At 42.6% G+C, this 121,896-nt stretch overlaps 2 protein-coding genes and 3 long non-coding RNA genes across 13 annotated transcripts in view; 1 reads left to right on the top strand and 4 right to left on the bottom strand.

Moving 5' to 3' along the window:
- Nucleotides 1-546: 546 nt before the first annotated feature.
- Nucleotides 547-61,526, bottom strand: STPG4 (sperm-tail PG-rich repeat containing 4). Of its 7 annotated transcripts, XM_058428623.1 has the most exons (9): nucleotides 61,361-61,526; nucleotides 59,148-59,207; nucleotides 57,450-57,707; nucleotides 36,146-36,210; nucleotides 35,891-35,945; nucleotides 26,984-27,124; nucleotides 19,956-20,048; nucleotides 4,132-4,236; nucleotides 547-685 (listed from the first exon to the last, which is right to left on the bottom strand). In XM_058428623.1, exons 1-9 carry the CDS (start codon nucleotides 61,439-61,441, stop codon nucleotides 569-571), a joined length of 975 nt encoding a protein of 324 aa, XP_058284606.1. In that variant the 5' UTR covers nucleotides 61,442-61,526; the 3' UTR covers nucleotides 547-568. The 7 variants fall into 7 exon arrangements, with proteins under 7 accessions (XP_058284606.1, XP_058284607.1, XP_058284608.1 ...); XM_058428624.1 differs by lacking the exon at nucleotides 19,956-20,048; XM_058428625.1 differs by lacking the exon at nucleotides 26,984-27,124.
- A 29-nt stretch (nucleotides 61,527-61,555) lies between these two features.
- On the bottom strand, nucleotides 61,556-64,741 carry LOC131381322 (uncharacterized). The gene is made up of 3 exons (XR_009209994.1): nucleotides 64,413-64,741; nucleotides 62,416-62,587; nucleotides 61,556-61,613 (listed from the first exon to the last, which is right to left on the bottom strand). It is a non-coding gene; the product is annotated as an uncharacterized LOC131381322 (long non-coding RNA).
- A 1,574-nt stretch (nucleotides 64,742-66,315) lies between these two features.
- CALM2 (calmodulin 2) lies at nucleotides 66,316-82,830 on the bottom strand. Of its 3 annotated transcripts, none has more exons than XM_032176891.2 (6): nucleotides 82,742-82,830; nucleotides 76,741-76,771; nucleotides 68,587-68,730; nucleotides 68,396-68,502; nucleotides 67,871-68,006; nucleotides 66,316-66,957 (listed from the first exon to the last, which is right to left on the bottom strand). In XM_032176891.2, exons 1-6 carry the CDS (start codon nucleotides 82,742-82,744, stop codon nucleotides 66,929-66,931), a joined length of 450 nt encoding a protein of 149 aa, XP_032032782.1. In that variant the 5' UTR covers nucleotides 82,745-82,830; the 3' UTR covers nucleotides 66,316-66,928. The 3 variants fall into 3 exon arrangements, with proteins under 3 accessions (XP_032032782.1, XP_058284566.1, XP_058284565.1); XM_058428583.1 differs by lacking the exon at nucleotides 82,742-82,830 and adding an exon at nucleotides 82,537-82,552; XM_058428582.1 differs by lacking the exon at nucleotides 82,742-82,830 and adding an exon at nucleotides 82,333-82,348.
- Nucleotides 82,426-83,413, top strand: LOC131381318 (uncharacterized). Its single transcript, XR_009209980.1, has 2 exons — nucleotides 82,426-82,514; nucleotides 82,710-83,413. It is a non-coding gene; the product is annotated as an uncharacterized LOC131381318 (long non-coding RNA).
- Nucleotides 83,414-94,335: 10,922 nt separating this feature from the next.
- LOC116483145 (uncharacterized) overlaps nucleotides 94,336-121,896 on the bottom strand; it is a 155,896-nt gene continuing 128,335 nt past the window's right edge. The window contains exons 4-5 of the long non-coding RNA XR_004252186.1: nucleotides 101,680-101,786; nucleotides 94,336-94,749 (exon numbers count right to left, since the gene is read on the bottom strand). This is a non-coding gene — a long non-coding RNA (uncharacterized LOC116483145). The remainder of the gene's footprint in view (nucleotides 94,750-101,679; nucleotides 101,787-121,896) is intronic.

Raw genomic sequence — 121,896 nt, 5'->3', positions numbered from 1 at the left:
AAGACTCCACTCTCCAACCCCAGCTCAGCACCTTGCACATAGCAGATACTCAAAATGTTGTTGACTTGAAAACAAAAATATTCATCAGGTTGAACCAATATTGTTCTTTTCAGGGGGTTCAAAGAGAGAAAGAACCAGTTTTGGGGACGCTGTGACGCTCAGCTTGGCCTCTGTTTAATGCTGACCGCCCACGGAAGTCTTCAAGAGGGCCATGAGGCCTTGTAACCCTGATGCAGTTGAGTTCCAGCTAGAGAGAACAAGGCCACAAAGAGCAGAGACCAGACATCTCAGGGCCTGTCCGAGAGCAGCCCGGGGCACAGTCTGTCCGAATCTGCTCTTTGGTAATAAGCATAGTGAACATATAATTTATTGCTCAGACCAGGACACTTTTGAGAGAGAACTGGTAATTATGCTGGGACTATCCCAGATAAGCAAGCAGGACGGTCACCTCAAGCAATCAATCATGTTCTGTGGCCAAACCCCTCCAAGGAATAGACAAAATACAGTTTTCTAAACATAAGAACGTGCTAAACCTCAAAGTAGAGCTTGGTGCCAAGATCGCTTTATTTTAAAAGCCAATTGTGTTATTGAAGAAAAGGCTACGTTCTCGGCCCATTTTGGCTACGGTCGGAGACTGCTTAGGGAATTGTCTTAAAGTTGTATATGCTCCTGGGCCCGGGGTTTTCTGAAAACAGAGCAGAAAACGGGGACTGATGAGACAGTGAAACCAAAACCCTGAGGCTCCTGTGCCTGGCTACTGGCTTGGATGTGGTAGACAAATTCCCCAAGGATGAAGACCAGGGCCACACCAGCCTGGGCTGAAGCCTGGCAGACCCTCGAATTGGAGCATGTCCTTGGAGCAGAGGCTGCTCCTGTCAGGGGCTCACCATGAGGCTGGAGGGGGTCTGAGAGGCCAGCCAAGCCAGGGGCCACCTAGAACCTGCTGGGAGAGGCGGGGTCACATGCCACCTGCATCTCAAGGCACACCTTCTCCCAAAGGGCACTTGGCCCAGGCAACTCCTATCCCAAGGAATGCCATCATCTTTCCCCATGGTGACCTCAGCCAAGTGAGTGAAGAGGATTAATTTTGAACCTGATTGGTCTAACTCAAAAGCCCAAACCGCCTCTCAAACTCGGGTTGGGTTTTAGTCACTGACCCAGAGTTATTAAAGTAAGGTGTTTCTCAACCAGGGTCCATGGACCCCAGGGTCAGAAATGTTCTCAAGGGATCCACAACTTCTAATTTTTAAAAGTCATGTTTTTGTTTTTATAAAATGCTTGAACAAATATTATTATTATTTATTTATATTATTTTTTTCAGACAGAGTCTCGCTATGTCACCAGGCTGGAGTGCAGTGGGCACGATCTCGGCTTACTGCAATTTCTGCCTCCTGGGTTCAAGTGATTCTCCTGCCTCAGCCTCCCAAGTAGCTGGGATTACAGGTGCCCGCCACCACCACACCCAGCTAATTATTTTTTGTATTTTTAGTAGAGACGGGGTTTCACCATGTTGCCCAGGTTGGTCTCGATCTCCTGACCTCGTGATCCACCCAGCTCCACCTCCCAAACTGTTGGGATTACAGGCATGAGGCACCACGCCCGGCTGGGTTTTTTGTTTTTTTTTGTTTGTTTGTTTTTGGTTTTTTTTTGAGATAGGGTCTCACTCTGTCACCCAGTCTGGAGTGCAGTGGCACGATCTCAGCTCACTGCAACCTCCACCTCCTGGGCTTAAGCAATTCTCATGCCTCAGCCTCCTGAGTAGCTGGGATTACAGCTGTGCACCACCACACCTGGCCCTATTTTACCAATTATTTAAACAAAGCTTCTCTTCTGTAGCAATAAAATACAAATAAATGCCATTTTCATAGACTAAGACTTCAATTTCTTAGGTTGGTGTCTCCCATGCTGGCGGCACATGCACATATTCTTGAAGTCCAAAGGCATTTGAGACACCAGTGTAATGGTTAGGATCAAGGGTTTTAGAGTCCAACAAGCCTGAGTTCCAGTCCTAGTCCCACCACCACCAGCTCAGTGGGACCCTGGGCCTGGGCTTCCCGTACCTTGCCCATCAAATGGGGCAGAGTACCTGCCTCTAGGGGGCTATGAGTCTCACTGGCGTCTCTCTAAGACAAAGAGACTCGGATAGGCCAGCAGTTAGATACCACCACTATTACTCTTTACTATTATCACCTACTTGTCATTTCCACCCTGCCCTGCAGTTTCTTATCTCTTCAGGAGACAGCGAGAGTGGAGCAGAGCAGTCAGTCCAGAGCACATGAGATCAGTTGCCTGCAGAAACCACTTTAAGTGACAGGATGTTTCCCTTGCCAAAAGCAGAGGAGCAGCCTGGAAATCTAATCAAGTCCTGGCCAAACGTCAAAGGCAGCTGAAGCCTTTATTAGTGCTATTAATGAGGGTTCAACATGCATGTGGAGTCCTGGGAGGCCAGGGCAGAGAACAGAAGGTTCAGGGGGCCTGCACCTCACACAGCCACCCCTCAGGAGGCTGCTGGTTGGGGTTCAGCCACCTTGAGAACATCAAGCTCAGTTCCCCTCCCCTGATTTCACTGCCACCAACAACCTTCTGGGTGTCTTCAGCTTCCATGAAAATTTTCTATAAGGGAGAGACTCCACCAATCAGTGCTCCAGTCACCAGGCCCGTATGGTGAATGCTTAGAAGTTAACACTACATCTTCTGTTGCCTCTGAGTTTGGTTAGCATGACTCAGTGTTCCTGAGAATGCCCGACCCGTGGGCTCTGACAAACATGTTTCTGGATCATGGTGATGCCACTAAGGTGTGTGGATCCCCCAGCCTCCTGCTGTCAGTCTGTCTGCAATTTCACTGGCAGGGCCTCCCCATTATCACTCTAGATAAAGGCTGTGCTACCTCTCTGCTGCCCAGCAGCTCTGGGGCAGAGATTCTGAAGGCCATGGCCTGGGACATGGGCTAGGTAGGGCTAGGGGAGGTGATTTGCAGCCCAAGCAGTGGCAGTAGTAGTCCTCTCCTACCCATCACTCCAACTTCTCCTCCTAGCCCCTTGACTCTCCTGGGTGGGCCCATTTTCTTACAGGCAGAATTTGTATTTCTGTCTCCCCAGCCACCTCAAATGAGTCTACATACCAGCAAGTCTTGGGGACTTTCAGACCGAGTTGCAGACTGAAAGCAACAAAGCTATGGGAATTAAAACTGTCTTTTGGGCTGGGCGCAGTGGCTCAAGCCTGTAATCCTAGCACTTTGGGAGGCCGAGGTGGGTGGATCACGAGGTCAGGAGTTCGAGACCATCCTGGCCAACATAGTGAAACCCTGTCTCTACTAAAAATACAAAAAAATTAGCAGGGCGTGGTGGTGGGCGCCTGTAGTCCCAGCTACTCGGGAGGCTGAGGCAGGAGAATGGCGTGAACCCGGGAGGTGGAGCTTGCAGTGAGCCAAGGTGGTGCCACTGCACTCCAGCCTGGGGGACAGAGCCAGACTCTATCTCAAAAAAAAAAAAAAAAAACAACCTGTCTTTTGACATTAAAAAAAAAAATCCACTGTTGATAAACTTCACATTATGCTTTTATAATCTTTCCTGGTCTTCTCTAGGTTTGGAGGAGTCCTGCATGCTCCCAGGATCCACGTTCTTTCTATCTCTCCATGGACTTGAGCCTCTTCCCTGTCTGTCCTGAGTTTTTGGGGGTGGGGTGATCGCTAATGCCTTAATGGTCCCATTTGGTTCAATAAAAATGTTTCTGCTTCAAATTTTGCTTCCTTGGGCTCCCAGAAGCCACACACACAGAGAACAGCCATTCTGGCTGGCGGGAGGCAGCCACTGCAGGTGCCCCCAACAAAGCATCTAAGTTGGTAACACTGATGGCTGATTAATGTGCTGCTTCCAACTGGCCCCATAATTCAGCCACAGATGTTGGGCCTGGAGTCACTCTGAACCTGAAGTTGGTTGAGAATGTCCAGGTATTTGAGCATTTCACTCATGATTGCCTTGACAGGCAACTGTATGTACCAGAACTGTATACACATGATCATTCCCCCATCTCACCACTACCCCGCACCTCCCACACACATAGAAACAGAAAACCTACCACCATAACCATACCCCTGGGGGTAGGGGGCGGTCTGTCTTTTCAAATACTTACTGAACAGCTGGGCAAGAATCGAGGGACTCTGGATTGAAAACAAGAAGTGATAGAGCTTGTTGGAGGTATTTTCACATTATAATGACCTGGACCAGGGCCTTCATGCTATCAAACATTTAAAAAATTGCTTCATTATTATTGTACATTTGATATATTTCAAGGCTTTATTTGCCTTCTACAAATAAATACATGAATCACTGGCATATAGTAGAAAAATCCCATATTGGGTCTCGAGAGATCTCATTAAGGTGTGAGCTGGGACAAGTCATTGTGAAATGGGAGTAACTCCTGCCTCACCTTCCTTGTGCACGATGGTGAGGACTGAAGGAGGGTTAGGTGAGCAGTACCTGCCTCCCTTGTCCCTGCCAGGGTCCCTGATGCCCCTGGGCTCCCAGCCCACACTCAGGTCCCCTGTCCCCTCACAGCAGCATGCATGCCTCATGCCGTACTTGTCCCTCTGACTGTTAAAGGTGACTTGTTGCTCCAAGCTGTTAGCTTTATAAAAATGCTTATTCTTTCATATAAATGTCATATATATTATCTTAGTCCAAAAAAGTATTCATAGCCATTCACTGATATAAGCATAATGCTATGAGATAAACATAAATAGGTGAACATAATTTTAAAAGACAATCACTCCAGTAGGAAAATTAGCAACAGGCCATTCATAAAGAGGATAAACAAACGTTTAATGAGCAAACTTCGAGGAAGGAGGGCTTTAACCTCATTTATAACCAAATAAATTCTAATTTAAAAAACAAACTTCCTTTTTTCCCAACGGGGTGAGGAGAAGGGGGTTCTAAAAATTAAAAAAGGTTAAGAAAGAAGAGAGAGAGGATGGAAGAAAGGGAGGGAGAAAAGGAAGGAAAGAAGGGAAGGGAGGGAGGGAGAGAGGGGAAGGAAGGAGAGAGGGAAAGAAGGAAGCCAAAGCTTTAACAACCAGCACAAGCACTCGTTATGATGCTGGCAGAAGCATACATTTGCTCAGCCTTTCCAGAGTGCAATCTGGCAAGATATGAAACAGCTTAAAACATATATGCCTATCCAGAGAGGGAGAAAGAAGAAAGGAGAATGGTTATTGGTTGTTGCAGGAAACCAGGAGACAAATGATGAGTCTTTAGCCTAGAATATGGCAAGGAAAATGGGAATAGCCCAAACACCACACTGGATAATGCTAACATGATGTTCATCTTTTTTTCCCCCTAGTAATTCACTTTTTTCCCCCTCCATTTTCAAATAGGTAGTGTTCTTTGCCTCAGGAGTGGGACAGAGCAAAAAAACAGAAATAAGTATTTTTCTAGCATGATGTCTTGGATCTGTTTCTAAATAATGCAGGAGTCAGGGGAAGTGGGTGGGACTATTCACCCAAAACACTGGCCTAAAATTGAACATTGTTGAATTGTTGACTAGGTATATGAGAGGTTTCAATACAGTATTCTAAGTCGTCTATATTTTTCAAGTTTTCACAAAACGGAGTTTAAGACAAAGTATATTTATTATTTTGACCCAACAGTTCCAGTTTTAGGCATTCACCCTAAGAAAACAATTGAGAATGTGTGCAAATATTTAGCCACAAAGACTGTAACATTGTTTCCAAAAGTGAAAACTGGGAAATAAACTAAATAATGGATGATATGTGCCTGGTTAAATAAATTACAATGCTTCCATCCAGCAGTCCAGTGTTGATGAGTTTTTATAGACATAACAACTACTCCCAAATGTCATTAAGTCAAAAATGCAAGCTGAACAAATGTGCATAAAAAAACTTGGAATGAAATTATCTCAGAATGTTCATAAACAGTAGTTTTCTTGGGGCAGTGGTGTGTTGAATAAAAAGGAAACAAAATTTTTTTTTATTATACTGCATGCTCTAATTTTTCTACAATGAACACGAGTGCTCCTGAAACAAGAAAAAATGATACTTAATGTACAGATAAATGGCTATGGAAATTAGGTAAAGAAAAAAAGAGGCCAGGCATGGTGGCTCACACCTGTAATCCCACCATTTTGGGAGGCCAAAGCTGGTGGATCACTTGAGGTCAGGAGTTCAAGATCAGCCTGGGCAACATGGTGAGACCTTGTCTCTAAGAAATATAAAAATTAGCCAGTTGTGGGAGTGTGTTCCTGTGGTCCTAGCTACTTGGGAGGCTGAGGTGAGAGGATCACCTGAGCCGCAGGGGTCAAGGCTGCAGTGACCCATGATCATGTCACTGCACTCCAGCCTGGGAAACAGAATGAGACTCAAGAAAAGAAAAAAGAAAAGAAAAGGGGAGGGGAGGGAGAAAGGGAGGGGAGGGAGAAGGGGAGGGGAAAGGAGGAGAAAGGGAGCGAAGGGGAGAGGAGGAGAAAAGGAGGGGAGGGGAGAGGAGAGAGAGCCAGCAGTAAGGTCATAATAGGGACATGTATCTGTAAGATCCTTATAATAGGTAAGCCTGGCCACAAATGAGGGCCACAGATTTCACAGAACAAGCACTGCACTGCAGACCCTCCACGGTTTGTTGTGGTTTTTGTTTTGTTTTGTTTTGTTTTTTTGAGACAGTCTCACTCAGTTGCCCAGGCTGGAGTGCAGTCACGCCATCTTGGCTCACTGCAAGCTCCACCTCCCGGGTTCAAGCGATTCTTCTGCATCAGCCTCTCAAGTAGCTGAGACTACGGGCACGTGCCACCAAGCCTGGCTAATGTTTGTATTTTTAGTAGAGATGGGGTTTCACCATATTGGCCAGGCTGGTCTCGAACTCCTGACCTCATGATCTGCCCACCTCGGCCTCTCAAAGTGCTGGGATTACAGGCGTGAGCCACCACACCCGGCCCTTCCACAGGATTTAAAGCAAGGCTTTCCCATTCTCTCTGGCAGGTGGCACAGCCATGTAATCGGGGCTGCCATTCTCAATTACTCCACCATGAATGGAGTCTGTTATTATCAGCCAAGCACACATCTGATAATCAAGGGATAGATGAGCCTCATCATTTTACAACTCATGGCAGAGAGATGAAAACAGTCATGTTTTCAAACTGATGTATACGTGTGACAGAGGTTGCTGTCAGGGCGAGGCTCTCTGGAGTGAATTCTGTACTCACTTTGAAGAAATCTAAGCCATAATAAACACAAAGAAGCAAAACGCCAAGAAAATCTGCACAGGAACAGTTTGTGCAGGAGCCTCTCAGTTTGGCCATAATAATGCAGTGCTCTGAAGCCAGATGAGTAGCTGGGGCAAGAGACGATGCTGAGTGTGCTACCATTGATTCCACACCTACGATGGCCATCTGCAGAATGGCTAAGAAAGGAGCGACCTGCCCCTTTTCCCCAGGCCTAACGTGGCTTTGCTTTCTAAAGCTTCCTAGTCTCAAGCTGCCTGGGAGTCCAGGCATGAAGCCTGATGAAGCATGATGCATTGCCATCCCATCCAGCAGTTTCCTTGCATGGACTTGGTCATCTGAATCAAAGGGACTAAGATGTGCTGCAGAAAGCAGTTACTGAATGCTATTCCACATGTGGCAGATGGGATCTTTAAGAGGGAGCACTAGGGAGGTGGATATAAGCCCAAGTTCATATTCCAAAGCCACAGGCATGCTGCGGCAAAGCCATGACTATTCTGAGACTGCTCATGGCCGGGCCCTGCAATGGTCAGGAAACAGCTCTAGCAGAGTCCCCACTGCTGCCCCATCCGAGGACGGCTTGAGTGGACAGATGGCTCGGGATGCGCCATTTCTGAACCCAGTTCAATAGGAGGGTGTTTAAAACAAGAGGGACATTTGAACCATGTTCTCCTCTTCCTTAAAGCTGAGCACTCTGCCCTCTCCTTTACTGGGGATCCTCAAGTGTGATCTAGACCTTGGGTCTCACATTATGTATGATACGTGTGCAGAGGGAGGCCTCGGGTTCACCAAGCAGCACTAAGCATCTCTTTCACAAATCAAATGGGCCATTTCTTAAACCTTGCTTTTGTCAGGGTCATGCTTTGGCAACTGTGGGTTTCCCAAAGCTAAACCTTTCAAAGACCACTGACAAAAATTCTGTCTCCAGGGGAGAACAGAGTAGTCACCTTCCTAGAGTCCTAGAACTTGATGTCAAAAGAAACAACAGGGAATCTTTATAGTATCTATTCCTCAGCTCTGGTACGTGATTACGTCTCAACCCTCCTGATGAGAATATCATTCTCTTCCCTTTGAAGAAGTCCTATTTAATTGTGCTTTTATTTGAGGGCAACTTTAACCAACGGGAGCTGTAAGGATTATTACACAGATGAATAAAATACTCTCTTTGGCCTCTGGGGAGTTTGGAGTCCAGTGAGGGATATAGGCAGAACCAAACAGAAACACCACAAAAGAATAAATGGAGATAGGAAGGGCTGGGGTGGTGCTGAGCAAGAGCTGAGCTATCTGCCTGGCTTTCAGATGCCAAACCAGGCTCTGGTGTAACAGGGATGTCTTGTTAAGTGTGATCCCAGTGGGTTGTGGGATGTCGCCAAGGCCAGGGGCTTTCATCTTGCTGCAAAAGACTCAGACTTTCCTAGAGAGCTCCTAGGAATCTGTCATACCACAAAGAAGCCTGGCTTATTGGTTCCAACTTCTGATGGGTCATAATGCTGTGTAACATTACAGGCCTTTGGTAAGCCTGACATCTCCTGCCTGTACACACTCCTCCCAGGGCTGAGAGGCTGGGACTGGCTAATCTGTGTAATCAATACACTCCTTCGGAATGAAGACGTGTATCACCCTGGGGCAGCCCAGGGCAGCCAAATGCCAGATGCCTCCTAGAGAACGTGAGAGTAGATGAAACTCTCCCAAGTTGTTAGGGATCGAATTCTATACCCCCCAAGCATAAGTCCTATGAATTTCCATTGTTGACGTGGCTTCCATGCTGAATACTGTCTCTCCCCAGTTTTTAAGGGCTTATGAATTTGGAATTCCCAGTTTCTCAGTATGTGACCTGATTTGGAAATAGGGTTGTTGCAAGTGTAATTATTTAAGCTGCAGTCATTAGGGTGGGGCCTCGTCCAGTATGGCTGGTGTCCTTTATTAAAAGGGGAAATTTGGATACAGAGACATGCTTACAGTGAAAACGCTATGTGAAAACAAAGGCATGGAACTCTAAACCGAGGAAGACCAAGGAATGCCAACAAGCCACCACGAGCTGCGAATGAGGCATGAACAGATTGTCCCTCACAGCACTCAGAAGGAACCCACACTGCCAACACCTTGGGCTGGGACTTCCAGTCTCCAGAACTGTGAAACAACACATTTTTGTTGTACTGGGCACAACAAATACCCAGTTTGTGGTACTTTGTTATGGCAGCCCTAGCACATGAATACATCAGTGTTCAGCTCGTGTCTTTATTCAGCCAATATACCTTGTTCCAGGCTGTGGGCTGGAAGCTGGGAATACAGTGATATATGACTGTCTCCTAACAGCTGCTCTCTCCTCATTTCTTAGTGTTAGAACAATTTTTAACTGGGCTCATGTCTACCCAGAATAAGGATTCACTTTCCCAGCCTCCCTGGCAGCTAAGTGTGGCTGCATGACCAATCCTGGGCCAATAAGATGGAGGTGGCAAAGGTGCATGCAAATTCCAAGGGGAAGCCTTCAGGAGAGGGCATATTGTGTTTCTTCCCCACGCTCCTTCCTGCCCGCCGGGCCCCTGTTCCCTGCTCTCTGGGACCATGGGGATGGAAGCCATGCTCAGCAGAACAGCCCATAGGAGGAGTCTGATGCGGTAGAGTTGCCACACCAGCCCTAAACTGCCGACTGCAAAGACTGTATACAAGAGAGAAATCAATTCCTATCTTGCTTATAACATTGTTATTTAGGGTCTCTGTTACTTGGCAGCAGAACTTAGTCCTCGTCAACCAGGTAGGCATGGATTTCCTATGCTCACAAGCCTCACATTCTAGCAAAGAAGGCATACCTTACCAAAAATAAACAAATAAATAAATCACAAACGTGGGGAGTATCACACAAAGGGATGTATAGGATGCTATGGAGAGCACCTCAGAGAGTAAACCCATCTGGTCCAAGGGGTCCGAGAAGCCCCTCAAGGAAGTACATTTGAGGCTGGTGGAAGAGTTTGTGGGAAGCTGTGTTGGGAAAGCTAGGCCAAAATGGGCAGGGCCTCGAGGACAAGCCTAGAGAGAAGGATGTTATTCATTTTAACCTCGCTGGGACAAATTCACTGCATTGCAAAAACAAAATAAAAAGTGTTAACTGGACTGTGCTGATTTAATTAGTAGAAAAGACCAAAGAACAGATGATTAGTAGTTGCCAGGATATCTTAATCTGTGTGCAAGTTAACAGTAGGAATTCTCTTCCATTCGACTTTCTGAACCATGAATGTCCCAGGGGGTTAGGGACTGCTGCTAGGTTGAATGTGTCAAACCTCATTAAAACAAAGCTTAAAAAGTCAAATCCACAAATATTCACTGAAACCTGCTGTGTGCAAGGTATTTAGGCCAGGGATTCTGGCAGATGTTAAAGACATTTCATCTGGGATCACTGACTTCAGGGTGCCTGCAATCTAGTTGTGAAGACAAGGACAAAAATCTAGTGAAAATCCCAATATATGAATTAAGGAACCACCACCACCACAGCAACCAAAAAGCAAACTGTCACAGAATAGAATTCAATATGAAATGAATGAGTACACCAACTTGGAGGGCTTATGATGAGTTCACAGTGAGGGGAGGCCACGGGGAGAGGCAAGTTGTATGAGGAAGCTCCAGGGAAGAGGGATCTGGAGTAACACCTTGAAGATAGGGAGGACACAGGTGGACAGGGAGGGAGGGATATGAGGGCAAAGGCACGAGGCAGGCAGGTAGAGACTGGCAGAGTGTACTCAGATTCATGTGCAAAAGGGATTTTTAATCATTACTATGTTACAAAATTTGATTTTAAGTTGTTAAGACCAATAAGATCATGTAAACTCATGAGGAAAATAAACCACAGAGCAAATCCTTTAATATGAGATATGACTCAATCTTACTCCATAGTAACCAACTTGAATTTGCTAAACTTACTTTAAAAAAATCATCTTTCTCCAGAAAGCACACACATTCTATTTCCCAGGTGAAGAATCTCTGTGCACTGCTATGGTCTGGATGCTGAGGTCCCCCCAAAATTCTTATGCTGGAACCTAATGGCCCCTGTGATAGTGTTAAGATGTGGGGCCTTTGGGAAGTGATTATGTCATTAGGGCTTCTTCCTCATGGATGGGACTCCTGCGCTTATAAAGGAGGCCTGAGGAAGCTTGTCTGCCTTCCTCAGACAGGAAGGATGCTGCTTTCTAGCTGCATCCTCTTATGGCAGAAGCTTCTGCCCTTTGCCACGTGCAGAGGCAGCTAGAAGCACCATCTATGTGGAAGGGGGCCCTCATCAGACACCAACCTTGATCTTGGACTTCCCGGCCTCCAGAACTGAACAATACATTTCTATGGTTTATAAATTACCCAGTCTAAGGTATTTTGTTATAGCAGCAGGAGTTGACTACGTGGACCAAGAAACATGAGGTGTGTATTCATAGATGTCTGCATAGGCTCCTGTCAAAAAATGCACCGGGGGGCTGGATGCGGTGGCTCATGCCTGTAATCCCAGCACTTTTGGAGGCCCAGGTGGGTAGATCTCCTGAGGCCAGGACTTTGAGACCAGCCTGGCCAACATGGTGAAACCCCATCTCTTAAAAAAAAAAAAAAAAAAAAAAAATGCACTGAGGGACCTGAAATTCAACTTTCTCAAGTTAATACCTTTTTGCTTTTCACGTGCGTATGAACATGAGAATGGTTTTTACAGTTTGATGGCAGATGTAAACATCTAAATGTCACCATGTATTTCCAGTTTCTGCCAAGCCTTCATTCTGAATTCTCGTTTACAGACAGCAGGTTAAAGCCCTTTGGGTGCTGGTCTTCCAGGCCTCCTCTCTACCCTGACCCAAAACGGGTTCAGCGGCAGCCTTCACTGCTGCCCACTGACAGCTCCCCACAGACCAGAGAGCCAGAGAGCTGCCCCCTCCTGCAGCCATCTCTACTTCACAGCATTCTTTCACACATCTACTTTCATTTGATCCTCATGCCAGTCTGGTGCAGGAGGTGCTAATATCTCTATTTAACAGATGAGAAAGTGAGGCTCAGCAGGGTTAGAAACCAGTGATTTAGCGTTTCAGCTGTGGGAGCCAGAGCCGGTTACTGGCCTTGCTTCTCAGTGCTGGAAAGTATCAGTACTTAGTTCTAAGCTGTTTTTCTTTAAAATCGTAAAGCTAAAGGAATCTAGAAAGAGCACATAATCCACTCCCATTTATCTTAGCACAAACAACTTTCAGTTGATATATTGAAAAGAGAAAGGGTCAGAAAAAAATTATGACCCCAAATATCTATATATATCCGTGCATTAAATACAAGCAATAAGCAGCATAAACTGAAATTACTATGTGGGGTAGTAAAAATGATCTCCCCAAATTTGGTGTGTGTGATATACTGCTCAAAAGAGAGAGAAAAAAAATAAGCCCCTCAGCAAGGAGGACAGAATCCTGTGTGGAGGTGGGTACAAAGAAAAGCTACAGCCACCTCTCTGGGCACTCAAGAGGAGGTGTGTGGCAGGGCCTATGCAACTCAGGAAATTCTAGAATTCTGTAAACACTGGTCTACAGGTTCCCAAGAGAAGGGGGACATACACGCTGGTAGATGGGGTAGAAGCAATCCTGTTAGGGGCCAAAAGTTACTCACATTTGCAAAATTAGTAATTGACCATACCGCTGAAGTCTACCTTGGTACTGTTTATTTCTACAAAGAGAGAAAATGTGACGGTCTGGGTTTCTAGTTAGGCTGCCGCATGGGAGGGGCAACACCAAGTGATCACAAACCTGCCCCGCCTCAAGGTGCAGCTTTCACAGGAACACACATGCCAAGGACGCCCAGGTAATTCAGACTGGCTGTAGGTGTTCACTGCCTCATCCTCTGTTTTCTTAGGAGGCCACAGGAGCACAAGGCAACCCACAATGGTTTGAAATCTGAGGCAGTTCTGGCCTCAAACTTGGACAGGGCTGGCAGCTGCCCTGAACCCTCTCCTCCCACTTCCCCAGGCTGCTGCCCCAGGTGTGAGAGCTGCCCTGACAACGCAAATGGCTAAAGCCTCAGCACCGGCAGGAGCAGGACTGGGAGGTTCTTCTCTTATATCTCCCAGACGCTTTGCTAACAGTAGGAGAAGCAACTTTGGACAAGTGAGGCACCAAAGGAATGAAGGGCATTGAGAAGAATGGAAATCTGGAAGGCCATCTTTCTATTTTCATGCCTCTGTCCTGGAGATTCCTTTCACTTAAGATAGCATGAGCACCCTCTTTTTGCAGTCCAGGTAGTAGGTAGGTGTTGTCCTGCTTCCTGGCATTCTTTCCCTAGTCTCTGGATAACTAAGGTCACTCCCTCAGCGTGGGTAGGGCAGAGCACCCCACACCACACATAGAGATGGGTAGGGGACCTAGACTGACTAGAGGATCCTCTGCTCCTGATCACAGTGATTGGCCCAGGGGCGGGCACCTGACCCTAACTGGCCGATCAGAAGAGCCTGCCTTTTCACATTCCCTGCTAAATGGGCAGGGTGTGGCCCTGGAGCAGCCATCTTCCCTAGCCCAAGGAATAGAGCATGCAAAGTAGGAGAGATGAAGATAAAACAGTACCTAAAGTGCCAAGGTTATAGGCACCAGTACATTCCACCCCACCTTTATGTTTTTATTTTTTGCTTAAGCTAATTTGGAAGGTTTCTGTCGATTACAACTGAAAAAATTCTAACCGATACATTCACTCTCCTGTTCCCAGTCAAGAAATTGTTATAAGGAAGTACAGGAAATTCTTCACGCTCACAGCTGGACGGCGATACATGACTCGGCTAATGTTAATGCTGTTGGAAAAGCAGCACAGATTTTTTAAGAAGAAAAATTGCCAGGATAAACATCATTTTCTTACAAATTCTAGCACAGGCCAGGTGCAGTGGCTTACGCCTGTAATCCCAGCACTTTGGGAGGCAGAGGTGGGCAGATCACCTGAACCCAGGAGTTCGAGACCAGCCTAGCCAACATGGTGAAACCCCCGTCTCTACTAAAAAGACAAAAATTAGCTGAGCATGGTGGCGGGCACCTGTAATCCCAGCTACCGGGGAGGCTGAAGCCGGAGAATCGCTTGAACCTGGGAAGCAGAGATTGCAGTGAGCCGAGATCCTGCCACTGGACTCCAGCCTGGGTGATAGTGAGACTCCGTATCAAAAAAAAAAAAAAATTCTAGCACATCTATAAGCTATATTTGAAATGTTATATTTTTCCCAAAATGTTACCCACAAGTAAAACATATTTGAGGAGGTTGAGACTGGGACCTACTTTAATAATCTTAGCTTCCAAATTCCATTCAAGCAGAAATCAATTTTCTGGTTTACTCAACCAGACTGTGTTTATTAATTCTTTTTCTGCTCCCCTTCGAATTTCCAACTATCAGCTTAGTTTTTAGTTGAACTAATTCCTTAAATGCTAAAACAGTTGGAATGATTCCACAGCGTTTCACAATGCTGGTTTGAGGGCATAGTCTGTGCCACAGGTCTGATACTTTGGAACTTTTAAAGGTGACTGAAACAGATCATGTAACGACCATTTGTATCTGTACAGACTCCTGTTTGTCTAATCCTTTCCTTATTCTTTATAGGCCTGTCAGGTTTTAAAAAATACAGAAATGCAGTATTTCTGACATCAAAGAAACCCACTTTTTTGTTCCCACTATCAGGAAAGATGTGCGTGTCTCATTTTTTCACTATATATACAACTAAGAGAAACAATAACTGCAAAGAATCTGCTTGGTAAATCACTAGAGACCCCAAACATCATATGAATGATTGAGTCCTAATTAAGTAGCAGAAAGTGGGACTATTTTAATTTAATAACAAAGTGTTTTCATCTTAACCATACTGATGGCTCTTTTCCTCAAACACTGCCTGTTTTCCACTTTTAAAAATTATATTTTGGGCTGGGCACAGTGGCTTACGCCTGTAATCCCAGCACTTTGGGAGGCCGAGGCAGGCGGATCACTTGAGGTCAGGAGTTTGAGGCCAGCCTGGCCAGCATGGCAAAACCCCATCTCCACTAAACATGCAAAAATTAGCCAGGCCTGGCGGCGGGCACCTGTAATCCCAACTACTTGGGAGGCTGAGGCAGGAGAATTGCTTGAACCCGGGAGGCAGAGACTGCAGCGAGCCGAGATCGCACCACTGCACTCCAGCCTGGGCGACACTGTGAGACTCCATCACAAACAAACAAAATTATATTTTGAAATACTGTGAAACCAATGGAAGAGAAAGAAATATAAGCAATCACCTTTAGTCACTGTGTCCCAGCATAGCCATTAGAAGAATTTTAATGCATTTCCTATTTTTCATACCATGATTTTTCTGACATTAATCATAATACACATCTCAATTTGATCCTGCATTTTTCACTACACATTAGATCATAAACATTTCTGGTGCTATTTTAATAATTTTCACAATCATTGTTTAAATGGCTGCCAAATATTTTTTGAGTGGATACATAATATTCTTTTAAAATGATTTCCCCTCTGCTGTTAAATTGTTGCTGCTGTTATCTTGCTGTTACAAATTATACCTTTTAAAAAAAATTAAAACTTATAGCCACATTTGAGCAAATTATCCCTTGATCATACCTTTGTATAGGTGAATATTTCTGTATTTAAGATAATTACTTTAGGAGGGTTTTTCTTAAAGTAGAATTTGTGGGTGAAAAGGCAGTTTTTATACCTTAATACATACTGCCAAACTCCTTTCAAAGAGTTGTGTTAATGTATACTCCTACCAACAATAGACAAGAAAAGCACTGAGTCTCTATAGTCTCAATGCCAAGTAGATGTTGGTGGTGGTGGGAGGGGTGGTCTTTAGAAAAAGAAAATCTTCTCACTCTTCTTTATTCTAATGGGATTAATAAGTAGTCATCAAAAAGTAGCCCCTATATGTTCAAAGAAGTAGTGCAGAATATCTGATATCCTTAATGCCCACATTTTGAAACACATTCAGGAGGGAATAAAATCATGCAGTTTTTAGGTAGATCAAGAGACTTATTTAGGTCACTTATGAAAGCAATAAAATCAATTAAAGGAGAGGAGTGAAGGGAGGAGAAACTACAAATGAAAGTTTTCCTCAGCCGGGCGCGGTGGCTCACGCTTGTAATCCCAGCACTTTGGGAGGCCGAGGCAGGCGGATCACGAGGTCAGGAGACCGAGACCACGGTGAAACCCCGTCTCTACTAAAAATACAAAAAATTAGCCGGGCGTGGTGGCGGGCGCCTGTAGTCCCAGCTACTCGGAGAGGCTGAGGCAGGAGAATGGCGTGAACCCGGGAGGCGGAGCTTGCAGTGAGCCGAGATTGCGCCACTGCACTCCAGCCTGGGCGACAGAGCGAGACTCCGTCTCAAAAAAAAAAAAAAAAAAAAAAAAAGAAAGTTTTCCTTTGTCCAGTTCTCTTGGATGAAAATGATTAGGATTTGTTCCTCTTTAAACCATGCTGTTGTGAGTGAACCACACATTTTGGTCTTGGGATTTGTGAGGCTTGGTCCTTATCAAGGAGCTAAAAGTGAATGGTGTCTGGTAGAAGTTTTCAACACAATGTTTTTCTGTGGGTAAAAAAAATGGCCCTTTTTACTTATGGTAGAACATGTCCTGTGGCATCTACCCCAAAAGGTACATGTAGATACTCTCCTCACAGACTTTCCTATGGACAAGAAAATGATGCTGATCCATCACCAATGATTCTGTCATTTCGAAAATAACTTAAACAGCCAATAAGTATACAACTTTACACTGGTAATGTGAAGATTAAAAATCATTGTCCAACCAAATTCCTTACCAGTTGTTTCTCCACCTACACTTGGGGACAAAATGTAATTCACCTGAATCCCTGACACAAAGAAGGCTGCATGTTTTGTTTTGTTTTGTTTTGTTTTGAACAAATGAGAATAGCTCCTCCATATCAAGAGGCCTTCGGACACATAAGATCCTAGAGCATTTTAAAATTCAAACTTAATGTACTTTTGATAACTAAAAAACTAAGTAGTAATCTGCTATGCCTTCATATGGTCATTATTCATTTTTTCATAGGTTAACCTTTGAGATTTTGTTGTTGTTGTTTTGTTGTTTGTTTTTGAGACGGAGTCTCGCTCTGTCACCCAGGCTAGGGTGCAGTGGCATGATCTCTGCTCACTGCAACCTCTGCCTCTCAGGTTCAAGCTATTCTTGGGCTTCAGCCTCCCAAGTAGCTGGGATTACGGGTGTGCACCACCACGCCCAGCTAATTTTTGTATTTTTAGTAGAGATGCAGTTTCACCACGTTGGCCAAGCTGGTCTCAAACTCCTGACCTCAAGTGATCTGCCCATCTCAGCCTCCCAAAGGGCTGGGATTACAGGTGTGAGCCACTGTGCCTGGCCTAAACCTTTGAGATTGTATGTATAAGTGACTAAAATATTTCAGTGAGCTCATTTTCACTGATTATGTTAAGAAAGGATCTTTCCTAGATGGGTGCCTATATGTATCTTTTACAACTAGCCTCATTCTCAAAAGTATTTGAAGAGACTAGGTGAATGTCTATAGGTCTCTACTATATTGCACCAGATCTACAGGTCAGATTTCTGGTGATTGTTTCACATATATCAACATTGAGGCAGCCTATCCTAAGTCAACAGGGCTCAAATGACACCACCACCTTAGAATGAAAAACACATTTCAGAATTAGAGAATTAAAACTTTTGAAAATCAAAAGTACCAGCCTGGGCAACATAGTGAGATCCTGTCGCTACCAAAAAAGTAGCCAGGCATGATGACACACACCTATTACTCAGGAGGCTGAGGTGGGAGGATTGCTTGTGCCTGGGAGGTGGAGCCTGCAGTGAGCCAAGATTATGTCACTGCACTCCAGCCTGGGCGACACAGCAAGACTATCTCAAAAGAAAACAACAACAACAACAACAAAAACAAACAAAAAATCAAAAGTAAAAATTAGAAGAAATTAAAGTGAATATGTTTCTGGAGGGAATTTTTTAAGTAGTAGAAGAAATAAATAAGGGAAAGATACATAGATCTCATTCATTAATTCAACACATTTTTTCAGCACTATATGAGGTAGTGGGCATTGATAAATAAGGCAGACAACAGTTCCTTCTTTCACGGGACTACATTCCAGAAGATGATGACAAATTACCTAATTTGATGACACAGACATTTTAGATTTTAAACTTCTGTATAAATAAAATACAAGCAAAAGGAAAAATCCCTGAAAAACTTCAACAAATATAAGCGCTGATATCTCTTAACTATATAGAGTTTAAACAAATCAACAGAAAAGAATACTAAAACTCCACCCAATAGATAACTGGCCAAAGACCATAACCAGAAAGTGTACAGGAAGGGCCACAAGCAACTGTTTAATAAACACTAATTAGAATGCATAGCCATAAATCAATCAAACATATTAAAACAACTAATGTGTTAAAAACCGTATTAAAACAACAATCATATTAAAACAAATCAAACCTATTAAAACATTTTTAAACTATCAAATTAATGAATATTTTAAAAATAACGATAAACAAGACATACAAATTTGGTGAAATGAGTATGCTCTTGATTGCTGAAGGTCTGTCAAAATTTATCAACAACATGTATATAATCTCTAGTAAATCCCATTTGTGACAATCCATAGAAAGTGATGCCCAAATTTAGGCCGGGTGCGGTGCCTCACACCTGGAATCCCAGCACTTTGGGAGGCCGAGGCGGGTGGATCACGAGGTCAAGAGATCAAGACCATCCTGGCCAACATGGTGAAACCCCATCTCTACTGAAAGTACAAAAAATTAGCCAGGCGTGGTGGCGGGCACCGGTAGTCCCAGCTACTCAGGAGGCTGAGGCAGGAGAATGGCGTAAACCCGGGAGGCAGAGCTTGCAGTGAGCCGAGATCACACCACTGCACTCCAGCCTGGGCGACAAAGCAAGACTCGTCTCAAAAAAAAACAAAAGCAAAAACAAAAGTGATGCCCAAATTTAGAAAAGACTATGCATTGAGCCGAGTGTGGTGGCTCATGCCTGTAATCCAAGCACTAAGGGAGGCAGAGGCAGGAGGATAGCTTAAGCCCAGGTGTTCAAGACCTGTTTGGCCTTTCGGCCGGAACCGCCATCTTCCAGTAATTCACCAAAATGACAAACACAAAGGGAAAGAGGAGTGGCACCCGATATATGTTCTCTAGGCCTTTTAGAAAACATGGAGTTGTTCCTTTGGCCACGTATATGCGAATCTCTAAGAAAGGTGATATTGTAGACATCAAGGGAATGGGTACTGTTCAAAAAGGAATGCCCCACAAGTGTTACCATGGCAAAACTGGAAGAGTCTACAGTGTTCCCCAGCGTGCTGTTGGCATTGTTGCAAACAAACAAGTTAAGGGCAAGATTCTTGCCAAGAGAATTAATGTGTGTATTGAGCACATTAAGCACTCTAAGAGCCGAGATAGCTTCCTGAAACACGTGAAGGAAAATGATCAGAAAAAGAAAGAAGCCAAAGAGAAAGGTACCTGGGTTCAACTAAAGCACCAGCCTGCTCCACCCAGAGAAGCGCACTTTGTGAGAACCAATGGGAAGGAGCATGAGCTGCTGGAACCTATTCCCTATGAATTCGTGGCATAATAGGTGTTAAAAAATAAATAAATAAAGGACCTCTGGGCTGTAAAAAAAAAAAAAAAAAAAAGACCTGTTTGGACAATATAGCAAGACCCAAAAAACATAAAAATAAGCCAGGTGCAATGGCTCATACCTGTAATCCCAGCACTTTGGAAGGCTGAGGTGGGCAGATCGCTTGAGGTCCGAAGTTCGAGACCAGCCTGGCCAACATGGTGAAATCCCGTCTCTACTGAAAATACAAAAAAATTAGCCAGGCATGGTGGTGGGCGCCTAAAATCTCAGCTACTCCGGATGTTGAGGCAAGAGAATAACTTGGACCCAGGAGGCAGAGGTTGCAGTGAGCCTAGATCACATGACTGCACTCCAGCCTGGGCAACACAGCAAGACTCTGTCTCAAAAATAAAATAAAGTAAAATAATAAAAATAAAAGACTATGCATCGTCTTATCACAACATTCGTTTTTTATCTGAGCATTGAGTACCAATGTTCTTGCATGACAAAGTTGTGTATGTAATCAAAAGTTACAACACAAATTATCCAATGAACTGACCACTTATAAAACTATATTCTATTCAAATATCCCTCCCTGCAGACAGGTTCATGTCTTTGTGAGTTAGTTTCACTCCCTCATTCTTAAACGATCATCCAAAAACACATTTTTTTTTTTTTTAAGACAGAATCTTGCTCTGTCACCCAGGCTGGAGTGCAGTGGTACGATCTTGGCTCACTGAAACCTCCACCTTCTGGGTTCAAGCAATTCTTCTGCCTCAGCATTCTAAGTAGCTGGGACTACAGGCATGCTCCACCATGCCCAGCTAATTTTGGCATTTTTAGTAGAGACAGGGTCTCACCATGTTGCCCAGGCTGGTCTCAAACTCCTGACCTCAAGTGATCCGCCTGCCTTGGCTGCCCAAAGTTCTGCAATTATAAGCGTAAGCCACCATGCCTGGCCTATTTCTTTTCTTGTACAGCCTTTTGTTTTACCTGGAGTCAATTAGTGCCTCTTTTTTTTTTTCCACTTGCACATTTTGCTACATATATGTTCTTCATTTTTCCCCATCATATCAGCTGTTCTTGTGCCCCTTTTTCTTTCAAAACATTCCTTCTAGAGTTTCCTATTTTTTTTTTCTATTATATTGATTGGTTTCTCTTTCAGCTTGCTGCACAGTGGTCAACCTGGGACATTTCTTCACTACTCCTCTCCCAGACTGTATCTACTTTCTCCTGGGTCCCATGCCTTCCTCTTTCTGGATCTGCTCCTTTGTTTTGCTGTATTTATCACCAGTGGCATCTTTTAAAATGGTATTTGGGAGGTAATTTTTTATGAGTTTTTGCATGTTGAAAGTCTTTGTTTTCACAATTCATTGTTAGTTTGGCTAAATATAGAATCCTAAGTTGAAAATAATGTTCCTGTTCTCATCTTTCTGAGAATGCTAATTGTATTTTTAAAAATCTTCCCCTTCTATTCCCAGAGTTCTATTTTCAACCAGGTTTCCATCCTTCTGTCTGTTTATCTCCATCTTCTCTTGTTCACGTTAAAGGAGGTTTTTGTTTTTTTTTTTGAGATGGAGTCTCGCTGTGTCACCCAGGCTGGAGTGCAATGACGCGATCTCGGCTCACTGCAACCTCTGCCTCTTGGGTTCAAGCGATTCTCCTGTCTCAGCCTTCCTAGTTGCTAGGATTACAGGGCACGCTGCCATGCCTGACTAATTTTTTGTATTTTTATTAGAGACAGGGTTTCACTGTGTTCCCCAGGCTAGTCTTGAACTCCTGAGCTCAGGCAATCCACCTGCCTCGGGCTTCCAAATTGCTAGGATTACAGGTGTGAGCCACCAGGCCCAACCTAAAGGCTTTTCTTACTTGCATAGTAGAAACTCTGGGTATGTGGCTAGGATATGTTGAGATCAGACAAGTGAATGGCAAATCCAGTCTTTTTCCTAGGGTTCCCTAAGTGTTGGGATATAGTGTTCTTTCCTCTGGGTTCATTGAGTTTTTCCAGAGGATAAACTCCACCAATCTTTTGCCCAAGGGACCTATGTCCAGTGGCTGGCCTATGCTATGGTTTGAATGCGTCCCCTCCAAAATTCAGGCATTGTCAACGTGACAGTATTCAGAGGTGTGGCCTTTAAGAGGTGATTAGGCCCCTAGGGCTCCCTGCAGATCTGAGAAATAGAAGGATATTCAAATTGCACAAAACAACGGTTTATCCCACATAAACAGGAGCTCCATTTATTTAACATTCATTGTTGTAGAGTTTCTCTGAAACTATTCTATTTCACATTTATGTCAAAATTGCTCAGCTTATAAGAATCAACAGACTTATGTATTTTACAAGTTAAACATCTGTGAAAATTCCCAACATAGCAACTCTGTAAATTTTATTTTTTCTTATTTTGTAGAAGGTTTTACGGAATTATCTTAAGGCTACTGTCTAAAAGCATAGGACACATGTTCCATGACATAAGTGGCACACTGTCTCACATTTCTCCCTCTTTTCAGTTCCTTTTCTTTCTCTCAGATACCCTAATTCTTGTCTCATTTATGTTCCTGGGAGCATGGCGGAGAAGGGGAGAGAATCTGATAGGTCACTAATGCCTTAGTATGAACTTGATCAATATTTTCCTCCTTTTGGGAGCTTTTGCATTTAGAAGAGGACATGTGAAAAGACAAAATCCTCCACAAAACATTTCTCAACAGTTAAATCAAGGGTGGTATATGTCAACTCTTGGGCTCTCATATCAAAATCCCTACCTGTAGAGTTTCAGGCATTGCTGCAGTGAGTGAGAAAGATATAAATACAAATTTCCCTTCCTGGGTCCCTCAACTAATGAATACCTTATGGAAAGGCTCTTGGACCCAAAAGCTGAGAGGACACCTAGCACTTTGGTTTATTTGATTTTTGCTTAGGATGTAGGCTCCAAGAAATGGGTATGGGCGCCCCTTGCCTTAACCAAGCTTTCTCTTCACCCATGCCCTCTTCTCCTTCCTCTGCCTAGGGTTGGGCACTTGCTGGGAAGCTTATCAAGCAAATGTATTGGAAAGTTTTGGAGGTGGCTGTTGGAAGAAAGAAGATGCGTGTGGTTTTTTTTTGTTTTTGTTTTCTTGAAAAGGACTTTTGCTCTTGTTGCCCAGGCCAGAGTGCAAAGGCAAGATCTCAGCTCACTGCAACCTCCTCCTCCTGGGTTCAAGCGATTCTCCTGCCTCAGCCTCCCGAGTAGCTGGGATTACAGGCATGCACCACCACGCCCGGCTAATTTTGTATTTTTAGTAGAGATGGAGTTTCTTCATGTTGGTCAGGCTGGTCTTGAACTCCTGACCTCAGGTGATCTGCCTGCCTTGGCCTCCTAAAGTGCTGGGATAACAGGCATGAGCCACCATGCCCGGCCCAACAGATAATGTTAAATTGAGTCATCAGTGTCTAATTTGGGGTGCCATGTTTCAAGTTCTGCATGTAAACCCATTTGTTCCCACATTAGCCAGACACACACCTTGTGAATCATAGACTCTAATTTAATATGTATAAGTTTGTGTGTGCTTGCATGTAGACACATTGGTTGGATAACTGACCTTAGACTATCCCTGCCCTGTTGAAGCACAAAGAGAGCATTGATAGTTAGCCAGGCGTGGTGGCGGGCGCCTGTAGTCCCAGCTACTCGGAAGGCTGAGGCAGGAGAATGGCGTGAACCTAGGAGGCAGAGCTTGCAGTGAGCTGAGATTGCGCCACTGCACTCCAGCCTGGGCGACAGAGTGAGACTCCGTCTCGAAAAAAAAAAAAGGAGAACATTGATAAAATGTCTCACTTGCCTTTGTATCAACAATGCCTACTTGGCATAGGGTGTCACACACATAAGCATCCAAAATGATTTCTGGAACAGATGAAAGAACTTGCATATGAACTCATTCTACTGCAAAGGGGTCAAGTGGGGAAATCTGGCCTTATGATCAAGCCTCAGTTATCAGGGGGAAGCACAACATATATATATATATTAGAGATAGCACAACATTAGATAGATAGATAGATAGATAGATAGATAGATAGATAGATAGATAGATAGATTGATTGATTGATTGATTTAAAATAGAGATGAGGTCTTGCTATGTTGCCCAGGCTGGTCTTGAACTCCTGGTCTCAAGGGGTCCTCCTGCCTTGGCCTCCCAGCATGTTGGGATTATAGGGTTGAGCCACTGCACCTGGTCTGACAGCGTAATATTGACTACTTGGCTTTAGGTTTTAAGCAAGTTGCTTAAGTCAGGGTCCCCAACCCCCAGGCTTCATAGCAGGAGATGAGGGGTGGCGAGCAAGGGAGTGAAGTTTCATCTGTATTTATAGCCACTCTCCATCACTCGAATTACTGCCTGAGCTCCGGCTCCTATCAGATCAGCGGCAGCATTAGATTCTCATAGGAGCGGGAACCTATTGTGAACTGCACATGCCAGGGATCTAGGTTGTGCATTGCTTATGAGAATCTAATGCCTGGTGATCTGTCACTGTCTCCCATCACCCCCAGATGGGACTGTCTAGTTGCAGGAAAACAAGCTCAGGGCTCCCTCTGATTCTACATTATGGTGAGTTGTATAATTATTTCATTATATATTACAATGTAATCATAATAGAAATAAGGTGCACAATAATGTAATGCACTTGAATCATCCCGAAACCATTCCCCATTCCAACCCTGGTCCATGGAAAAACTGTCTTCTGTGAAACCAGTCCCTGGTGCCAAAAAGGTTGGGGAACCGCTGCACTAAGTGGTAAGACAGCTCAAAGCCCAGGTTTTGAGGTCACCAAAAACTAAGCCCTGACTCTATCTCTTAATAATTGTGTGACCTTGAGCAATTAATGGCCACTTCCTGACCTGTCAAATAGAGATGATAAATTAATACTATCTCCCCAAGTTATGAGGATTACATGAGACAGTCTATGTCAGTCACTGAACATTGCACCTGGCGCCAGAAGACACTAAATGGATGGTAGTCAAGATCATTATCAAAGTTAACCCTAATAGATGCTGTAGTTGATTTATAAAGTTTCTTCCAGTTTTAACAATCCTTCACACTTCCATAACTGTGATGCTAATTTTTAGAACAATTAAACTGAATGATAAAATCGACCAAATGAGTTTTCGTATAAAAGCTGAATGGCACATTATAATGTCCTAAGGATTACAGCATTTATCACAAGAAGGTTTGAGACATTGCTCTCTTAGCAAACATTGCTTCTTTATCACACCCATACTGCACGCCACCATCTCCCACTGCTGGGATCAAAAGAGTTTCCTCTGCAGTTCACAGGTTTGTGGATCTAAACCAAATCCACAAGTCGGCTCTGGGAATGCATGTTTAAGACAGACATGAATCACAGCCCTGGGCTGTTACTTTGCCTTGGAACATTTTCCATAAAACTATTCTTTTTACTTTTTCAAAGGACAGGATGTTCCAAATCAGTGAATCACTTTTATTTATAAAATGGAATGGATGAGGTGATATCAGTAAAAGTGGCAGAGTAAGCATCTCCCAAAATCTCCTCCATAAAAGCAATAGAACAATGGCAGAAATGGTCAGAATCAACTACCTTCTGCTATTTCACATACCAAGTAGATTGTCCTGCCTGAATTATTTTTCAGTTGCTCTGTACTAATAGTAAACAAATCATTATTAACTCACAGCCTTCATTTAAAGCATGCATTTCAAAGGAAATACAATATCATGCAGTGGAGAAAAAACTTGGCGTACTAACTGCTTGCTTCCAAAGCCAACTGAACACATGCATTTATCTCCATTCTTTTCCCATCAAATAAAAAAGACGTAACTTCGTTGTAGAACAGACTAGGGGCTGCTCACCCAGTGCAGTAAGACCAGATACCTAAAGTGAGGTTTGTAGTGGTAAAAGGGAAGGCATTTATTTCCAGGGCACCAAGCAAGGAGGACCAGACAGCTAACGTTTAAGTCCTGACCTCCGCAGTGGCTTGCACGTAAGAATTTTTAAGGGTAGGGCTAAATGTGAGGAAAGCAGACATTACAGGCAAAATTGTTAATTATATATGGAGGTTATACACTGGTTTTATTTAGCCTAAAAGGGTGAGATTGCTTGAAGCAAGGGCTTACAGGTCATAGGTACATTTAAAGATTTTCTGATTTGCAGTCGGATAAAAAAAGAGAGGCTTGGTTTAAAAATGTGGGGCCAGGCCAGGGGCAGTGGCTCATGCCTGTAATCCCCAGCACTTTGGGAGGCTAAGGTGGGTGGATCACTTGAGGTCAGGAGGTCAAAATCAGCTTGGGCAATATGGTGAAACCCCTTTCTACTAAAAATACAAAAATTGGCTGGGTGTGGTGGCCCACACCTGTAATCCCAGCTACTAGGGAGGCTGAGGCAGGAGAATTGCTTGAACTGGGGAGGTGGAGGTTGCAGTGAGCCGAGATTGTGCCACTGCACTCCAACCTGGGCGACAGAGTGAGACTCTCTCTCAAAAAAACACAAAAAAACAAAAAACAAACAAAAAAACTGGGGACAAGCAGAAAAGAATGTTAGCTCTGGCTTGTGGGTGTGACTTTTTCCAGGTCACACCTGGAAGAAATTTAGAATAAGAATGTGGTCCCAGCTATTCAGGAGGCTGAGGCAGGAGAATTGAGTGAACCTGGGAGGCAGAACGTGCAGTGAGCTGAGATCACGCCACGGCACTCCAGCCTGGGCGAAAGAGCAAGACTCCGTCTCAAAAAAAAAAAAAAAGAATGTGGTTAGAGTTTAGTCCCAGTTCCCCCTTATTTGACATCTATGGACCAGGCACATCCATTTGGTGGGGGTCCAGGTTTCAGTCATATGTTAAGATGTCATAGGGGTAGCAAACATCCTGTGATTTTAGTGTTCTTGGCTATTGTTTTTAGCTACTGTTATCTTTTTGTTGTTAAGTTATTTACTTCTCAAGGCTAGCTATTAATAGGTATCTGAAAAATTTTTTGAAGGAATTTAAAATATAAAAAACATTAATGTTTGGTGGGGCATCCAGGTCCCTAAGAGGGGGTTCCTGTTCTATCTCACTCTACTCCCCCAACACACAACTATACATACACATACACAAAGAGCCAAGACAGAGACAACAGTCAACATGAGAGAATGACATATTTTTGGAAGATGTGAAGCAGTTTGGAGGAATAGTAGCTGACCTGGCAGTGTAGAGAAGGCAGAAGCCTAAATCCTTGCAGAGGACTTGCCAAGGAGCAGTGAGCTGATTTGCTCCACAGAACACAAGGAAAGCTGGGGAATTTAAGGCATCGGGCACCTGTGAGGTGGGGGTGGGGGTAGATCTGAAAGCAGAAGGTCTGGTTGAATATTTTTACTTCAGGTCCGTCTCCCCTCACCCCTAGCTGTCAGGCAACTCCCCTTCCCATATCTCTACAGGAGTCAGGGAGTTTAGTTCTGAGGAGACTGCACCACAGATCTGGACTCAGGAGCCCCAAGCACTGTGAGGATGTGGGCCTTTACTGAAAACTGGAATTAAGTGAACTTCAACACACTGAATGATGAGACCACAGGCCCCTCCCTCCACTCAGCTCCCAGAACACTGACAGCTGGCTTAAACCCCAGGCAGTAAGCTGATGAGTCGTTTTGAATCAACTGACGTATCCTAGAAAAAAGACCTACAGATACAGATATTTATGGGCTATCAAAGGAAAAGCCAGGTCCTTATCCCACTCATCCAGTATGAAACCCACCTGGAGATAATCCCCACCTGTATTCATTCACTATGGCTGCTCTAACAAATTACTACAAATTCGGTGTCTTAAACAAACACATTTATTCTCTCATAGTTCTAGGGTCTGAAGGCTGAATCAGTTTCACTGGGCTAAAATTACATGTCAGCAGGGCCATGCTCCCTCCAGAGGATCTAAGGGAGAAGCTGTTCCTTACCTCGTTCAGCTTCTAGTGGCTGCCAGCATTTCTTGACTTGTAGCTGCACCACTGTAGTCTTTGCTTCTATATTTGAATTGCCCTCTCCGTGTGTGTGTGTGTGTGTGTGTGTGTGTGTGTGTGTGTGTGTGTAATCTCATTCTGCCCCCACCCTGGAGTACAGGATAATCTCCCTATCCCAAAATCCTTAACCACATCTGCAAAATCTCTGCCATATAAGGTAACATCCATAGATTCCAGGCATTAGGACATAGACGTATCTTTGGGGACTATAATTTAGCCTTCTATACCACCCACATACAGAGAGCTTTCAATCAGCCTTTTAGTCTCTCACACACTTAAATGTTAGTGAGATCAAAAGATTTTTCACCTTTACTGGATATCTGAATTTCTTATTTATGAATTGTCTATTTATGTCCTTTATCTGTTTTACTTTTCAGTTGTTTTTCCTATAGATTGTTATGATAATTTTATAGATAATGCTATTAATCCTTTATCTGTTAGGAATGTTGAAAATACTTTTCCTAGTCTGCATTTGCCTATTTTGTTTGCAGTTTTTTTTCTGCTATACAAAACATTTTTAATGTTATATAATCAAATCTAGTATTTCTTTTCCTTTGAAATTTCTTCCTTTGCTATTATCTCAGAAAGTTTGCTTATCTTTAGATATATACTAATATATTTTCTCCTGGTTTAATGGCTTCAAAAGTATCTAATTCTTTAATCAATATGAAATTTATTTTAATGTGTGCTATGAAGTGAGAATCTAACACCTTTTCCAAGTTATTTAATAAGTTACCTAACATATCTTTTCCTTTCTCTACTGACTTGTCATACCATCTTTATCAAATATAAAAATCTTGTATTAATATATTCTAGGATCTGTTTCTGAGCTCTGTTCAGTTATCTCAATTTTTTTTTTTTTTTTTTTTGCAGATGTTTGCTATGTGGTCTTTTTTGATCCTGAGTTTATAACTACAAATAAATAATTATAGTGCATCAAACTATCCCAAAACAATTTTATATTTTATTTGTTTTTTTGTTGTTGTTGTTGTTTGTTTTGTTTTTGTTTTTGTTTTTGCTTTTGAGTCTGAGTCTCACTCTATTGCCCAGGCTGGAGAGCAGTGGTGTGATCTTGGCTCACTGCAAACTCTGCCTCCTGGGTTCAAGTGATTCTCGTACCTCAGCCTCCTGAGTAGCTGGGATTAGAGGCGCATGCCACCACACCCAGCTAATTTTTGTATTTTTAGTAGAGACGGGGTTTCACCATGTTGGCCAGGCTGGTCTCAAACTCCTGACCTCAAATGATCTGCCTGCCTCAGCCTTCCAAAGTGCTGGGACTACTGGCGTGAGCCACTGTGCCCAGCCAATTTTATATTTTCTTATTCTTTCAGATGATTTATATAATTTTTTTTTTTGACATCCTACTGATTAGCTACTTATCTAAAGGAGTTCATTTTTTATCATAACTCATGGTCATGCATTTGGAAATATTTAGAAATAGAAAAGCATTTTCATATCTTTAAAAGGAAAGAAACAGAGAGGTGCTTCCTTTTTGTTAATACCATGATCTATTGAATATCTCTAGCGATTTAATTAATTAATTCACCAAATACTATGTGCCAGTCACTTGCCTAGGTGCTAGGTATACAGGAAAGAAATCCCTGCCTTCATAAGCTTACATTCTAGTGAGGGGGAAAGATAAAAACAGAGTAGATACATTTTAAAAGGTATTGTGTCTGACAGTTATGAATGCTATGAAGTAAAAAATAAGCCAAGGAAGGGGACAGCAAGTTTGAATAGGTGACTTGGGAAGACCTTCCTGAGAAAGCGGTATTTCAGTCAAGACCTAAAGAAAGTAAAGGAGCCGAACATTTTCTTCTACAACTTGCCACAAACTGGCTACTCATTTCTCGTATATCTTCAGATATACTTTATGTATATCTTAAGTCAATTGCATTAATCCTTCAGAGCTTATCTACTATGATGAGCAAAATGTTAATCTTACTATAGCAAAAGGATTCATAGTATATTTTATTTTGAAAAATGTTTATGGCTACATAGTAGGTATATATATTTATGGAGTACCTGAGATATTTTGATACAAGCATACAATGTGTAATAGTAACATCAGGATAAATGGGGTATCCATCACCTTAAGGATTTATCATTTCTTTATGTTACAAACATGCCAATTATACTCTTATTTTTATTTTATTTATTTATTTATTTATTTTTTTGAGATGGAGTCTCACTCTGTTGCCCAGTCTGTAGTACAGTGGCGCGATCTCAGCTCACTACAACCTCTGCCTCCCAGGTTCTAGCGATTCTCCTGCCTCAGCCTCCTGAGTAGCTGGGATTACAAGCGCATGCCACCACAGCTGGCTGATTTTTGTATTTTTAGTAGAGATGGGGCTTCACCATGTTGGCCAGGCTGGTAGGCTGGTCTTGAACCCCTGACCTCAAATGATCCGCCTGCTTTGGCCTCCCAAAGTGCTGGGATTACAGGTGTGAGCCAACGTGCCCAGTCAATTTTTAAATGTACAATAAATTATTGTTGACTATAATCACCTGTTGTGCTATCAAATACTAGATCTTATTCATTCTATCTAACTATATCTTTGTATCCATTAACCATCTCCACTTCCCCTTTCCCCATCCTCCACTACCCTTCTTAGTCTCTGGTATCCATCCTTCTACTCTCTATCTGCATGAGTTTGATTGTTTTATTAATAAATTTTAGCTCCTACAAATACATGAGAACATGCAAAGTTTGCCTTTCTGTGCATGGCTTATTTCACTTAACATAATGACCTCCAGTTCTGTCCATGTTATTGCAAATAGCAGGACCTCATTATTTTTTATGGCTGTGTAGTACTTCGTTGTGTATATGTACCACATTTTCTTTATCCATTCATCTGCTACTGTACACTAAGGTTGCTTCCAAATCTTGGTTATTGTGAACAGTGTGCTGCAACAAACACCAGATACCTCTTCAATATACTGATTTCTTTTCTTTTGGGTATATACCCAGCAGTGAGATTGCTGGATCATATGGTAGCTCTATGTTTACTTTCTTGAGGAACCTTTGTACTGTTCTTCATGGTGGCTGTACTAATTTACATTCCCACCAACAGTGTACAAGGGTTCCCTTTCCTCCACATCCTCGCCAGCATTCACTATTGCCTGTATTTTGTATATAAGTCACTTAAACTAGGATGCAATGATATCTCATTGTAGTTTAGATTTGCATTTCTCTGATGATTAATGATGTTGAGCACCGTTTTATACACCTGTTGGCCATTTGTATGTCTTCTTTTGAGAAATTTCTATTCAGATCTTTTGCCTATTTTTTAAACAAATTATTAGGTTTTTTCCTACTGAGGTTGGGCACGGTGGCTCATGCCTGTAATTCTAGTGCTTTGGGAGGCCAAGGTGGGCAGCTCACTTGACCCCAGGAGTTCAAGACCAGCCTGGGCAACATGGCAAGACCCCATTTCTACAAAAAATACAAAAATTTGCTGGATGTGGTGGCATGCACCTGTAATCCCAGCTACTTGGGGGGCTGAGGGGAAGGATTGCTCACACTAGGGAGGTCGAGGTTGCAGTGAGCTGTGTTTGCATCACTGCACTTCAGCCTGGGTGAAAAAGCAAGACCCTGTCTCAAACAAAAGACCTTTTTCGTATTGAGTTGTTTGAGCTCTTTATACATTATGGTTATTAATCCTTTGTCAGATGGACAGTTTGCGAATATTGTCCCCCATTATGTGGGTCATCTCTTCACTTTGTTGATTGTTTCCTTTGTTGTGCAGAAACTTTTCAACTTGATATGATCCCATTTATACATTTTTGCTTTGGTTGCCTGTGCTTGTGGGAAATCACTCAAGAAATCTTTGCCCAGACCAATGTCCTGGAGTTTCCTCAATGTTTTGTTTTGATAGTTTCATAGTTTGAGGTCTTCAATTTAAGTTTTTGTTTTTTATTTTAAACTAGAGATAGGGTCTCCCTATATTGCCCAGGCTGGTCTCGAATTCCTGGGCTCAAGGGATCCTCCTGCTTTGGCCTCCCAAAGTGCTAGGATTACAGACATGAGCCACCATACCCAGCCAGATTTAAGTCTTTAATCCATTTTGATTTGATTTTTGTAAAATGGCAAGAGATAGGTTCTAGTTTTATTCGTCTTCATGTGGATATCCAGTTTTCCTTGCACCATTTATTGAAGAGACTGTCCTTTCCCCAATGTGTATTCTTGGCACCTGTGTCAAAAATGAGTTCACTGTAGATATATGGATTTATTTCTGGGTTCTCTATTCTGTTCCATTGGTCTATGTGTCGTTTTTATGCTACTACCATACTGTTTTTGCTACAACCGCTCTGTAGTATAATTTGAAGTCAGGTAATATGATTCAGTTTTGTTCATTTTGCTCAGGATGACTTTGGCTATTCTGGGTCTTTTGTGGTTCCATGTTAAGTTTTAGGGTTCTTTTTTCTTTCCTTCCTCTTCTTTCTCCTCTTTCTCCTCTTCCTCTTTTTCTTCTTTATTCTTTCTCTCCTTCTCCTTCTTCTTCTTCAGACAGGGTCTTGTTCTGTTGCCCAGGCTGGACTGCAGTGGCACACACATGGCTCACTGCAGCCTCGACCTCCTGGGCTCAAGTGATCCTCCCACCTCAGCCTCCCTGAGTAGCTGGGACCACAGGTGCATGCCATCATGCCCAGCTAATTTTTAAATTTTTTTGTAGAGATGGAGTCTCTCTATGTTGTCTAGGCTGATCTTGAACTCCTGAACTCAAGCAATCCTCCTGCCTCAGCCTCCCAAAGTGCTGAGATTATAGGCATGAGCCACTGCACCGGGCCTCAGATGATTTCTTGTTGCTCATTAATGTCCTTTCCTTTCAGAATGTGAAGAACTCCTTTTAGCATTTCTCGTAGGACAGGTCTGGTGTTGAAATGCCTTAGCTTTGGTTGTCTGGGAAAGTATTTGTCCTTCACATTTTAAGGATTTTTTACTGAATATACTATTCCAGGATAAGTTTTTTTCTTTTGGCACTTTAAATATGTCATGCCACTCACCCCTGGTCTGTAAGGTTTCCACTGAGAAGTCTGCTGCCAGATGTATTGGTGCTCCATTGTATGTTATTTACTTCTTTCCTCTTGTGCTTTAGGATCCTTTCTTTGTCCTTGATTTTTGGGAGTTTGATTATTAAATGTCTTGAGGTGGTCTTATTTGGGTTAAATATGCTTAGTGTTCTATAACCTTCTTGTACTTCAATACTTCTATTTTTCTCTAGGTTTGGAACGGTCCCTGTTATTATCCCTTTGAATAAACTTTCTACTTCAATCTCTCTCTCTCTCTCTCTTTAAGGCCAATAACTCTTAGATTTGCCGTTTTGAGGCTATTTTATAGATTTTGTAAGCGTGCTTCATTCTTTTTTCTTTTGTCTCCTTTGACTGTATTTTCAAATAGCTTGTCTTCAAGCTCACTAATTCTTTTTTTTTTTTTTTTTTGAGACAGAGTCTCACTCTGTCACCCAGGCTGGAGTGCAGCAGCACAATCTTGGCTCACTGCAAGCTCCACCTCCCAGGTTCAAGCGATTCTCATGCCTCAGTCTCTCAAGTAGCTGGGATTACAGGTGTGCACCACCACACCCAGATAATTTTTGTATTTTTAGCAGAGACGAGCTTTTGCCATGTTGGCCAGACTGGTCTTGAATTCCTGGCCTCAAGCCGTCTGCCTGCCTCAGCCTCCCAAAGTGCTGGGATTACAGGCATGAGCCACTGCACCCCATCCAAGCTCACAAATTTTTTCTTCTGTTTGATCAGTTCTGCTACTGGGAGACTCCTATGTATTCTTCAGTACGTCAATTGAATTTTTCAGCTCCAGAGTATCTGCTTGATTTTTTAAAATTATTTTGATTTGTTTGCTAAATTTATCTGATAGAATTCTGAATTCTTTCTCTGTGTCATCTTAAATTTTGTTGCACTTTGTCAAAACAGCTATTTTGAGGTCTCTGTCTGAAAGATCACATATCTGTGTCACTCTGGGATTGGTCACTGGTGCTTTAATTAGTTCAATTGGTGAGGTTGTGTTTTACTAGATGGTCTTGATACTTGTATATGTTTGCCGATGTCTGGGCATTGTAGAGTTAGGTGTTTATTGTAGTCTTCGCAGCTGGTCTTGTTTGTACCTGTCCTTCTTGGAAAGGCTTTCCAAGTATTCAAAGGGAATTAAGTGCTGTAATCTGTCTTTGGTCACTGTAGCTGTGTCTGCATTAGAGGGCACCCCAAGCCTAGTAATTGCTGTGATTCTGGTAGACTTGTAGAAGTACTGCCTTGGTAGTCTTGGATAAGATCTGAGAGAGTTCCCTGGATTACCAGGCAGAGACTGGTTCTCTTCCCTTCCCTTCCCCCAAACAAACGAAGTCTTTCTTTGTGCTGAGATACCTAAAGCTGAGGGAGGGGTGACACAAGCACCTCTATGGCCAATATCCCTGGGACTGCACTGGGTCAGAGCCAAAGCCAGCATGGTACTGGGTCTCACCCAAGGCCTGCAGTAACTACTGCCTAGCTACTGCCCATGTTCACTCAAGGCCCAAAGGCTCTTCCCTTCAAGGCAGCATGCGCCCCCTGGGCCCAGTGCAGATCAGAAATGCCATCTGGGAGCCAGGGCCTGGAGTCAGGAAACTTAGGAATTTATTTGGTATTCCATTCTACTGCAGCTAAGCTGGCACCCAAGCCAAAAGACAAAGTTCTTCCACTCTTCCCTCCCCTCTCCTCAAGCAGAAGGAATCTCTCTATGGCCACAACCACCCAGGCCTGTAGCAAGTACTGCCTGGATACCACTAATGTTCACTCAAGGCTCTTCAGTCAGCTTGTGGGGAATGCTGCCAGGCCTGGGTCTCTCCCTTCAGGGCAGTGGGCTCCCCTCTGGCCCAGTGGGAGTCCAGAAATGCCATCCAGGAGCCAAGGCCTGCAATTGGGAACCCCAGGATCCTGCTTGGTGCTCTACTTCACTGTGGCCGAACTGGTACCCAAGCTGCAAGACAAAATCCCCTTTACTCCTCCCTCTCCTTTCCTCAAGCAGGAGTCTCTCCCTGTGACCACTGTAGCTGGGAAAGTGCTGGATCACACCTGAAGCAGCACAGCACTGTCTGGCTAAGGCCTGCAGTGAGTGTTGTCTGGCCACTGCTGGGGTTTATTCAAAGCCCAAGGGCTCTTTCGTCAGTAGGTGATGAATCTTGCCAGAACTGGGTCCTTCTCTTTAAGGCAGTGGATTCTCTTCCAGCCAGAGACGTGTCTAGAAATGTTGTCTGGGTGCTAGGGCCTGGTATGGGGGCCTCAGGACTCTGCCTGAGGTGCCCTATTCTGCTGTGGCTGAGCTAGTATCCAGATTGCAAGACAAGTCCTCTTTAGTTTCCCCTCTCCTCCTCTCAAGCAAAAGGCCTCTCTCTTGAAGCTGCAAGCTGTGCTGCCTGGGGCTGGGGGATGGCTGCTACAAGCACTGCCTTGGCTGCCCCAGCTGGTGTCTCACTAGGTCTTGTGTACCCTAAGTCCACTGCCTCTGAGCCCAGCAGAGCACCTGAACTTGCCCAGGAATGGCAGTCCTTGTGGCCTAGACTGCCTTTCAAGCTTATTTAGGACCTCAGAGCACTTCAGCCCACAGTGGTAGGGAGAGCTGGAACTCAATATCGAACAGCTGGGATGGGCAATTCCTGGCTGGCTAGTCTAAATGCTCCCTCCACGGGCACTAGCTGAATTCTGTCCTGTGTTGCTTTCCCTGTGACAGGCAGCACTGTGGTCCTGTGCAAAGTCTCACCATCACAGCATTCCCTCTTCCCCAAGGGCAGATTCTCTCTTTATGCCACATGGCTGCTGCCAGGGGATGGGGAAGGGTAGTGTCAACAATTCAAGACTGTCTTTTCTACCCTACCCTCTTCAGTGCCTCTTTCCTTGATACAATGTTAAAACCTGGTATTGCGATCCCACACCTGCTTTTTGGTTCTTGTAGAGGTGTTTTCTTGTGTGGATAATTGTTCAGTTTGGTGTTCCTGCTAGGGGGAATGATCACTGGAGGATTCTATTTGGCCGTCTTGTTCTACTCCAGAAAGCACAGCATATTTTAAACACCAAATTCATGATGAGTTAACTGTCTACATTATACTTACGGGAATAAAATAGGTTGTTGGGAATCTTTGAACTGTTGAGCGAAATACACAGCTCCTATATTTTAAAATAAAAAAGAAAAGTGATTTTCTAAATCTATTTTTTAAAGATCTTTGTTAACTTATTCCCTACCTTTCATTAAATATTTTAAAATGTTGATCTGCATATGAGGTGCATAAATGAGGTTTAAAAGCCAGGAGTATTGGCATGTATGTATGTAAACAGAAAGGCAGTGTATTTAATAAGTATATAATTACCTGGAAGCATATTTGGGAACTGGTGCAGGAAGCACGTTGTATTGCCCCGGAGAAAGCTGAACTGACTGCACAGAATGGAAAAGGACACCAATAGATTAATAGAGGTTGTAAACTCACTTCGTTATCTGTCATTCGTAATCTTTTATTTTATGACCATACAACATTGGATAATTCCTTCTTTAATAGTGGAAAAGGAAAAGGTACATTTCCAAAGGTGGAGGAGCTTCAAAACATTTAACATATATTCGGTCTTCATGGTGAATTTTATAGACAACATGCCTGAGATGCTCATAGGAAAATGTCAAATTGATCACATTTTTTCTTTTTGAGATGGAGTCTCGTTCTGTCACCCAGGCTGGAGTGCAGTGGTGTGATTTCGGCTCACTGCAGCCTCCACCTCCCCGGTTCAAGCAATTCTCTGCCTCACCCTCCTGAGTAGCTGGGATTACAGGTGCACACCACCACGCCCAGCTAATTTTTGTATTTTTAGTAGAGACAGGGTTTCACCATGTTGGCCAAGCTGGTCTTGAACTCCCGGCTTCAAGTGATCCACCTGCCTCAGCCTCCCAAAGTGCTGGGATTACAGGCATGAACCACCGCACCCAGCCACATTTTTTTTTCTTTTTTTGAGATAGATTCTCTGTTATCCAGGCTGGAGTGCAATGGCATGAACATAATTCACTGCAGCCTCAAACTCCTGGGCTCAAGTGCTCCTCCCACCTCCACATCCCAAGTAGCTGAGACTTCAGGTGTGTGCCACTGCACCCAGCTACTTTTTTATTTTTTGCAGACAGGATCTCACTATGTTGCCCGGGCTGGTCTTGAACTCCTGGGCTCAAGCAATCCTCCTGCCTCAGCCTCCCAAAGTGCTGGGATTACAGGTGTGAGCCACTGTACCTGACCTGATCACATCTTATTTTTATTTATTTATTTAGAGACAAAGTCTCGCTCTGTTGCCCATGGTGGAGTGCAGTGGCATGATCACAGCTCACTGAAGCCTCGACGTCCCAGGCTGAAGTGATCCTCCCACCTCAGTCTCCCAAATAGCTGGGAACACAGATGCACACCACCATACCTGGCTAATTTTCTTGGTTTTAATAGAGACAAAGTCTCGCTATGTTGCCCAGGCTAGTCTCAAACACCTGAGCTCAAGCAATCCACCCAGTTTGGCCTCCCAAAGTGCTGGGATTACAGATGTGAGCCACTATGTCCAGCAGTGATCACACTTTAAATATTCTAGATTCAACAAATCAATTCATCCATTTAGTGAGCCTGCTCTGGGGTAAAGCACAGCACTAGTAGTAGGGAATACAGTGGTTAAAAGAGCTACGGTCCCTGACCAGCAGGAGTGAGAGGCACCTACAGAAACAATCCTAACATAAACCACTGTCATCAGTGCTAAAAGACAGATTGAAGATATGGGGGTAGGAAGAGATTAAATCCAACTGGGTGACCTCAAGATGACAAAGATGATGAGATTTGAGGGAGGCTTTTAAGAAAGGCAGGACTTCCCCAAGGAGCTCAAGCAAGGGTCTTCCAAGAAAGAGGGGCCTCACATCTAACACTATTTCCATCAGGAAATTGTTGCAAACAACCTGGGTGGCTCCATTGCCCCTGGGTCTAGAGACATTAGCCCAAAGGTATGATATGAGAATGTCAGGAACTGGTTAAAATAGACAGGAGAGGCTTAATGCCTGTAATCCCAACACTTTGGGAGGCCGAGGCAGGTGGATTGCTTGAGGTCAGAAGTTTGAGATCCGCCTGACCAACATGGCGAAACTCTGTCTCTACTAAACATACAACAATTAGCCAGGCATGGTGGTGGGCACCTGTAATCCCAGCTACTTGGGAAGCTGAGGCACAAGAATCACTTGAACCTGGGAGGCGGGGGTTGCAGTGAGCCAAGATCGTGCCACTGGACTCCAGCCTGGGCAACAGAGCAAGACTCACTCTGAAAAAAAAAAAAAAAAAAAGGAAGATATGTGAAGGAAGGGAGGGAAAGAAGAAAGGAAAATGAGAAGCCAGGAGGAGAAGATCACCCAGACATCCAGAGCTGGCAGGGAGGAAGGGAAGAGTTATATTATAAAATCCTAGGACCTGAAGTGAATAATCCCCTCCACCCCCTATTATTTTTACATCAGATTTTAAGAAACAATACCGCTTTTGTTAAAAAGGCATCTACCTCCTAGCACTCGCTGGCATATGGAAGTTCACTACTATATTTCACCCTGCAGCTGTCTTTCCCATATTAGTACACAACTTTGATTGCAGAAGCAGCTTTTTGTGGATAGAGTGATGATAACAGTAAATACAAATTTTACGGTGAAATATATGCATTTTCCTGATGCACCTGTGCTGCTTGAGTGCTCACTTGACATCATAAACACCAAGGAAACAAAGGTATTCTTGTGTCATTCTTGTGTCTTATAGAAGCACAGAAACACAATTTAAACGGGGCATTCTTGGGGGCCAGCAATGTCCTATTTCCTGATTCTGATGACAATTACATGGATGTTTGCCTTCTGTTTTTAAAATGTGCATATTTGCTTTATGCTTCTCTCTCTCTCTCTCTCTCTTGCACATACACAGATATAAACAGGAGACGAAAAAAGAAAACTGAAAAGGGGAAAAAAACTCTTAAAGCAGTCATTTATTTATCTATACTGAGCAATCCATGTAAGAGTTCCATAACGAAGTGCTCATGGAAAAACTCTTAGCATTATTCTGGAAATGAATATTGGTTACCTGTAACATCTATATTTGTCCTACTACACTTGGCATTTACCATTCTTTGCTACTTAACATAATTGAAATGGGGCTTTTTTTCATAAAGTCTTGAATAGTCAGCTGCTTTATGTAGGAGACCGTTTTCCTGTGCATTGCTAAACTTGGTTCCATTTTCCTTAGGTCTAATGGTATATATATATGTGTATATATGTATTTCTAATTCCAACATATGCTTCTCAGTTCTTTTTTTTTTTTTTTTTGAGACAGGGTCTTGCTCTGTCACCCAGGCTGGAATGCAGTGGCGCAACCATAACTCACTGCGCTTCAACCTCCCAGGCTCAAGCGATCCTCCTGCCTCAGCCTTCTGACTATCTGGGACTATAGGCATGTGCAACCACACCTAGCTATTTTTTTAAATTATTGTAGAGTTGAGATCTCACTATGTTGCCAGGGCTAGACTCAAACTCTTGGGCTCAAGCAATCCTCCCACCACAGCTTCCCTAAGTGCTGAGATTATAGGTGTGAGCCAACATGCCTGGCCAGTTCTTCATTTTTAAGGCTTACAGAATCTAGACAAGATGCTGGTAAAAAATATCTGATTCTCACTAATTAATGTTTCAATCCATGCTGATTAGGCACTCAAATCTTTTTTTTTTTTTTTTTTTTTTTGGGACTGAGTTTGGCTCTTGTTGCCCAGGCTGGAATGCAATGGCGCAATCTCGGCTCACCGCAACCTCCCGGGTTCAAGTGATTCTCCTGCCTCAGCCTCCTGAGTAGCTGGGATTACAGGCATGCACCACCACGTCCGACTAATTTTGTATTTTTAGTAGAGACAGGGCTTCTCCATGTTGGTCAGGCTGGTCTCGAACTCCGGACCTCAGGTGATCCACCTGCCTTGGCCTCCCAAAGTGCTGGGATTATAGACGTGAGACACCGCGCCCGGCCAGGCACTCAAATCTTATAAGAGTTTGAATGTGGCAGGATGGTATTAGTGTGGATATATAATTCAGTTATGTTGCACCAAACACCATCAATGTCAGAAAACAGAAATAATGTGAAAAAAGCCAACCCTACTTATTAAGCTCTTGGTGTGACTACATATACATATACATATACATATACATATACATATACATATACATATACTTGACTTTATTTAGAACAGTTTTAGGGTCATAGCAAAATTGCAAGGAAAGAGATTTCCATATACCCTTTGCTCCCACACATGCATAACCTCCATTATCATCATCCCACACTAAAAAGTACAGTTGTTACAACTGATGAACCTACATTGACAAATCATTATCACTCAAAGTCCATATGTTACATTAGACCTCACTCTTGGTGTTGTACTTTCAAGGGTTTTGACGAATGTGCAATGACATGTATCCACTATTATAGTATCACAGAGTGGTTTCACTGCCCTAAAAATCCTGTGTTCTCCCTATTTATCCCTCCCTCCCCTCAACCCCTGACAACCACTGATCTTTTTATAGTCTCCATAGTTTTGCCTTTTCCAGAATGTCATAGAGGTGAAATCATACCATATACAGCCTTTTCAGATTGGCTTCTTTCACTTCGTGATATGCATTTATGTTTCCTCCATGTCTTGTTATGGCTTCATAGCTCATTTCTTTTTAGTGCTGAATAATATTCCATTGTCTGGATGTACCACAGTTTATTTATCCATTCATCTACTGAGCAACATCTTTGTTGCTTCCAAATGTGGGCAATTATGAATAAAGCTGCTATAAACATCCATGTGCAGGCTTTTGTGTGGGTGTAAGCTTTCAAGTCCTGTGGGTAAATACTATGGAGCACAACTGCTGGATCTTATGTAACAGTATGTTTAGTTTTTTAAAAAATGGCCAAACTGTCTTCCAAAGTGGCTATACCATTTTGCATTCTCATTAGCAATGAATGAGAGTTCCTGTTGCTCCACATCCTTGCCAGCTTTGATGTTGTCGGTGTTCTGGATTGGGGCCATTTCCTATTTGTGTAGTATCTCATTGTCTTAATTTGCACTTCCCTGATGACATATGATGTGAAAAGTTTTTTCATATGCTTTTTTGACATCTGTATGTCTTCTTTGGAGAGGTGTGTATTAAGGAGTTTGGCCAATTTTTTAATTGAGTTGTTTTCTTATTGCTGGGTTTTCAGAGTTCTTTGTATATTTTGGTTAACAGTTCTTTCTCAGATATATCTTTTGCAAATATATTCTCAGTCAGTCACTTGTGTTTTCATTCTCTTCAGTGTCTTTTGCTGAGCAGAAAATTTTAGTTCCAAAGAAATCCAATTTATTAATTATTTCTTTCATGGATCATGCCTTTGGTGTAGGATCTAAACTCAACATCGTCTAGATTTTCTTATGTTACCTTCTGGAAGTTGTATAGTCTTGCTTTTTACATTTAAGTTTTGTAATCAACTTTGAGTTCATTTTTGTGAAGGGTTTAAGGTCTGTGTCTAGATTCTTTTCCTCTTTTTTATTTTTATTTTGGAGAAGGAGTCTCACTCTGTCACCCAGGCTGGAGTGCAGTGGGGTAATTTCAGCTCACTGCAAGCTGCACCTCCCAGGTTCAAATGATTCTCCTGCCTCAGCCTCCCAAGTAGCTAGGATTACAGGCAGCCGCCACCATGTCTGGCTAATTTTTATATTTTCAGTAGAGATGGGGTTTCACTATTGTGGCCATGCTGGTCTTGAACTCATGACCTCAAGTGATCCATCTGCCTCGGCCTCCCAAAGTGCTAGGATTACAGGCATGAACCACCACACCCAGCCTCTTCTTTTTTTGAATGTGGATATCCAGTTGTTCCAGCACCATTTGTTGAAAAAACTATCTTTTCTTTGTTGTATTGCCTTTGCTCCTTTGTCAAAATTCAGTTGACTATATTTTTGTATGTCTATTTCTGTTTTCTCTATTCTGTTCCATTGATCTATTTGTCTATTCTTTGCCAATATAATACTCTGTTGATTACTGTAGCTTTTAAGTAGGCCTTGAAGTCAGGTAATGTCAGTCCTCTAACGTTGCTATTCTCCTTCATCATTGTGTTGTCTACTCTAGGTTTTTGCCTTTCCATATAAACTTTAGAATGTTTGTTGATAGCGACAAAATAACATTCTCTAATTATTATTGGGATTGCATTGAATTTAAAGATCAAATTGGGAAGAACCGACATCTTGACAATATTGATCTTTCTATCCATGGGAAATCTCTTCATTTATTGAGTTCTTCTTTCTTTTTTTTGTTTTTTTTGAGACAGAGTTTCACTCTCATTGCCCAGGCTGGAGTGCAATGGTGCAATCTCAGCTCAGTGCAACCTCTGCCTCCCAGGTTCAAGCGATTGTCCTGCCTCAGCTTCCCGAGTAGCTGGGATTACAGGCACCTGCCACCATGCCCAGCTAATTTTTTGTAATTTTTAGTAGAGACGGGGTTTCACTATGTTGGCCAGGCTGGTCTCAAACTCCTGACCTCAGGTGATGCACCTACCTTGGCCTCCCAAAGTGCCGGGATTACAGGCGTGAGCCACCATGCCCGGCCAAGTTCTTCTTTGATTTCTTTCATCAGTTTGTTGTTTTCCTCATTTAGATCTTGTACATATTTTGTTAGATTTATACCTAAGTATGTCATCTTTCGGCATCCTAAAGTCATTATATATGTGTGTGTGCTTGATCTTACCAGTAATATTTTATTTCATAATGCAAATAATCCTTCTATCATCATGAGTTTTGACACACGTAGTTTGAGAAGGAAGAGAAGTAAATTCATTTCATCTAATCTTACAATTTCTAGCCAAATGTTTGGTCAATGGAAGAGAGAGAAAGGCATGCTTTTTGAAAGGTACTGCGTTTTAAAATTCAAATTCCACTTTTTCATTGCTGGCATACAGGAAAGTAATCGACTTTAGTATATTAACCTTTATCCTGCAAACTTGCTATAATTTGTTATTAGTTTCAGGAATTTTTTGTTGATTCTTTTGGATTTTCTACATAGGCAATCATGTTATCTGTGAACAAGGCAGTTCTTTTTCTTCCTTCCCAATCAGTATACCTTTTATTTCTTTTGTTGTCTTGTTCCATTAGCTAGAACTTCCACTACAATGTTGAAAAGGAATGGTGAGAGAGGACATCCTTGCCTTTTTCCTGATCTTAGTGGGAAAGCTTCTAGTTTCTCACCATTAAGTATGATGCTAGCTGTAGGTTTTTTATAGATATTCTTTATCAAATTGAGGAAGTTCCTCTGTATTTCTAGTTTCCTGAGAATTATTTTCATAAATGGGTGTTGAATTTTCTCAAATGCTTTTTCTGCATCTATTGACATGATTATGTGACTTTTCTTTTTTAGCTGTTGATGTGATAGATTATTTGATTTTTAAAATATTGAGCCAGCATTGCATACCTGGGATGAATCTCACTTGGTTGTGACGTATAATTTTTTAATACATTGTTAGACTTAATTTGCTATCATTTTGTTGAGGATTTTTACATCTATGTTCATGAGACATATTGGCCTGTAGTTTTCGTTTCTTGTAATGTCTTTGTCTAGTTTTGGTATTGTGGTGACGCTGGCCTAATAGAATGAGTTAGGAGGTGTGTCCTCTGCCCTATATCTTCTGAAAGGGATTACTAAAGAATTGGCATAATTCCTTCCTTAAATGTTTGATAGAATTCACCTGTGAACCCATCTGGGCCTGGCAATGTCTATTTTGAAAGGTTATAATCACTGATCCAATTTAATAGATATAGGCCTATTCAGACTCTATTTCTTTTCATGTCAGTTTTGGAAAATTCTATCTTTCAAGTAATTGGTTCATTTTACCTAGGTAATCAAATTTGTGGAAATAGGGTTATTCAGAATATTCCTTTACTATCCTTTTTAATGTCAATAGGATCTGTAGTGATGTCCCCTCTTTTGTGTCTAATATTAGTCATTTGTGTTTTCTCTCTTTTTTCTTAGTTAGCCTAGATAGAGGCTTATCAATTTTATTATCTTTTCAAAGAATCAGCTTTGAGTTCCTTGATTTTCTCTATTGATTTTCTGTTTTCAATTTCATTAACTTCTGCTCTAATTCTTATTATTTCTTTTCTTTCACTTACTTTGGATTTAATTTACTCTTCTTTTTCTGGTTTCCTAAGGTGCAGACTTAGATGATTAATTTTTGGTCTTTCTTCTTTTCTAATACATGCATTCAATACTATAAATTTCCCTCTAAGCATTGCTTTTGCTACATCCCACAAATTTTGTTAAATTTTGTTTTCACTTCCATTTAGTTCAAAGTATTTTAACACTTCTCTTCAGACTTTTTTTGAATAACACAGATCCATGTGTTATTTAGAAATGTGTTGTTTAATCTCCACATATTTTGGGGTTTTCTAGTTATTTTTGTGTTATTGATTTGTAGTTTAATTCCATTGTGGTCTAAGAGCAGATATTGTATGATTTCTATTCCTTTAAATTTGTTAAGGTTTTTTTTTTTTTTTTTTGGAGATGGAGTCTTACTCTGTCACCCAGGCTACAGTGCAGTGGTGTGATCTCGGCTCACTGCAACCTCCACTTCCTGGGTTCAAGTGAGTCTCCTGCCTCAGCCTCCGAAGTAGCTGGAATTACAGGCACCCGCCACCATGCCTGGCTAATTTGCTTAGATGGAGTCTTGCTCTGTTGCCAGGCTGGAGTGTAGTGCCATGATCTCAGCTCGCTGCAACCTCTGACTCCCTGGTTCAAGAGATTCTCCTGTCTCAGCCTCCCAAGTAGCTGGGATTACAGGAATGCGCCACCATACCCAGCTAATTTTTGTATTTTTAGTAGACACGGGGTTTCACCATGTTGGCCAAGATGGTCTCGATCTCTTGACCTCATGATCTGCCTGCCTAGGCTTCCCAAAGTGCTGGGATTACAGGTGTGAGCCACTACACCTGGCCAATTATTTTGTATTTTTAGTAGATAGGGGGTTTCACCATGTTGGCCAGGCTGGTCTTGAACTCCTGACCTCAAGTGATCCACCTGCCTAGGCCTCCCAACCTGCTGGGATTACAGGTGTAAGCCACCACTGCCAGCCCTGTTAAGGTATGTTTTATGGCTCAGAATGTGATCTCTCTTGGTGAATGTTCCATGTGAGCTTGAGGAAATGTGTATTCTGCTGTTTTTGGATGAGGCAGTCTATAGACATAAATTATATCCTGTTGACTAAATGGTGCTAGTTCAACTCTGTACTGACTGATTTTCTCCCTGCTGTATTTGTCCATTTCTGATGGAGGGTATTTATACTGCAGTCATCTATTTCTCCTTGCAGTTCTATCAGTTATTGCCTCACATATTTTGATGATCTGTTGTTAGGCACATACACATTGCCAAATATAATTATATCTTCTTGTAGAGTTGACCCCTTTATTATGTAATGCCCCTCTTCATCCCTGATAACACTTCTTGCTTTGATGTCTACTCTGTTTGAAACTAATATAGCTACTCCTGCTTTATTTTTTTTTCAATTTGAGAGCAAGTGCTGTTTATTAACTGACCAGATTAGAAAAATAATCATGGTAGACACCTTATTCTTCTAATAAGCCTGTTGATCTGGTCCCCCCTGTTGCCAGCATCTCCACCTTCTCCAAAATGGGTGGTCTTTTTCTTCATTCCATCTCGTGGAAAGGATAATTTGAAGGGCCACAGGAAGTTATTTGCTTCTTTGAAGAATTTTCCAACAGTACAGATCTCATGAATCAGATCCTCCATGCAGATGATGCCATATATACCAAGAGATCAAAAGTGGGTTTCTTGTAGACAGCATACAAGATTATGCTCTGACAATTTTGATTAACTCCAACAATCTGTCTTTTAATTGGTGTAGTTAGACCAATTAGCGTTTGCATAGTATATCTTTCTCCACCCATTTACTTCTAAATCTCAGCCCACTGCACCCTCTGCCTCCTGAGTTCAAGCGATTCTCCTGCCTCAGCCTCCTAAGTAGCTGGGACTACAGGCGCCCACCATCACGCCTGGCTAATTTTTGTATTTTTAGTAGAGATGGGGTTTCACTCTGTTGGCCAGGCTGGTCTCAAACTCCTGACCCTGTGATCCTCCCACCTCAGCCTCCAGAAGTGCTGGGATTAGAAGCGTGAGCCACAGCACCCAGCTGCAGTATCAGTCTTTTTCATGAGTCTCTACCTCTCTCTGGTATAGACTCATGAAAATCTGTGACCATCTGTACTGTGAATTTCACAAGCTTTTCTCAGCTACCTCCTCACCCTTAGGTGGCACAGGATGACTAAAGCTGGCTGGAGTTGGGTATTGCCCTTCCCTCAGGTCAGTGAGGTCCTGATTGAATAGTTTCTCCTGAGGGCAGGCCTTGTTAATAAGAGAGTGCCTGACATATTTCAAAATGGTTCCTTTTCCTCTCCTCTGCCAGCAGCAGGGGCAGGATTTTTCTCCGTAAGAACCTGGGAGAGCTCCTGCACGTAAGCCTCAAAACATGTGAGGGACCCCCTATGATTAGGTCCTCCTGGAGCTTTTAACTCTCAGATTTGCCAACACTTAGCCTCCAGCAATTCATCAGCTGTAGTTCAGGTGTTCTTACCCCAGCCATGGTTCCTGCAGAAGTTGGTATTTTCTGGCCTGGTAAGTTGTAATTCTCTGTATCCTCCTGGCCATCTCTCCAATTTTGGGGATAGTCTGCCTTGTGACCTCACTTCTCTTACAAGTCTAAAAGAATTGTTGATTTTTCAGTTTGTTTAGCTTTTAACTTGTTGTTAGGATAGAACTGCAACTTCCAAGCTATTTACATGCAGAACTGGAAACTGGAAGTCAGCGTGACACCATTTTGAGAACCCAGACCCATAAATACGTGGGTCAGAAGGCAACAGATTTTCTACACCTTTAGAATCCCTATTAGAATAATCATAAGGTGAATGCAGCCAGAGGGCTGGCAGGTACAATATTTCCAGGTACTTTTTTTTTTTTAAGACAGGGTCTCACTTTATCAGGGAGGCGGTGATGTGATCTCAGCTCACTGCACCCTCCACCTCCCAGGCTCAAGCAACTGTCCTGCCTTAGCCTCCCGAGTAGCTGGGACTACAGGTGTGTACCACCACGGCCAGCTAATTTCTGTATTTTTAGTAGAGATGGGGTTTCGCCATATTGGCCGGGCTGGTCTTGAACTCCTGACCTCAAGTGATCTGCCCCCCTTGGCCTCCCAAAGTGCTGGGATTACAGGCATGAGCCACCACTCCCAGCCATTTCCAGGTCTTGATAGAAATTTCTTTGTCTCTTCTCTCTCAGAAGTAGTTGTGTCATATGGAAACATTACTGACTCACTGCTCAGATTTCTTTAAGGTCTGAGAAATAGACAACATGGGACTTTCTCAAAAAAAAAAAAAAAAAAAGGAAGAAAGAAAGAAAACATGCCCAATGATACTAATGATATCCTTAATTTCACCAATATCTTGTAATTTTCACTAAGAACTACAAGTGAGTGTCATCCCTGAGATAAATTCTCTGTATCCAGCTTTCAGACTTCAATTTTGTTTGCCACACTCTTGACATATTTTAAGTGACATCGCTGCATTACTTTGCAAGGGCTCTTTGAGAAGTCCTGCCTCAAAAAAAAAAAAAAAAAAAAAAAAAAAAAAACCTGCTAAATAAGCTGCTTGACTAACCACTTTGAGTGCTACTTTTTTTCATTTAAATGAAGAATGAATTGTTTAATCTTCGCTACATTATGCTCTTTGTTATCCCCACATTTAACTCTTGGGTTCTCAGAGTGACTGGCACCCTTCCTATGGTTTATAGCTATATAGCAGTGCAACTGTTCAAAATCAACACACACTTCAGGTCTAAAATGAGTATTCAGATCACTGCTGTTGTTTGTTGTTTTCTAAGTAAAATTTATCATTTTACCACTTTACTGAACACACTGAACACCGGGGGAGGGTTGTACATTCGGCAGGAGGATTCTCTGGGGATGCTGTGTGGCTACTGAAGGATCTAGGATGCCCACTCTGATGTTCACCATTACTGCTACAGTGTGGCTGGTCAGCCCTTCTGCGGGCACAAACTTTGGCTGATACTATGCTCAAGGAAAAACCATCCTGTTGAAAATCCCTTCAGTAGTCATTTTACCATGGAGCATTCTGCAAATTAATCTATTTTCAGAGATATCCTCATCACAGCTATAAACACAGCTAACAAAGATCAGTGAGTTAACTGCCAGATTTTTCAACCTCTCTCTCAACTAGTTCAAGGATGTATTTTGAACATATTCAAATGGATCCTTTGATTCATTCCCTAATTTAATGGGGTGCCTTTCTAGCCTGGCTACCTCTTTTTCATCAAAAACAGATATAGGGGCAGGGGGGGAATAGAATTGCCAAATTTGTTTCATTTTACATGAGCTTCATCTTCCAAGGCAATGCTAAAGCTAACCTTTAAATTGAAATTTCAAATTTCATTTGCTTAATTGTGATTTTCATTGAAATGTTCCCAAACTAGGAAGTAAATAGGAGAATTTTTTTAAAATGGAACATTTTAAGAAAGAAAACAAGAGAACAAAAATGTTAGTTGGAAAAAATTTCGAGTTACTTACAAATGGGCATGATTGAAAGAGTATCATTTACACACTGAAAACAATATCAACAGAAAGAAAAAAATTAAGTCTCCTTGTTCCCTATCTAACCTCTACTTTCCAAATGGAAACCACTGTTGATGATTATGAAAGAATTTCTCAGGGGAAAAAAGTATGCATTTAACATCACATATATGTACATTTTTCATTTATACAAACAGGATTATACTCTAAATATTGACTTGTACCTTCATTTTTTTTCATGTAGTAACAACTTAGAGATGCTTCCATATCAACACATATAGTTTACCTCATCTTTTTTTTTTTTTTTTTTTGAGACAGAGTTTTGCTCTTGTTGCCCAGGCTGGAGTGCAATCGCACGATCTTGGCTCATTGCAACCTCCGCCTCCTGGGTTCAAACGATCTCCTGCCTTAGCCTCCCGGGTTCAAACGATCTGCCTTAGCCTCCCAACTAGCTGGGATTACAGGCGCCTGCCACCACACCCGGCTAATTTTTTTGTATTTTTAGTAGAGACAGGATTTCACTATTTTGGCCAGGCTGGTCTTAGGTGATCTGCCTGCCTCGGCCTCCCAAAGTGCTGGGATTACAGGCGTGAGCCACTGCACCCGGCCAACCTCAACATTTGTAATGGCTGCACAGTATGTCATTTGTATGGGTGTATCATTATTTAACTGGAGTTGCTGAGTTTAAGGCTATGTGCATTTAGAATGTTGCTAGGTTGCCAAATTGCCCTCCAAAATATTTGCACCAGTTTGTATTCATATAAACAACATATGAGAGTATCTGTTTCTGTATCCCCTTTGCCAATATTGGGTATCAACGTATAGTACTTATATAGTTGATCACCTGATAGGCGAAAATTGTGCCTCACTATTATTCCTCTGTAATTATTTATTAGTTGAAGCCAAGCATCACTTTCTTTTTTAGTAATTGGTGTATCTCTTTGTGCATTGCCAGCTCATGCCCTTTGCTCTCTTTTTTTTTTTTTTTGAGACGGATTCTCACTCTGTTGCCCAGGCTGGAGTGCAGTGGCACGATCTTGGCTCACTGCAAGCTCCGCCTCCTGGGTTCACGCCATTCTCCTGCCTCAGCCTCCTGAATAGCTGGGACTACAAGCGTGCGCCATCACGCCCGGCTAATTTTTTTTTGTATTTTTAGTAGAGTCGGGGTTTCACCGTGTTAGCCAGGATGGTCTCGACCTCCTGAACTCATGTTCTGCCTGCCTCAGCCTCCCAAAGTGCTGGGATTACAGGTGTGAGCCACCGTGCCTGGCCACCCTTTGCTCATTTTTAACCAGAATATTTATTTTAATTGGATTATAAAAGACCATGACTCATTTTCACCATTTGATACAAATGATAAAGCCAGTTAGTGATCAGCATTTTCTGGAAACTCCCTTGCATCTTCACAGTGGTAGTACTCTATGTTTTTTTGCATTGACTGACCTTGTTCAGTAATGATTCACTGGCTACAGGCTGAGACAGCGTCACCGTCTTCTCCTTGTCCCATTCATTGTAGATAGATTCTGGAACCATGCTCTGACTGGCACAGTTTAAACTGACTTCAGGTTGTCCTGAAGTTACCCTAGCATGTTGATTTCAAGCTTATACTTTAAAATCCTCCATGTAAGTCACTAGATCCATGTTTCTAGTTGAAAATATAAATGATGCATTTCAAATGGTAATGGACTTCTACTCTGCAAGGTAGACTTGCAGAATAGGACAACCTTTCTCTAGGACTTTGGGCAATGCATCTGGAAAGACACAGACTTCAACACATCCTTTCCTTAACAATTCCACTCTGTGACTAACCAAGGGGATGGTTGAATATATTAGGATATGTCCATATACAAGAACACTATGTAGCTATTAAAAATGATGTATAGACTGGACATGGTAGCTCACACTTGTCATCCCAGCACTTGGGGAGGCTGAGGCAGGAAGACTGCTTGAGTGCAGGAGTTTAAAACCAGCCTGGGTAACATAGTAAGACCCTGACTCTGCAAAATAAATAAATAAACAAATGTATAAATACATAAAAATAAATGATGTGTAAAGAATACATGAAAAAGATTAATAATACATTTCTAAAAAGAAGAAATTCTGGTTTCTGCAAATGACATGCTAGGTTATTTATTTGGGTGATTAACCTTCCCACTGCTGATAACTAGAAATGAAAGATAAAATATTAAAAACAAACAAACAAAAGAGGTTTTTTTGTTTTTTGTTTTTTGAGACGAAGTCTTGCTCTGTTGCCCAGGCTGGAGTGCAGTGGCACGACCTCGGCTCATTGCAACCTCCGCCTCCCAGGTTCAAACGATTCTCCTGCCTCAGCCTCCCAAGTAGCTGGGACTACAGGTGTGCGCCACCATGCCTGGCTAATTTTTTGTATTTTTAGTAGAGATGGGGTTTCACTGTGTTAGCCAGGACGGTCTTGATCTCTTGACCTCATGATCCACCCACCTTGGCCTCCCAAAGTGCTGGGATTATAGGTGTGAGCCACTGTGCCTCTAAGAAGAGTTTTTAAAAAGATATGGAATTGCCAACAATATAGTAGGAAATTATATGATCCTAAACTAAAAGACAGCAAGAAGCCAAGGAGGTAAGTGGCTTAATTTTGTCTAGAGAATGTTTGCTGGTCCAGACTAAATTCAACAGAACACAGCTGAGTTTAAAGGAATTTCAGAGCCCTGGAAGAATCCAGGGGTCAAAGCCTGGGCCTATTCATGATAAAGGGAGGAAGGAGTCTAATGGGAGATACCCACTGGAATCTGAGACCCTAGAAAGGCACTTCCTGAAAGTAAACTCTCCCACCTCACTCCACTGCCAAGGGGACTGCAGAGAGTTGCCTAAGCAAGAATTGGGAGGGAGAAGAAACCCGTCCCTGAGAGATTATAACCATGGGCTGTCCCTTTCATGAATTCCAGCCCAAATTCACAATGCTAGGTGATCCAAGAGGACATAAACACCGCATTTTGAGTTGTACCAGACTGGTAGCTCCCCTAAATATTAACAGAAGCCAAAGCAAACCTTAGGCCTTGGGGAATTCACAAAAATACATTTTCAAGAGTAACGAGCAATACACAGTTAAAGACAATCACATACACATAAGAAAACAAAATGAGTAAGGCCCAGTCAGATTTCAGGTACTTGAGTAATCATTAATTCATTCACAGGTTCAACCAATATTAATCATCAGACACTGTTCTAGACAGAGATATAATAATGAGCAAAACAGATAAATATTCATGTCCTCATGAAGCTTCATTCATGGGAGAAGGCACGTTAACAAATAATCAATGTAAAGTGCAAGTAAATTATATAGTACACTTGATAGCTATAGATGCCAAGAAAAAAATATAAGAGCCGGGTAGGGAAGATCTGAAGCGTTGAATGGTAAATTTAAATGGGGATCACTGAGAACATGACACTTGAACAAAGACCTGAAGAAGGACAGAGAGTAGGCCATCCAGATATCTTGGATAAGAGTATCCCAGAAAAAGGGTACAGTGAAAATAACTTGAGGTAGGAGTGTGAGTGGTAAGTTCAAGATACAGCCAGAAGGACAAGTGGGTCAGGAAGAGAGTGACAGGGAGTAGTAAGAGAAAGTCAAGAATGAAGCCAGTTCACAATATCCCTGCTGGCCCTGAGAAGAGCCACTCAGAGGTCACACTCACTATCATATTGCTTTAACCTAGTGGTTCTGAACCAGGAGCATGGCAATGTCTGGAGACATTTTTGGTTGTTACAACTGGAAGAGTAAATTGCTAATGATACTTAATGAGTAGAGGCCAGGTGTTACAATGCACAGAACAGCCCCCCCGCCCCACCCAACCACAACAAAGATTTATCCTGCCCAAAATGTCAGCAGTGCCGAGCTTGACAAACCCAGGATTAGACATACAGACGAATAAATCAAAAAAGGAATCGGCCACAGTGGCTCACTCCTGTAATCTCAGCACTTTGGAAGGCCAAGGCAGGAGGAACACTTGAGCCCAGGAGTTTGAGACCAGCCTGGGCAACATAGTGGGACCCCATCTCTACCGAAAAAAAAAAAAAAAGGAATTGGATTTACAAGTTTGGAATTCAAGAAAAAAATCTAGGTGGCAGATATAAATTTGGTAATCACCAACAAATACATGGTGTTCATAGCCTTGAGTGAGACCGGATGAGATCACCATTCAGAGAATGAGCAGAGATGGAGCAGAGGTCTGAGTGCCTGGGGCACTCCAAGATGGAGATGAGGGAAGAGTAGAGATGGCAAAAAATGGCTGAAAAGAAAAACCAAAAATGAGGATGGGGGAGGAAGTGTAGGAGGTTTGAAAAGAGGGGAGAGTGGCTGGGTGCATGACTCATGCCTGTAATCTCAGCACTTTGGGGGGATGAGGGGGGAGGATCTCTGGAGCTCAGGAGTTTGAGAGCAGCCTGGGCAACATAATGAGACCGCCTCTTCTAAAAATTTAAAAAATTAGCCAGGCATTGTGGCTGGTGTGTGCTTGTAGTCCCAGCTATTCAGGAAGCTGAGGGGGAGGATTGCTTGAGCCTGGGGAATCGAGGCTGCAGTGAGCTATGGTTGTGCCACTGTACTGTAGCCTCGGTGACAGTGTCTTAAATAAATAAATAAATAGGATATACAAGATAAAACCACCCAAGAGAATGGGAAAGTAAATGGACTAGAGAAGCCCATTCAGTGCCCATTAGAGGTGAAGAATTTAGCATGAGACCAGTCATGCAGCTACATGGATGCAGGTATTAATACAAAGAGAGATGTACCCAGGGTTGCGGCTTTGCCAAACAAGAAAAAGAAGAGCAGTTAGGCGCAAGGGAATTGACAGTGTATGCAGGGAATAACTATAATGATTAACTATGGGATTGGAGCGTTGCAAGGAAGGGGGTTGAGAGGTAGTGAAAATGTGGGAGAATCAATAGATTAGGATTGTAGCCTGCGGGGAATGGAAAAATTGTTAGGGTTGGGATATTAGAGAGTGGGATTCATGTAGAGATTGTAGAGAGTTGAAATTCTTGGTCTTGAAAAACATCTAAGGAGTGAGTGGCTGAGGTAGCGGAAAGTTCAAGAAGCTGAGAAGCCAGGTTGTTGAAAGATCATCTATGTGTGTGTTGAAATTATGTTATGAGTAGTGAAAAGAGTGACAGTGAGGGAAGGGGGCTAATATCAAGGAATAAGGGGAGCAACCCAGGGGTCAGTGGAGGACTACAATACCAGGGGAAATAGCAGGTCATAAAATTGTACATATGGAGAAGGTGGTCCCGTTTGTGTACATATATTCTACAGTGTGAATATACTATTTATCTGTTAAGAAAAAGGTTAGGGCCGGGCGCGGTGGCTCACGCCTGTAATCCCAGCACTTTGGGAGGCTGAGGCAGGCGGATCACGAGGTCAGGAGATCAAGACCATCCTGGCTAACACAGTGAAACCCCATCTCTACTAAAAATACAAAAAATTAGCCGGGTGTAATGGCGGGCATGACCGAGATTGCCCACTGCACCGGCCTAGGCACAGACGAGACTCTCAAAAAAAAAAAAAAAAAAAAAGAAAAAAAGAAAAAGGTTATTAGAAAAATTATGGAGCCACCTCAAATCTTCTTTGAAAAGGGCCAGATATAGATAAGTATACGCATGTACACACACACACATTCCAATATCTATATCTATATATAGAGAGAGATTTTTTTTTTTTTTTTTTGAGACAGGGTCTTGCTCTGTCACCCAGGCTGGAGGGCAGTGGCACAATCTCAACTCACTGTACCCTCTACCTCCCGGGTTCAAGCAATTCTCGTGCCTCAGCCTCCCAAGTAGCTGAGATTACAGGCCTGTGCCACAATGCCCAGCTAATTTTTGTATTTTTCTTATAGTACAGATGAGGCTTCACCATGCTGGCCAGGTTAGTCTCGAACTCTTGGCCTCAAATGATCCACCTGCCTCGACCTCCCAAAGTGCTGGGATTACAGGTGTGAGCTACTGCACATAGCCCCTATATATATGCCTAATAAGACTGTTCAGTAGGGGTGAAAGGGTTGAAAAACTAACTATTGGGTACCAATAGTTAGCTACTCAGCCCTTGAGTGATGGGATCAATCGTACCCCAAACCTCAGCATCATGGAATATACATGGGTAACAAACCTGCACATGTAGACCCTGAATCTAAAATAAAAGTTGAAAAAAAAATAGAAAGGCTCTTCAATATAGATTCTCAAGTTGAGTTACATGCCTCAGAATAAAGATACAAAAAATAGTGAAAACTTTATTTATTTATTTACATTATTGTACTTTAAGTTCTAGGGTACATGTGCACAACATGCAGGTTTGTTACATATGTATACATGTGCCATGTTGGTGTGCTGCACCCGTTAACTGGTCATTTACATTAGGTATATCTCCTAATGCTATCCCTCCCCACTCCCCCAACCCCACGACAGGCCCCTGTGTGTGATGTTCCCCTTCCTGTGTCCAAGTGTTCTCATTGTTCAATTCCCACCTATGAGTGAGAACATGTGGTGTTTGGTTTTTTGTCCTTGCGATAGTTTGCTGAGAATGATGGTTTCCAGCTTCATCTTATGTCCCTACAAAGGACATGAACTCATCCTTTTTTATGGCTGCAAGTATTCCTGAAAACTTTATTACAAATAAAAAGCAGCCACTGAAAGATATAAAATAAATATTCTGTGAAAAATTATAAAATTTGAGAATGCTGTTCTAGCTTAATGAATAACAATAATATATATCTACCCCAAATTCAAATTATTCTGAGTTCTGCTATTAAAATATTAGAATTTTGAATTTTACTGGCAAGTAAACAATGTTTATCTTTCCCCTTGTGAACGTATATATCTTTGAAATAGAAAATTAGAAAAACACTGAATTTTTCCAGTTTCTAGAATTTAATCCTTTGTGGGAGGTGGAGAGGAAAGAAGAAAGAAACAGAAAAACTATGTTTTCAGAAGGTTTTATCCATCCTTCTGAGTAAGCCTAATTCTTTTGGTCTTTTAAAACTTTTAGTTTTGTGTAACTCCATCCTTGTACATTTTCTTCTTTCAACACTGGGCCTTTAGCTGATTTTCAGGGACTTGTAAAAGCGAGGAGAGGAAGCAGAAAAGAAAATGGCAGAAAAGAATAAGAAAGACTTTGCATTTGAGATAGCTAGAACAATTTCACACGTAGCCTGGTTATCTGGTAGCAAGCCAGAAAGGTGCTAATATAATTTAGAGTTTGTATGCATCCACTGAAGCAAACAGGATAAGATAGACCCAATGAACACTTATCATTGTGTTCCGTTTCAAAGCTACAATTTGCAAAGTAGTAGAAAGGTTGGATTTGACATGTGTTCATCCTGCTGAAAATTTTGTGTCCACTTTAGTAATTACAACCCCTTGTACTTAATTCAACCTCCAGCTGCAATACATTTCTCTCAGGTTATCACAATAATATTCTGATGAAGTTATGAAGATTGATACTATTATTAGCTTATTTATAAATGGGAAATATTAATGCAGAGAGAACTGAGACAAGTACCCAAAGTCTAAAGTAACAAAGTCCAAGTCACAACTCTATCCCTTGAACAGACCATGTTCCTGCCTCTTCCATGCCTTCAACAATGCTGTACTCCTCCCTTGGAATACCTCCTTTGGATTCCATCTACCCAAACCCTGACCCTCATTCAAGGTGAGGGGCACATGGTAGACTGGAAAGAGGACTAAATTTTGGTGCAGAAGCCCTCAGTAAAAAGTGCTGCTTCACCTACTTAAGTATTAGCAATGTGCCTTTGGACAAGTTACTTAGTCTCTACTTACCTTAGTTTTCTTGCATGTAAAATGGAGTTAATATCTGTTCTATCTATTTCAGAATGCTTAAGAAGGAAGCGACTAAGAGAATATACATGGAAGCCCATAGTAAACCATTAAGAGCCACATAAAAGACATGTATTAGTGAAGGTCCAGTTAAGTTCTACGTAAGCCACAGAGCTTTCCAGCCTTTTAATCCAGCCTCCTTTGGCACTTGAACTCTCCTTTGGCATTTCCAGCTCCACTATTTATCTGAGCACTTGATAAACTTTGTCTTGTATTGTTGCTTAAATACCTCTGGGTCAGGAACATCTTCCTTCCACAGAGCCTAGTGCAGGGCTGTGAGCTCAGTAGTGCTCTTTATTATCAATGCTACAAATGAACTGGTGGAGCTGAGAGTAGAAGCTGACCCCCCTGGGACCACGTGCTCACTTCTTTTCTTTTTTTTCTAATTAAGAAAAATATTTTTAGAGATAGCATGTCACTCTGTCACCCAGGCTGGGGTACAGTCGTATAATCATAGCTCACTGCAGCCTGAAACTCCCAGGCTCAAGGGATCCTCCTGCCCTGGCTTCCCAAGTAGCTAATTTTTTTTTCTTTTTTTTTTTTTTAAAGAGTTGAGATCTTGTTATAGTGCCCAGGCTAATCTACAACACCTGGCCTCAAGTGATCCTCCCACCTCAGCTTCCAGAGTAGTTGGGACCACAGGCATGCGCTACTACACCCGGCTATTTTTCTTTATTTTTTGTAGAGATGGGTCATTTCTATAAGAAAAGTTTTTAAAAGCTTCCCTGTGGTATGTAGTTATATTTATGCTCTAATAAGGATACTCCCCGAGAGGCAGCGTTTTCTCTTTAAAAGAAGAGGGTTCACCACATATACTGCTTGAAAAGATAAGAGCATAGCCCAATGACAGATAAGATCCCAGGGGCTCTCCAGGCTAGGGGAATCCTGCCAAGAGTTGCCCAAGAGGAAAACATTTCTCCCCATGTACTCCCCCTTAGGTTAAGAAGATGTTATAGGCAAAAATCTTACTGGAAACATTTGCAAATCAGGCAGTCCTTGTTTGATTTCTATGGGAAATAAGACATCTTAAAGGTTTTCCATTTCTCCTGGGGGAAGATATACTGTGTGTATAAAAATACTTTCCTCAGGGGCTCTTAGTAGCTTTCCCATACAAAGCAATCTGCCAGTAGCGCTTTACCTGATCTTTGTCAACTAGTGTGCTGGGGCTTGGCCGTGGTTTGTCTTTGAATGAGTAAGTAGCCACTTGCTTCTTTAATAGGTCCAGGAAGTCAGGAGGCATATACTGCGGAAGATCATTTAGGACTGGATTGTTTCTTTGCACAAGAGGTGGCTTTTTCCTTCCTTCGTTTTTAAAATTGTAGGTTGCTATCACTGGATTTAAAAGGGATTCTTCAATAAAAGTTTTCAAGTGGTAAGTGCCAGGTATAGGAGTATTCTGTGGAAAATTGACATCAGTTTTAAGATTGTGTAAACACATAACTTCTCCTAAAACACCATTCTTGGATGGGAAGCTCCCAAGTAACATCTCTCTTTGTTTTCAAGTTTAATGAAATTATATCAAATACAGTAAACACCCTTGACAGAAGAGTATTTCAAAATCATGATTATTTCCTTTCTGAAATAATTGCTGAATTATAGCAAATGGGTTAGAGTTGAAATTTAACTTTTTTTTTTTTTTTTTGAGACGGAGTCTTGCTCTGTCACCCAGGCTAGAGTGCAGTGGCGCGATTTAGGCTCACGGCAAGCTCCGCCTCCCGGGTTCATGCCATTCTCCTGCCTCAGCCTCCCAAGTAGCTGGGACTACAGGCACCAGCCACCACGCCTGGGCAGTGTTTTGCTGTTTTTTTTTTTTTTTTGTATTTTTAGTAGAGACAAGGTTTCACTGTGTTAGCCAGGATGGTCTAGATCTCTTGACCTCGTGATCCGCCCGCCTTGGCCGTCCAAAGTGCTGGGATTACAGGCGTGAGCCACCACACCCGGCCGAAATTTAACTTTTTAAAAGGCAACTTTGGTGATTCAACTTTGGGATTCAACATTGACTATGAATTTCAGACCTCTAGTGAGACCACTCAGGATAGTCTCTTGGCTAACTAGAAGCTATCCTACATCTGCTTAGCCAATACTATGTTTCTCTCTAGCCCTCAAGTGGGAAGCTAAAGGATAATGACATGAGACCAGGATAAACTGGCAGACCATATGGGCTAGTTAGTCCAATAAGAGGTTTGGTACTTTCAAATTACAACCAGTGTGGCTGAATGGCCAGAATTGAATGTTTAGTCACTGCTGCTTTTGTGGCCATCTTTCCACTGAGCACTCAGCTCAGTTCTGCCATTAAAATTACTGCAATTCCAAGAAGGCTTTGACCCATGAAGTCCCTCTATTATTGAAGGGCATTGACAGAAAATATGTCTGTAATATAGAAACTCTCTGGAGAGGGGGATCTTCTGGTCATTTTTCTTCCATGTATTACCATTTTGCTTTCATATATTGACCATATTAAGAACCGTTTGCATAAGGTCTATACCATATAAGATAAAAACTGAAACCAAAACACCTTTCCAGAATGTATGCTTTTTTTGTTTTGCAAATCTCACCCAGATCATAAGAGCATAGGTTAGCCTTATCTAGATATTCTGTAAAGCACCTAGATTTCTAGAATTGTTTAACTTTCCCAAGCTTCTATTGCATTCAAAATTAAAAGTTAGTTTCTTATTCATATGCTGACACTAAAATTTTAAGTATGAAATGAGGTCCGTGCAGATCCGAACAATCACTGTTTTCTTACAATTCAGTGTTAGTCTTAAAAGGTATAACTGATTAAAATATTAATGGAATAGGAATAATGTGAATAGGAGAGACTGAACAATGTACATACTGTTAATGCTATTCTCCACCATCCTTCTCTTTCAAAAGAGGAAGTCTTTCGGGCTGGTTTCTGTTAACAAACACAAAGTATGCTTATTCATTTGAGAGGTGATCCCTTGAAATTAAACGTAATTTATAAAACATTTGCTTGAAGAAATTCACACCCATACCCAACTGATAAGCCTTCATTAAAATAAAAGCTACATAATAATAAATTTGCCCATATTTCCTTAAATTGTTATTTGATGATCTTAAGTCCTTTCAAATAACTAAATTCCCTTTGATAAAATTAGAGTAATAAACACCCCCATCTCACAGAGATGTTGTAAGTATATTAAATGTGACAAAATGTGGTGTTCTTAGGAAGAAAAGAGTTGGGCTTGAAGCCAGACAGACTTAGGCTGGAACTCAGCTCTGCCACTTACCAGCTAGGGGCACTGGGTGAGTTACCCAACCCTGATGCTTCCTCACAGTAGTATAAAAATAAGGCACTACCAGAGTTGGCATGAGAATAAAGCATTGTATGCCAGACATGGTGGCTCACGCCTGTAATCCCAGCACTTTGGGAGGCCAAGTTGGGTGGATCACTTGAGGCCAGGAGTTTAAGACCAGCCTGGCCAACATGTTGAAACCCTATCTGTACTAAAAATACAAAAAAATTAGCTGGGCGTGGTGGCACATGCCTGTAATCCCTGCTCAGAAGGCTGTAATCCCTACTCAGGAGGCTGAGGCACGAGAATCACTTGAACTCGGTAGGCAGAGGTTGCAGTGGGCCGAGATCACATCACTGCAACTCCGGCCTGGGTGACCAAGCGAGAAGCCACCTCAGGGGAAAAAAAAAGAGTAAGGCATTGTACATATAAAGACTTGCATCTACAATCAGTGCTCAATAAATAGTAGCTTTAATTTTTAACATCCCATCTGCCAAGTTAAGAAGCTGATTATTTTGGTATTCCTCAGTTTCCAAGGAAGCTTTTGTCTTCATATGTAGTACTCTATACCCATTCATACATTATTATTTCATATTTATTTCAGCCCATTGTCCACAGAACACAACCGTTTAGTATATTCCTTTTGTGCTGTTTGTCCTAGGTAAAATCATTAAAATGTTGAGTTCTCCTTTCATTTATAATGACTTTATTACTATAAAATATAGGTCATCAAGCAAGACTGCATTAAAATAATCAGTAAAACTGATATAATTCATTCTTCCTGTCTAGTAACTTAAATCTACTGTACTTATGAGTACTACTGGGCCTTATTTTATTATGAAATATGTGAATTTCTTTTAAAAACATTGTCTCATGACACTGCTAAAGCCGAGCTTCTTCCTTGATACTTCTTCGTGAGATTTATGTTGAATCTTCTCTGTTGCACTTTTATACTCACAGAAATAAAACTTTCTCAGGCAAGTCAAGACAGGCCTCCCACCCCTACCCCAGAATAAGGAAAATGAGATGGGAAGGAGAGGAAAGTAAACGTGATCAATCTAATGGAAGACAATTGGCAGCTGCTGTTTTGTTTTGCCCAAGACAGGTGATCTAAATTCTACCTATCTACCATTTTAAATTCACTCTAAGGGGAAAGATAAAAGATTAGGTTAAACAACCCTCACCCACATTTATTTAAAAACGTAACAAAGGCCAGGCATGGTGGTGCATGCCTGTAATCCTAGCTATGCGGGAGGCTGAGGCAGGAGAATTCCTTGAACCCAGGAGGCGGAGGTTGCAGTGAGCCGAGATCACACCGCTGCACTCCTGCCTGGGTGACAGAGCGAGACTCTAAAAGAAAAACGTAGCAAAGGTAGCTTCAAATATTTTTATAAATATTAAAGTAGGAGGCGGCGCAAAACGTGTCTAGTAAAACTACAGAAGGAAAAACCCAGTCTTCCGGCAGATGGAGCGGAAAGGGAAAGAAATCCAATCACCATACTAAAGCAGTTGTCCAGTTTAATTAGTAGGGGGAAGAAGGGAAAAATACAGAAAACAAAGGATGAAGGAGAGGGAAAAGGGAAGAAGCAAGGGGAAAAGAAATAAAGGAAATGTCCAATAAAGACCAGGAAGGAAGGTCCGCAGGTGGAGACGTACGTGAGGGCAGGGAGAGAAGGGTAGGAAGAGGGAACCAGAGGGGCACGAAGGCCTGGGATTAGAGAGCGGTGGGAAAAGGGTAGCGGGCCTGGTGAGGGGAGCAGGAGCCAGGCCGGCAAGGGGCAGACGATCTTACCGAGGCTGTGATGAATGATTCTCCACGCACCAGGTCTTCCCTTATTGTGGTGGAGGCGGTGGCGACGGCTGGCTGGTCCATGGTGGCCTCCTCTCTCTCTAGGCTGAACCTGACGTCCGGTTGCTAGGAGGCGGGTGTGGCCCGTGGGCTCCCGAGCGCGCGCGCCGGGAAGCGCGCCGGAGGACCCGCCAGGTTTGTCTTTAGTGCTGGGGGAAGGGAGGCGGGCACGCAGTTTGAGGTCCCGCGCTTAGACCTGCGCAGAGAAAAACCCTGGAAAAGAGACGGTTACGAAAGCATGTGAGAAGAAAATCTAGAGGGCTCTGGAGTTGCCAGAGAGCCCTCCGAAGGGCTTGAGCGTACCCACAATCTCCATTAGTTCGCTTCCAATCCACCACCAATCCCACACCCCAGACAGGCAGGCAGTGTGCTTGGTAGGCATGCTTAGAGAAATCTGCCTTAGCACCCACTTTCTAAGATTGTTTCTAAGCTCCTCCAAATAGAAACTCTGGGGCTGACTTCTCTTGCCTCTGACTTGCAGAGTGGAGTGAGCACCAGACACAGCCGGTTTCACTAGCTGTGAAACCACAGACCACCCCATTCTTCTCAGTATAGACCCTTTTTATTGTCAGCCTCTCTAGGCTGTAGCTTCTTCTTAACCTAGGAACATTCTCACCTTTAAAAACAAACCCTCCACAACCTTAATTTCATTTTATACAGTACCTACTGTACCCCAGGGACTTCACACACATTAGTCTCATTTAATCTTCACACCACACCTACAAAGTAGGTATTAGTCCCATTTTCTGGATGAGGAAACAAAGGTTTCCTTGGACGTTTAGCACAGTTCACTCAGCATCACACACAAATGGCAGAACTAGAATTAAAATTCAGACCTGACTCTAGAGCTCCACTGCCCTGTACCATGAAGTTTCTGCTTCCCTTTACAAACTTTCAAGAGTAATATGGACTCTTTTCTCACTTCCCATATTTTCCTAAAAACATCTTAATCTGGCCTGCACACAGCAGCTTTTAATTAAAATTGCACTTAAACTCACCAGGGATCCAAGTGCCAAATCCAGTGGGGATTTTCAGCTCTTATGAAACTTGACCTTCAATTTTCATTGCTGCATTGATTATTCCCTCATTCTTGAATCACTCTCCTCCCTTGACTACCAGGACTTGGACGCTGGTTGCATATAATGACTTATTCTGTGCTTATTTCCTGGTCTATAGAGAAGGGGATAATAAAATTGGTACCTATCCACATAGGTTATAAAGAAGATTAACTTGAAATGTTCACAACCATGTCTGGCACAATGCAGTCAGTAAATGTGAGCTGTCATTACCTTTAGGACAAAAGCAACATTTACAATCCAGTCTCTCACCTCCCTTTTTTTTTTTGAAACGAAGTCTCACTCTGTTGCCCAGGCTGGAGTGCAGTGGCGCGATGTCAGCTCACTGCAACCTCGGCCTCTCGAGTAGCTGGGACTACAAGCGCCCACCACCATGCCTGGCTAATTTTTGTATTTTTAGTAGAGACGGGGTTTCACCATATTGGTCAGGCTGGTCTTGAACTCCTGACCTCATGATCCACCCACTTCGGTCCCCCAAAGTGTTGGGATTACAGGCGTAAACCACCACGCCCGGCCACTTCTCTCCCTTATTAGGATGGCATGCTAATCATGCTTGCAAAAACCCCAAGCATGCCGTCTTCACATTTCTATTTGTCTCCACATACGCTAGCTCTTCTGCATGAAATACTATTCCTTTCTTTGACCACCTGGAAAATCTCAAGGGTCAACTCCTCTGAGTAGACCTCTAAGCCTAATCCACTAAGTCCCAAAGGACCCCGTGCCTGTCATTGTTGGAAGATTCATTTTATGACAAATCGTTTCTCCTCTAATTTTAAACACCCAAAACACGGGGTTTTTAATTGACCCCTTTGAACACAAGGACTAAAATATTTGTTGAATAAACCACTGACTAGTTTTCCCCTCTAAGTAAATCCAAGACTAGATTACAACAATGCTTTTCAAAAATTGGTATGTATACAAAATATCTGATGATCTTGTTAAAAAGCAGATTGATTCCAATTCTGAGGCAGGACCTAAGATTCTGCATTTCCAACAAGCTCCTGGGTGATTCTGTGGGTGACTTTTTGAGGAGCAAGAGACTAGAGGACTTCATCTAGTTTCTTAAAATACTGGGATTCTAAATTCATTTAACATAGCCTTAAAAAAAAAAAGGCACTAGATTTAAAACGAACAACTGAAATTAGAAAGCGAAGAGGCAATACCAAAGTTCTCACAAATGTTAAGAGATTAATCCAGTCCATTCCCTGTGCCTCATTTCATTTTCTTATTTTAGCTGAGCCTGTAAAACTGGCTCAGCAGACTAGGGACTGGTACCCTCGAGACTAAAAGAATATGAAAGGTACAGAGAAGTCCAGAAACCCATACAAGGTGTGACATTAGAGATGGGAACATCTAGATGAGAAAATAGTTTAAGTATCTCAAAAATAGAAACAGCATGGGTCAATGATTTCAAGGACTATCCACAAAGCAGATTAAGCATGTAGGATAATCAAAATGTTCAAGAAAATTGTCTTATATAGTATCACTAAGATTTATTTCCAAATTATCATAAGTTTCAAAAAGGGAGAGAGGCATTTCTCTTGAGAATACAAATCTATAATAGAGCTCAACAGTGCCTCTGTTACATATCAGATCTTTAAAATTGTTGCCGTCTTCTAAAAATTTTAGGAAAATACATTACACCAAGGGTGATATTTAACTGCAATAATGATGGTTTATTGGGAGAATCATTTGAAAGCAAACATGCCAGACAGTATTATGGTTGGTACAATTACCAAAATCCTATTAATATAATACTAATAGTATGGTTAAGATTTGAAGGTGGGGCTGGGCGAGGTGGCTCACACCTGTAATCTAGTACTTTGGGAGGCCGAGGTGGGCGGATCACAAGGTCAGGAGTTTAAGACCAGCCTGGCCAACACAGTAAAACCCTGTCTCCTCTAAAAATACAAATTAACCGGGTGTGGTGCCGGGCGCCTGTGATCCCAGCTACTCGGGAGGCTGACGCAGAATTGCTTGAACCCGGGAGGAGGAAGCTGCAGTGAGCCGAGATTGCGCCACTGCACTCCAGCCCAGACAACAGTGCTAGAGTCCATCTAAAAAAAACAAAAACAAAAACACAACTTGAAGGTGGTATCACAGTCCTGGGTTCCAATAGGATTATGTCGTAGGAAGCATTGGAACAGATTTGAACCCAGCTCATTATGACCACAGTTAAATTATACAATCATTCTACACTTGTTTCCTGTAAAATCGAGATGCCAAGATTTCATGACTTCTGCAAAGATTTCAACAATAGAAATGACCAATTATGACATACAAGAGCCCAAAAAATGTTTCTCCTACCTTTGTTGTCCTTGTTATATATACCTTGATATCAATATATATAAACCTCATTGTTGATACTGGAAAAACACCAACTGACTGCCCAAGTCCCTCATTTTTCAGGGTCATAACTGGTTTAATAGCACAATTAATGGAACACTTAATGCAAATGCCAAGGACAATGCTAAAGGCCTTTCATTATTTCACTTAACTTTTAAAAAAGCCCCACTCATAATCCCAGCACTTTGGGAGGATGAGGTGGGAGGATCACTTGAGCCCAGGAGTTCAAGACCAACCTGGGCAACATACATAATGAATCCCTGTCTCTACAAAAAACAAACCTTGTTTGGATTTCCTTTTGACAAAACTTACTACATCCAATTAAGGGAAGTAGAGTGCACATCTAAAATCTTCCTATTTAACTGATTACCCGAGTATGATACCATTAGAACTATCAATGCCTGTAACTTCCCTTGTTCTAAAACATACTAATAGTAGTATTAAAATAGTCAATGGGCCAGTAACCTGCCAAATAATGAATTACCCCTGGGAAATTAAAGACCTAGTGGCTCTAATAACCAGTTAACAATTACACTCAATGTTTTAATCTTGGCTCTGGTTTGCTATGGAATCTTTCATTAAGCATTTAAAAGGTGGTTTTAAAAAATAAAAACCCTGATAACCACCTTTGGAGTAGCTCAAATTATAGAGAAAGCAATGGTAGAAGCCAGCAAAAACTCAAACAAGGTGTAGTCATTGCCAATTTACTCCTAAAGACATTTTTTTTGTAAAATATTGCAGATGGGCAAGCTGAAAATTCTCATCGTATAGAATTAAAAAGCACAATGAATAAAATATTAGTTAATAAAACTATAAGGATGCTCACCCCAGCTAGATGTTTTTTGAATATGCAAACATTTAAAACATCATTGCACAGCTTAAGTCAACATGGACAAATGCCAAAGTTGAAAAATATAAAGGTAGGACACAGTAAATACCTACTTTATGCCAATTCCCATTCTAGGTACACTTAAGTTTTTGAGTCTTTCATTTGAGCCTTTCGAAGTTGTCAAATACAATCTGGATAAAGAAACAAAACACTTGCCCCTTTTCCCATGACTGCCACCATCTTGTTCTGCGGGCACAGAGGGAACTCACAGGTGTTCTGGGTCTAACACAGTAGCACAATACGACAGGCATAGTGGTGGAGGAATGTTGTGGGCACACATGATGGTGACCCCCAAAAGGTGACTACACTAAGCCAGCCCCCACAGATCCCCATCTTTTTGGCCTTCCTCTTCAATCTCTCCTTGGTTACACCCCTTATTTTGTTCCTCTTATTTTCTGTGCTTCTCTCCCTCTTTTCTCACTTTTCCAATCCGTTTCTCCTTTTCCCTTCACTATTTCTGCCACCCATCTCCATATGCTTCCCCATACAAGAAAAAATTATCTAGTACCAAGCAGAAACCAATGACATATTTTATTTTCAAAATTATTAGACTTCAACAGTTAAATGACTCAGATGCAGAGCAACCATTGGGTAAATTGTAATTTTTTTATTGGAAAACAAATATACAACTTGGAATGGATTTTGAGGCAAATTGTGCCATAAGCAGATTTTAAGTGGCTAAACAAAGTTTAAAAAGCAAGTAACAATAAAAGAAAATGTTTCTGGTACAGGACCAGCAGTACAAAAAAATAGTGTACGAGTACCTGGATAATACACCCGTTTTGCAATAGTGCAACTTTTAAGTACATATTGTTGACTGTCCATAGTCCACGCAGAGTTACAACTCCACACTTCAACAACAACATGCTGACAGTTCCTAAAGAAAACTACTTTAAAAAAGGCATAACCCAGATGTTCCCTCATTTGACCAACTCCATCTAAGTTTAGATGTGCAGAAGGGCTTAGATATATCCAGAGTAAGCCACATGCAACATGTTACTTGATCAATTTTCTAAAATAAGGTTTTAGGACAATGACAGTAAGATAAGGGAAGAAAACATGGAGGTATGAAGTCCTAATTACTATACATGCATATTTTTTTTGACAGTAGGGAGAAACCGTTTACAGATAAGTTACAAACAAAGAAAAGGCAAATAAACAATTTTGTACAAGAAATTTAACACATTCTGTACAAGGTCTTCACTTTGCTGTCATCATTTGTACAAACTCTGAAAAACAAGAAGTACACAAAAAATTTGAGTCAATAGCAAAAGACAAAAAAAAAAAAATCACATTTACTCAATTACTGAGTACTCCTTCCATTCCTCTCTTTCCTCAGAATTAACATTAAGTACAGAGGGAAGCTAGTTTATTGCCCAGGCTGGAACTTCATTAACCATAACTATTCAGGATTATTAATAAGAGCCAAATTAACGCTTTAGATAGGCCAATATAAAAAGAGCATTCTTGGCTCTATCTTAGTTTAGACTTGAATTTTAAGTCTGCTGGATTACAAGACAATATTCTAAATTCAGTGCTATGGGCTAGGTTTAATTTTTATAATATTAAATTTTATGCTCTTTTCTAAGTTAAGTAGTTACATCATGAAAAACATACAAAGTTTTACTGAAAATCCTTCAATTTCTAAATGCCTTGCTTCCTGATATGGCCATCTTAAAGTTAATAGATACGATACTTTTGAAGTACATGTAAACTGCAGTTTCAGACTAAAGCCAATTAAAGAAAAATGATAATACAGTGCGGGGAAAGAAAGTCACATTAATTTCATTTTAGGAAACTCGTAATAAGTTTGCTTTCCACATTGTTCCACAATCCAACACAAACACTGAACAGTGCTTCTCAAACTTTATATATGAATCACCCCAGAATCCTATTAAAATGCTGATTCCAGGTGTAGGGGTAGAACCTGATAGTAAGTATTTCTAAATTAAGTTCTCAAGTCAGAGCAATGTTACCTAGTCTGTAGACAACACTCTGAATTTTAAGAAGGTTAAATATTAGTAACTGTTTTAGCATCCTAATTTGGGGGGAAGGGTCACTAATTTCGATCAGTTACCTAACAAGCACCTCTTATCTTAAAAATCAAAGTGAAGAATGAGGTGATGAGAGTGAAAGATTTACCTTCATAGTTTACTTGACCATCACCATCAATATCTGCTTCCCTGATCATTTCATCAACTTCTTCATCTGTTAACTTCTCTCCAAGGTTTGTCATCACATGGCGAAGTTCTGCAGCACTAATATAGCCATTGCCATCCTAGCAAAAAATTTAGTATAGTTTCTGAGTAAAATTACACTTGAGAGTTGGAATGGAAATTAAGTTTACTACTAAATTTCACATTGGGGGAAAAACATACTTTAGAAATGCATACAAATCTACACAGTTGACCTACAAATGTCATTAAGAGCCAAGCAAAATGTCCTATATTGAAATTACTATTTCCTAGTCCCAAAGTCAAGTGACACCTCCTTTGACAAGATGAATGCAATACATATATTAGAAAATCTATACTGAATTCTTAAAAAGCTTTTGCTTGATAATTAAAATACATTGGTAAATCGTCAAAAAAAAAAAAAAAAAGTCTTCATGAGTCCTGGTATCTTCATTTCATCCTCAAAATTTAACATATCCAGTCCTTGACCCACCTTATCAAACACACGGAATGCTTCTCTAATTTCTTCTTCACTGTCTGTGTCTTTCATTTTTCTTGCCATCATTGTCAGAAATTCAGGGAAGTCAATTGTGCCATTACCTGAAATGGTTTAGTTGAAACATCAGAGCAGAATGTAAGTATCACTTCTTCAACCCCTCCCACCCCCCAAAATTAAAGACTTACCATCAGCATCTACTTCATTAATCATGTCCTGTAACTCTGCTTCTGTGGGATTCTGCCCAAGAGACCGCATAACAGTTCCCAATTCCTTTGTTGTTATAGTTCCATCACCATCTTTGTCAAATAGCGAAAAAGCTTCTTTGAATTCTGTTTGAAAGAAAGACCACAATCCAAATGCACAGATTAATAATAAAATGTAACCTGAATGAAATGTATTACTCAGTGGTGGGATCGTGCCAGTGAATAGCCACTGCACTTCAGCCTGGCCAAACTCTAAGACCCTGTCTCAGAAAAACCCAAAAACTTTAAATGGAAAAATACCAATGGAGGTAGCAACTGAAATGTGACTTTGATTCCTAAAGATTAACCAATCTTTATGATACCTTATGATAATATTTCAAATATATCTTTGGCCAATCATACCACTGTACTTTCATGCTAATCTAAATAAAATTATCCTAGGTTTACAGAGGAAAAGAACCAAATCCCCAAATGACTGGCTCCTCTATCTGTCACTGAAGCTGCTCTGTGGAACATAATTCAAAATTACAGACCTAACCTACACTCACAAAACAAAAATAAGACTATTGGTAACCAAATATGTATTTCTACAGAGTAATTAAACTGTTTCTGTATACTGTGTTTAGAATTAGCCACTACGTCTAAATCAATCACCTACTAAATTAAAACAGGCTACTTTCCCTTTCTAGTAATGCAGGAGAAGGGACTATATAAACAGTCTATAACAATGGGCTGATCAAGATATGAAATGTCCAGTTTTCGCTAAATATATGTCACTGAGAACAAAGATCATTTTGAGCTTTCTTTGGAATATTAAAACCCCAACCTTATATAGTGAAAGTGATTATTCCTTAAGATCTTGTTGTGATAGTATGTTCCTTCTTGCTGGTTTTTTTTTTTTTTTTTTTTTTTTTGAGACGGAGTTTCGCTCTTGTTGCCCAGGCTGGAGTGCAATGGTGCAATCTCGGCCCGCCGCAACCTCCACCTCCCAGGATCAAGCAATTCTCCTGCCTCAGCCTCCCAAGTAGCTGGAATTACAGGCATGCACCACCACGCCCAGCTAATTTTCTATTTTTAGTAGAGACGGGGTTTCTCCACGTTGGTCAGGCTGGCCTCGAACTCCCAACCTCAGGTGATCCGCCTGCCTCTGCCTCCCAAAGTGCTGGGATTACAGGGCATGAGGCACTGTGCCCGGCTATATGTTCCTTCTAATACATCACTAGATTACATGGAAACCTCCTGCTGGTGCAACACTCCAGACTACCTGGCTTCATTCACCATTTACAGATAAAGAAACTAAAACAGGCCGGGCGCGGTGGCTCAAGCCTGTAGTCCCAGCACTTTGGGAGGCCGAGGCGGGCGGATCACGAGGTCAGGAGATCGAGACCATCCTGGCTAACACGGTGAAACCCCGTCTCTACTAAAAATACAAAAAATTAGCCGGGCGCGGTGGCGGGGCGCCTGTAGTCCCAGCTACTCGGGAGGCTGAGGCAGGAGAATGGCGTGAACCCGGGAGGCAGAGCTTGCAGTGAGCCGAGATGCGCCACTGCACTCCAGCCTGGGCGACAGAGCAAGACTCCGTCTCAAAAAAAAAAAAAAAAAGAAAGAAAGAAACTAAAACAGGCCAGGTGCAGTGGCTCACACCTGTAATCCTAGCACTTTGGGAGGCCAAGGTGGGCGGACTGTCTGAGCTCAGGAGTTCCAGACCAGCCTGAGAAACACGGTGAAACCCCGTCTCTACTAAAACACACACACACACACCCCCCTGAGAAACACGGTGAAACCCCATCTCTACTAAAACACACACACACAGACACACACACACCCCTAGCTGGGTGTGGTGGCCTGCGCCTGTAGTCCCAGCTACTTGGGAGGCTGCGGCAGGAGAACTGCTTGAACCCGAGAGGCGGAGGTTGCAGTGAGCCGAGATCACGCCACTGCACTCCAGCTTGGGCAACAGAGTGAGACTTGTCTCCAAAAAGAGAAAGAAACTAAAGCAGACTAACTTTGATACTGCAAAGTTATACCAATGAGTAAATAATACAGCTAGTATTTTCCAAGTCAGTCATTTTCCAGAAGATATTAGACCCTATCAGCAAACGAATACAGAAAGTTTCCAAATTCATGGGCCCATTAAGCTTTCCCAACATAGGCATACATTTGAGAATGTTTATGTGACACGTTTAAGAAATGGTGTACCTTCTTTACAGTCCAAGGCCAATTTATTCCCTGCCTGCTTATCCCTACTCCAATTCGCATACACCTTCCAGTTTCATTCCATATTACCTCTTCCCTGGACTCAACTATTCTTCCACTAATTTGCCCATTAACACGTAAGTATCTTCACATCGCTTAGCCTAAAACTAAACTGAAACCTTAGTTATATTTTAAGTGCTTGCCCTTATCCCTTCCCGAATTTTAGAAGGCACTACTACTCATACCAATTTCCTATCTCCAAACAATCCACTATTTTAAAATGACATACTGCTCCAACTCACCTGAAAATGCTGAGTTTACCAATGACCACTAGTCAGTCACCCAATCCATCAAGTATGTTTCAGTGTGAAGCCATATGGCATAAAAACTAAAATGAGATTTTGTAACTTGACTACTGGGTTAGAATTTCCTAGCTCTGTTCCTTCTTCTGGCAATGCAATCTGGACAAGTTACTAAACCTTTCTGCCTCAGCTTCCTCATTTCTGTGAAATGACATAAATGTGCCCAGTAAGTGGGGTGACACAGTATACCATGCCCACAAGGGGTATTCACCTGGTCATCCCCCATAAAAAAATTAGTGTGTGTAAAACACTTAGAACTATGTCCAACAAATAAATACTTAATAAATGTCAAGATAAAGACTATCTCATTTTCTTGCAGCATCCAAAACTGCATGGAAAAACTCTCAAAACTTCTCTTGGCCTTCATAACAGTACTCTGATTTTCCTCCTACCTACCACATACTACCAAAGGCTCTTACTCCTGTCTCTTATGTCTAGATGTGACCAATTTTATCCTTTTTTTCCACTCCTTGGCCACTTTATCTATACCCACTTACAACCAAGATATCTTTAGTCTACCCATCTTGCTCAATAAATATCTTTATTTCTGGCTGTCTACAGGATATAGCTCCCCTGGCTGATCACAAGCAAAACATGAAAATGAATTCTATACTCCCAAGCAACCCTAAAGATACTAGCAAAAGCCCAAGAGCCACTTTTAACTCTTTCAGTCTGAAATCTGTCAACAAGTCTCCAATTCTATCATTTAAATACTGCCTGATTTTTCCTCCATCTCTACAACCAGTATTTTGGTTCAAGGCTCCATCATCCTTTGCCGGGGCTATTACAATTGCCTCCTAACTGCATTCTTTCTTATTTAAATATTACTGGTTTGTAGAGGAACTCACCTAATACCAATCAGAAGGTTCGTACCACACTAATTGATTTTATGAAAATAGTATACAGTGCTAACCTAGACCAACCTAATGACAAAAATAGATCAGGGAGTCTCCACCTATAAATAGCACAATTGATAAAGACATTTCAATTTTACTGTTTTTAAACAGAATGTAGAAATATCTAGAAATACATACATTGGAGTTCAGACACATTGCACCTTTCACTTAATATAGGTTACAAGAAAATTAAGACTTTGAGGTATTTGTTTATATTACATTCTCTGCTATGGGTATCTTTTACCACCACCATTAGGTGCCTAAATTCCCAATGTTTAATTAGCAGTAATCACCTTTCTATTATAACAAAAAGCTAAATACTGGAAGATGCATAGTGTAAGATTATGTATAACTTTCAGGAAATTTAAAAATCTAGTTAACACTTAAAATGTTTGCTAGAATAAGTAAAATGCAGAAAATAAAACCGTATCTATGCTAATACTATGTTATTCATTCAAGAAAGGAACAAATAACATTTCTTTTAAAGGTCAAGGTTTATTCCAAATTTCTACTTGTATTTTTATACTAAAGAGTAAAAAATACCCGTAAAAACTCAAAATAATAAACCCCAAAGTAAAATTTTAATTCACCTGCCTTTACAGTTTACCTGTACTTCAAAACTAGCACAATCTTTACGTATACAAGCATATAATTCTAAACAGTAACTCCCAGGAACGACTTGAAATTAATCGAAGAGTCAAAACCTAAACACACAATAAAGAAAACAGGTCCTGAATGCCACAGAACAGCTATCTTCTACGTAATTGATAGGTATAAGGAAACTACCAAAATCCATTTTAGCTGACCAAATTGAAACTTCCAGAAAAATCTATTACTTGAGTTTTATTTATTCATTAGCAACCCCAAGGCCCTTCCCTAATTAGTTTATTCCCTAAACATATAATTTTATTAAAATAACATGTTTTAAAAATTTTATTAAAATAGGTTATTATCACAAAACAATTACAGAACAAATCAAATGACTGTTTATTAACTTCTATTTCTTCACAAACTTCTGAACTTAATAATCCCTTAAAGATCATGTACTGGATGGAACTCTTTTGGCACTTCATGCAATTGTTGCTATACATTGAGTAATATTATTATTTTTATCAAACAAATTTGGACCTTGAAAATTTAATGAAAGTTTAGGCACAGACTTCTTAAAGAAAAAAATACTGTACATTTTTCCTATCAATACTGCACATTTTTCCTATCAGTCTTCCAAAAGTCAAACAGCAACAACTAATGACATCATGGCAGAGTTATCAACAAAATGAACTTGTTAGTGATGTCATACTAGACTGGAATGCTCTATACAACCAAGTAATATAAAAAATTTTAGGCCAGGTGCAGTGGCTCATGCCTATAATCCCAACACTTTGGAAGGTCGAGGTAAGCGGATCACCTGACATCAGGAGTTCAAGACCAGCCTGGCCAACATGGTGAAACCCCATCTCTCCTAAAAATACAAAAACTAGCCGGGCGTGGTGGTGCGCACCTGTAATCCCAGCTACTTGGGAGACTGAGCCAGGAGAATCGCTTGAAGTTGGACGGCAAAGGTTGCAGTGAGCCAAGATCATGCTACTGCACTCCAGCCTGGGCAAGAGAGTGAAGCTCTGTCTCAAAAAATTTAGGAACTTCATCTAAACAAGGATGTTGGCGGTCACCAGCACTTAACAAATTTAAAAAAAATTTTTTCTTTTTTTTTTTTTTTTTTTTTTTGGACAGAGTCTTGCTGTGTTGCCCAGACTGGTCTTGAACTCCAGGGCTCAAGCAATTCCACTGCCTCAGCCTCCAAAAGTGTTGGGATTAGACAGGAGCCACCATGCACAGCCACCAACAATTACAATTTACCAGATTAAAAAATTGCCTTCATCTCAAAGGTAAACACTGAAATATACCAAATTTGGGAGGATGGGACTTGGAGAGTAGGCAGAAATCTTAGGATAGTAGTGCCCTAGAACTTTATGTTACACACTCATTGAGAATAACATTTACTCAAGAAATATTCAATGATTACTATGTAGCAGGTACTGGGCCTACAAAGTAGAACAAAAAGGTCCCTGACTGCACATGATTTTTATTTTAGTAGCATAAAAGTTTTGGTTCCTCTGCCCTAAATCTTAACTGAAACCTGGAGGTCCAAGGAATGGCTTTAAAGAAATCTGTGGTCTAGGAAAAGGTGGAGTAAGAAGAGAACCTAAGAACAGATTTTTTTCCCTCTACTCCCACTGGAAACCTAATTTTATGATGAAAGCCAAGAAAAGACAGGATTTAACTTAAAGACAATAAAGAGAACAGGTCCTGAATGTCACGGTTTTGATGAACCACCAGTATTCTTTATAAGAATTCTATCAGGCCGGGCATGGTGGCTCACACCTGTAATCCCAGCACTTTGGGAGGCCGAGGCGGGTGGATCACCTGAGGTTGCGAGTTTGAGACCAGCCTGACCAACATGGAGAAACCCCATCTCTACTAAAAATACAAAAATAGCCAGGTGGTGCATGCCTCTAATCCCAGCTACTCGGGAGGCTGAAGCAGAACTGCTTGAACCCGGGAGACGGAGGTTACGCCATTGCATTCCAGCCTGGGCAACAAGAGTGAAACTGTCTCAAAAAAAAATTTAAAAATAAAAATGCTATCAATCACTGAAGAGGGATAGGGATCCTCTTATATTCAATAGACACAAACTTTTTTTTTTTTTTTTTGAGACGAAGTCTCACTGTTGCCCAGGCTGGAGTGCAGGGGCACGATCTCGCCTCACTGCAACCTCTGCCTCCCAGGTTCAAGTGATTCTCCTGCCTCAGCCTCCTGAGTAGCTGGGATTACAGGCAAACGCCACCACGCCTGGCTAATTTTTGTATTTTTAGGAGAGACGGGGTTTTACCACGTTGGCCAGGCTGGTCACGAACTCCTGACCTCAAGTGATCCGCCTCGGCCTCCCAAAGTGCTGGAATTACAGACGTGAGCCACTGCGCCCGGCCAACAAACTTTCTTTTTAAAGAGTTGTGTGTTTAGGAGAGCAGACCATCAACTATGCAATAGGCACACTGACTAACACGTTTTCTACCCTAAAGTGAACATGCTGTACTGCATACAGTAGGTGCCACTACCTGACTGGGAATATTGAGAAATGTATTAGAGAAGGTCAGAGTTTAAGAGTGAAGTATTAGATAGCCTGAGATAGTTTGGGAAGGAGACAGTATATTTATAAAAAAAACTACTTCAGAAAAACATTTTGATGATACATTTACTTTGTAGAGATGGAGTCTCACTATGTTGCCCAGGCTGGTCTCAAACTCCTGGGCTCAAGTGATCCTGCTGCCTCAGCCTCCCAAAGTGATAAGATTACCAGCCATCAGGACCAAGGTCTGTTTTTTTTTGTTTGTTTGTTTGTTTTTTTTTTTGAGGAGACATGAGATCAAATAGGTGATACCTTTAAAACAGTGTTAACTCAACAAAAAAAATTATTCCCAAAACTGTTTGCTTTTTGTTCATAACATTCAATACATGTAATTTACCAACCTCAGAAAGTAAAAACTAAGTTTAAGTCAAATTACACAATAAGTAAAAATAAAACCTGCTTAAATTTGTCTTTAATAATAATAGCTTTCTACCTACAGTCCTATCAAATAGTATTTGAGGTGACTAGTGTAATTCTGGTATCCCCCAAATTTCTATATGCTTATGGGAAGTGGGGAGCTTGCTTTAAATGGGCTATATAGTTCCAACTGGGCTTCTCAGTTTTCTCCAGCATTAGAAAAAGTGCTCAAGTGCTTTTGAGCTCTTATCAAACCCTTCCTGCCTACTGTGAAAACTGGCAAATAAACTGCTTGGTGCTCGTGCTAATAAAAGTCTCAAATGAAAACAAAGGAACAGTTTGCAAAGCATTTCAACACTACAATAAAAACAAAACAAAAAAAACAACTCCAGCAAGGGGGGGGGGGGAGTTTCCCCAACATTGACATTAACCAGCCATCTCAAGTATAAGGATAAATCAAAAGTATTAACGTTCTATGGCATGGCATAAAGAGAACATGACATCAGGTTTTATGTAATAATTTTGCATACTTCCATAGCAAACTAAAAGGGACAAAATTTAAGCAGCTTCATTTCAACAGCTGTCACTGCTTTTTAAGAGAAAAATCCATACTGCTACAGTGACATTTATAAAATAGAATGCCAACTTCTTAAATTTTTTCACTTGAGAAATGGTTATTCCCTGATTGATTATATATGCAATTCTTAGGTTAAAATGTTAGCTAATTTTAACTAGGGTAAATTCAATGTTCCTTTTTTGATTCTCCATTTCAAGTTGCCTTAGTTACTTCTTGGCCTCCTTTTCTAGAGTGTCAGCTAGCCCAGAATTCCTGTTCTATACTAAGGTAGTCTTCAGAAAACAAAACAAAGACCACCACTACACCACAAGGCTCCAAAGTATATCCACGCAGACTAAAATACATGTCTTTAATTACAATTAGCCCCGCACATCTTCCATCAGCAAGTTTACAATCTCACTTGCCAAAGCAGGTTGAATTACTGTATTATATTATACCCGTATGTTAGTATCCATGACATATACCAAAGTCAGTTATTTCATACAAGTCTCTTATCCTGACATTGGCTATTCAATTTATAATAACAATCTAATGGGTACAACCTAGCTGAGTATTTCTCACCTGCAATCTGCTCTTCAGTCAGTTGGTCAGCCTACAAAGAGATCAAAGAGGTAGGTTAGTGACTTGAGAGTATGTAGATTAGCAGTTACAGAAACAAGTTTAAAACCTTTCAAGGGTTACCATGTACTGTTTCATTTAGTCCAGCAACAAACACATCTGGGTAGAAAATGCACACATCTGGTTTATCTTCAAAGCTAAGCTGTCTTAACTCCAAGTTTAAGATATACAAATACTTCAGAATATTTTTGAAAGTATACTTTAGAATCCAATGGAAACATTGCTTCCTTTTTCAATGTTAGAATAGCTAAACTTAAGCTCACTTCTATTCCAGATATAAATCACCAGAAATTCCCACTGAATCAAAATGCTTCAGGATCACAAAATGAAAATTACTCCCACAAATGGTTAAACATTGTTTTGAAATTAAAGTGATTAAAAAAAAAAAAGGCACAACAAGCTTTTATTCCTTCTCACCCAACAGGCAAAATGCAAAGAATCCAGAGCTCTGAATTACAATACTATAATATTTACCAAATGTTTGAAAGTTCAGCCATCCATTTTCTCTTGGTTTTTAAAATCCCAAAGTAAGCCCAAGGCTTGTGATTTTTTTTTAATAGCACTTGGTTTTCTTCAGAAAATATTTTCTGCCATTTGCTAAAACCCATTATAAATTTTATCCTTTTTTTTTTTTTTTTTTTGAGATGGGGTCTCTCTCTGTCCCCCAGGCTGGAGTGCAGTGGCGCGATCTCGGCTCACTGCAAGCTCTGCCTCCCGGGTTCACGCCATTCTCCAGCCTCAGCCTCCCGAGTAGCTGGGACTACAGGCACCCGCCAACACACCCGGCTAATTTTTTGTATTTTTAGTAGAGACGGGGTTTCACCGTGTTAGCCAGGATGGTCTCGATCTCCTGACCTTGTGATCCGCCCACCTCGGCCTCCCAAATTGCTGGGATTACAGGCTTGAGGCACCGCGCCCGGCCTCAATTTTATCCTTATTCAATCTTAATAAAAACCTTATAATGGTATTATCCCCTATCTTACAGCTAAGGAATGAGGCTAGGTTAAGTGGGAGTGGGGCAGACAAAATTAGTAGAACCAAGATAAAGCACTAAGGTGTCAGACATACCCAGTAACTTTCAGCTTTTAATTCAGAGCACCGTAATATATAAAGATGATTGCAAAATATCCAGACTCCTTGTTGTATTCTTTGAACATGCACTTTCTTTCACTGCTTATTAGTATATACATCCATGAAGCAACCGCTTATGGGGTATTGAGAGGCACAGACAAGAAATAGCCTCCTATCTAAAATCCCTACCAACATGGGAGTCAAGTGTACAATGATTAATCCATTCATTCATTTGTAGGCAAAAGAAAAATAAACATTGCCTGGCTTCATTCTTTTTAAATGAACACACCCCTGGGAAAAGTAACACCTTAATGTGGAATGGCTTCACATTTTCTCTAGGGCACAACATGAGAAAATTCGAGAAGGAATCCAGAAAGTAGTTTATTTTCCCTGCTCAACAATTTTTATTTGACCACGATGTAAATCAAATTCATTAAAAAAAAAAAAAAAGCTGGTAACTTAAAATTGAAGAGCCAATAATTAGGTTCAAATACAGAGTTTGTAAAATAAAATATGTATCCACTTTTATCCCTAAAGTCCAAATCCTCCACCAACAAATATTTGGTGTGAAGTCAGTCACAGATTGTTTACCCAAGGATTAAGGTTTAAAATCCAGTAAATCTACTCAGTTATTTACTTTGTATTAAGAGAAGCTACGTTACTTCAGTTTATTGCATTTTGCAGGACTTCCATCATTCCTGAAAGGAAGGGCAACCTGGCATGCATGGCGTGGGGGGAAAAGCATCAAGTTCTGAGTCACAGGCTAGTATCCCAGCTCTGCCATTTAATAGCTGTGTGACCTTGGATGTGGTACTCATCCTCAGTCAACTTCATTTGTAGCACAAGAATAACAATACGTACCTTGCAGGGTTGTTGTGCAAAGTGAGATGCTATGTACAAAGCTAACCTAAAGAGTTACATGGTAACCATTATCTTATATAAATTAACTAAACAAAGAACCTACAATGTTAAATATCAACCTGACAAGCTCAACTTCCACACAGAATGTAGGCATGCATGGCATTTATTAAGCCCTTTATGGTAAGCCTACTCTATTCAATGTTAACTTTGTTTAAGCTGAGAAAATTTATGCAAACTAAATCCACAAGGTGCAACCCAGCGACAGATGCAGCAGGTGACATCACTTTAAGACTAAAAAAAAGTTTAAATGTGTGGCAGACACTGCAGCCTGTGTGAAAGCTGAAGGATCCTGTACTCTGTACAGGAAAGGAGACAGGTTTGTTCTCTCTACATGGTGGGGAGGGGGGATGAGATTTTGGGAAGGCTACCATATATGAAACATGAGAGGCCTTAGGAAGAAACGAGGATGTTAGCAATTAAGGAACCACTGTCCAATTTTGCTTGGAAAGTCTAAATTTAGGGACCTCAGACCATCACCATCTTGTCTAACTCCCTACCTCTGAGCAAATGCAATCTTGGAAGAGAGATCACAAAAATGAGCTTCAAGGAATGAACTAAGCACCCAAGAGACTAAATTACTCACGTAACCTGAAAGCTCTCAATTTTGCTTGGAAGGTTGAGAAGCTTTTTGTATTTACTACTTATCCAAAGTTCAGGTTTTAGAATAAACTTTTACCAGCAATATCCAGATTAAAGTCTACTATAAATCAAGAAGACTTCCTAGCACTAACTTTCCCAACTGCTACAAAGGCGAATAAATTTGGTTCTTCCTTGTTTCCATGGAGTGCGATTTTCTTAGAAGAACCAGAAGAATTATACTTTTTGGAAAACTCAAGCTTATTAACATGTATGTTTATCTCAGTAAAGTGAAGAATAATTCACTAGAGAGATGACTTGTTCTTTCTTACTCCCTTATTTCTGTAGCTATTGATGTAATTCTTCCCACTGCTCTTGCCACTCCAGAGAAAGTTCCTAGGCATTAGTATACTCTCAGGTTCCTCCCTAGACCTCCTGTACTACAAGGTTCATTTTGGAGAACCACAGGTAATCTGTCAACACTAAGAAGCACGACCCTGTATTACATTAGTGACCTGAAGTGAATACATTATGTACCTATCAAACATTTCCTACATGCCATTCAAAAGTATGCATGAATACTATTGGAGCTTATCTAGTGAAAGGTGGTGTTCTTATCTGAATAAATGTGTGAGCCCACAGATTTGAAATGGAACACAAACTGCTATCCTTCATCCATTCCTGTCTGTTCATTCCCATCAGGTGCTACTTTGATACAACAAAGGATTCCTACGTGAAGTTTTTTTCTACAATTATGGAAGCCAGCATATTTGTTTTACCTATATCAAAAGCAATCTAAATTATTCATTAGGGTAAAAAGACACCTAATTCTGAAGAATAGTACTTACATAGCATCTCTCACCAACAGATCACTGGAACAAAATGGCTTCATAAAAATTAGGGCTATTACTAAAGGCCTAAATTCTAGCTGAAGCTAGAGCTTTCTATATTTTAAAAGAGCCAAATCCATTGATCTTCTGAGCCTAACAGAAATAGGCCTTGGCACTTATAAGAACAATTATTTAGACTCAAGTGACAAACATTTTCTACCTTTTTACATCTTTTACTTACCTAATCACCCTGGCCTCAGTCCTCTTGAAGCAATCCCGTTTTCGGTGAGCATATGTTGACTACACGTAAACTCAAGAGTTACATGAGCAATCTTACTTTCCTTCCATATAAAATTTTTTATACTTTAACTTGGGGTCCTAATTTTTTTATTTTTTGAGAGACAGGGTCTCACTCTGTTGCCCAGGGAGTGCAGTGGTGTGATCATAGCTCACTACAGTCTCCAACTCCCGGGCCCAAGATGATCCTCCTGCCTCAGCCCATTAAGTAGCCAGGACTACACGCACAGGCCACTAAGTCCGGCTAATTTTTTTTTAATTGGATTCTTAATTTAAAATCTCAGTCCTCTAATTATGAAGTTATCTGAAGGCAATTTTCAAATTTACTAATGGTATCTGTCAATTTTTATTAAGATTTTTTTTCGACTTTGTCTCTTATAGTAAGAGCTGTCAATTTAACAGAAAACCCCCAAAGCACCAGTGATGCAAACAATAACTACAAAAGCTTAACACTGAGCAAGGGACCACAAATGCGTAGATAACCAACTCTACCAAGAAAAATCTATTCGAATTACTGATTCAATTATCAAAACTGATTAAAGAAAACTTTATCCTTCATTTATTCCAGAAAAAAAAAGCTTACTCCACAACTTGTAATGTTTATTACATATGCCTATAACTACATCTTAAAGCAAATGTAACCAGCACATTCAAATTCAGAATAATATTTGAAGTATCAAGATGAAGCGAATGCATCAAACGTCAATGAACGCTAGTTTTATTTAAGGTGAACTCCTCTCCCCACACCCATACAGGCTGGAGGTTTCAGTTGGCAAGGATCCCCAACTCCTGTTTAAGATGTCACCTTGCCTCCTGGACACACCCATCGCTGTAACCACTTGGCAGGAGGAACCACAAAGTAAGTATCACAGATTACCGCCCTCATTAGGTGGTTTTTTTTTTTTTTTCTCCAGGAAAGAACATGCTCTCCCAGCCTGAGGTGACCGGAAAATGCTTTAAAAAATTCCCTGCTCCTCCCCCGCATACACTCTTCCATCACAGTATTTGTCAGACAGACATCATACAAACGAAGTGTACGTCAAAACGACCTGGCAACTTCTACACGGAATTTAGGAGTCGTTTTCAAAGCACCAGAAGGGGAGCAATGTTTTCATGTGGTCGTGGTTCTTGAATATTAGGGCTGCACGCTGTTTTCAAGAATAGAATAGAGACGGGGCTCTTCAAAGGCATCCATCCAATTGTTACAAGACCGACTTTCAGAAGGCAGTCACTCCGGAGCTTGCTTCCCCTCCAGCGGGGAACAGGAAACGCCTTGCAGAACCCTAGCTGGAGCCGAACACTCTCCCTAACAAGACGTATATTGCGAGGATGCGCCCCAGACTTCAGGGGTAAAGTTAATTTCTTTCAAAGACAGACACTTTAAAAAGCAACTTTTTTAAAGCATCCGGCCTGGGTGGTGGAAGACGCCCCAGGGCCCCAGATGGAGCAGGAAAATTAGGGTTGCCAGAGGGGGATGGGAAACCGTCGAAGCTCCCCTCCCCCGCCCATCCCCGCCAACGGCCCCGCAGCGCCACAGAGATCTCCGCAGTCCTGCAGGTGCCAGCACAGCAGCTGGAGCTCAAGCGGGACCGAGCGGGGCGGCGGCTCCGGGTCCCGCGCGGCGCTAGCCCGCCCCGCCCCCACCGGCCGCTCCCTGCGCCGCGCGGGCTCGGCCCACACAGCGCGCCGCCCGCCCGCGCGCCCCCTGGATCCCGACACGCGGAGTACGCGGGCTAACTGCGGCGCCGGCGCTCGCCCCAGGGCCCCGCGCGCTCCTCCCGCCCCCTGGGCGCATGGCGGCCGCAAGCGGACAAAGGCGCTTCCTGGCGCTCGCACTAACCGTCGGTTGGGTGGATTGAATCCGGCCCCAGCTTGACCTTTCCAGACGCCCGACAGAAGGCTGTCTGCGCTCCCTCTCTCCCTTCCTTCACTTTCTCTCCTTCCCGTGCACTGGGCTGTCCCTCATCCCGGACCCATCCTCCTCCAGCCAAGCCCCCGAGGAGCTTCGCCACCTCGGGATCTGTGCGTCCGGCCCTCAACTCACTAGAGGAAGCCCCCCTCAGGAGAATGGAGGTGGGGGAGCACCTGCGACACAACCGTCGCGGGCATCCCTGGCCTCTTTCGCGCCATCCCTCTGGCAGAAACCACTCCTTGAAGGTGTAAGGGAGGCGAGTTTCCTTTCTTTAGTCAGTTCGCTCCAGTCTCTTCCCCCCACAGGCCCAGCGCCGGCAGCTCAGCGATGCACTCACCATGCTGCAAGCGCTACCGGTTTCCGAGACGCGACCACACAACCACTCAGCTCGCTCTCTCCCCTCGGACTAATTCGCCTCCTCCGCCCCCAGCGCCTCATAAACACCTCCCTCCGCCAGATCCCTCCGCCGCATCTAGATAACGGAACATCGCAAACGAGTCCCGGCCAACCCCCTCCCCTCAAACTCTTCTCGGGACCCCTTTCTTCACAGTTATTTGGTCTATGAGGCAAGAGATCAAGGAAAGTGGGCGAAAGGATGACGTAAATGGGTTTCATTTCCAGCGAGCCGTTAAAAGGCCGGTGGAGCGGCTCCTGAGGGGCGCTACTTTGCGGCGCGGAGGAGCATCGTGGCGGCGATGCGTGACTAGATGGTCGTTGAGCCGGCCTCTGATTGGCTGGTTTGTACCTGCAATGCGTCACTGGGACTCGCAGCCGCCGCCGGGACGCGGTGCGGCTTCTGCCGTTGCTGCTCGGGCCGCGCAGTCCTGGCAACTGCGCCAGGCGGCAGGGTCTCCTACTCTGCCCTTGGCTGAAGAACCTTCCTCTTCCACGTATCCTTCCCTGCCACACTCACCCAGTTTCCCGCCCCTTATTAAGGGGTAGACGAAAACACCTTAAGCCGATAAAGAATGAAGCTGAAAGATTCCGATAAACGCGTACCCTGAACTCAGCTTTTTAACCTAGTGTTTTGGCCTGATGGAAGCCGCACGTTCTTCATTTCACGCCGTCACAAAACCCATGTAAATCTGCACACGGGCAAATGTAGCTGTTCAGTTGGCAGGCTAATCTCAAAGGGTCTTTCGTTTATACTTCCTCTTCGCGTTCTTTGCCAGGGGTAATTACCAGAAAAGAAAAGTAACTCAAAAGTCACAGTATCCGAGCTTCAGTGGGATAAGTCTCTTGAAATGGCCCCTTGTTATCGTGGGGTTAAAGGGTTCTGGGTTGGACAGAGCTGGGCATGAGTTAGTTGGGTCCCTCTCTCAGATGCATGACCCTGGGTGAGTCATTTAATTTTTAGCCTCACTTGTAAAATACAGGCAATAAGACCTTTCTCGAAAGAATATTGTGGGAATTAGAATTATGCAAAGATTAGAATTAATGTAAAGTGTTAAAGTACCTGGCACAGGGTAGGACTCCAACAATTGGTCACTATAATATGCCTTCCCCTTCATAGGAAATTTGCCCTTTTGGGTTTCTAACTCCACAGATTTAAATGAATATTTTTAAAACCACATAAAAACGGCCGGGCGCGGTGGCTCACGCTTGTAATCCCAGCACTTTGGGAGGCCGAGGCGGGCGGATCACAAGGTCAGGAGATCGAGACCACGGTGAAACCCCGTCTCTACTAAAAATACAAAAAAATTAGCCGGGCGTGGTGGCGGGCGCCTGTAGTCCCAGCTACTCGGAGAGGCTGAGGCAGGAGAATGGCGTGAACCCGGGAGGCGGAGCTTGCAGTGAGCCGAGATGGTGCCACTGCACTCCAGCCTGGGCGACAGAGCCAGACTCCGTCTCAAAAAAAAAAAAAAAAAACCACATAAAAAGTAACTCCTTGGTCTCATCCAAAATAAACAAAGGTGTACATACCTGAAATATTTAACAGGTGGATAGTGAACACCTACTGTGTGAACTCGGTTTGATTATAATTGTAACTATAGAAGGGCTTACGAGATGCAGAGGTGAGGACCTTAGTCCTCTATAGAGGTTCCAAAAAGGGTTCCTAGAGAAGATAACTCCTAAATTGTCTAATGTTATAAAATGGGCTAGGAAACAGCAGGGAGGAAAGAAGGGAGCAAGTTCTGGGTGAAGTAAGTAACAGGAAAGGCCCAGAGGTGTGTAATTGCATGGTATGACGGAGGAGTTGCAAGGGGATAGGCATTACTAAAGCCCAAAGTAGACAGCCAGCCCCGTTAGGCAGAGAGGAGGACGCTGGGAAATTAAAGAGGAATAAGGTTTAAATCTCAAAATGCAGTTCCTTAAGAAGATTGTTGGTAGAATCCAGCTCAGAAAAAAAAAAAAAAAATCATCACAGGCCATATCAAGGTCTGAGAATTTTCCAGTAAAAAGCACAAGCATGTGGACCTTTAAAACCCAGTGAACAGCATTTTTTGCAAGCCAAGGTGAAATCTTGCCTACTGAAGACAGCTCACTACAGAACATTGCCCTGCCCAGCAAGACCATTTCTGATGCTAACAGCTATCTGCACCCACTTGGAAGGCTTCAGTGGAATTTAACCTCCTTTAGCCAAGTTAGACATTTTCTCACACCATCAAAAATCTTTTCTTTGCCAGGCCAGAGGTGGTCCTCTTTCTTTCAGTCATGCAAACCAGGCATTAAATGCTCTTCCAATTAGCATTGGCAACCCTGTGACCTTCTTTTCAGATGAATGACCAGTCAGTGCAAACTCAGGACCCTGTGCTTCTATTGTCCTTGCTAATGTGGTGACGTGATGATGGTGGGGGGAAAGGAGATTTAGTTAACTTTATCCTGTGAATGAAATACCATTAAGACAGAATGTTACTTAAAAGCGGGCACCTCTGCTTCAGAATCTGAGCTGAAAAGGGAGCCCTAAGGCCTCCATTTCATTACTCTGCATTCTGGTAGCTTCCAGGTCTTTCCAAGGTATTCCTCAGAAATTTGTCTCTGATTCCTCCTCAAATCCTCAGATGGAAGAGCTATCAATGATCTTTTCTTTCAACTTAGTCACTAAAAATACTGTCTTTACACAGTACCCCATTAGTGTGCAGTGATTTTACTGCATGAAATTTTTAATGATGGGAAATTGAATGACAAAATGAATAATCACCTCCTCTAGAAAATGAATTTTTAAAAAGATTGATGTCTAGCATATAACAAGTGCATCGTTAAGTCTGAAATACAGGTGCATGCTCAGAGATGTATGTATCCATCTCTAGAGTTTAAAGGCTCCAGGAGCTTTTAAACAAATATTTAGGAGTGAAATACGTTTGTTACAGCAGATACATAAAAGTCCTCCCAGGTTTCTTAGGTTGAATTTCCATAAAGCCTCTCTTGCAGAACTTTCCTTGCTGACCTCTCTGAGAAGAGAAAGAAAATGAGAAAAAAGTCAAGAGTTACATTTAAAGCCATTGTGGTTTATGTGTATTTGAGACTGTTTCAAGTCAATTTATTTATAGAGCATTTGTCTTCCACAACATGACATACAGTGCTGCCTGACTTTGGCAATTGCCACTGAGAAAGTTGGTGATGACCAACATGTCAAGGCCTAGGAGGTGGTTGTCTTTGAATTTTCCTGTCCTGACTGGTAAGACCTTACAGCTCTCTGCCTTTGCCCATGTTGGGAAAGTGAGAATGTACTTCCTCTCCACACCTCTTCCTCAATTTGTAGGTCAGCGATAACACAAGCCCTATCCTTTGACACTTCCTTCCCATAGCTTCCCTCCTCCAGCCATCTGTGCTAATGACCAAGGTGAAGGGCAAAGGGACAATCACAGTAGCATTTTTTTTTAAGACAGGGTCTCACCGTCACCCAGGCTGGAGTACAGTGGTGTAATCATAGCTTGCTATGGCCTCACTCTTGGGCTCAAGTTATCCTCCCGCCTCAGCTTCCTAAGTAGCTGGGACTACAGGCATACACCGCTGCACCCAGCTAATTTTTTTTTTTGAGACAGAGTCTCGCTCTGTCGCCCAGGCTGGAGTGCAGTGGCACAATCTTGGCTCACTGCAAGCTCTGCCTCCTGGGTTCACGCCCATTCTCCTGCCTCAGCCTCCCCAGCAGCTGGGACTACAGGTGCATGCCGCCACGCCCAGCTAATTTTTTTGTATTTTTAGTAGACACGGGGTTTCACTGTGTTAGCCAGGATGGTCTCGATCTCCTGACCTCGTGATCCGCCTGCCTCGGCCTCCCAAAGTGCTGGGATTACAGGCATGAGCCACCGCGCCCGGCAACTCATTTTATTGAGATGGAGTCTCTCTTTGTCGTCCAGGCTGGAGCGCAGTGGCATGATCTCAGGTCACAGTAACCTCCACCTTCCAGGTTCAAGCAATTCTGCCCCCTCAGCCTCCTGAGTAGCTGGGATTACAGGCATCCACCATGACGCCCGGCTTATTTTTGTATTTTTAGTAAAGATGGGGTTTCACCATGTTGGCCAGGCTGGTCTTGAACTCCTGATCTCAAGTGATCCACTCACCTCAACCTCCCAAAGTGCTGAGATAACAGGCGTGAGTCACCGCGCCCCACCTAGACTCTTAATTCCTTTAATCTAGATCAGTTCTCCCACCTTTGCTTGTTTATTCATGACATTGATATTTTTGAAGACTCAGGACAGTTTTCTTTTAAAATGTTTACATTTTAGATTTGTCTGATTGTTTCCTCATAGTGTCATTTAACTTGTGCCTCCATCTCTGCATTTCCTATAAACTACAATTTAGTCTAAAGGCTTGACAAGATTAAGGTTGAAGACTTTTGGCAAAAATACTTCGCAGGTAATATTTGTGTATTTCACACTGCATACTCTCAAGAGCATCTAATAGCAATTGTTCCACTATTAGTGATGATATATTTGATCACTTAGTTATGATGACATTTACCAGACATCAACATTTACATTTCCCACTTTAATTAAGTCATCTTATAAAGTCATCTATGGGGCAAAGCTCTGTCTTTGTGTGAATATTCTGTTTCCCCAAATCTTTACCTAGTGATTTTATCACCCATTGATGTTCCTTGTCTAAATCAATAATTACATTGTAGGTTGAAAAATTATGGTTTTTCTATTCTGTAATCCCTTCTACGTGTACTACCTAGCATTCTTTTTGTAAAGAAGTACTTTCTTTTCCATTTCTGTCTTGTTGTAAGCATTACTATTGACTGGCAGAATTTTTTTTCTAATTCAGTGTATTATAATCAGTTACATTCACATTAATTTTTGGTGCTCAAGTGGTCTCAAATTTGGCCAGTATGAACTACTCAAGCAGCTCCTGTGTCCTTTTATCTTTTTCATATGTCTCCATCCGTTTTTGGGTACTTTCTTGCTTTCTGGCACAAAATGTTCCAGACTCACCTTGTACTTTCTCTGCTTGGACCCAGGGTCAGCATTTTATTCAAGGATCCTCAGAGACTTTTAATGCATCCTTTTTTTTTTTTTTACATTCTAAACTTTAAAAAAGTCACCATTTTATATACTTTGCACTCATCCTGTCCATAAACACTTCAATGGCTCTCCCTAGGTCTTCAGAAACGTTTCTTCTCAATACAGCCTTTATCCTGAACGCTTGCTCTCAGCACTCAATTCTTCATGCCATCTCTGTGTAGCTCCTTCAGTTCTTCCCCAAGGTGTCCTATTTGGGGGTGTAAAAATTGAGCACTGGATCAAACTGGAATATGGATAATATCATAAAGCCCACTGGGAAGCGGCAGGTGAAAGGTGGAGATGGGCAGGGCCTGGACAAAAGAAAAGCATGGACCCTCAGCCAGCAGGATGCAATTTTAACTGCCTTTGGCAGAGAGGCCACATCTTCCCACAGCCCCCACTCTCATCTTCACACTCGCTGCTGCTGCTGCTGGTGTTGCTGCTGCTTTGTGCCGCCTTTCTGGGAGGCAGAGAAGCCTTGGAAAGAACAGGAGCTTTGCTTTTAGAGTTCAATACTTGGTCTCCTTAGGGAGACCCCAAGGTCAGGAGAGAAAAAGAGTGACTGCCATTGCCTCAGTTCCCCATTCCAATATTCATACAAACCCATAAGACTATTATTTTGACTATTTGTACTCATGTTAATTTTCTCTTGTGTTCAAGTTTATTTGAATATGTTTTGTCTTATATACAGCCATACCACCCTGAATGCACCCAATCTTGTCTGAATATATTTGGTCTAAGTTTACTGTGTCTCTTAGTAGTAAATAAAACTGGAATAATTTTACTTGCCAGTGATTCTTAGTTAACTTTATCATATTAAAACTTTTAATTGTGACCAAAAGGTCTCCTTCAGCAGCATCCTTCTGTGTCAAGTGAAATTATCTCCAGCAAGCCCTGCGTTCTATTTCCCCTCCCCAGCAAGCACCTCATGGGCTGTGCTGTTTTCTGTCTCCGAGTCACTTGACATTGTATAGGGGACCCCACGTTGCACAGGGACTACTCAGGAAGTAGAGATTTGCATCCACATCACCACCAACTAGCTCTGTCATCTGGAATAAGCCCCGCATAGCCTCTCTGGGCCTCAGATGGCAAGTGTGTCACATGATCTCTTGATTTAAAGGAGATTAGTAAAGTCCCTTTGGATAGTAAGAACCAGCATAATACTAACTTTTCTTGCTGTCACTTAACAATATGAATTGGTTTTGTTTAAGAACCAGGGGCTCGTTGGATTAAATTTAGAAAATTGGGCTGCCTGCGCTCTTTCTCTCTCTGCCTCTCTCTCACCCTCACTAAAAGCAGCATATGCATGCTGCTAGGAATCCTTTCCCTCAAATTATAGATCGGTTGAGTGGGAAGAGATTTCAGAGGTCATTTAGTGCAACCCTCTAATGAGGAAATTAAGACCCTAAAGTTGGGGTGATTTGCCCAAGATCCTGCATAGTTGGAGAGTCAGATCTAGAACCCATTTCCCTGGCCCCAATCTGGTCTCCTGTATCATATGCATGACTGACTCCCATTGCTACCCTCTTTAAAATTCTGCTGATTCTCTAACCCAGCCATAGCAATTGCAGTAACTCCCATCTTCCACCCTTATCACCTCTTCTTGTGTGTTTTTATTATTTTGTTGTTGTTGTTTCTTGAGACAGAGTCTTACTCCAGTTGCCCAGGCTGGAGTGCAATGGCATAATCTTTGATCTTGGTTCACTGTATCCTTGACCTCCTGGGCTCAGATGATTCTCCCACCTCAGCCTCCTGAGTAGCTGGGACTATAGGAGTGCAATACCACGTCTGGCTAATTTTTTGTATTTTTAGTAGAGACGGGGTTTCGCCATGTGGTACAGACTGATCTCAAACTTCTGAGTTCAGGCGATCTGCCTCTGCCTCCTAAAATGCTAGGATTACAGGTGTGAGCCACTGTGCCCAGGCTGTGTGCATTTTTAATCACTTCTCATTATGCTAATAGTAACTAACTTTTTCAAACAGTATATCCACTATGTTGTTGGAACTGTGCTAAGCATTTTACATTTAGTGTCACATTGAATCCCCATGTCACTTATAGGGTCAGTTCTGCAACCATTCAAGTTTACAGATGGAGTAGCTAAGGCATAAAGGATTTACATAATTTGCCCAAAGTCACACAGCTAGTAGGTCTCAGATTTCTAACTCGTTTCTGCCTGAATCCCAGACTCAAACAGTGTGCTTTTCTGCTTGGGAGTACTTGTTTTCATTCACTCATTCATTAATCACAGGTTCTTCAGTACCTGCTAGTGCCCAACACTGAACTAGGCACTAGGAGAACAAAGAAATAAATAGAGGCCAGGTGCGGTGGCTCACACCTGTAATCCCAGCACTTTCGGAGACTGAGGCAGGTGGATCACTTGAGGTCAGGAATTCGAAACCAGCCTGCCCAATATGGTGAAACGCTGTCTCTGCTAAAAATACAAAAATTAGCCAGACACGGTGGTGTGCACCTGTAGTCCCAGCTACTTGGGAGGCTGAGACAGAAGAATCGCTTGAACCCGGGAGGAGGAGGTTGCAGTGAACGAGATCACGCCACTGCACTCCAGCCTGGGCAACAGAGTAAGACTCTGTCTCAAAATAAATAAATATCCTTTCTAACTGGAGATACAAAAATCCATGAAGTAGCTAGAATATAATTCAAGGCAACATGTGTGATATAGAAATTCCAAGTAGTTCTTTTTGATATCTAAAACTTTTATGACTAAAAACTTTCTGAAGGCAAGATTTAAACCTGTGGTTTCTAGGCCAGGCGCAGTGGCTCACTTCTATAATCCCACCACTTTGGGAGGCTGAGGCGGGCGGATCACCTGAGGTCAGGAGTTCGAGACCAGTGTGGCCAATGTGGTGAAACCCTGTCTCTACTAAAAATACAAAAAATTAGCCAGGCATGGTGGCCCGTGCCTGTAATCCCAGCTACTCGGGAGACTGAGGCAGGAGAATCGCTTGAACCCAGGAGGCAGAGGTTGCAGTGAGCCGAGATCGTGCCACTGCACTCAGGCCTGGACGACAGAGTGAGACTTTGTCTCACAAAAAAAAAAAAGAAATCTGTGGTTTCTAGAATATAATGGGCTGCAGACAGAAATAATTCTTGTCAGATAGAAAATAGAGATTGGAGTTGAGAGAGCAGGTTTACCGCTGAGAGGCAAACTAAAGTCATGGGTTCATGTCGAATTTGCAGATCCCACTAAAATTGTGTTAAAAAACAATCAGCCATAAGAAAAGTTGAATACTTACTATATGCTAGCTACCATGATGGGCGCCTGGAAGACAGAAAGACAAGGAAGACAACCAGAGTATCCAGCCCAGTCAGAAGTAAAGCAAGGTTGGGGTGCGTATAATATCTTATTGTGAATGTGATCACAAGTGGCTGAGCTTTAGGATTGTCTGAAGCATATTGGAAAAGAGAATTATTTTCCATTGGGGGGTAGAAAATGACAAACTGAGATATTCTAGGAGTTTAAGAAGAGGAGACACAGTTTAGGGTTTGAAGTGAGCACATGAAAGTAGGCCTGGCAGCCCTCCAGTCTTTTCTTCCTTCTCTATGTCAAGGGGCAGGTTCCCTTAAGATTGGAGTTTGATTTACTTTAATTGTACTAGTCTAGACCAACTCATTCCTGAGGCTGCTACACACTTATAAGTGAATCATTTAACTATTTGTATTTCATTGCTAGACTTTGGAATTTATTGAGTCAACTTAAAATCTTAAAAACAATACATTTGGTCGGTTTGGCCTGTGGCCCAGTTTAGTTTGAACAGAGATATCCACATCTCTTCATTGGAGATTGCTTCACAGTTACTGAATTATGGAGGGAACATAATACTGTCATTAACAGTACAAAATTATTTCTTCCAACAATGATGTTGGCTATTGACTTCCTCTCCACTAGAACTTTGTATCCTTCATTCTGAAGTTTTATAATGCAGTAAAATAAAAGAAACAGTAACAACAACAAATAGAGTTTCCTGAAGAGAGGTAGAATATTAATTCTTCAGACAGTTAGCTTTTGTAGCTCTTTAGACATTAGTTTTAATACATTAAAACATGCCAACTAGCCTTGAGGGAGTTAAAATGGATGGCCTCCCAAGGTTCTTCCCAGCCCCAGCATTCTGAGATATTTAACCTAGGTATTGATCCCTTTTTCAGTGATTTCACTTGTACAGTATGCCTTTATTCCAGTAAGCACTGGGCTGTGAACGTTACACAATCCTTTTGCAAAAGGATTGAAGTTGAACAGATTTTTACAATATGGCAGGCTCCTGAAGGGCTATCTTCCTGGAGGTTCCAGCCCAACCGAGAAGCTGCCTCTTTTTATACCAGTCTGTGCTATGTACTTTTATAAATTGAAAATGGGAAATTTCCCCCCTGACTTTGAGGGCAGTATATTTGTAGTTCTGTGGTATGTGATGATCTAATACCCTGAAAGCCTGTTACCATGTGACAAAAGCTGAAGTCAATTATGATTCCCCATCAGTGACCCACAGCATCTCTCATGCTTTTCTCTGCAGTCTATTTTGAAGAGCAGACACTGTAACATTTTTAAAGGGAACCAGAATTATTATTCCAATGATAAACTGCTACACAGACAGACATTCTTTTATGATTCATTGAAGTGCAGGTCTTAAGAGGTTATGCATTCTGTCTCAGTGTTTATTAAAGAGAGTGAAGACAAATAGATCAGAGAACAAATCAAATGTTGCACATCATAGATGCCAAGCACAACAGAATAATCCTCCAATATTAATATATAGGCTACATAATCCCACTGTGCAAAAACATGTTTTATTCAGGAAAACAACAAATCAAGTAATCTCTCTATAGAAAGCCATTTACACCTCATTTGGAAATTGAATTCATAATCTTTAATAAAGCCTGTTTATACCAAAGATGAAGGAGTTTCAAATAAATAAAACAAAACACAATGATAAATTAGCTTCCTAGCCTTTATATGTTTATTACATTGTAATCATTCAAACCCACTGAAGTCAAATTTGTTTTACCAATGTCCTAAATTCAATCCAATGAGCTCCTCATTCTTACACAAAACCAATTTATATTGTTAAGTGACAGCAAGAAAAATTAATATTGTGCTGGTTCTTACTATCCAAAGGGACTTTACTAAATGTAAATAATAGGATTTTACCATGCAGAAATCTATTTTTCAAATGTAAATTCTTAGCACATATTCTGATACCCTTAAAATGGCTATGAAATAAAAAGCTGCCAGGCGCGGTGGCTCACGCTTGTAATCCCAGCACTCTGGGAGGCCGTCCATTCGAGGTGAGGCAGAGAATGGGTGAACCGAGGGAGTTGTGGTCGTTGACCATCATCTAGCCTTTCAAAAAAAAGAAAAGAAAAGAAAAAAAGAAATAAAAAGCTGACCCTGGGGAACATGTCATACCCAACATGTTAAATGGGATGCCCAGGGCCTTGGTTAGAAAATAAAGAGCCATGCTAGAATTGTATTGAAAAATCATGATGACAAAGCCCTTTCCATTTAAAAATCACAGTTCATCAACATCATCAAATCAATGGCTGGAAATGAATGGAGAGGTGGTCTCATTCTGCTCTCTGCTTGGCACCCAGCTTTGGATAATGCATTCACATCACTAGCTACAAATCAGGCCGAGAGACTCTCTGCTCAGCAAATTCCCTAGGACAGCAGGGTTTCTCCTCGGCAGAGGCCCAAGCTGGGCTGAAGCCTCCCTGCTGCTGCCTGCTGCAGACCTTCCTCCCCTGATCCACTCTCAGCCTCTGGGATGCCGGCTGTCCCAGGAAATCCAAAATGCTTTCCCTTGTAGGAGCTTGAACACATGGAATCTTTCTCAACACCAGGGCTGCAAAGGCCTTAAAACATTTACTCCTCCCAAGTCTGCCTTATTAAACGATGTGAGATATTTTTCTTAAGTGGGATTCTCTGATGGAAGTTGCTGTTTGAAAGGAGACCTGTGGCCATGTGGGGCAAGTCTGAGATAGGCTCTATTTAAGGTGGGCACTTCACGTCATTCCACGCTGCCTTGTTTTCATTTGAGGGAAGGGAGGGATGATGATTCCTCTCGGGGGAATGTGGGAGGAAGGGTAAACAGTGCACGTGAACTGCCAAGAGCTGCCTAGAACCAAGAAAGGCACATTCTCTCCTTCCCATTCATGGGGCAAATATTTACCAAGCCAGGACTCTGCATAGCGTTGCATGTAGCTGGGTAATGGCTTCACAGCACCCAGAGTTTTAGGACTATGGAGGCTCCCTGTTTTCACCTAGTTAAGCTTGTATGGGGAATGGGGAAAAAAGTATTTCATAGACAGGCAGACCTGGTTTAAATCCTATGGCACCACTTAATAGCTGTTGCCTTTGAGGGAGTTACTTGGCTTCTCTGGGCTTCAGTTTCCTCGCCTGTACTGTACTGGATAATAGCATCTATCGTGGAGTGTTGCTGTGAGAATGAGAGTTAGTGCATGTCAAGTGTCTAGTTCAGGGCCTGGCGCTGAGTCAACACATTTTCTACCATCCTGCCCTCACTGTCTGCCCCCTGCCCTCCCAGACCCGTTATCGAAGGGTCTGGATGCATCCAGCAGTGCAGCCCTTAGTCACTCTCCTCTCTTGGGCAAGCCTTACTTCCATGTCAGAGTTGCCAGGTCTTTGAGAGCAGGAGCTGTATGCTGCTCAGCTCTGCATTCGCCCCAGGACCAGCCGCAGCTCCACGGTGGGCGGTGCTGGCAAGACTTCTTGCTCGAGAAATGGAGGAGAAGCCAGTCTCTCTTTCACTCTTTCTTCCTCTCTCTTTCCTTCTCTGTTGCCTTCTCTGCTGCAGCCAGGCATGCAGCCAGAAAAAGCCCAGATCTCCTGCCATTGTTTCCTGCAGGCTCCACACTCCTGAGCAGCTGAGGAGGGGAGAAGACCAAGGCTGTTAACAGGGGGTGCTTCTTTAGCTTCCTGAGCCAGCCCACATTCCCGGAGGGGAAGCTTTTGGGGGGATGAGGGAAGGGGAGAGGCTATATATCCAGGAGATCTGAGAGAGTGCCAAGCCACTCCTGAGTCTGTTTCCTCCCCCAACATTAAATCAACACAGTTTCCCCAAATTCACAGCACCCCTCCTCCTTCTGGGTGAGATTAAGGGAGTTAAGTGCCTTTACTGAGCACTACTGTAGCCTAGGCACTATGCATGAGGATTTACAGTTCGGCTTAGTTCATCCTCAAAACAAAGGGATATAGAGGACATCTTATTAGCTCTGTTTTACAAATGAGGAAACCGAGACTAAGAGAGGTTGAATCGCTCCCCCAAGCTACAGCCAGAAAGTACCTTGGCTGGGATTTGAGGGCCCCAGGCTGTCTGACTCTAGAGCCCACCCCCTCAGCTTCAGCAGGCTGCCTCCCTCCCCGCCACCTGCTAGGGAGGCAGCTGACTCACGGCTTTTGATTCATTCAGTTCTCTTCTGCATTAACATTGCTTCAGCCTAATGAACAAATATTGCATTATGCATTTCTCACTTTGCAAACATCTACATGAGGCTGCTTGCCTGCAAGCCCAAAAAATCACTGCATTTTCAGGTGACCTCTTGACAGGCTGGCTTGTGGGTAGGTTAAAAAAAGAATCATAGAATGTTAGAGCCCTTAGAGATGGTCCTAAATCAGAGATTCTTAGGCTAGGGTTCAAAGGCAAACCTCAGGAGAGTCTCCAAAGCCCTGAATTTGTACATACATGTATTTTTCGTAGGATAAAAGTTCAGTACTTTCATCAGATTCTCAGGAAGGTTTGAAGTCCCAAGGGATAAAAGCTGTCCACAGTTTATGCGAGCAAGGGTCTCATATTCCCAGGCATGCTGCTGCCATTGTTGCATGAGCCAGCACAATTTGTGATAGAGAAAACCCTGAGCTCAATGCCAGAAGCAGAATCCGAGCTCTGAATCTTCTGGCAAACATTTTAAAGACTCATGAATTATTAAAACGGCTAATTAAGTCAACCTTCACCAGAGAATATTTGCTTTTCCCCCTCATCACTGAGCTCACTGTGAAAATTTACTTCACTCCATGGTTTGCTTAAGCACAAGGTCAATTCCTTTCATTCCTTCTTTGCTGGTCTCAGAAAGAGAGCTTTGAGTGGCCTGCTGTGTTGTACAGTAGCAGCCTGCTGTACCTCAGTGTACACAGCTGGGAGGCTCTGAACCCATTTTCTCTTCTCTGCCATCTGTGATTGGGCTCCATGCAGCCTATCGCCCACCTTAGGCCCACACTCTTTATTCCGCCAAGTCACTGTCCTCAGTGGTTCACATCCGCCATGCCTGTTCCTACAGCTCCCCCTCCTACCAGGATCACCCTCCCCTCTAGCATGCTGTAATTGGCCTTGAACCAAAAAATATGCCATGATCATCAAGTCAGCCTAGCCCTCTATTTTGCAGTGCATTAACCAGGTCTCTTTTTCTCCCTTCCCTCCACAACTAAATCCTACTTTCAAGACCCCTCTTCCATTCTACCTCCTTTGTGAAATCTCATTGTTTCATCTATTTTGATTTTATCTATTTTCAACTAGATTATAAGCTCCTCAAGGGCAAGAACTTATTTTCCATTCTTCTATTGTATTTACAATAGCTTATGTACCAAGCTAGATGTCATACAAAAATTGTATTAATCAAGAAGTAGGCTTTTCTCCACCCTACCTCATCCCTAATCTTTGAAATTGGCCACTTGCCAGGAGGGTCCATTGCAAAATGAAAATGTAGGGCCCTAGCTGGGGCAAGAAACTCAATCTCCTCCTTCCCATAGGCTCACTGTCCCAACCCAGGGTCAATAGGTGATTCCTTAAGAGACTACAGCTTCCATGCCAGGATGCAGCAGGTACTTGAATAAGGCATGGGTGAGAGGGCTCCATCAAGTCACCAGCCAAATGCACTGTGACACTGCCAGCCCAGAACAGGGATCGCTGCTACCTTGCTCTACCCTGACGTGCCAGGGGGTGCATACCCAACCTTCCCCATGCCTGTGCCCAGGCCCCTGCCAGGAATAGAGGGCAACAGTGGAACACAGGCACCCCCCACTAATGCAACCTAGCTGTCACCCCAGGTGGAGAGTGACAGCAATCACAGGGCTAGGGTAGGGAAGGGGAGGCCAGGTGGGGAAGGGAGGCTGGGTGCGGCCTGGTACGCCAGGAAACAGAGGGCAAACTTTCAGTAACCCATCGTGGGGAGATGAGAAGTCCTAGGAAACCAGGATGGCAGGATAGCCAAGGTTTCAAGTCCCCAGGCACATGCTTCATTGTTCCATTGAGCTTCACTTACTGAACACAAACTCAAAGAAAAAATTACTAAGAATTTGAAGATGGCAACGCAGAGCACTAAATGTCAAGTGTTGCATCAGTGGGGATTGGCTTGTGTTCCACTATTGCCCTCTGTGGGCCCCTTTTTAGTGTGGAGCCCTGTGTGACTGCATTGGTCACAGGCCCATGATGCTGGCCCTGCTTTCCAGTCTGTTTCCTGAAATCTTTGGCATAACTCTACCTGTAAAAATACAGAAGAACAGTGAGTAATTCACTTAGGGAATCACAGAGCTACTCTAATTGCAACGAGTATCACTGTTTGTCTTTTCTATACTTATATGCACACAAGAACTCATGACTCGGAAATATACCTGTAAGGGGATGAATAAAATTGACTAGTAATATTAATATTGTAATAATAGTATTATTTAATATTCAGCAATCAGATATACAGCTTTGGTAGAAAATTCTGTGTTTTTTTTTTTTAAGTTAGCCACACCTATCTCTCCTTTCCCCACTGAAGTCATTCTCCTTCTTATCTTCCACAAAACTCAATAATCTTTAATGTTTCTCAGAATAGAAATGGTTAAAACAAATTTTACTCAATTCCTATTAGGCCTCAAACAGAAGATTAACGCAGCATCACACTTTGGTTTTAAACCCAGTGTTAACCACTGTAAGCTGTGTACTATTTTTCTCTCCCTCGCATCTTTAATTCATGACTGTAGCTGTATATTTATCCTAAAAAGATTTTTAAAAGGTTGATTGATCCAACTGGCACTGGCCTGGATTGGATCCCATGATGGATAATGTTTTGTTTTTTCTTGAAACACAAGTAAGCAGTCCCTTTCCTCAACAGCTGAAGTCTTGATAGAGTGTAGTAGCCCTCAAGAGCTGCATTTCTGATCATGGCTGGGGCAAGACCTGCTGCCTATTTGCACTGATGACACCTGGGAAAGAGAACTGGATGCTCAGTTGACTCTGAATTTCTCTTTTTTCTTTTAAGCATCCTCAGACTTCGGCTGGATATGTATGCCTTGTCTAGCACCCAGCTGCTAGGTTAACATCTGTGCACTGCTAATTAGTTGGGGAGTTTTGTAGCCCACAGGAGTAAGCTGCACTGCCTAATAAATGTAACAGAACAAGAGTCTAAGAATGGAAATGAGCTGCTGGGGATGTTGGATGGTTTTGCATATTGGTGTCCAGATCCTGGGAACAAGGTCCTTCATGGTTGCTAGTTCCTACTCATCTGCAAGCATTTCCAGGGACAGAGCTGGTTTTATTTATCTCTTGGTGTCTACTACATAGTTGGCACTCACTAAATACTTAATGAATTGATACAGCTCTGCCTTCCTTCTTTCTGTCCATCTCACCTCCAAATTCTTCCCCTGGAATTAATATTACTATCACTGGCTATGTCTTCATTAGGAATTTTTCCTGTAAGTTTAGTTACCTGGTCTGGTGAAGCAACAACACTTATTTTGGCATGCTTTCTGGACCAATGAGATTCCAATAGATTGCTTCTTTTCTGGGCTTCCATACCACAGAAGCAACTTTGAACCCAGGGTTCCCTGGAGAAATGACAGGTGACTCCTTTCCTTACTAGCTCAAGAGTTCACTGATAGGATCTATTAAACTTTTTTCTGTGGGTTGTTTCTCTAGAGGTGAGGAATGAAATTATAGACCCAAACCCTCATTAAGCCAATATTCATTTTCCTCTTTTTTCATGGAAATCAGTAATAAATCTCGATTTGCCTCCTTACTCAGTCCCTCAGCTAATAAAATCAAGGCGTTTCCTGAAATTAGATTAAATAATTTGACTCTCTTCTTTCTAGAAGTTTTAGAGCTCTCACTGACCTTTCTTGAAGAACCAGAAATTATCTTATTTTTTCTTTCAGTGGCCTGTGAATATCCTGTCATTCAAAAAGCAAAAGTAAGAAGAAGGGGTAAGATAAAAAAGGGAGGAAAACTGAGAGTTTCCACTAACTAGTGGTGCGGTTCCAGACTCTTTTGGAGCCTCAGTTTCCTTTTTGTGAAATTCAGGACTCAGATGAAAAAGCTTTCTTTAAATGTCCTTTTTTGGCTCTGAAAGTCTAGGTATCTCAGTGGGATACAGGCTCCATAGATAGACTGTAATTCACCAGGTTTAAGGAAATTGTTTTCTTTGTGATAGAGCAATTTTTTTTCTCTTTCTTCCTCTTTTTCTTTTTCTTTAATAGAACAGAACAAAATGAGCTCAGATCATAAGTTCAGCTGATTTCTTTCTAAACCACAGGATTCATTTTCTGAAATTGCTGTCTTTTCCTTCAAAAGCCTTCTTCAGCCTTGTCAGCCAGCTCTATCACTTTTATATTAGATCTCTGTGAAATAAGGAAGCCTTTTAGAGGAGGCTTGGAATGTGCAACAACAGGGCACAGGTGTGGCTGAAGAGGGCCTCTGTATGAACCCCCAGGAAGCCAAATTGGCTTCCCCTCCATCATTTCCTAAAATCTAGAACCCTATCCAGAATCTGAATGCACAAAATGCTGTTTGTCAATCAACCCATGGATAATTATTTTTCAAGTGACTATTAAGTGCATGAAACTCTTGATCCCTTATATTTATAACCCAATAATTATACAGGCCTCACTTTTCAAAATCAGAGAAAACTTTGTTATTGAGATTTAAAGGCGACATTTTCCTAAAAGGAGATCATCTCAGAAAACTATAGAGATTAAGACTTTTCAGTAGTCAGATTAGGTCTGAGTTCTAGCCCTTCCATTTACTAGAGGGGTAAGCTTTCAGTTCCCTAAGCGTCAGTTCCTCCTATATAAAATGGAGATAATAAATAATACCCCCCTCATAAGGTAGGGCAAGGAGTCACTAAAATAAATTATGAAAAGGGCTTGGCATAGTGTCCAGCACGTAGTAAGAGTGCTCAATAGGTTCAGTTATTATTTATCATGATATGGCATTAATAATACATAAGATAAGAGACCTTTGTTGGACCCAATCTGTGGCCTCAGGCATCATATGCCCTTGTGGATTTCTCTTGGGCCCCTAAAGCAAAGGTAAAGTTGGAAAATGCTAGTATGTTCCAGTCATTGAAAGTAATGGTCAGGCACAGAAAGACAAACTTCATATGTTCTCACATATTTATGGGAGCTATAAATTAAAATAAATGAACTCGTGGAGACAGAGAGCAGAAGCGTGGTTACCAGAGGCTGGAAGGGGTAGCTGGGGGTCAAGGGGAAGTGGAGATGGTTAATGAGTACAAAACAGAAAGAATGAATAAAGACCTACTGTTTGCTAGCACAACAGGTTGACTACAGTCAAGAATAATTTAATTGTACATTTTAAAGTCACCAAAAGATTATAATCGGATTGCCTGTAACATAAAGGATAAATGCTTGAGGGGATGGATACCCTGCTTACCCTGATGTGATTATTACATATTGCATGGCTGTATCAAAGTATCTCATGTACCCTGTAAATATATACACCTACTATGTACCCACCAAAATAAAAAATAAAAATTTAAAAAGAAAGTAAGTAATGGTAAATTTCTTTGAAATACCTCAAAATATATTTTAACGTAAAAATTGCTTTCTTCAGGGAAAGAGAGAATAAAATAACTTAAACAACTAAGAGAATTAAGAAGTTCTTTTTTTTTTTTTTTGAGACGTAGTCTCGCTCTGTCACCCAGGCTGGAGTGCAGTGGCGCGATCTCGGCTCACTGCAAGCTCCGCCTCCTGGGTTCACGCCATTCTCCTGCCTCAGCCTCCCGAGTAGCTGGGACTACAGGCGCCCGCCAACACGCCCGGCTAATTTTTTGTATTTTTAGGAGAGACGGGGTTTCACCGTGGTCTCGATCTCCTGACCTCGTGATCCGCCCGCCTCGGCCTCCCAAAGTGCTGGGATTACAAGCGTGAGCCACCGCGCCCAGCCCGAATTAAGAAGTTCTTAAAAAGAGGGAGGGGGGAATGATTTTTGGCCCTTTGTTGATGGTACAGGTGAGTTGGAATTCTCACCCTTGGTTGTGATTGTGCTCTGGCTCTAGCCAATGGAGGAGGGAGTGAATGACGAGGAGAGGAGAGGAGAGGGAATGAGGACTGTCATGGGGCCATGGCACAATATGGCCTGAAACAGCCCAGGACTCAGTAATGTTTGTTGAACTGAAAGCCTCTATTCTTCTATCATCCCCACCCCCTTTCCAGTCCCTGGAAATCAGATAGTGTTATAAATCTGGAGGGCCAAGGCAGATGATAGACAGTGACTCATTGCGTGTAGGGAGGATGGCCTGGGTGAAACAGCAGTCCTAGTTTTTCCTTAGGAATTCAGACCCATGTTGAGATGAAGCTCACACAATCCCTTAGGGCAGGGGGTGGCTCAAAAGGCCCAAAGGAATGTGTGCTTGGGTTTGAATCTGCCCTAGCTCCTGACTGAAGCCAATGTGGGGTCAACCACAGCCATCCATGGATCTCTAAGAGGGTTTGCTTATATTACCACATCAAGAGCAGATTTCCTCTGCCCCGCAGTCAGCCAGGAATGGATAAACAATAGAAGTGCAGAATGGCTTTACCAAGTCTAGCCCCAAATTATGAGATGTCTCAGTGTAAGGTGTAGCCCAAGCAACCCTTGGGACAAGCTGATCGAGCTGGCTGGCCAGATCCTGAAGGTGGAGATGACCTAAGTGGAGAAAGGAAAATTTTACCCAAACAGAAGTGAAGACAGCAATTAGACCTAGCCAGCCACTCAGGTACAGCGAGAGGCCATTTGAATTGGAAAAGAAAAAAAAAAAAAGAAGTATGCAAACCATAACTAAATTGTTGGCGGGAAGACACAGCAGAACAGGAAATGTGCATGCAGGCAAGTGAAGCCTCCATTAATGGCTTCACTGCATTTATCAAAAGGGATTTCAATTAACGTGATGAAGACCAAGGCAATCACAGTAGGAAGAAAAGATGAATTTAGGATTAATCTCCTCTGTTGTTTCCTTACAGCAATTTATAAGGGAAACGCTTCAGGTGAGAGCCTAGTTGGGAATTAACCCACAGATGATGAGAATCAGATCTGTTAACAAGGAGAAGAACCCTAAAGACAGTGACTCCCAAACTTGGCTATACATTTGAACCATTTAGGGAGCTTTTAAAACTTCCAAAGGCCATGGCCCAGTCCAATTACATTACAATCTCTAGGGGTGGGACACAGGCATCAGAATTCTCGAAGCTCTTCACTGTGCAGACAAATTCGTGAACCACTGTTGATGAGCAATATGCATGATGGAGGCATGTTAGGAGATAGCATGCGAGGTTACAGGTAAATAAATACAGTCATTAAGAAATGGCAATAGGCCTGGCACGATGGCTCATGCCTGTGATCTCAGCACTTTGGGAGGCCGAGGTGGGCAGATGGCTTGAGCCCAGGAGTTCGAGACCAGCCTGGCCAACACGGCCAAACCCCGTCTCTACTAAAAATAAAAAAATTAGCCAGGCGTGGTGGCACACACCTGTAATCCCAGCCACTCGAGAGGCTGAGGCAGGAGAATCGCTTGAGCCTGGGAAGTGGAGGTTGCGGTGAGCCGAGATTGCACCACTGCACTCCTGCCTGGACGGTAGAGCAAGACTCTGTCTCAAAAAAAGAAAGAAAAAGAAAAAGAAATGGCAAGAAATTCACTTGCCTTAGAACAGAACAGGATCTGTGTCTCTTGTTTTCTTTTTTTGTAATTTTAAAAAGTGTTTATCAATGTTCAAGAAAAATGGATGAAGAGACAGGGGCACTTTTTTTTTTTTTTTTAATCAACCAGAGTTAAATGCAAGTAATTTTTGAGTGAAGTCCTTGAACTTGATATCTGGGAGTGGGATAGAAAACAAAGGGGTTCATTGCCATTATGGATAAAGCAACTTATATATTTTTGCTTCATAGAATGTTCATATCCATGACCTAATTTTAACTTGCATCTCTGTGAAGTAGGCAGAGAAAGTATTATTTTTCTCTCCCACTTCCACAGATGGGAAAACAGATAGAGTCTCATGATTTACTCAGCATTACAGAGCAAAGTTAGTGGCAGGAACAGGAGCAGAATTTGGTTCTTCAGAAATTCCAGTTAAATGTCCTTCCTCTAAACTGTGTTGCCTTCCTGCCCTTGAAGAGCTCTGTAAGAGTGGGAAAACTTACAGTGATAACTGAAACAAGAAAACATGACACTTGGTGAGCCAAACAAAAGAGTTCTGCTATTAGGGGGAAAAAATCTAGAACAGATGCCAAGAGACACATCAAGGTGGTGGCAAAGTGCTGACCACCCTGCCGTTGAGGATGCCTCATGAATATTGGATGATGTTAATACACCGAATTTGCCTCCAAATTACACTGGGTTGGTGGGCAGAAGCAAGGCTGGTGAGGTCACAAGAAATAATTTTTAGGGCAAAAAAATGAAAGCATCCTTATAGTTGTTGTGCTTTGACCAATAGTTTCAGGGCCTTCTTAAGTAGGTTGTGAGTAGCAATGAGTTGTTGCCCTAGGTTTTACTGTTTTCAAGAAACAGAAATTCTCTGGCATTGACTTAACCACAATAGGGTAAAAGGGCAAGTTATAGGCCCTAAAACAAGAATGCAGTCGGGCTTAAGGAAGGACTAGAACTGGGAATTTGCAGACTGTCAGAACTCAGGGGGATATGTGCTCCGTCCATCTTTCATTTCCTTTTCTCTCTTGAGTATTTGTGTTCGTCCTTTTCCTGAGGAGTTCCCTCTGCCGATCTGTTCACATGAGGGGGCAAAGATACTTACCCACAGCTCCCAAGTTCATATTTTAGCTATATGAATCAGGTCTATCCCCTACACCCCTACTCAAATACAGACTCCTGTGGAAAAAAATATTTGGCCCAGATTGGCTCAGGAATCCATCCCTGATCCAATCAACTATGACCAGAGGTCAGCATCACATTGTGTGTAAAGAACTGTGGGAGCCACCTTCTACAGGTGGTAGTAAGGCACTTACAGTGAGGAATCATTTAAACTAAGCATATGCCTCAAATAGATCTACCAGTCATACTGGCTAGGGTGGTTATACTAAAAAAAAAAAAAAAAAAAAAAAAAAGAAGAAGAAGATGACAAATGTTAGCAAGAATGTGGAGAGGTTGAAACTCTTATGTAATGTATATGGTAATATAAGTGTAAAATGGTGCAGCCACTGCAGAAAACAGTTTGGCAGTTCCTTGATAAATTAAATATAGAACTACCATATGACCCAACAATTCTACTCCTGGGTATATACCCAAAAGAATTGAAAATAGGTGTTTAAATGAACACTTGTACACAAGTGTTGATAGCAGCACTATTTAGCAGCCAAAAAGTGGAAACAAATTAAATGTCCATCAGTTGATGAACGAATAAACAAAATGTGGTAGAGCCATCCAATGGAATATTATTTCGTCATAAAAAGAAGTGCTTGATCAAAAAAAAAAAAAAAAAGAAAAAAGAAAATAGCATCTAGTGATCGTGGGCAAAAATAAATTAGGCCAGGTGTGGTGGCTCATGCCTGTAATCCCAGCACTTTGGGAGGCCGAGGTGGGCGGATCACTTGAGGCCAAGAGTTCAAAACCAGCCTGGCCAACATGGCAAAACCCCGTCTCTACTAAAAATACAAAAATTAGCTGGGCATGGTGGTGCATGCCTGTAGTCCCAGTTACTGGGGAGGCTGAGGCACGAGAATGGCTTGAGCCCAGGAGGCGGAGGTTGCAGTGAGCTGAGATCACACCACTGTACTCCAACCTGGGTGACAGAGGGAGACTCTATCTCAAAATATATATATATAAATAAATAAATGGAAGAAGGAGTACTGAGACATGCTAAAACACGGATAAACCTTGAAAACATTATGCTAAGTGAAAGAAACCATACACTAAAGGTCACATATATGACTCCATTTATATGAAATATCTGGAATAGGCAAATCTATAGAGACAGAAAGCAGATCAGTAGTTGCCAGGGGATAGAGGAATGGAGCATGACTGCTTAACGGGTATAGGGATAAAAATGTCCTGGACATAGAAAGTGCTGGTTGTTGCACAACATTCTGAAAGTACTAAATGTCACTGGATTTATATTTTAAAATGATTAAAATGGTACATTTTGCATTACATGTGTTTTAATCACAATAAGAAAATATATCTATCACATTAAAATGCTCTGAGAAGACTGATCACATTCATTGCCCGGGAGTAGCCACGCTGGGAACGATAACAAAATACAGTTGTTCCTCTGTGTCTGTGGATTCCACATTTGTGGATTCAACCACAAACGGATTGAAAATATTTGGAAGAAAACATGGATAGTTTCGTTCTGTACTGAACATGTACAGATTTTTTTCTTGTCACTGTTCCCTAAACAATACAGTATAATAACTATTTTCATGGTATTTACATTGTATTAGGTATTATAAGTAATCTGGAAATGATATAAAGTATACAGGAAGATTACATAGGTTATATGCAAATACTACCCATCTTATATAAAGAACTCAAGCATCTGTGATTTCGGTGTCAGTGGGGGGTCCTGGAACCAATCCCCCACCTATACTGAAGGGCAAATGAACATTGACTCATTCATTCAATCAGTAAACATGAATTGAGCATTTAATTGTATGCCAAGCTGTGCCAGGCATGGAGCGTGGCTGACAGACTAGTGGAGCACACACAGGTAAATAGATCATTTCCATTTAATGGGATAAGTGCTAAGACCAAGACACTCTCAGGGTGTTTTGGAAATTCAGATGAGGCATGATTATTATTATTACTATTATTATTATTAGAGGATGAGGCAACACCTGAGCTGATCACTAAAGATGAATAGGAGTTCTCCCAGTGAGGTGGCAGAGAGAGACGAAGGGCGTTCCAAGCAGAGTAAAGAAACGCACAAAGGCACAGAGATGAGAGAGGATATAGCCAGTGGAGAAAGAGGGTAAATCATGTGGATAAGCCAAATGGCAGAGGCCCTTGTCTGCTGTCCAAATGAACCTGGATTTCATCCAGGAGATGGAGGCCAGTGCCTGAAGGAACCTCAGCAGAAGAGTGCCAGGGAGGAGAGGCAGAGGCTATGATTGGAATACAGAGGGGGAGCAGGAGAACAGAGTGTCATCACAGGGGTCAAGAGAGGGGAGAAAATCAAGAAGAGAACAGGGTCAAGAGCATCATTTCTTGGGTAGATGCTATGGCTCACACCTATAATCTTAGTAATTTGGGAGACCTAGGTGGAAAGATCACTCGAGGCCAGGAGTTTGAGATCTGCCTGGGCAATAAAACGAGACTCAATCTCTACAAAAAATTAGAAAATCAGATGGATTTAGTGGCACACACCTGCAGTCTTAGCTACTCAGGAGGCTGAGGCAGGAGAATCACTTGAGTCCAGGAATTTGAGGCTGCAGTGAGCTGTGATTGTGCCACTGCACTCCACCCTAGGCAACAGAGTGATACCTTGCCTCAAAAAAAACAAAAAAGAGTGTCATATCTTCAGCAATGTCACGGCAGGAGCTGAAAGTGGCCACAGACTGGACAATGAGAAGGTCACTCTTGTCCTTTGTGCATTTTACTGTCATAGCAGGCCATGCCTCACCAAACATGCCCTACCGTCACATTTGGCTGGTGATATGGTTTGGCTGTGTCCCCACTCAAAATCTCATTTTCAGTTGTAATCCCCATAATCCCCATAATCCCCACGTGTCAAGGGAAAGACCAGGTGGAGGTAGCTGAATCATGGGGGTGGTTCCTCCATCCTGTTCTTGTGATAATGAGTGAATTCTCATGATATCCGATGGTTTTATAAGGGGCTCTTCTCCTTTCACTTGTTCACTCTTCTCCTTCCTGCTGCCTTGTGAAGAAGGTGCCTCACTTCCCTTTCACCTTCTGCCATGATTGTAAGTTTCCTGAGGCTTCCCCAGCAATGCCGAACTGTGGGTCAATTAAGCCTCTTTCCTTTATAAATTACCCAGTCTCGGGCAGTTCTTTACAGCAGTGTGAATGGAAGAATAGAGCGGGAAGGAGAAGAGGCACAGGATGGTAGAGAGGGAAGGTTTACTTGCTCAGGAGAGAGATCAGATGAACTAGAGAGAGATGGAAGGTAGAGGAGAGAGAGAGGAGAATAGATGAAGCCAAGCTGCCAAGGCTGCAGAGCTTTCAGGAGGCAGTTGCCTTTGGACAGGTAGAAGGTAGCACGGCCTCTCAGCTTGGAGGAAGGTAGGAACACTGGAGGGGAACATATGTTTCTTGGTGGGGCAGAGGAGTGGGTGCATAGAAACAAGGGAATTCCTACCTGATGGCCTCTATTTTCTCAGCAAAGCTCAAAGGGTGGGAAACACTTAGAAGGACCATGGTGGTGAAGAGGGAGGTTTGCTGACAGGGACGCTAAGAAGTGTTTCTAGGCTGCTCAGCGGCCCACTAGGCTGTGCAGATGATGACTTTGTAGTAGCGCCAATCTGCGTGGGCTGTGATTTTCTCCAGCAGAGCTCAGCAGCCCAGGAGCCCAGATGTCAGAGTGTAGGAAGAGTTGCCTGATAAGGCTGGGCCGCAGCCAGACCGGAGCAGCAGCAGGGCAAGGGCGGAGGGGAGGGAGGCTTAGGCAAAGGAGGGTGATGAGATGGCCCAGGAAGCATAGGTGAAGTAGAGAAGGAAATGAAGAAGTGGGGGGAAGGTTCTGATGCAGTGACAGAAAAATGGCAGGGGAAAGAGACTACAGGTTTTGAGGAGGTTGAAAATCTAGCACACTGGGAGTTAGGAGTGGGCGGGCTGGAAGGTGGGAGGCTCTGATCTGAGTGGGCTGGGGAACAATTCAAAGCAATATGTAATCAAGTGCTAAATAGGCTGGTATGAAATGTAAGTGGGCATAAGTGCTAGAGAGGAGGGTGCCACTTGGGAGGGAGTGCTCAGTGTGGATGGAGGAGCAACCCGGTGCAATTTGCCGCGTTCACATCTACAGCCTGCGCAGCAACCCCAGTGGGGAATTCAAGGTGACAGTGTAACAAATGGTATCTTGACACTCAGAAAACCCTGGGTGGATCAAACCTTTCAGAGGACACAGCAATAATAAAGTCTGGCCTCAATAAAGTCAGAAAGTGAACAATAGGAGAGAACATGAGGATTTTCCTAATCCTACCTATGAAATGTTGCAGTGCTGTGTCATTTGTGCTCTTCCTCCTGCCTTGCCCATTCACTTCCTGCTTCAAGTTGTCCTTCATCTGATCTCAACATTTCAAGAAGTCTCATGCGTATTGTACATTTCCACAGGATAAAGCCATGAATTAATGTGTTTACTGGGGAAGAGGGAGGTGGGTGGGAGAAATCATCAAAGTGGTCCTTGGTGAAGACAAGGTTTACAGCTTTTACTCTGGTCCACTAGGAGCCCAAGGCCAGAGAAGCTAAGCCGCTGGCCGGAAGTAGCACAGGTAGTAAGCAGCAGAGCTCAGACCAGATGCATGACCCCCAGGCCAGGACTCTTCCCAACACAGCTCAGGCAGGAGAAGCCAGATGATTTCCTCCCCTGTCTACCTTGTGATTGGTCAAAACTTGAGCCTCTGTTTCTTTTATCTCTTAAGCTCTAAACTGGAATGACGTTTAAACATCTGTGGGTTTTGCCTGTCTAACACCCATTGGCCCACTTTCTTTTGATCCCAGTTTGGCTATAGGAAGCACTACTCCCCTATCTGGGTGGTCCCATTCAGCAATGACCACTGATCACGTGGCCCAAGGTAGGCCTGCTGGTTGCTGTTGTACTAAGATCCCAGATCATCATTTCCAAGCCCAGTATTAAAACTGCTTTTCCTTCTTGTCTATGAGATACTGCATGTCCTTCCAGAGAAATCCCCGTTTCTAACTTTGCGTGAGCAGGGTCTGATACTTGATGCCAAAAAACCCCTGGAGGTCCCATATTTGCCATCAAATGAAAACATTGCACACTAGGTCAGGATCTGGAAGCACTGCACATCCTGTCTGTCAGCAAATCTTACCAGCACCATCTTGAAAACATGTCCAGAACTCAAACTACACTTCTCATCACTCCCACTGCCACAGCCCTGGTCCAAGTCACCATCACCTTTGGCCCAGACTTTTTTTTTTTTTTTTTTAATAGAGATGAGGCCTCCCTCTGTCACCCAGGCTGGAGTGCAGTGACACAATCACAGCTCACTGCAGCCTTGAATTCCTGGGCTCAAGTGATCCTCCCACCTCAGCCTCCTGAGTAGCTGGGACTACAGTCATGCACCACTGCGTCCAGCCAGACTATTGCAGCAGCCTCCTTGGAGGTCCTGTTTCCACTTGTGCCCTGAAGTCCATTCTTCACATAGCAACCAGGGGCATTCTGTTATAATGTAAGTGGGACCATGCATCTCTTCTGTTCACATCCTCCTAGTGACTCCCCCACCTCACTCAGAGTAAAGGCAAAGCCCTGATTATGTCCTTCACGGCCCACATGGTTTGACCCTGTCACTCCCTGACCTTCTCTCCTGCTGCTCTCTCTCTCTCTCTGATCCTCTGCCCCGGCCACACAGACACTCTTGCTGCTCCTCCAGCACTCCAGGCATGTTCACACTTCTGAGCCTCTGCCCATGCTTTCCCCGTCTAGAAAGTAAGCTACATGAGGGCAGGGAGTTTCATCTGTTTTGCTCATTGCTGTATCCCCAGCATCCAGCAGAGTTTGTGGCACAAAATTGGTGCTCACAGCTGGGCACAGTGGCTCACACCTATAGTTCTAGTACTTTGGAGACTGAGGCAGGAAGATTGCTCGAGCCCAGGAGTTCAAGGCTAGCTTGGGCAACAAAAGGAGACCCTGTGTCTACAAAAAAATTTAAAAATTAGCCAAGCATGGTGGTCCATGCCTGTAGTCCTAGCTACTTGAGAGGCAGAGATGGGAAGATGGCTTGAGCCCGGGAAGTCAAGGCTTCAGTGAGCCATGATTGTATCACTGTATGTGAAAGAGTGAGACCCTGTCTCAAAAAAAAGAAAAAATTCATCAATTGGGATTTGATGAATGAATGGATGAATGAATGAGCGACCAAATATGAACTGAGCAGCCTGACACTTTATCCTCCTTTCCATCATGCCACCCTCAGCATATACTTCTGACATTCCCTGGAATGTTGGGTAGATGCTTTTAACACTTGAGGGGTCTGCCTTGTGTTGTTTTTTACTGCAGCCATAAGAAACAATCACTTTGTAAAATGTTTGTTTCTAGACGTGAAACTCAAAGGCTATTTTGATATATACAAAAATCATAATTTTTAAAATCAGAAGCAAGCAAACCAAAACAAAGTGCATAAACATATAAATATGTCTTTGGAGATTCATTGCATAAATTCCCCAGAACCTTTTCTCAGAAGTGTTTCACTTTGCTTCAATACTGCCTTGCATTGGAGAATTCCACAAATTTTCTATTAATTGCCCTTGAAGGTGTTTGCTTCCTGGAAGAAGCACATTATAAGTTATAGAAACAGAAAACCAGGATATTTTTATAAAAAGCTCAGCCTGAGTTTGGGGCCTGCCACAAGCATCTGAAGAATAGCTTGTGCCAGCCACAAACCCATTTGAAGGTCTCAGGGTCCCTACTCCCGGGTAATACTATCCCCAAGGTGAAAGGATGCGAACTGAAATGGCCAGAGATTGCTCTGAGATAGATTTCGCTCATTGTCCCCGGACTTCCCACAGCAATTCCCCTAGGCTCAGGAAATCTATCTCCCTGATCTCAAGTGCTGCCCAAAATTTAATGATGCAGAAACAGAATTTCCCTGAGCTCTCTCTGACCTCCCCTTCCATTCTCCACTCAAACAGACCTAAAAAACAAATGTACAGAAAATCTCCTACTGGCCCATGAAAACTCGCTTTGCAACCCCTTAACTCTATTGCAGCAGAATGTTTTAGGCAGGGCGGGCAAAACTTATCTTCAGTGTTTATCTTACTTCCCCACTTCTGCCTCTTCACCTTTCCTCACCTCCTTCCCCTATCAAAACTCACTCTCAGGACAGATTATGTTATGAGTCATTTATGCTTTGGGATTCATTTCAATGCCAGTGTTTTCTCTTTCCCAGAGATGATTATGTTTTTGACCACATTTCTCAGTTTAGGCATCAACTGTCTGGGGAAGAGGAGAATAAGAGGAGCAAGAAGCCCATCTTTGTATCTCTGAAATATTACAATAGCACCAACTACCATTTACTGAACACTTACTGTGTACCTTACCGTGTACCAGGCACTTTGCAAATATGATACCATTTAAATAGTGAGTTCAGATTAAATGATTTAATGCATGTGTTTGGCACAGTGTCTCGCACATAGCAAATATTCAATTCAAAGTAGCTACTATTTTTAAAAAGTAATGATCTTTATAACAACCCTATGAGACAGGTATTACCTCATTTAATAGACAAAGAAACAAAGTTGAGTGACTTTCCAAACTTACTCAGATGATAGACACAGGACTAGGATTTCAGTCCAGACATATCTGACTCTAAAGAATGTGCTTTTTTCATAACACCATTTGGATTTGACTCTAAAGAATATGCTTTTTTCATAACACCATTTGGATTCCAAACCACAAAAGCCTCTGCTTAATCTGCCTACCAGTGAGTATAGCCTGAAACTTGAGCACATGAAGAACTATGTCCTAAAATGCTTCATTTTTAATAAGACTTTATTTACCATGAAGAGCCTGAGAAGAGATGAGAGTCCCTAAAGTCCTGAAATGTCAGAGTCAAGCTCCAGCATAAGCCTCTTTGATTTACTTCTGTTCCCAAGAGTGGACCTGGAAAGAGACTATCCCTGGTTTACTTTTTTTTTTTTTTTTTTTTTTGAGACAGAATATTGTTCTGTCAGCCAGGCTGGAGTTCAGTGGCTCGATCTTGCCTCACTGCAATCTCCACCTCCCAGGTTCAAGCCATTCTCCTGCCTCAGCCTCCCCAGTAGCTGGGATTACAGGCACACACCACCACGCCTGGCTAATTTTTGTATTTTTAGTAGAGACGGGGTTTTACCATGTTGGCCAGGCTGATCTGGAACTTCTGATGTTAGGTGATCCTCCCACCTCAGCATCCCAAAGTGTTGGGATTACAGGCGTGAGCCACCGTGCCTGGCCTGGTTACTTCATTCTAGAAGACTCATAGACAGATGGCTAATTAGTATATAATGATGCTAATCCATGCCCCACTTCTTTCTTATATCTCTGTAACCCTCACATCCAGGTATTCTCTCTCCATTCAACACAGCCCACAAGAGAATCAGGCTGCATGCATTTCCAGAAAAGTGAGTGTGTGGCTTCCTGCCCAGGGTGGTGGTGACTTTGGTTAAAACTTAGTGTTAATAGGGTCATCCCTGAATGAACCAGGTAGAACATCACCAAAATAAAACCCCCTGATTCCATGTCTAGCCACCTCCCAAACTGCAGCTGTTGGTTCACAAAGGCAACAGTCTAAGTAGGTCTAGTGGCTACAAAAACAACTCAGCCCAGTGCTTAGGCACAACAACACATTCATTCATGGCATCTATCCTACCAGCCTCTTGGGCATGGAGGAATATTTGTGCTAGGATATAGCCTCCCTCAAATGCTCCCCTGCACATGTGCTGATCACAGGGATTGCTTTTTATTCCTTGTAAAAAATGCAATACACCTTCACCTTTGATATTCTGTGTAGTGCCCTCTTTCAGCTGAATTCAAAATAAAATCCTGCTAGAAGATATTCCCCTCTGCAGGCTGCTTTGAGGCCTGAACATGAAGCAGTCTGGGAGGCAAGCTGCATGGTTCTTGTTTAAATCAATTTCCCAGGATCTACCCTGATGGATACAGAGTGATGTCTCCCAACAACCTTGAGCAAAACTAGGGGGACTGCCTGCCTGCTTCGGGAGAGAAGTCTAAACAATGTAAGGAAGTAATTTCAAGGCTTCTCCAAGGTTCTGTTCATCAGACATGAAGGCTGATTAGGTACAGATCATCCTTTGTGGTCATTTTGCCTCTAAATCATATAAAGATATGGATACTTTGTAGTGCTATCCATAAACAGGTATACTTTAAAAAGTTTTCTTTCCATGTGAGAGAACATTGATCTACAAGGCTCTTCATTCTTCTTGTTCAGTTTTATCTATCAATACTCCTTCAGCCAAATCTCATTTCTGGCTCTAATGGGGGCTCAAAACTTGGCTGATATGGTCACAATGACTGGTAAGGTCTTGAGACAGCCTGGCAGCCAGGTCACTGCTACAATGGCTGGATCTCTGGTCCCCAGTGTCAGGGTTTCCTGGGTAACTGGCAGGGAAAGACTGCTGTGCTGGAGCTCCCTGGGCCCTGAGCAGGACCTAACTGTAGCTTTTGCCCTCCAGGATTCTGATGGCATCAGGACTGTGGGCAGCAACAAGGCCTGCTCAGGTGCTGGGCACAGAGCCCAGACAAGGAAGGCTGCAGCAAGGCTGAATGCAGATTAGGGGACGGGCAGGGATTGGGTAAGACTGGAAAGTATCACTAGAAATCTGTCAGACAGCAAGGGAAGCTTGGGAGCCAGATCAGAGCAGAGTGATAGGTGAGGAGTCCATCTAGGAAGACACTATGTGGAAATCGGAAGGCAACCTGTTGAAAGCAAACCAGGAAAATAGTTTTAAAAACAGCCAATTGATTTTTGACAAAGGTGTCAATGTAAGTCAATAGGAAAAGGATAATCTTTTCAACAAATGGTGCAGGAATAAGTGTTTAGTCATATGCAGAAATGAACCTCAATCATTACCTCATTCCATACGTAAACATTAACTTGATGTTGATTGTAGAGGCTGACTGGGCACACTGGCTCACACCTGCAATCCCAGAAGTTCGGGAGGCTGAGGCAGGTGGATCACTTGAGGTCAGGAGATCGAGACAAGCCTGGCCAACATGGTGAAACCCCATCTCTGCTGAAAATACAAAAACTAGCCGGGCATGGTGGCACACACCTGTAGTCCCAGCTACTTGGGAGGCTGAGGCTTGAGAATCGCTTGAACCTGGGGGCAGAGGTTGGGTGACAGAGTGAGACTCTGTCTCAAAAAAAAAACCTGATCTATAAAGGCTAACAATATTAAACTATATACTTTGACAGAAAACATTAGAGAAAATCCTAGTGACCATGGATTTGGCAAAAAATCTTCAAAAGAATTTAAAAAGCACAAAGTACAATGGTATGAATATACTTAATGCCACCAAACTGTATGCTTAAAAATGGTTAAAATGAGGCCGGGTATGGTGGCTCATGCTTGTAATCCCAGCACTTCGGGAGGCTGAATTGGGCAAATGACTTGAGCTCAGGAGTTTGAGATCAGCCTGGGCAACATGGCGAAACCCCGTCTCTACTAAAAATACAAACAATTAGCCAGTCCCACTGCACTTCAGCCTTGGCAACAGGAGTGAGATTCTATCTCAAAAAAAAAAAAAAAAAAAAAAAAAAGGTTAAAATGGTAAATTTTATGTTTTGCAAATTTTACCACAATTGAAAAACAAAACAACAACAACAACAACAAAAAAAACGAAAAACGGCATGGTGGCTCATGTCTACAATCCCAGCACTTTGGGAGGCCAAGGCAGGTGGATCACTTGAGGTCAGGAATTGGAGACCAGCCTTGCCAACATGGTGAAACCCCATCTCTACTAAAAATACAAAAATTAGCTGGGCGTGGTGTTTCATGCCTGTAGTCCCAGCTGCTCAGGAGGCTGAGACACAAGAATGGCTTGAATCTGGGAAGCGGAGTTTGCAGTGAGCTGAGATAGTGCCACTGCACTCCACCCTGGGCGACAGAGCGAGGCTCCGTCTCAAAAAACAAAAACAACAACAACAACAACAACAAAACAGAGAATGCCTTCTCTTCAGGTATTCATCAGGAAAAAAAAAAGCCTGAGCTATTTAAAAATCAATAAATTGGACTTCAAAATTTAAAACTTTTGTTCTTCAAAAGACATTGTTACAAAAATGAAAAGGTAGGACATATAAAAAGCTGCAAAACCTATTTCTGACAAAGGACTTGTTCCAGGATATGTAAAGAACTCTTACAACTCTACAAGAAGACAACCTAATTTTTAAAAAGCAGTCAAAAAGATTTTAACAAACATTTCACCAAAGAAGATATAAAGATGGCAAATAAGCACATGAATAGGTAGCTTAACATAATTAGTCATTAAGGGGAAATGCAAATTAAAACCTGGATGAGAAAATACTACATTTCTACTAGAATGGCTAGAATTAGAAAGACTATACCAGCTGGGCATGAGGCTCATGCCTGTAATCCCAGCACTTTGGAAGGCTGAGGTGGGCAGATCATTTGAGCACAGAAGTTTGAAACCAGTCTGGGCAACATAGTGAGACCCTGTCTCTAAAAAAAAAATTTTTTTTTCAATTAGCTGGGCATGGTAGTCCCAGCTATTCAGAAGGTTGAGGCGGGAGAGTTACTTGAGCCTGGGAGGTTGAGGCTACAGTGAGCCTTGTTCGGGCCACTGTACTCCAACCTAGGCAACAAAAGTGAGACTCTGTCTCAAAAAATTAAATAAAAAGATAAAAAAAAGACTATACCAAATGTTGTTCAGGAAGTGGAGCAACTGGAACTCCTCACACACTGCTGGTGGGTATATAAAAAGGCATGACCACTCGGGGAAATAGTTTGGCCATTTTTCACAAAATTAAACATATACATACTTACTATATAATCTAGCCATTCTCCACCTATTTACCTTAGGGAAATGAAAACATGTGCACAAAAGACTTGCACTTGAAGGTTCATAGCAGCTTTATTTGTAATAGCCAAAAACTGTAAACAACTCAATGTCCATCAAGAGTTGAATAAACAAATTTAGTACACCTATATAATGGAATAGTACTCAGCAATAGAAAGGAATGAATTGTTGATACATGCACCAGTATAGATGAACCTAAAAATAATTATGCTGAGTGAAAGAAGCCAGACAAAAAAAGAGTACATGCTGTCTGCTTCCGTATATAAAACTCTAGAAAATGCAAATTAATCTGACAGAAAACAGATGATTGGTTGCCTAGGAACAGAATGGGGTGGGGAGTGAGGGATGGATTACCAAGGGGCACAGGGAAGCTTTTGGGAATGATGGACATATTCATTATCTTAATTGTAACAATGGTTTTATGGGTGTATGTATGTCAGAGCTCATAAAATTGTATTTTTCAAATATTTGCAGTTAATGGTATGCCAATTATAATTCAATAAAGACTTTCAAAAAAAGAAAAAGGAAGAAGGAAAAAATCTACACTGTACCATCAATAGGCAACACAGGGTCATAGGTAAAACCTAGGCTCTGGAGGCTTCACTGGATTTGGATTCAGGCTCTATGACATGAGTGACCTTGACCAAATCATGTGATCTATTTAAGCCTTGTTTTCTTCATCTGTAAAATGGGAGTAATGACAGTGTTATGAAGACAAAATTATCTGGTATTTGTAAAGTACTAAGAACAGTAGCTAAAGAACAGTAAATGTTGGCTATCATCCTCCTCCTCCTCCTCCTCATCATCATCATTTGTAAGGCTGCTGATTGAAATGCAAGGCACACAGACAGCTGGTAGAGATCAGCATTCAGGTGGTTGGTTAGAAGGGAGTATAAGAAATCAAGAATTCAAGTCACACTGGCTTACCCAGAAGTCCCACCACACCAAGGAATGATGTTTTCACGCAAATTTCTGACTAGCCTGAGGCCAGTCCTCAGGTTTTGCAGGCTAGAATTTGGAAGAGAGAAAGAGAGGTTTCTAGCTGACACCTTGTTGGTATGGCGCCAGTAACATTAGAAGATGGACTCTCCTTTGTTCTCTTGCCCGGAAGTAATTTCCTGGCATATCAGAGGGACCACCTGTCAGCACTCCAAAGCTTTTCACTTAACTACCCCTCATCCCCCATGGCTCACATTGGATCTGGGTGCCACCTGAGAGGACCAGTGACTTCTGAGCTTCCTTCTGGTCTGGGTAATCACAGCACATCCTCAGTCCCTATCCCAGAATAGCAACAGGCAGCAGCAATGCTATCAGCAACTGGCCACTCATGGCAAGGGCTGCAAAACCTGCAGAGAAAAACACAAGGCTTGGGTGGAAACACTGGACTAATGGGGATGAAGGATGGGGAGGGGAGACGGTTGGTCAGAAATTGAAAGAGCTTTCTCCAGGATCCATTGTAGGGCCAAGTAAGCACAAATCACAAAGAATGTGGAATCAGCAGTCAGGGCTGTGGTGGGATCCAGCTGGCCAGAAGCCTGGGCCCAGGCAATTTCATTATCTGGGAGACATTCCTACAGGAGCAAGTGAGGAGGAAAAAAGTGGGGAATGGATCATTCCAATTAATAGCTGAGCTAGGCCAGCGACCGGATCTCTGAGAGGGCTTGCACCTGAGTCAATGGTGCTGCATGGTAGGAAGGTGTCTCGACTTGGAAGAACCACAGCAAAGCATCGGGACTCCCAAGAGTTCATGGCACTGCCAGGCGTGGTGGCTCATGCCTGTAATCCCAGTACTTTGGGAGGGCAAGGCGGGTGGATCAGTTGAGGTCAGGAGTTCGAGACCAGCCTGGCCAACATGGAGAAACCCCGTCTCTACTAAAAATACAAAAATTAGCTGGGCATGGTGGCATGCGCCTGTAATCCCAGCTACTCAGGAGGCTGAGGCAGGAGAATCGCTTGAACCTGGGAGGTGGAGGTTGCAGTGACCCTAGATCGCACCACTGCACTCTAGCCTGGGCAACAAGAACGAAACTCTGTCTCAAAAAGAAAAAAAAAAAAAGAGAGCGAGTTCATGGCTCAAAGTCCAGCTCTACCGCTACACTGGTTATGCTCCTTCTGCCACAACCCCCATCCTTGTCTACCCTGCTCTGTGCCCAAGTGACCGACCTCTTTAGATTGCATCACCCAGGTTGCCTTGGGCTCTGGCTTCTGCATGGGTTTGGCTATGGAAAGAATGGGAGGGATGGGAGAGGCGGAGAAAAGAGAGGTAGGGATATTTTTTTTCCTGTTCCCTCCTTGCTTTGGAGCCTGATCCTGGCAGTGGCTGTGTCTCTCTGAGACTCTTAGGTCTACCCCATGGTTCCAGTTCTCACCTCTCATCTCTGGCTGTACTCTTTTCACTCCTTGACCTGTTAGGCTTGGTGGGTAAATGCAGCTGAGAGTAGTAATTTTTTTTTTTTTTTTTGAGACGGAGTCTCACTCTGTCGCCCCGGCTGGGGTGCAGTGAGGCAATTTTGGCTCACTGCAACCTCTGCTTCCCAGGTTCAAGCAATTCTCCCATCTCCGCCTCCTGAGTAGCTGGGACTACAGGCGCGCACCACCATGCCCGCCTAATTTTTTGTATTTTAAGTAGAGACAGGGTTTCACCATGTTGGCCAGGCTTGTCTCAAACTCCTGACCTCAAGTGATCTGCCTGCTTCGGCCTCCTGAAGTGCTGGGATTACAGGCGTGAGCCACTGTGCCCAGCCTGAGAGTAATAACTTGAGGATAGCCTTAGAATGACCCTGTATGGCAGACACACCTGAATGAATGTGTGTTCTGAGCTAGGGAATCCGTGAGTAGTCAACCCAGAGATTTGTTCCTTATGTATGACAAACATCTGAACCCCCGTCCCATTCCGTCCCATGGAAGACAGACGTACAGAGGACTGAGGCCCTGAGTTTTGGGTTAAATGAAGGTTGTCAGGTGGAGGTTTTAGGGGGAGGGTGAAAATGCTATATAAACTGCATGATGTTAGCAGGTAGTTGCAATTTTCCTGCCCAGCCCCCGCCACTGGGCCATGCAGTTATGTTGTCCAGCCCACAGCCACTGGACCATTTCTATATGTAAGGCAGTTCTCCTGTCCAGCCCATTGTCAAGGGACTCTCTCCCTTGTATGTAACCCCCTAAGAAAACTTCCTGTCTCATTTGCTGGCTGGAGGTCTCTTCCGCCTCTTGAGCCTGGTGCCTTACCTATTAACGTTAATAGGGGGTTTGGCACAACAGGTGGTAAGAGCTTCCTGCTGTTGCTAATCTGGGTGCCCCATCAGCTTTGTTTGTTTCCTAACCCTGCCTCTGCCTAAGCAAAAACCTCATTAGAACCATTTAGTGGATTCTACTTCTGATCAGAACCTGCCTGATGCAGCCACTGGTTAACTATGCCATCACCCAAGGTTATCAGTCTCTGGGCTCTGCTTCCTTATCTTAGATGGGGATACCTAAAAAGAAGTTGTGACCCAGGTGCGGTGGCTCACACCTGTAATCCCAGCACTTTGGGAGGCCAGGGTGGGTGGATCACAAGGTCAGGGGTTCAAGATCAGCCTGACCAACATGGTGAAACCCTTGTCTCTACTAAAAATACAAAAATTAGCCGGGCGTGGTGGTGCATGCCTGTAATCCCAGCTCCTCAGGAGGCTGAGGCAGGAGAATCACTTGAACCCAGGAGGCAGAGGTTGCAGTGAGCCGAGATCACACCACTACACTCCAGCCTGGGCGACAGAGCGAAACTCTATCTCAAAAAAAAAAAAAAAAAAAGAAGTTGTGAGGACTGCATAAGATAAAGCAGGTGATGAGCCATGGCTGGTGTCCCAGGTGAGGCCCCAGCAGAGGGCCCTCAGGATGGTGATGCGAGGACTCTGTAGTTCTCCTAATTTCTTTCACCGCCTCCCTGAGCCTTTCTTCCCCTTAGGTGAACCCAGTTCACTCAGGCTGAAGCGAGAGGAAGAACATTCCTCTAGCTCCTCCTCATGCGGGCCTGGGAGGTGGGAGGGCATTCTGCCAGCCCAATATATCCACTTTGCTTCGACAAAGGTCAGCCTGCCCAGAACAAGGAAGTACCACAGCCGGGAAAGGTAAATCCAAACCCTGAAAAGACAGATACTGAGCATTTGAATCAACATGGCCTGCAGCGTCCTTGCGGAGCCCTGTTTATGGGGCAATAAACCATTTAAACGACTCTGTGTTGGAACCCACAAGGTCTCCTTGAAAGGCTTTTCACAGACACTGCTAGTAGGGCTCCAGGACGTCTGGAGGGCCAGGCTGGGGTGGCTTTCTGGCTTCTGCTTGAAGCTGCCATTTCCTCTCCATCAGGAACGCCAGCCCCTGGAGAGGCTGCCGTGAGGTGAGTACCCTGGGGAAGATCCCAGAGTTCAGGCTGGGCAGCCTGCATCATGGGTACTAAAGGCCAAGTCTGTGTCTTCTGCCTTGTGGTGAGGAAGAGAGAAATTATTTCTTGCTTGGGGGTATTGGGAGGAAGGGCTATGGTGTGGTGATAAAAGCGTGAGCTGAGTGCGGTAGTGAGTGCCTGGCGTCCCTGCTATTCGGGAGGCTGAGGCAGGAGGATCGCTGGAGCCCAGGAATTTGAGGCTGTAATGTGCTATAATCACACCTGTGAATGGCCACTACACTCCAGCCTAGCAACACAGACTTCATCTCTAAAATTTAAAAAAGCATGACCTAAACGTGAATTTCAATCCTGTGTTTTTTGCCTAACCTTGGCAAATGTACTTACCCTCTCTATGACTCCGTTTTATCACCTGTAAGATGGGAATAATAGCAATAATATGCCTACTAGTGTTTTTGTGAGAATTAAATGAGATTATATATATATATACAATGGGCTTAGCAAAGGGCCTGGCACTTGGTAAGTGCTAAAAAAAAAATTAGTCATTGTCAAGAATGTTATCACTACACCTATCTTTTTCCATCTGGTTACTCTTCTCCCAGCTCCAACAGAGCAATGGCCCCTGGGAGACTAAGAGATAATAACTCACCATCTACTTCTGGGAGGGTAATAAACACACCTAAGTAGCTCACATTAACCCAGACGCTGATCAACTCTTGCAGCCCGACAGAGTCCAGAGGCTGCTGGAGGCAAAGGGCAGAAGCTGGGGAGAGCCAAGGGGCTGGGGCCAGGTAGACTTTGAGCAGACGGCCTGCAAAACAGTGCCAGTGGCTTCTTTGGGCAGCACTTTGGGTACTCTTTGACATAGGCCTGGCAAAGCTGGACATGACTAAACACCCGTTTGTAGAAGGCAAAATAGTCGGAGGAGAGCCTCTGTTTTGAAAACCCACCACCACTCCTAGGAAATACAATCTGCTGATGTTAGAAAGCAGATGTGTAGCAGGAGAGAGGGTAACACCAACGGAATGGGCCAGCTGGTCCCCAGGAGTGTTCCCAAGGCCATAGCATGCCTTGGTGAATTCTTCTAGGTCTGGGACTACCCTGTATCAGGCTCCAAAATTTAATGCGTTCAACAGGCTGAGGGTAGATTTGCCTGTTGGGGATAGACTAATATCAGCCAAGATCATAAAACATGAATATATAGACCAGAATATGAATTTTTTCTCTCCTTGTCTCACTCTTTCTCTTCCTCTCTCTCTTTTCCTTATATTTACTGAATACCTACTATATGCTAGGTAGCTATAAATAAAAGCGTCTACCCTAATAGGGCATTCTAGTTGGGGAGATTAAAACATGGCCATCTATGTAAATAACAGCAGAGAATCATAAGCACCAGGAAGGCCACACAGCAGGGGTAGGCAGGGCTTGTGAGGAAGGGGCACACTTGGCCAAGGTAAGGCCTCTCTGAAGAGGTGGCCTGTGAGCCAGGATGGAGGAAAGGCATTCCAGGCAAGGAGCCTTGCGAAACAACTGCCCAGTAGCCCCAGATCCGTGCACACCTTTTCCTGGCAGGCTCCCCGCACAGGGAGATGAGCTATAGTCAGAACAAGGACCCAAGCAAGCAAGGAATTAATCTCAGGTACTGACCAGTCCATGGAGGGCTGCAGTGGTCTCTCACCACCCCAAATCTCACCCTGGCCAGGGCCAA

The sequence above is a fragment of the Hylobates moloch genome, unplaced genomic scaffold (genome assembly GCF_009828535.3).
Source record: "Hylobates moloch isolate HMO894 unplaced genomic scaffold, HMol_V3 SCAFFOLD_15, whole genome shotgun sequence".
NCBI classification, from domain to species: Eukaryota; Metazoa; Chordata; class Mammalia; order Primates; family Hylobatidae; genus Hylobates; species Hylobates moloch.
Note: the sequence above shows the minus strand (reverse complement) of the source record. Positions and strands in the feature narration are given on the sequence as shown.

What these genes read in the sequence shown, in the direction of transcription:
- CALM2 (XM_032176891.2), bottom strand. An exon ending in TAATGAAGTAGATGCTGATG is followed by an intron (nt 68,503 to 68,586) that starts GTAAGTCTTTAA and finishes AAACCATTTCAG; the next exon opens with GTAATGGCACAATTGACTTC. An exon ending in CATTCCGTGTGTTTGATAAG is followed by an intron (nt 68,007 to 68,395) that starts GTGGGTCAAGGA and finishes ATTTTTTGCTAG; the next exon opens with GATGGCAATGGCTATATTAG.
- STPG4 (XM_058428623.1), bottom strand. Translation starts at nt 61,441, where the DNA reads ATGGACCAGCCAGCCGTCGCCACCGCCTCCACCACAATAAGGGAAGAC. An exon ending in AATCATTCATCACAGCCTCG is followed by an intron (nt 59,208 to 61,360) that starts GTAAGATCGTCT and finishes GTTTGTTAACAG; the next exon opens with AAACCAGCCCGAAAGACTTC. An exon ending in CCAAAGTGCTGGGATTACAG is followed by an intron (nt 4,237 to 19,955) that starts GTATGAGCCATT and finishes AATGTTTGATAG; the next exon opens with CATGAAGGCCCTGGTCCAGG.